Here is a 144,179-nt window from a genome sequence, read left to right on the forward strand (position 1 = left end):
TCGTCCACCGCCGTGGTGCTCTCCGCGCGGCGTGGTCAACGTGGTCAAGGAACGACTTCCATCGGAAGAGTACTGTACGTGGAGAGGCTGACAGCTGGGTCCACGGCCACAGCCCAGTTTTTTTGTGATTTGCCAAGTAAGTCGCTTTGTCAGGCCTGTTGGGCTGCAAATCTTTCAAGACGAGGAGAGCTTTCATTCGGCTGGCCGAGAAAATGGCCCATCAGTAATGAGAAATGGGCTGTACATTTTTAAAACACATCAAACCGGCAATTAGTTTCAAATATCTTTTTTTTCATTTCGAGATTTTAAATTACATTAATTTTTATGCGTGGAGAATTTGTTGGATTTTATATTGATATACATTTATTTTTTAAAATCAGTTTGAATGTGAGTCGAAATTTCGGGATTAAAAACAGTTCGGACCGCACCGAAATATGCAAAATTTCGTATAATTTTTTAACCGTGGCCACAATATGGGCTGTAATGCTAACAAAAGAATATGGGCTCCAAAAAAACCTTAATAATTAGCAAATGGGCTGTAAATTATTAGAAATAATGGCAGATGGGCTGTATGCTGTTTTCCACAGATTTGAGGCTTTCCTAAAAAAAGGTTGACGCACAAGCAGTGACTGTTGGATGGCCATCCAACGGCCGTCGTGCTTCTTCAATCTCTGCTCTTCCTGCTCCAGCCGCTCAAACAAGCGCCGGCGGGACTGCCTGCTCCCTCCTCCCCGCGGCCGGCTCTGCTGCCGCGCAGGCCTCACCGCCCCACCGTACTCCCATCGCTGGCCTAGCCATCCCTCTACTCACCCACACCTGCTGTTATTCTCCGGCGACGGCAGACGAACCAGTAAACCCTCGTACAGTCGTACTCCCCTCCGCGTGGGAAACAACTGCCGAGTCTTCCCTGCCTCCGTGTCGTTCCCTTCCTAGGCCTCGCCGTCGTCCACCGCCCTGGTGCTCTCGGCGCGGCCTGGTCAACGTGGTCAACGACCGACATGCATCTGAAGTGGACTGTACGTGGAGAGGCCGACAGCTGGGTCCACGGCCGCACGCAAGGAAATGCCTCCTTATTACGCGCAAAATAATGATTCCTCCACCTGACATCAGGGACCCACCGAAAGGGCCTCTGTATTTCGTGAAAAAAACGTTACCGCCGCTGACAGCTCGGACCCACCAGCTATATCTTCGCACGCAAGGAAGTGCCTCCTTATTACGCACAAAAAAATGAATACTCCCCCTGCTAGCTGGGACCCACCATGGTGGGAGGCTGACTTGTGGGCCTACTAAGTTGACTGGGACGGGGGCCTTTGTCAACTTTAGTCAATATGAACGATTCTAGCTCCAGTGACCGTACGATGTCCATCCAACGGTCGTAGTGCTTCTTCAACCTCTGGTCTTCTTGCTCCAGCCGGCCAAAGCAGCGCCGGTCGTGCCGCATGCTCCTGCCTTCCGTGGCCGACTGTGCTAATGTGGAGGCCTCACCGCCCCCTACTATTCCCACCGCTGGCCAGGCCCTGCGGCGACGGCAGCCTCATACCGCAGCCGAACCAGTGAACCCTCGTACTCCTCTCCGCGCGGGCTTCCACTGCCGAGTCTTCCCCGGCTACCCGTCGTCCCCTTCCTAGGCCTCGAAGTCGTCCACCGCCGTGGTGCTCTCCGTGCGGCGTAGTTAACGTGGTCAAGGAACGACTTCCATCGGAAGAATACCGTACGTGGAGAGGCTGATAGCTGGGTCCACGGCCACAGCCCAGTTTTTTTGTGATTTGCCAAGTAAGTCGCTTTGTCAGGCCTGTTGGGCTGCAAATCTTTCAAGACGAGGAGAGCTTTCATTCGGCTGGCCGAGAAAATGGCCCATCTGTAATGAGAAATGGGCTGTACATTTTTAAAACACATCAAACCGGCAATTAGTTTCAAATATCTTTTTTTCATTTCGAGATTTTAAATTACATTAATTATTATGCGTGGAGAATTTGTTGGATTTTATATTGATATACATTTATTTTTAAAATCAGTTTGAATGTGAGTCGAAATTTCGGGATTAAAAACAGTTCGGACCGCACCGAAATATGCAAAAATTCGTATAATTTTTTAACCGTGGCCACAATATGGGCTGTAATGCTAACAAAAAGAATATGGGCTCCAAAAAAACCTTAATAATTAGCAAATGGGTTGTAAATTATAAGAAATAATGGCAGATGGGTAGTATGTTGTTTTCCACAGATTTGAGGCTTTCCTAAAAAAAGGTTGACGCACAAGCAGTGACTGTTGGATGGCCATCCAACGGCCATCGTGCTTCTTCAATCTCTGCTCTTCCTGCTCTAGCCGCTCAAACAAGTGCCGGCGGGACTGCCTGCTCCCTCCTCCCCGCGGCCGGCTCTGCTGCCGCGCGGGCCTCACCGCCCCACCGTACTCCCATCGCTGGCCTAGCCATCCCTCTACTCACCCACACCTGCTGTTATTCTCCGGCGACAGCAGACAAACCAGTAAACCCTCGTACAGTCGTACTCCCCTCCGTGTGGGAAACAACTGCCCAGTCTTCCCTGCCTCCGTGTCGTTCTCTTCCTAGGCCTCGCCGTCGTCCACTGCCCTGGTGCTCTCGGCGCGGCCTGGTCAACGTGGTCAACGACTGACATGCATCTGAAGTGGACTGTACGTGGAGAGGCCGACAACTGGGTCCACGGCCGCACGCAAGGAAATGCATCCTTATTACGCGCAAAATAATGATTCCTCCACCTGACATCAGGGACCCACCGAAAGGGCCTCTGTATTTCACGAAAAAAACGTTACCGTCGCTGACAGCTCGGACCCACCAGCTATATCTTCGCACGCAAGGAAGTGCCTCCTTATTACGCACAAAAAAATGAATACTCCCCCTACTAGCTGGGACCCACCATGGTGGGAGGTTGACTTGTGGGCCTACTAAGTTGACTGGGACGGGGGCCTTGGTCAACTTTAGTCAATATGAACGATTCTAGCTCAAGTGACCGTACGATGTCCATCCAACGGCCGTAGTGCTTCTTCAACCTCTGGTCTTCTTGCTCCAGCCGCCCAAAGCAGTGCCGGTCGTGCCGCATGCTCCTGCCTCCCGTGGCCGGTTGTGCTGCCGCGGAGGCCTCACCGCCCCTACTATTCCCACCGCTGGCCAGGCCCTGCGGTGATGGCAGCCTCACACCGCAGCCGAACCGGTGAACCCTCATACTCCTCTCCGTGCGGGCTTCCACTGCCGCATCTTCCTTTGCTCCGCATCTTCCCCTTCCTAGGCCTCGCGGTCGTCCACCGCCGTGGTGCTCTCCGCGCGGTGTGGTCAACGTGGTCAAGGAACGACTTCCATCGGAAGAGTACTGTACGTGGAGAGGCTGACAGTTGGGTCCACAGCCATAGCCCAGTTTTTTTGTGATTTGCCAAGTAAGTCGCTTTGTCAGACCTGTTGGGCTGCAAATCTTTCAAGACGAGGAGAGCTTTCATTCGGCTGGCCGAGAAAATGGCCCATCAGTAATGAGAAATGGGTTGTACATTTTTAAAACACATCAAACCGGCAATTAGTTTCAAATATAATTTTTTTCATTTCGAGTTTTTAAATTACATTAATTTTTATGCGTGGAGAATTCGTTGGATTTTATATTGATATACATTTATTTTTAAAATCAGTTTGAATGTGAGTCAAAATTTCGGGATTAAAAACAGTTCGGACCGCACCGAAATATGCAAAATTTCGTATAATTTTTTAACCGTGGCCACAATATGGGCTGTAATGCTAACAAAAAGAATATGGGATCCAAAAAAAACCTTAATAATTAGTAAAAGGGCTGTAAATTATTAGAAATATTGGCAGATGGGCTGTATGCTGTTTTCCACAGATTTGTGGCTTTCCTAAAAAAAGGTTGACGCACAAGCAGTGACTGTTGGATGGCTATCCAACGGCCATCTTGCTTCTTCAATCTCTGCTCTTCCTGCTCTAGCCGCTCAAACAAGCGCCGGCGGGACTGCCTGCTCCCTCCTCCCTGCGGCTGGCTCTGCTGCCGCGCAGGCCTCACCGCCCCACCGTACTCCCATCGCTGGCCTAGCCATCCCTCTACTCACCCACACCTGCTGTTATTCTCCGGCGACGACAGATGAACCAGTAAACCCTCATACAGTTGTACTCCCCTCCGCGTGGGAAACAACTGCCGAGTCTTCCCTGCCTCCGTGTCGTTCCCTTCCTAGGCCTCACCGTCGTCCACCGCCCTGGTGCTCTCGGCGCGGCCTGGTGAACGTGGTCAACGACCGACATGCATCTGAAGTGGACTGTACGCGGAGAGGCCGACAGCTGGGTCCACGGCCGCACGCAAGGAAATGCCTCCTTATTACGTGCAAAATAATGATTCCTCCACCTGACATCAGGGACCCATCGAAAGGGCCTCTATATTTCGTAAAAAAACGTTACCGCCGCTGACAGCTCGGACCCACTAGCTATATCTTCGCACGCAAGGAAGTGCCTCCTTATTATGCACAAAAAATGAATAATCCCCCTGCTAGCTGGGATCCACCATGGTGGGAGGCTGAGTTGTGGGCCTACTAAGTTGACTGGGACGGGGGCCTTGGTCAACTTTAGTCAATATGAACGATTCTAGCTCCAGTGACCGTACGATGTCCATCCAACGGCCGTAGTGCTTCTTCAACCTCTGGTCTTCTTGCTCCAGCCGCCCAAAGCAGCGCCGGTCGTGCCGCATGCTACTGCCTTCCGTGGCCGGCTGTGCTGCTGCGGAGGCCTCACCGCCCCCTACTATTCCCACCGCTGGCCAGGCTCTGCGGCGACGGTAGCCTCACACCGCAGCCGAACCAGTGAACCCTCGTACTCCTCTCCGCGCGGGCTTCCACTGCCGCGTCTTCCCCGGCTCCTCGTCGTCCCCTTCCTAGGCCTGGCTGTCGTCCACCGCCGTGGTGCTCTCCGCGCGGCGTGGTCAACGTGGTCAAGGAACGACTTCCATCGGAAGAGTACTGTACGTGGAGAGGCTGATAGCTGGGTCCACGGCCACAGCCCAGTTTTTTTGTGATTTTCCAAGTAAGTCGCTTTGTCAGACTTGTTGGGCTGCAAATCTTTCAAGACGAGGAGAGCTTTCATTCGGCTGGCCGAGAAAATGGCCCATCAGTAATGAGAAATGGGCTGTACATTTTTAAAACACATCAAACCGGCAATTAGTTTCAAATATCTTTTTTTCATTTCGAGATTTTAAATTACATTAGTTTTTATGCATGGAGAATTTGTTGGATTTTATATTGATATACATTTATTTTTAAAATCAGTTTGAATGTGAGTCGAAATTTCGGAATTAAAAACAGTTCGGACCGCACCGAAATATGCAAAATTTCGTATAATTTTTTAACCGTGGCCACAATATGGGCTGTAATGCTAACAAAAGGAATATGGGCTCCAAAAAAAACCTTAATAATTAGCAAATGGGCTGTAAATTATTAGAAATAATGGCAGATGGGCTGTAAGCTGTTTTCCACAGATTTGAGGCTTTCCTAAAAAAAGGTTGACGCACAAGCAGTGACAGTTGGATGGCCATCCAACGGCCGTCGTGCTTCTTCAATCTCTGCTCTTCCTGCTCTAGCCGCTCAAACAAGCGCCGGCGGGACTGCCTGCTCCCTCCTCCCCGCGGCCGGCTCTGCTGCCGCGCGGGCCTCACCGCCCCACCGTACTCCCATCGCTGGCCTAGCCATCCCTCTACTCACCCACACCTGTTGTTATTCTCCGGCGACGGCAGATGAACCAGCAAACCCTCGTACAGTCGTACTCCCCTCCACGTGGGAAGCAACTGCTGAGTCTTCCCTCCCTCAGTGTCGTTCCCTTCCTAGGCCTCGCCGTCGTCTACTGCCCTGGTGCTCTCGGCGCGGCCTGGTCAACATGGTCAACGACCGACATGCATCTGAAGTGGACTGTACGTGGAGAGGCCGACAGCTGGGTTCACGGCCGCACGCAAGGAAATGCCTCCTTATTACGCGCAAAATAATGATTCCTCCACCTGACATCAGGGACCCGCCGAAAGGGCCTTTGTATTTCGCGGAAAAGAACGTTACCGCCGCTGACAGCTCGGACCCACCAGCTATATCTTCGCACGCAAGGAAGTGCCTCCTTATTACGCACAAAAAATGAATACTCCCCTTGCTAGCTGGGACCCACCATGGTGGGAGGCTGACTTGTGGGCCTACTAAGTTGACTGGGACAGGGGCCTTTGTCAACTTTAGTCAATATGAACAATTCTAGCTCCAGTGACCGTACGATGTCCATCCAACAGCCGTAGTGCTTCTTCAACCTCTGGTCTGCTTGCTCCAGCCGCCCAAAGCAGCGCCGGTCGTGCCGCATGCTCCTGCCTCCCATGGCCGGTTGTGCTGCCGCAGAGGCCTCACTGCCCCCTACTATTCCCACCGCTGGCCAGGCCCTGCGGCGACGGAAGCCTCACACCGCAGCCGAACCAGTGAACCCTCATACTCCTCTCCGCGCGGGCTTCCACTATCGCGTCCGCCCCGGCTCCCCGTCGTCCCCTTCCTAGGCCTCGCCGTCGTCCACCGCCCTGGTGCTCTCGGCGTGGCGTGGTCAAGGAACGACTTCCATCGGATGTGCACTGTACGTGGAGAGGCTGACAGCTGGGTCCACGGCCGCAGCAAGTTAGTGCCTCCTTATTACGCGGAAAATAATGATTCCTCCACCTGACAGCTGGGACCCACCGGACGGGCCACAGTATTTCGTGAAAAAACATTTCCCCCTGACTGCTGGGACCCACCAGCTACATCTTCGCACGCAAGGATGTGCATCCGGGCAAAAAAAATGATTCTCCCCCTGACTGCTGGGACCCACCAGCTACATCTTCGCAGGCAAGGAAGTGCCTGACAGTCGGGACCCACCTGGTCGAAGCGTACGTAGCATTGTCATTCTGGTCGCGAACGTGTACGTACATACTGGTCGATGTAGAGACGCACACGTGTCGTAGTAGAGGTGTGCACGTAGCATGTATACGTACGTACAACGGCCAGTGTGCAAGAAAGAAAATACGGCCACGTATGTACATACGGGCAGGGTCTCGAACGCCTACTCGCGCATACGTACGGCCAGGGCTCGTGTACATGGCTGGGTCGGAACGGAGAAACAGCGTCGTCATCGTGTTCATGGGGAGCCAACCGGCTGGGTCGGAACGGAATGCGTCGTCGTGTTCATCGGGAGGGCTTGGACGGAACAGCCGATGGAAACGAGGCCTGGCGTACCGCAGAATGGAGGAAACGGCCTTGTGTTCGACCGGCCACGTTTGAAACAGGATCCTGTTCATCGGGAGGGCTCTGGCGTACCGCAAAACGGAGGAAACGGACCTCCTACGGTCGAAACGGGGGTCCTGTTGATCGGGAGGTGTGGCGTACCGCAAAACGGAGGAAACGGACTTGTGTTGGAGCGCTACGGTCGAAACGGGGGTCTTGTTCATCGGGAGGGTGTGGCGTACCGCAAAAACAGACTCCACGGGACACTGTTCATCTCCACCGTCGACCCCCTCGAGCCTCCACGGGCTACTGTTCATCCACCGTCGACCTCCTCCAGCCTCCACCTGTGACTGTTCATCCACGGGCTCCTGTTCATCCAGCCTCCACCATGCGCTACTCCACCGGCTACTGTTCAATCAGCCCTCTCCACGGGCTCCTGTTCAACCACCCCTCCACGGGCTACTGTTCATCCAGCCCTTAGTTCGCCTTAGTTGGTTGAACAGGACCCCGTGGAGGGCTGGATGAACAGGACGACCTCGTGGAGGGCTGGTTGAACAGTAGCCGGTGGAGGGCTGGATGAACAGTAGCCCGTGGAGGGGTGGTTGAACAGGAGCCCGTGGAGAGGGCTGGTTGAACAGTAGCCGGTGAAGGAGCGCGCGGTGGGGGCAGGATGAACAGGAGCCCGTGGATCAACAGTCGCAAGTGGAGGCTGGAGGAGGTCGACGGTGGATGAACAGTAGCCCGTGGAGGCTGGAGGAGGTCGACGGTGGAGATGAACAGTATCCTGTGGAGTCCCGTTTTATGGTATGCCACACCCCTCCCGATGAACAGGACCCCTGTTTCGACCGTACCGCTCCAACACAAGTCCGTTTCCTCCTTTTTGCGGTACGCCACACCCCTCCCGATCAAAAGGACCCCGTTTCGACCGTAGGAGGTCCGTTTCCTCTGTTTTGCGGTACGCCAGACCCCTCCCGATGAACAGGATCCCGTTTCGACCGTGGCCGGTAGAACAAAAGGCCGTTTCCTCCATTCTGCGGTATGCCAGGCGTCATTTCCATCGGCTGTTCCGTCCAGGCCGGTTGGCTTCCGATGAACACGACGACGCATTCCGTTCCGACCCAGCCGATTGGCTCCCCACTAACACGATGACGACGCAGTTTCTCCATTCCGACCCAGCCATGTACACGAGCCCTGGCCATATGTATGCGTGAGTAGGCGTTCGAGACCGTATGTACGTACGTGGCCGTATTTACTTTCTTGCACCCTGGCCGTTGTACGTACGTGTACATGCTACGTGCGCGCCTCTACTACGACACGTGCCCTTCCTTACACGGCCACAGTTCATCGCTGCAGCCTGCAGCCAGACCGATCGACCAGTATGTACGTACACGTTCGCGACCAGAATGACAACGCTACGTACGCTTCGACCAGGTGGGTCCTGACTGTCAGACACTTCCTTGCGTGCGAAGATGTAGTTGGTGGGTCCCAGCAGTCAGGGGGCGAATCATTTTTTTTGCCCGTAATATGGACGCACTTCCTTGTGTGCGAAGATGTAGCTGGTGGGTCCCAGCAGTCAGGGGGAAACGTTTTTTTTTCACGAAATATGGTGGCCCGTCCGGTGGGTCCCTGCTGTCAGGTGGAGGAATAATTATTTTGCGCGTAATAAGGAGGCACTTCCTTGCTGCGGCCGTGGACCCAGCTGTCAGCCTCTCCACGTACAGTACTCTTCCGATGGAAGTCGTTCATTGACCACATTGACCATGCCGTGCCGAGAGCACCAGGACGGTGGACGACGGCGAGGCCTAGGAAGGGGACGACGTGGAGCCGGGGAAGACGCGATAGTGGATGCCCACGCGAAGGGGAGTACGTGGGTTGACTGCTTCGGCTGCGGTGTGAGGCTGCCGTCGCCGGAGAATAACAGGAGGTGTGGGTGAGTATAGAGGGATGGCATGGCCAGAAGTGGCAGCACAGCCGGACAAGGGAGGCAGGAGCAGGCGGCACGGCCGACGCTTGTTTGGGCGGCGGGAGCAAGAAGACCAGAGGTTGAAGAAGCACTACGGCCGTTGGATGGACATCGTACGGTCACTGGAGCTAGAATCGTTCATATTGACTAACTTGACAAAGCCCTCCGTCCCCGTCATCTTAGTAGGCCCACAAGTCAGCCTCCCACTATGGTGGGTCCCAGCTAGCAGGGGGAGTATTCATTTTTTGTGTGTGTAATAAGGAGGCACTTCCTTGCGTGCGAAGATATAGCTGGTGGGTCCGACCTGTCAGCGGGGGAACATTTTTTCACGAAATACAAAGGCCCTTCCGGTGGGTCTCAGCTGTCAGGTGGAGGAATCATTATTTTGCGCGTAATAAGGAGGCATTTCCTTGCTAGCGGCCGTGGACCCAGCTGTCAGCCTCTCCACGTATAGTCCACTTCCGATGCATGTCGTTCGTTGACCATGTTGACCACGCCACGCTGAGAGCACCAGGGCGGTGGACGACGACAAGGCCTAGGAAGGGAATGCCACGGAGCTAGGGAAAAATCGGCAGTTGTTTCCCACACGGAGGGGAGTATGAGGGTTTACTGGTTCGTCTGCCATCGCCGGAGAATAACAGCAGGTGTGGGTGAGTAGAGGGATGACTAGGCCAGCGATGGGAGAACGATGGGGCGGTGAGGCCTGCACGGCAGCATAGCCGACCGCGGGAGGAGGGAGCAGGCAGTCCCACCGGCGCTTGTTTGAGCGGCTGGAGCAGGAAGACTAGAGATTGAAGAAGCACGACTGCCGTTGGATGGGCATCCAACAGTCACTGCTCTTGTGTGTTGACTAAGTTGACACGGCGTTGCGTGTGCGTCAACCTTTTTTTTAGGAAAGCATACGCGTCAACCTGTAGTAGGCGCACAAGTCAGCCTCAAATCAGTGGAAAACAGCATACAACCCATCTGCCATTATTTTTAATAAGTTACAGCCCATTTGCCAATTCTTAAGAAATTTTTTGGAGCCCATCTTCTTTTTGTTAGCATTACACCCCAAATTGTGGCCATGGTTAAAAATTATACGGAATTTTGCATATTTTGGTGCGATCAACTGTTTTTAATCCCAAAATATCGAGTCACATTCAAACTATTTTGAAAAATAATTTATATAAATATAAAATCCAAATAATTGTCCACGCATAAAAATCAATGGAATTTAAAATCTTGTAATGAAAAAAAAATTGAAACTAATTCCCGGTTTGATGTGTTTTAAAAATGTACAACCCATTTCTGGGCAAACCGAATGAAACTCTCCTCGTCTTGAAAGATTTGCAGCCCAGCAGGGCTGATAAAGCAAGTAGGCCTCGTTTGGGTATTTCTTTTTAAAAAATAGAACTGGGCTAGCCATTTTCAGCAAGAAAAAAACACAACTGGGCTCATGATGTGGTAAAGATAAATAAAACCCTGGCTAAACGGGCCACAGCCCCGTTGTTACCCTGATCCATCGCTAAAACTAGTATAAATAACAACTGCTTGTTCCTAAAAAAGTGTAAATAACAACTGGGCGACCTGCTGGGTCCCTCGTGTCAGCCACTCATTGTGTAATTCTCTCGTTTATTGACTACGTTGACAATGGCGTGAGCCCCAGATGTCCAACCATTAGGAGGAACCATTTTTTAGGCTTGTAATAATGAGGCACTTGCTTGCGTACTGCCATGACGCTGGTGGGTCCCTACAGTCATCCTCTCCACGTACAGTCATCTCCTTGTTCCTCTCGGTTGTTGACGACGTTGACAACGCAAGAGGGCGGCGCACGGCGAGCGAACCAAGGCCGAGGACGACGGCGAGGACTCGGACGGAACGAACAGGAGCCGTGGAAGATGCACCGGTCCAGTCGCAGGCGGAGGGGGGTACGAGGGTTGACTGGTTCGGGTGCGGGTGCGTGTTGGGGCTGACGTCACCGGAGAATAACAGGACGCGTGGGGGAATAGAGGGAGGGACTGGCCAACGTTGGAGGGTACGGTAGGGCGGCGGAGGAGCAGCCAGCCATGGGAGGCGGGAGTAGGCGGAGCCGACGGGGTGGTTTGGTTTGGGCGGCTGGAGGAAGAAGACAAGAGATAGAAGATACACGACAGATGTTGGATGTCAATCCAACGGCTAGTAGGCAGAATCGTTTGTTGACTACCTAGTAAGTCGGCACCACCTTGGATAGGCTATTTCCTCGTGGTTCCCAAATGTCAGAATCCAAATCTGTCATGGTCATGCAGCCTTTCCTATGAAAATTTACAGCCCATTTGGTGTGCTAGTTCGAAATAAGTTTGTGGGTGCTGATGGGGGCTAATCACTTGGCTTCTGTAATGCACAGTGAGCTCAAGCAGCCGGCGAGAGTGATGTTATTTCCCTTGGTTGGGATTTGTTACAATATTTCACTCCAAATTAAATGAATGGCAAGCCATTTGCCTTGTTTCAAAGAAAATATGACAGTCACAGCCGCGTTGAAAAGGGCAAGAACATCTAACTCCAGCTTACAAACTGTACAAAAGAACGAGGGTTAATTGTTCATCAGGTTTAGACAAAACCCAGGTTGAATAGGGCAACAACATCTAACTCCAGCACTGTTTTCGGCAGTCACAGTCAAATGGATCGGTCAGGTCCATAGAATGAACATCTTGGGTCGTAAAATTTACTAGATTATGACCACAATATGCTGTAAATAGAAGTCCGACACGTTCAGAAGCTCTTTTGCCCACCTGAAACTCCTTTTTTTGCTGTTCGACATACCCATCCGTCAAAACCATGCTGCTGATAAACTTAAGCCTGATGGACAATAGTAACCTCGCATACAACAGGAAGAATGTGACAGATCTAGTGTTTGCATGGTTGGCTACGTATCGTTCTAGCGTTATTGTCTTCAATCGAATGTCATGAGAAGTGGGAAAATCCCGGTGCTTACGAATCCACTGATTGGTTATAAATTTCTTACCCCGTCCTGTTGCCTAAATAGACATGAAGATTGAAAACAGTTAAGGTCTAAAAAAAGAGTGTGGAAAGAGCAACAGCTGAACGGTTAATTCTAGTACACTATATGCGGGCTTCCAATGTGCGTGAAATTATCACCTTTATATACAACTTCTCCAGACATGGAAAGCATTGCAGCAAGCCAATAATTTTGTTTAGATCAAAACTATTCATTTGGATATATAAGATCTTGATAGAATCCAGCACCATTGATAGGCTATCCATGGAGAAACTCTTCATTGAGCATAGAACATAATATTAGTACAAAATGTGTACTCCGAGATGATATATAACTTATGCGCATAAATTGAAGCTTATGGTTACAAGTGTAGATGATAATATAAAGTACCTGAAGAACTGTGGAGCCAAACACCATATTGAAATGAGCACAGAGATCATGTATTACACCCAAGGTCTCTAGTTTAGGAGCAGAGAGGACGGTTATTTGCGACGGTGAATAACTAGAATCAAGGATCAACCTTTGAAGTGAAGGGGCATCTTGGATGATGAGCTGCCTTCCGTCAAAAGAAATTCCAATTCTTACAAGGTTAGGCGACTTTATTTTGAGACAACCGATTCTAACTGTGAAAACAAGCACCAAGCACTCCGGGTCAGGGCAACTGGAGTGGATGATGCTATGCAATGAGGCCTCCGATATATGAACCCACACAAGTGAAAGTTTCTTGAGAAATGGGAGTCGAAGGTTTAGTACCAGATTGTCTGGTAGGTAGCACAATGCAAAGGTGGCGGTGTGGAGAGAGGAGGAAAACTGCGAGATGGACATCGGTGATGAGGGCACAGGTAGATGGCGGTATCTGGTAGGTGATTGATACGTCTCCAACGTACCTACTTTTTTCTCATGCTTTTCCTCTTGTTTTGGACTCTAATTTGCATGATTTGAATGAAACTAACCCCGGACTGACGCAGTTTTTAGCAGAACTACCATGGTGATTTTTGTGCAGAAATAAAAGTTCTCGGAATGGAACGAAACTTTGCGAGGATTTTTTATGGAATAAATAAAGATTTTTGGAGCCAACAACCACCAGAGAGGGGCCCCTGGTTGGGCACAACCCACCAGGGCGCGCCCTCCTCTCCTAGCGTGCCGAGGTGGGTTGTACCCACCTGGTGGCCCCGCTGACGACCCCCCTGATACTATAAATTCACATATTTCCAGAAAAAAATCATGGAGAAAGAATTATCGCGATCCATGAGACGGAGCCGCCGCCAAGCCCTGTTCTTCCTCGCGAGGGCAGATCTGGAGTCCGTTTGGGGCTCCGGAGAGGGGGATCTTCGTTCTTCGTCATCACCAACCAATCTCCATCGCCAATTCCATGATGCTCCCCACCGGGAGTGAGTAATTCCTTCGTAGGCTCGCTGGTCGGTGAGGAGTTGGATGAGATTCATCATGTAATCGAGTTAGTTTTGTTAGGGCCCGATCCCTAGTATCCACTATGTTCTTAGATTGATGTTGCTATGACTTTGCTATGCTTAATGCTTGTCACTTTGGGCCTAGGTGCCATGAACTCAGATCTGAACCGTTTATGAATTCATCATTATATCCATGTTTTAGATCCGATTTTGCAAGTTATAGTCACCTACTACGTGTTATGATCCGGGAACCCCGGAGTGACAACAACCGGGCCCACTCCCGGTGATGACCGTAGTTTGAGGAGTTCATGTATTCACTATGTGCTAATGCTTTGTTCCGGTTCTCTATTAAAAGGAGGCCTTAATATCCCTTAGTTTCCAATATGGACCCCGCTGCCACGGGAGGGTTGGACAAAAGATGTCATGCAAGTTCTTTTAATAAAGCACGTATGACTATTTACCGAATACATGCCTACATTATATCTATGAACTGGAGCTAGTGCCGTATCGCCCTAGGTTATAATTGTCACATGATGAATATCATCCAACAAGTCACCGATCCAATGCCTACGAATTTATCTTATATTGTTTCTGCTAAGTTACTATTGCTATGATCACTGTTACACTTGCTACAAAATTACTGCTATCACTGCTACTGTTACCGTTGCTACTGTCACTATTATCAAAACTATCAAACTACTTTGCTACTGACCACTTTGCTGCAGATAATTAATCTTTAGGTGTGGTTGAATTGAAAACTCAGCTGCTAATACCTTCAAATATTCTTTGGCTCCCCTTGTGTCGAATCTATAAATTTGGGCTGAATACTCTACCCTCGAAAACTGTTGCGATCCCCTATACTTGTGAGTTATCAGTGATTTCCAGGGGAATAGTAGAACACAAGCAGCTGTAGTTTTGTGAATTTAGGGGATTTCAGCCACGCGTCCACTGTGCAGGGCATGGTATGCTTGCTCAGGTAGCATGACGGGATGCAGATGCTTTGAACGGAGCCCTGGTGGGAGGAGATGATGGCTCCGGTGATTTCAAAATCATTGTAGAGAGATAGATGACGACAGTCGAGATTAAGGGGCATGGCGCGCCATAGAGGGCGCCACCGAATTGAGAGGACTTGGGTGCGGCAGCAATCCTTGGTGGGGAGAAGCGAGATGATCTCCCCAAGGACGACGTCCGGGAGATCGCTAATGCGGTCCACCCGAGATTCTACGGGTTCCTGGGATCCGGTGGGGGCGGGCTTGCCGCTTCTCCCCGCACTGCCGGGTGCGGGATCTACAACAGGCGTCGCCACTGGCGGGAGCCTCATCTTCTTGGTGTTAGGGTCAGCCAACTCCATTTTCCTCGAGGGCGTCGTGTCGCGCTCACGGATTTGAGCAGAGTAACGAATGATGAGCCTAGTTGTAGTGCGAGTGAAGAAGAAGGGGAGCTGGGGTTTTTCTGTAGTAGTGAGGAAGAAGGGGAGCTGGGGTTTTTCGTAGGAGTGAGGTGAGGAATTTGGGGGTACGAGTGGAGCGAGCTGACGTGAGGTGGGTGGGAGTGAGGAGGAAGAAGAGCACCCAGGTTTTTTGGGGGGCGGTGTGCTGGGTGTGGGTAGCGCCTCTCATTAAGTAAATATATGGGCTTTTGAATTGATTTTATTATTTACTAGGGTGGATGGGCTGTTTTGTCTTGGGCCCAGAGAAACAATTACTACTAGTATAGTGGAGACACTCTACAGCTACCAGAAAAACAATTACTACTAGTACAGTGGATACACTACCGCTTCTGGCTCCTCCTAGGTCATCGAAACGTCTCCCTCTACTTAATGCCGTTTTAATTTTGTTCACCGACATGCGGTCCATGCCGCGCGCGGGCCCAAATGCCATCCACCAAATTAGAAGGCAGTATGCAGGTGGAGAGTCACCCTGGTCGTAGCGCGGCAGTAACGAGCCGTCGTATCGCAAAACCACACCTCCCCGCAGTCTAAGTTTGACGGACGAAGCAACCATCATTTCACTCTTCGCTAAATCCCCTTCTCCCTCACCATCTTCAAGAAAGCCAACACTCGCATCTGCCACTGTTCTTCTCTCCCAGCGAAGGGAAGGTAAGCAGATCCGTGATATTGGTATATTTTCGTCCAGAGAAAAAAACAACTTTTGCAAAGCAGTAACCGATCATCACTCTCTTTTTTGTTTCATTGTCATTGCGATTGTGTTTTCCTTTCAGTGGTCTCCTAGTATTCGTCAGTTTCATGATGGACCAAGGAGAACCAGGCAAAGATTTGCCGATATTGGAGCAGACGCGGGAGGCTGATCCCCACGAGACAGAGCGCTTCAAGAAGATGGAGGCAGCCACCGAGCCGACCCCAGATACGCTCACGGCCACTACTGAGATGGTCAACACCCCGTTTGAGGTTACAGCCCCCGTGGCACTGCAGGAGCAGTTTTCCCCCGTTGAGGATGTGTCCCACCCCCCCCCACTGAGCTGCCCAAGGCGATTTTCTTCTTTGCCGATCTCGATTGTGGTTTTTCATCTAAGTATGTGGTGATGAATAATGCAAAATTTTATTAGCTTCGATGCCATGCTATACATAGTGGTTTAAATAACTTGTGTTTCTTATACTGGAAAGTAATTCAGAATTTGTTTCTGTTTCAATTAGAGCCCTGATGCAGACAAGGATTGTGTGGTTGTACATGTCACTCGCTATGAGGCGGATGACCTGAATATACGCACTGGGAAAATAGAGTTCTTAGGCTGTTGGATCCTGGAAGCCATTTGCGCTTATACCGAAGTCGAGTTGTATTCCAGCCTCACTGTTGTCAGGCGTGTTGTCCAGGGTGTACTAAAGCACAAGAAGTTCAAAGCTACTCCTTCGTTTGTGAGGCATACTATTCTTGTCAAGCTTACGCAGGAACGCGACGTGGCATGCCTCCACAAACAAGTTTATGAGTGGCAAGGCCACAAGGTTATCTTCATGAAGGTTCACAGGATTGAGCTGCTGCCGGACGTCCTCGATGATGTTCATGGCAAGGTCCGTCTTGTGTCCAGCCCAAATTAGATCGAGGCATGAAATAGTTTCCCCAGCTAGTGTTTAATACTAGTTTGGATTGTGTCTACTTATTCGAACCTTGCCTACTATCGAGCCCTCTGGGGCTAGTACTCTATTTGAATCCGTCTATGGGAACTGCTGCTACTTTTGTGTGCCCGTGAATCATGTGAGAACCATCGTAATTGTTGTCGAAACAGATGCGTCCTCACTAGTTTTTTCATGAATATGGCATGGTAAGACATAAGTTGTCACGGTTTATCATACGAGCAGTGTGTGTTTGATGAAATAGAGTACTCGTTCGAGAACTGTGCGCCCACGTATACATAAGTACTTGTAAACACTGTTGGCGCTACCCCACTTGTAAGCAGTTGTGAAAAATATGGCACATTGGCTCAGCTCGCTTCAACACTAGGCTATCGACCAGCTAACAATCAATAATCCGCTGTTTGACATATAAGCAACTACGTATCTAGTTACAGTGGTTCATGCAGTGAACTGAGGCCACAATGTAAATTCCAAACCTTCACACGCTAGTCCAGCGTTCATGTGGAACACTCACATTAAACTCAGCTTCACAAAAAACTTGAAAAGCATAAGTTAAGCAATTTTATACATCTCAATGATTCATGGAACATAACAAACATATACTAGTTCATAGCAAAAGACAAAGTTGTGAGAAGGTTTACAAATCAGGAAAAAACAAGCAAGGCTTCTCTGAGCAAAGGGCCTCCCTGCAGGCTTCAATTTCCTGGAGTTCACTCTGGTTTTTTCTTGTTGCCACCATCCAGGGTTAGGTTCTCTCATTCCAGAATAACCAATTATAATTGTGTTCTCAGCTGGAATGCTGAACTGAACCATGTAGTGTACTGACAAGGTGAAATTCTTGTGCATTCCACTAAATTTAAGCACCGCTATTTGCAGAAATAAGCAGACCACAATGCCTCTTGTCCGCTCACTTGTCCCAAAAACCTCCGTGCAGCCGTGCCAGCTAGTCCTCGATCCATGGATCAACTCGTAGAAAGTGCATTCCGGACTAGGATGTAGTTGTTTTCGCCTGTCCCTGCACTGCAATCAGGAAGTAAAACGTACGAATCAGCTTCTTTTAGATTGCGTTGGTCATTCTACCTAGTTACTACCAATGTAGGAATACCTGGAACACTGGAGGTTAGAGGACGACATCTAGGAATAGCCATCTCATTTTGTGCAGTTGTACTAAAACTGAGGTGTGTACTTTTGATTGCGCAGATAGAAACGATATGGAGACAGACATCCCTGTTTGTGCAAATACGAAATATAGTTATTTAAACAATGACAGATATTTGCAGTGGCGTATGATTAACAACAACATCTATTGTGTTATAATTGGCACTAGGTTGACAGTATGAAAGTGCCCTTAAGTAAGTAGCATCACATCACATCAACACTGCCACTAGATTAACATGCAGAACAATAGCATTAGTATTACTGTCATGAGAGTAGCACATGGTCAGTAAATGTGCAATCAAATTTGTGCAGTTCCACTGGGATGAAGCAATGTTAGCGGTGTGAGATTTAAGTGTAACTGCTAAAACACAATTCATGGGAAATAAAGCAAGATGGAAGCACTTCATAAAATGGTGGTGGCATTGCTTCAATTCATCGATGGCACTAGACCATTACTTATAGTGACATTAGGTGGCATTGCTTAATGCTTCATGTGATTTTACATTAACGGTAGCGATATGGGCGTAGGGACAGCAGGGGCATAAAGTGGTGAGGCAGATGTGGTTGCCGAGAGCGGCAAACACTCAGGCATAATGTCTGCATTTGTCTCATTTTTTATCTCCTCGGCGACATTTTCCTATGTGAGCACAGGAAATCTAGACCTGCTCATTCTCATTTGCGTTGTCCCCCAACACCCCTCACTTTCTTTCCTTTTTCAACCAAGAGACAGGTCTACTTCGCCCCACCCTTCGCCATCCACCATGCTTTCTTCACCTTTTCAACCAAGAGACCGGTTGGGTAGCCAGTATCTACTACTTTCCCCCGTTTCCTCTTAGAACCAAGTCCTATATTCATGCTACAGCTTTCCCACTTTCTTCCCTGTTTGAACCAACTCTTAGATTCGACTGTACGAACTACCTTTACCTCTAATAATAGTAAAAGTCTAGGTGGCTTTGGAACAACCAACGGAAGTAGAAAAGATCCACACGCAGCCACGTGGGGAGCTGGGGCAGTAGAGCAAGGCAGGTTTCGAAGGAATATATACCTGAGGGTCGTTGGCATGTGGAAAAGACGGTGTCGGGAGGCCGCATCTTGGCCACAATACCGCAGGGAGGAAGAAGGGGTCGGAGGCCCTCCCGAGCCGGCGCTCTCTCGGAGAGAACGGCACGGCCGCCGATCGGGACGCGCGGGCAGCCGTTGGTCTCCTCCCTCGCCACTGACGACAGCGTGAACGATGCACCTACACCCCTGCCCTGGTCGAGGTGGTCCGGCCGGATTTGTGACCAGCCATGAGAACAGAGAGAGTGTGGCCACCTATGTCTTGCTTAGATTTGGAGAGCATGAGAGAGTGAAAGAGAGGAACCCTAGTAAAGCAAGCGCTAAGGCTCTTGCTTATATATATAGTGGAGTGATTTTGTTGTACCAGCTTCAAAAAAATGCGCTCCTACGTGTACCCGCGAGTGGGTTTGAGAGAACTAGTGCGTGCATGCACCGCTTCTCTTCGTGAGAATACAATATACTATGCCCAAAGAATGTTCGCCACAAGAGTAATAGTATAAGTGTGTGACGTGTGAGCTAAAATAAAAGGTGTGCGACGTCTTTTGTTTTTTAGAAGTTCTGAGGGTAGGGTGTGAAGAGCACATATGTGTGTGACGTCTACCTGCAGATAGACGGTGGGTGCGATAGGACTCGGGAGAGTCGTGACTCGTGAGGGTGCGCGTGTGCGTGAGAGAGAGGGGGCACATATCAATGCAATGCATGTGTCCATAAATCATTATCCGACAAACGTTCGCCACAAGACGTTTCCTGACGAATGCCGTAAGAACCGTTAGATCGGCATCCGACAGTGTCAGTTTTTCCATATCATTTAACAGAACAACCACTCCTCCCACACACAAATCTTCCACGTGAGTGTTAGCAACTGCTGTATGCTCCTCCCTCCGTTCCAAAATACAGTGCATATAGCTTTATTGAAAATTGGAACCTCGCAAACTTTTACCGAGTTTTCGTGTACCAAAATGCACATATAGAATGCCCAGTATATATCATTTCATTCATCTTCGAGAGGTAACTATAAAGATGGGGGAGGAGTCTACAAAGAAAGACCGTCGTATCACCTGCAGCAATTTCAACCATCCTTTGGTGTGGAGGAATATCATAGGAACTCTATATGATATGATTTTTATAGGGTTTTTTCCTTTAGAGCCAATTGGTTCGTAGGAATAGATTCATATACTCCACATTTTAAAGGAAATAAACATGATATCATTTTTATAGCTTTAGAGCCACTTGGTTCATATGAATGGATTCGCATACTCGCATAATTTCAAAGGAAAATAAATATTAGCATATATTCAATAGAAAAGTTCCTATGATGTGAACCAAATGACATCTCTTTTCTAATCCCTCCTCATAGGAATTGAGATACATGTCATCTCTAGATTCAATAGAAAAGTTCTTATGATGTGAACCAAATGACATCTCTTTTCCAATCCCTACTCATAGTAATTGAGATACATGTCATCTCCTTCCCTACAACTTCCATGTATACATCTTCTATTCCTAAATAGCTAGTGCAACCCACTAGTAGCTTTTTTCCTAGACATGCAACTATGGCACAAGAACACGTCATGCATGCAAGTCATAAATCACATTGTTTTTCTACTCTATGCATGCAAGCACCACATCATCAATTCATGCATGTTACTCATAAGTTATTTCTTGCATTAAATTTTGTATTGACAATGTATGTGCTGGTCACGTGCACACATATGTAGTTCACATTCACATTTTTGTTAGAAATGTCATCTTTTAACTGCAATTCATTTTTTTCTCATTGTACTCCCTCCGTCTAGGTGTGTAAGTCATCTTCCGAAAACCAAATAATCCCAAAACACTTTAGCATGGTACATTAACTCCCTCCTCGTTTCTTCATATCAACCAATAAGAGATGTGGGCCGTGCATCCTTTCAATGGCTTGAGACTTTCAAACATGACATGCAGCGGTTAATTCATTGCATGGAATGCTATTAACTAGCAAAAAAACTAACATGACTTATACACCAAGACGGAGGAAGTATTACATTTTTTTCATTTTAAGCATACATTCACTTCCCATTAGTTATAGATGTTTTTGGAGGAACTTTTATGCATTATCTATACCTATAGCCCTATATAGTGTGCGAATAACTTTCAAAGATGGTCGTTGGATGAAGCTAATCCGACAGTGCACAGATGGCAAATCCGAGCACTACTGGCCATTGGATATCATCAACATTCCACCAGATTCTGCCACATGTACAATCTAGAAGACTCCATGGTTGAACTTAAGCATAATGCACAAAACCTCAAAACACAAGCACTTCTCCTTTGTTCCAGAATCTTCCGTATCATAATTGCCCAAACTTTTTTTTCTAAATGAATTGCCATTATTTTACTTTATGCTTTACAATGCACAATCCCATGAATCTTAACCTTTTTATAAAACTAATTGATTTTGAATGAGATGAACTATAAGAACTAAACGAACATCTACATCATGCATATATGACTCAAAGCTTTACATGCTATAGTGTGTATTTATTCATAATTTGGTTTCCAAATCTCATGCGTTCAATGCATGTGTACCTTACTAGTTTTGAGTAGAGTAGCAAATTTCATGCGGCCGCGGGTATATCAAAATGCAGGGCCCATGCATCATTGCCTTTCCGTCGAACCTACGTCCACAATTTTTTGTACGTGTATCTCCACTGGTCCCCGAACCCAAAATGCTGCCTCGTTCCGTAAAACCAAGCGGCCCACACATATTAAGGCGTTGACTCGAACTCAATCCCTCTCCCGTTTACTACGATGTGGCCCCGCACGCTGTAGTACTCCTACAAACCCTACCGCCGCACGCATCATCAGTTTTCTTCAAGAGGACGAGGGAGAAGCGGATTTTAGTGGAGGTGCTTAAAAAATGGATTTGTAGTGGAGGCCCCTGCCCTAGGGTGCCCTAGGTAGCTGCCGCACGCATCATTGGTTTTCTCTTTTCTTTATGCTCTTGCACCCTAGAGTGAAACGATGGTTGCTTCGTCCGTCCAGCTTAATGCGGGAAAGGTGGGGCTTTGCGATTTGACCCCTCATCGCTCATTTACTACTACTGCAGCACTACGACCAAGGTGCCTCCAAGTCCAACCGCTGCTCTGAACTGTAATTTGGTGCATCGCACGTGGAACAAGACGGTGGATGAGCCACATGTTGGCCAAAGGGGTCCTGTTAAGTGTGTCACCATTTCGTGTGCAGACAGACCCTGCTTGAGTTGCTACCCCAACATGACAGGAGCAGCCTACCACTTGGTTTTGCTCCTTGGTGAATCCCGACTATATCGATCTAAAAAGATACGTACTGTGCTACCCTCTCCGTCTCGGTTTATAGGGCGCGCACGTAGTTCTCGGTCATCCATTTGACTAACTAAATACTCCCTCCATCCCAAAATTCTTGTCTTATACTCCCTCTGTCCAGAAATACTTGTCGTCAAGATGAATAAAAGGGGATGTATCTAGATGCATTTTAGTTCTAGATACACCCCTTTTAATCCATTTTCATGACAAGTATTTCCGGACGGAGGGAGTATTTGTCTAGATACGAATGTATCTAATACTAGAACGTGACTTGATACATCCGTATCTAGACAAATTTAACACAAGAATTTTGGGACGGAGGGAGTATGAGTTACTATGTCACAAAAAGTATATCATTGGATTCTTAAGCGGATGTAGTTTCTAAACATATACTGTTCATCACATATATAGCCAGTTAAATTCTCAACCTAGAACGACGTGCATGCCCTGTAAATCGATACAAAGGAAGTAGTAAAAATGAGGTGATTTTACCGAGCGATGGGCGGGGGAGCATGGCCTGTCATGCGGTCCCACGTGTCATGATGTACCAAGGCGATGCGCGTGTCCCTCTTGAGGCAGAACAATGGCAGAAGCAATACTACGTGGTTTTCCTGAAGGAGATGATGGCGAAGCGAAGTGTCAAATAATGGTTGCTTCGTCCGTCTGGGAAGGTGTGGCATTGTGATTTGACGTCTCATTGCTCATTACTACTACTACTAGGGCGGTACAACTGGGGTGCGTCCCCCTACTGTTCTGCACTGTTATTTGGTGCATGACACGTCGACCCGGTTGCTATATGTCCCACATGTCGGCAAGAGGAAGTACATAATTCATGAAAGCGAGCGTTGACGAAGGAGTACAAGACACGGCTTGGTTTTTGCTGCTTCGCGCGATCCATCGATACAAACCCGAACTAGAAAAAGGCGAGGGCGGGTCTTTTCCCGCACGGCAGGCAGGGGAGTTTGGCATAGTCTGTTCGAGGCAACGAGGCAGGAAGGGAAACAAGCAAATAAAGGTTGAGCGACTTAGTTTTGGGAAAATCTGATTTTACGGAGTACGTACCCACTATGGAGGTAGTATACTACTTACTACTCCCTCCTTTCCGGTTTATAGGGCTCATCTAAAAAATTCGTTTTTCCGTTTTATAAGTCTCAATTCTACTAGTAGTAGTAGTACCATCACATGTTGGATTTCGAGGTGCGTTAAATCACCCGATGCAAGCATTTTCAAGAGAAAACTCACCAATGCATGTAAAAGTTCATGGAAATTTAGTGGTCATGCATGCATTCGTTCTAATTAATGCCTCCGTAAACATAACTTCTTGAGAAAAACGAGCGTACATTACTTGTGCAAAGTACGAAATTAATTCCACACTCACTGTCTACCTTGGTTTGAGAGATTTTGAAATTGAGCCATAAACCGGAAAGGAGGGAGTAGTAACATAGCCTAGGGTAGCTTGCTGCACCACTGACTCCAAGGAAATTGCTGTAGTAGTACTGCTCCTTTATACCACTGTACTATTCCTACTACTACTAAAAGACATATATTCCAAACAATATGATAATCTCTCTAACCAAGGTAGGGACGAGGAGTAAACGGAGGGAGTAGTAAAATTTTCTCCTCGTCCTGCGAGCCACCGCGCACGTGGGCGAGGGAGCGGGCGTAAGGCATAGTACTACTACCTCCATCCTGGTTTATAGGTCACCTTTGTAGTTCGTGCCAAATTTTGACCAAATATTTAGCTGACAAAATGTTAATGCATGTCAGCAAAAATTATATCGTTGGATTCGTATTTCAACATAGTTTTCAATGATATAATTTTTGGTAACATGCACGAACGTTTTGTTAGTTCAATCTATAGTGAAAAATTGACACAATATACAATGGGGACCAATAAACCAGGACGGAGGTAGTACTAGTAAGCAAGCTTCACCTCGTCCTGCGAGCCACCGCGCCCGTGGGCGGGGGAGATGGCGTAGTAAGCAAGCTTCTCCTCGTTCTGCGAGTTGACGGGACACATCAAAAGTAATACGTACAGAGCATCTCGAGTGTATAGAGCCTTGCCTCTGAGGTGGGCCCCACTTGGTTTGCCTCTTTTTTAACATAATGCGTCAAGTCGCAATTTGTTTGTTCACCCGTGGTAGACGATCCTCCATCAAGTGGACAACCAGTACACGTGTCAAACTACCACGTGGGCTGCCTTTTCGTACAGAAATGAGCTCCACCGTGTACCCGCGCGGGTGTGGTTGGGGAGACAAGAGTACGTGCGCCGTGCGTGCACCTCTTCTCTTCGTGCATGTCCCCCACCTACGTGGGTGTGTGTGAGAGAGATACAAACCTAGACATAATGCGCCGTCCATCCCCATGCCTCCGCCCAGCCCGACCACCAGTCACCACCACGCCCTACTCCTCCTCACCTTATCTCTCATCTTTCTCGAGATATCATATTTTCGATGAAATTCTCGAGATACCATTTTTCCGATAAAACTCTCGAGATATCATTCGTTTTTACACATGGGATTACTCCTGCATGGGTCAATCAAAATAGGTGTTTCATAAAAAAGTGCATTTGATGTTCCGTGCAATGCACGGGCATCTTGTTAGTCCATGAAAACAACACATGGCAAAATTTCACGGCGAAGGAGGGGTTTGAATCTGCTGGCAGGGGCTGTTTGGATCTTGCCCGGGGTAGCCAAAATATTGGCGACCATTTTGTCCACCGGTGCCTTTGCCACCGATGAACGAGGAATGGCTCGGGTGCTCATGCATCCTCCAGTGCGCACGTTGGAGACGAGCTCGCACGAGCTCTGCTTTTTTTGTCCCACCACGCCGCCCGAGCCAGCCGCAGACTGACCGGCGACCCGCATATTACGCCATCCAACCGTAGCCGCACACATTCTGACAGCACCTCAACCAACCGGACAAAATTCATGCAAACACGGCGATATTTCATATAAACAATGACAGAATTCATATAAAATATCGGATTTTCATACAAACATGACGTATTTCATTACATTCAAATCAAGTAAGCGGTGCTAGTTCTGGACAGCACAGGTATATAATACCTGGCCTAAATGGTCGCCCGCCGATCCATTTGTGTTCCTCATGTCCGGCAGCATGATCACCGGACTGCCGGGAGCCCCCGAGGTATATGCTTCAGCGCAAAGGACGGCTCGCTTCCCCACTACCGAAGCCGAAGATGATGGTGGAAGGGGGCTTCTCCACTTTCGTGGAGCCCATGCGGGGTCGACGAAGGTCCTCACAACAAAAGGATCCGGCAAGACACCTGCTGTGTACGCCGGCGTCGCCTCCGCGGTGGCCTTCATGGGACCCAAGCGGCGGCGGCCTCCCGTCTTCTACTTCTCCTCGATGATGGCGGCGGACGCGGAGGCGCTGGCCACCGACTCGTCGCTCTCCGCACACCCGGCTTCTGTCTCTGCTTGCATGGCGCGGCCGCCGGCATGGGAGTCTCGGCCATAGAAACGGGAGACGCGGTCGCAGACACGGGAGGCGCGGTACAAGGTGGCAGCGTGGACGGCAGCGACGACGCCCGTGCGCCGCTCCTCATTCGAGCTGGCCTGGAGCAGCGAGTTGCTGAACCGCGCGTCGGCTTGGGGCGGCAACTGGCTCCGTCGGGCGAGGGTAGGGAGGTGGATCAGCGAGCTGCATAGCTCGTATCCGGCGGGCTCGGCGGGCCACCCAGCCGGCATGGATGCGGGATAACTACTCTTCGTATGCCATTGTAAGAGTGGACAAAATGGTGAAGGAGGAGATAGGGGAGCCGCGGAGGTGTGCGATTCTTGACCGGCGTTTGGCCTTGTTTAAATAGGAGATTAAATAGATGGCGGACGGGAGGAGCTCGGCCAGCGTTGCGTTTAATGTCGGCCCGGTCATGAACGGACGTGTGTCCAGAGTGGGTTTCTCGGCTTCCACACGGGTTTCATGGAGGCATTTGAATGCGGCAAGGAGGCGTGTTCAGCCGGGCGAGCATCAAGTGGCGCCCTCGACTCTGACGTACGACACCGCGCCGTTCTTCCACTAACATGTGGGCTCTTTGGGTACATGGCCTGCATGTAAGTGACCCAACGCAGGCAGCGCACAACAGAGGAACTTTTGGTGGGCCAGGGCGGTCAGAAGTGGGCATTTCATAAACCGATGATTGTTCATTGAGTGTGAGGTCATCTATTTCATCTAGATAAGCCTACTATATAATGTAAGAGAATTTTAAAATTTTCATATATACGTTGATAGCCGTTCGATATGTTGTGATTCATAAAGACCGCTACAAACATCAATCTTCTGCTTATCACATATAAGATTGATTAATACCCGTAACAATCCATGTCCTTAACAAAGGGTGCATGCACGTATAGGTTGAGCATGTGTCTTGCGTCGTGTGCTGTGTGCATGCAGGCGTGCGAGTGTTGCGTGCGTGCATGTGTATGTTTCAGTGTTGCATTCATGTGTGCGTACGTGCGTGTGTTCGTGAGTGCATGTGTACGTGTCAGTGTTGCACGCCTGCATGCGTGCGTGTGTTCGTGAGTGCATGTGTACGTGTCAGTGTTGCACACCTGCGTACGTGCGTGTGTTCGTTATGTGTACGTGTCAGTGTTGCACGCCTGCATGCGTGCGTGTGTTCGTGCGAGTGTTGCGTGCGTGCATGTGTACGTGCGGGGTGAGGCTACACGTTAGTCGACTGACTTTTTCAACTTCGGCCAGTAGATTTTTCCAGCCATTGGATACGAAATCAAGGGCCTGCAGTTCATCTTCAACCTCCACCCCCCTGAGCCGCCAGCCACCACCGGCTGAACCGCCGGCCGCGGCTGGCCCGCGCGGCCACGCCGCCCCGAAACCACTCCCAACCGTCGGTCCGCCGCCGCCCCAGCCATCCCTCTAGCCCCCCCCGCGCTGAGCTTTTTCTCCGGCGATCCCCACACCACCGCCCAATCACCGCGTCCCCATCGCCGGCGACTGGCAACCAAAAGTCTCACGACTTCGAATACCCACCGGCCACTAATTTATTACCATTTCTGTCCTTCATATACGCGCTGACGGGTGGGCCCTATGGTAATGTGCGCTGCTGAATGTGGACCGTTTGACTGGTCAATTGACCATGTCATCAACAAATTATGGAGCTGTATGGTGAGCCAATGACCGTATGATCACCCTAAAATGTATTTTATTAACACAGCACAGACTCAAACTACCATTTCTTTCTTTCATATACACGCTGACAGGTGGGCCCCACGGTTACGCGTCCCGATGGTGCAACACTACTTGTGCCACGTGGAACGTTTGACTGGTCAATTGATTGTGTCATCAACAAAATATGGAGTTGTACGGGTGAGCCAGTGACCGTATAATCACGACATGTATTTTTTAACACGGTACAGACGCAAGCGCTCATATATAGGCGCAAGCACTCACCGTTATAAGCGCACACACGCAGACCCTACCCCTATGAGCACCTTCGAGAGAGTGAGCCAGCATATGATCTTGAGATTTTACGAAGTCACCATAGGTGCCTCGTAGTCGAGTGGAACGTCTCCTCCCACGGAACGCACATCACCGGAAAAATACTGAAATTAACCCAGGATAAATGTGAGCACCAGGACTTTAACCCTGGTGGGCTCGAGAAACCACTGTCCTCCTACCCATCCAACCACATGTTAGTTAGCACCACAAAATGTATGTGGTGACCGTGATGAGCTTATTCTGAAGTCCAGTGACCATATCATGCTTTCGCTTCAAATACAATGATCGTAAGTGTCATTAACAAAATACGGAGCACGCATCAAATACAATGTTCGTCAGTGTCATCAACAAAATACGGAGACGTATCGTGAGCTAGATACCATATGATCACCACGAGAATGTATACGGTGACCGTAATGAGCATATTCTGAAGTCCAGTGACTGTATAGTGCTTTCGCTTGAAATATAGCGACCGTCACGCGTGAATGTGTCATGGGCATGTATACTTTTAGAGGGCCGAGAGATAGTTTGTGTGCGTACGTGAAAGTGGTGTAGAAAGAGGGGGTGTTCGGTGGAGACAAGGAGAGATATGCCCTTTGTTTCTCCTTCCCGTGACTAATATTTTAGGAGAAAATATAAACATTCACAATGCAGAACAAATATTTTTGGATGCACCATGCGATTAACTTTCATGTATAACATTGTACTATTGTATATGCTTATTTTCTTAGTGGCCGATTGCGTGTGTGGTGTGGTGGGCACATCATTTCTAGTTGGGGTGGGCACATCATTTCTAGTTGTGGTGGGTCAACATGAGGACTCATGGGTCGGTTCCATCCTGCGCCACATAGGTTGGACCGAGACGCATTATACGAAGACCGATGTGGAGGACTCGGCGTACAACACGAAGCTACCAGAGTCGTGGAGGACTCTATCCCCACTGGTGATAAGTCGACTATATATGACTTGTAACCCTCGGCCCCGAGTATGTTATAGAAGCCTGTGGGCTAGTTCGTCGATAGTATACACACACGCACAATGCCTGGTATTCACGTGTACTTTGTACACACCCCTATCACTAATATACGCAGTACCATGAGTAGGCTTTTTTCTCAACTACAAGGGTCCGAACTTGGGTAAAACTTTGCCTTGTATTACCATCCAGCCTAACAGTCAGGGATATCCTACCGAAAGATCTGATGGAATCATATCTGCCAACTACTAAGAGAGAGGTGTGTCTGTGGGGGGGGGCAATGTGTGCGAGAGAGGCCTAAAGATAATGTGCATGCGGGAGACACGTAGGCACATATATGTGCGTATAGAGGGCTAGTAGAGACCGTGCGTGTGTATATATGCATGTGAGAGAAATGGTGTTTTCCTACTGAGATTAGTGAAAAGAGTGGTACATAGTAGTCAGAAAGAGAGAGAGAGAGAGTGTGTGCGTGAGACACCCCGACACCTCGGGAGAGATTGTGAGCATGTGTGAAAGAGAAATGCCGATGTATATAAAGTGTGTGCACTTATGCGTTAGATAGAGAGATATATAGCACGTTTGTGAGAACGGGCCGAGGCTGGATATACCCCGCGGTATGACCCGGCCGGATATATGACCCGACCGGACTTGGCGTTTCATTGGCAACCCCCAGAAGATTGGCGATTCATGTGTCTGGCGGTTCACTAGTGTGACGACTCATGAGCCTGAAGACTCATTGGTGACCCGGCGTGTGTTTCAGATGGATGACAAGGCCCAAGGCCGAGAAGGCCGGCTCATGTTATGGTGGGCCGGCTTAAGAGGAATACATAAGGAATATTCTCCTACGAAGGAAGCAAGACTAGGACTCCACTTGTAATAGAGTAATCCTAATCCTACTAGGACTAGTCACGTAACCCGCCCCTTCAACTTATATAAGGAGGGGCAGGGCTCCCTAAAGAGGGACAAGCAAGACGAAACAATCTCTAGGGCTAGACATAAAGGGGGAGCCGGCTTATACGGCGACCCTCTCATGAGCATAATGAGACCTAGCCACACACAACATGTAGGGTTATTACTGGATGATGTTTCCCGGGGCCCGAAGCTGTCTAAATCCTTGTCTCGTGCGTTGATCCGTCTTGCATCTCTCTTCCCGATCAACCCCTCTCAAGCTACCACATAGATGTGCGGCCTCACGACTAAGTCCTCACACTAGGACATCTGCCGTGATAATTCCACTACAGTTGGTGCCCACCGTGGGGCCTGCGCACGGTGGTGTTGAGTTCTTGGAGGGATCTCTCCCAGGGATCGAGAAGTTCATGATTTTCTGGACGAAGATCTGCATCAACTTCAAGTTTATAATCTATGAGGTCTGAGAAATAAGGATTGCATCTGTGTGCGCCGTCGCATGCGATCCGTCATGGCCGGATCACTTTTTTCTGCACCGCTGCGAGAAGCCAAGTGCAGAGGAGTTTCCGTCTGTACGTATAAAAGGCATCAAATTACGGTTGCTTTTGGCTGATTGGACGAGTCGCCGTAACCGTGGACAGGAGTCGCCGAGACTATCACCTGAAGCCAAATCGGTTTTTTTTCCTTTGGTCAACTCTGGTTACTACATGCCTACAAGGAATCTACCAGGAAGGAAAAGCTACTACATGAGTTTAAACACGTGAATACCTAGGAAGGAAAGAAAACTAGCCAAAGCTGGTTGATCAACATGTCAAAAAAAAGAAGGGCCACGACCTGGAGGAGGTAGGCGTGGACTTGTCAAACCAATCAAGACAGTTTGAGTCGCCTCCGCCTCTGCGCTACGTCTCTCGTCACTCGGCCACGAGCCGCCGGCCACCTCCTCCGCTGTGGTTAGCTCCGGCCGCAGCCTCGCCAAGCCGACCCGTCTCAAGACCGCCCTCGCTTTGCCGAGTCGCCGCGGAGAGCCGCCATCACCACGGCGCTCGCTTCTCTTCCGCGGCTGCTCCGTTCCGAGTCACCGCAACTGCCGTGGCACCCAAGCCGCCTCGGCTTCGCTGTGGCTGCCCCGAGCCTGCCCTCGCCATCGCGGACGCGCCATCAAGCCACCCTGTCGTGGTTTTGTCACGGCAGATGTCCTAGAGAAAGGACTTAGTCGTGGAGCCATCGCTACGGGTTAGCTTAAAGGGGTTAAAGCGGACAAGGGACGCAAGAGAGTTTTATACTAGTTCGACCCCTTACGATGAAGGTAAAAGCCTACGTCTAGTTGTGATGGAATTGATGGGGTTTCGATGACCAGGGAGCGAATACGCTTTGCCCGAGTCTCGAGTTGTTGTCTGTTGTCCTCGAACTGCCGCCGGGTCGTCCCCTTATATACATGGGTTGACGCCCGCCGGTTTACAGAATCCCTAGGCCGGCTCATAATCGTGTCCGGCTCGGTCTCTGCTACTTCTATCTTACAACACAAGTTTACATATCAATGCCGGTTTATGTCTACAGGCCTTAAACCGGCTTTGGGCCCTGGGCCTTCATAAAGCGTCACCGTCTGTCTTCATGGACTTCAGATACAGATGAACTACTTACGGGGTTAACCCGGCCTCTCCTGGTCGGTTTACGCCCAGTCGTAATATCCCCAACACACCCCGAGTCGTCATCACCTTCCACAACTGCTGCCACTCGTTGGCTGTGAGCCGTCTCCGAGCCGCAGTTTTCGCGGACGCTTGCTGAGCCGCCGCAGTTACCTCTGCTTTTCATCGTTCCCAAACGTGAAGACCCAAGTCAATGCAAAATACTCCTACTCTATAGGCAGGTTCCAAATGATGTACGAGGCAAACATGCATATAATGTTGCACATCATGGTGTTTGCACCGAGAGCAAAGATGAAGAAAAGCTCTGAAAGACTTGTCAAACAAAAACAATCAGGTGATATTTGTTCTGTATTTTTTTAAGTATAGGTTGATTTCTTTCGACAAAAAACTACTCTGCCTTGCTGTATTTTTTGTACGCAGGACAATTATGTTTATCCCACGGGTATGGAGCATGAGCTGGCAACATTCTATACCAGCATTTGTCTGAGCCATACTGCCTGAGGAACGGACATGCGCATGCCACCGCTCCCGTGGTCCGGTCTACATCAACACGCTGGTCCCGTACCCACTCTCATAAGCCGCCCGACAGATACACGTGCAAGTCGCCGCCCCCGTTGTTGGGTTTACATCAATACGTGCTGACTCATCTGTCCGCGCCTGTGATTGATTTGTCCGTCCGTGCTGGCTTACAAATGCCATGGCCGACTCATCCGTCTGCTCCTGCGGGCGACTCATCCGTGATTGATTTTAGCTTCACTGTGGTGATCATCAACTCTACGGTGGATAATTTTCGACCTAACATATCAGGTGAAATCAATCCAGTGTATTTTTATATTACATATTAATTTCTTTAAAAAAGGGCAATTACTTTGGCTTGCGATATTTTTTGATGCAGGTCAAATATTCACTGTAAGATCGATGGTCATGCCATGGATATCATGCGTCAGCATCTGACCCGCCATAATGCTCAACGAATATATGTTCAAGTCGCCGCCTCTGCGGCCCAGTTTACATCAATACGACGAGGCTGACCTGTCTGTCCGCGGGGTTTTACCACGCCTGCGATTGACTCGTCCATCCGCACCGGTTTACAACGCCGCGGCCGATTCATCTGTCTGTGCCACCTCTAATACTATGGACGTTTTTACCGTTCGTCTATCACGGCCTGGTCTACATCAACACACCAGGGCCGCACTTGTCTGCATGAGCGGTTTATTGAGTATAGGCAAGTCACTGCTTGGGTAGCCCGGTTTTCTTCCAACAAATTGGAGGCAAAATTATCATGTATTATCAGCCGCCGTCTGCATTGTCTCAATGGGCAGGCGCACAAATCGCCGCCACTACAGTTTGGTTAACTTCAAATAGACAGTTGGAAGGAACCATTGGCCGAGTTGCTACACGGGTCATACAGATAATCTATAACCTGCCGCAGTCACCTCAACCTTCTGTTGATTCACATCGCGCTATCAACACCAATGATACACACTTTCTGCTATGGTCAAATACGGAGAATCTCAAGACAACTCCTCGAGTCGTCTTAAGACTCGGGGGCTACGATGACATGACTCAGCAAATCTTACCAGTTTCAGCAAATTTAAGAATCCCAGGACGATGGAGGGAAAGATAACCCGGTCCCGGAGGCTACTCCTATATTGATGAAAATTTAAAGGCCGTCAGAAAAATTCTGACTTAAAAAATATATGACAGTTACAAAATCTCGGCTCAATGAAGAAGTTCCGGGTCATCACAAAGGATTCCGGTTAAAAATACGGCTCAAGAGACATCTCTCTCCCACAAAGCACAGAAGCTCTTAATATCCGGTTTAAAAACCGGTTCAAGGGAAATTTATTTACCAAAAAGCATTGAAGCTCTCAAATCCGGTTCAAAATCCGGCTCAAGGTAAATTTATCTCTCACAAAGTTTTGAAGCTTTCAAATCCAGTTTAAAGTTCCAGTTCAAAAAGAATTAATCTCTCACAAGTTCGAGTTCTCAGAAAGATTAAAGGGTGCCAAAAAGAGCTTGCTGCCATGATGCGCGGTTCAAACATGGGTATCCCGCCTTACGGCTTATCTTATTATGGTCACTTGGGGGCTTCCTGCTCATCGAGCATAGCTATCAGTACCCTCTTGATCGGCGCAATGCCAAAACTTATATGGTCACTTGGGGGCTTCCTGTTCAAACATAGGTCGTATTCGAACCAAAGAGAACATAGCTGTCGGTACCCTCTTGATCGGCGCAATGCCAAACTCACTAGGGGGCTTCTTGATCGTATTCAAATCATAGCTTAACCCCTTTTGGGTCCTACTTTGATCGTATTCGAATCAGAGTCATTAAAAAACTCTCAAGGTCATTTGGGGGCTTCCTGTTCAAACATAGGTCGTATTCGAACCAAAGAGAACATAGCTGTCGGTACCCTCTTGACCGGCGCAACACCAAAGCCACTGGGGCTACATGATCGTATTTGAATCCTAGCTTAACCCCTTTGGTCCAGTTTACTGATCGTATTCGAATCAAAAGCCTCAAAATTTTCTTTCTATTTTGCTTAAGTCCTTTGCAAACAATCTTGGTTTTTGTCTTGAGGCTTTTGTCTAGATCTAAGTAGAAGTGTGGTTTAAATTTAACCCGGCTTGGTTTTGGATGATAAGTTGCCAGTGTATGACAATCATCATATATTTGGAAGTGTTGGCTTCTAAAAGATTGGGTTATCACCCTTACTGTGCAAGTCACATAAACAGGCAGTGCAAATTCAATATCACAGGTATGATGTTATAGTTATGTTACAAAGTTATGATTCATAACAGGCTTATCTGTGACTCCTTTTTTACACATCAATGGTCATATGTAAGATATTATGACCCGCCCTGTGGTAAACCACCAAGGGTTCTTGTGATCTACTTGTGTACAGGATAAGACTACATTTGGGTGGTTACCCGCCCTGGCTTTTGACGTTAAGTCGCCAGGGCATATGTTGTTTAAACTCTGTGCAGGATTTGTAGAACTATGACTTATATAAATGCTTAAGTCCAAGCTCATCATTAAAATTGATGCTTCAAAATGGTTATCCGTTCTGGATTTTCTCAAAGGCTATAAGTAGCGGGGTTATAACAATTCCGGATTACAATGGAGGCGTATTAAGTCGCCATCGGCCAAGAGCTGGCGGGTATTTAAAACTCCGGATTTACTTGTCAACAGATAAGTTATTTGAATCTTTAAATAGCCAAACTTGGCTGGATTTTCATTATGATATTGAATGATTGAGGTTTTCAAATCGGGTTATTCAAATCTTTAATAGCCAACATGGCTGGATTTTTATTATGGTTATCAGTAACTAATATTATGATTGAGGTTTTCAAAGTCGCTTCAGCGCAATGGCTATTATTTTATCAATGGATATGATTTATTCTACAATGAAAGGAATAGTCCCGAGTCGCTGTAGGCTTACGACCCGGCACTTGGGGGCTACATTATTCAAATTGAGATTACATCGAATATGCAAGTCCCATGTCACTGCCAGCATGCACCATGACACTTGGGGGATAATGCAAAGTCATTTTTTGCTCAACTTATTGAAGACCCGACTCATCACATTTTAAATGAGCCGGCCCTTGGGGGCTACCAATTGCTCCTGTCGAAAATTCAAGGTACACAAGCCTTAATCCATTATATTGAAAGATCCACTACTCAGTTGGTAGAGTACAAAGCTCTTAACCTTGTGGACGTGGGTTCAAGCCCCATGGTGGAGATTACATCATATGATGTTATTATCAATGAATCATATACAAAGTCCCAGCTCAGTAATATCTTACTGAGCCGCCCCTTGGGGGCTACACGTTGTTGCTCAAGTTTACATGATAATATTTACAAAGTCCCTGCTCATTATTGCATAATGACCCGGCCCTTGGGGGCTACACTGGTTGAAATTTTTATGAGCATAAGGCAATTACAAGTCCCAGGTTGCTGCAGGCATGACAACCCGGCACTTGGGGGCTACAGGTGATATGCAGGAATAACTTCAAATTCTCAGTTTTGAGCAAATCAGGTATTATATTATTATCGGAGAAATCTGCAAAGTTTATGACCCGGCGTCATCATAAGATTAACCCAGCATCAGCAACAGTTACATGACCCGACATCATTTGTTTATAACCCGACAATTTTGGCAATCATAAATCGGCAAGATCTACATCTTTAAGCCGGCTGAATATCAGTTGAATATTTCAAGACCAATATTTTTTCAAATCAGAGCATTGAAGGCCGACTCAAATGGATTATTTCTTATAATAGTTCTTTACAAGAGCCAGTGTCAGCAAATGGATTATGAAGCTGGCCTATTAACCAGGATTTTCCAGGAGAAAATGTCAAGGACTTAAGGATGATCACGTGCCGGCTTACAAGAATATTTAACCCAGAGCACAACCTGTCAAATTTGTTCTTGTGTTTATATTGCAGATTAGTTTAACCTGGATAAATCCAAATTAAACTGGGGGCTAATGTCGGGGATATACCCCGCGATATGACCCGGCCAGATATATGACCCGACCGGACTTGGCGTTTCATTGGCAACCCCCAGAAGATCGGCGATTCATGTGTCTGGCGGTTCACTAGTGTGACGACTCACGAGCCTGAAGACTCATTGGTGACCTGGCGGGTGTTTCAGATGGAGGGCAAGGCCCAAGGCCCAGAAGGCCGGCTCATGTTATGGTGGGCCGGCTTAAGAGGAAGACATAAGGAATATTCTCCTACGAAGGAAGCAAGACTAGGACTCCACTTGTAATAGAGTAATCCTAATCCTACTAGGACTAGTCATGTAACCCGCCCCTTTAACTTATATAAGGAGGGGCAGGGCTCCCTAAAGAGGGACAAGCAAGAAGAAACAATCTCTAGGGCTAGACATAAAGGGGGAGACGGCTTATACGGCGACTCTCTCATGAGTATAATGAGACCTAGCCACTAACAACATGTAGGGTTATTACCGGATGATGTTTCCCGGGGCCCGAAGCTGTCTAAATCCTTGTCTTGTGTGATGATCCGTCTCGCGTCTCTCATCCCGATCAACCCCTCTCAAGCTACCACATAGATGCGCGGCCTCACGACTAAGTCCTCACACTAGGACATCTGCCGTGATAATTCCACGACACCGACACCCCGAGAGAGATTGTGAGCATGTGTGAAAGAGAAATGCCGATGTATATAAAGTGTGTGCACTTATGCGTTAGATAGAGAGATATATAGCGCGTTTGTGAGAACGTGCTGAGGCATAGTGCATCTACGTGTAAAAGTTGGTTCTACGCATTAAATTAAAATATAAAGGGCATTATTATTTTTGGATGAGATCATGAATTTTGCAATTTGGGTATGAACGAAAATCGGTCTATCAGACACCCATGCTCTATTGAATTCTAGCATGTGCATGTGTTTATTTCATATTATCGGTCCATAGAGTGAGAGCGGTTTGAAATACAGGCAATGCATTGCTTTTGCAATTCATATATAAACATTAATTAGTGCACTCCATGTTGTTAGTGTGAAGCACTTTATACATTTGTCACTTACATGGATATATTCCAAATAGCTAGCTATGAAATAGATACATGTTGAATTCAACATAAAGGGGGTCTCGAAGATTCGAATTCATAGGAAGTGCATTCATCTATTTGAACTCGCGATAACGGCATTTGTAAATCAGGTCTAAAAGGGGGCATCAATCTTTGTTGTGCATTTGAACATGCTATATATTCATACGCATGTCTAACTATTTTTTTGCAACCAAGGAGATTATATCTGGAACCATGCATTAACTGAGGTAAGTTGCATATTTTTTAATATATACCCATGTACAATGTATATTCAAATGTACCCCCTCCATTCCAAAATAATCGTAGTTTTAGGATTTTCAAGAGTAAAGATTTGTGAAGTTTGACAAATCCTGAAAGTTCAATTCAAGAGAACCGAAAACGTTAATGCTGCTGCTCCCAAATATTGAACGAAGCGCCAAATAAGCCTCTGGTCACCCGAAACCGCGCGAGACTAGTGTTTGGTGGTTGGAAATTACTGTCCTGACTCTGGCACGTGTAGCCTATCGGCCCGATGTCCAAAGGTCTAAACCGGGGTAGGTTTGTAACTTCACCAAGACGCCAGTCTCAATCGCCTATGAGAAGCATTCATACGCCGTGGGCGCCTAAACACCCATGCGCTCGGCCGAAATCTATCCCGCCCACCATTTGGGACACCTGAGATTACTGTCCTACCCCCAACCCACAATTTGTCCAAAATTTTAGATGGGGGCAGTTTGTAACTTTCCCCAAATTTCAAACAAGCGCGTCCCAAACCGAAACATTGTTCACCCTTAGTCCCCCCTCCCTCCATTTCCCCATTCATACTCCGTGGGTGCCAAAACGCCCTCTCCACCAGCCGTGAAACCCCAGCCTCCTCCGTCCACCACCCCATCACACCCAATCCACCGCTGCCCTCCTCCTTCACGCCCGAGCCGGTACCCCGACGTCGTCGTCAAATGCAACCGCAACTGCAACGCCCTCAAGGACTTAGCAGCTGAAGCCGAGGCAGAGCTGCCTCCACAACGCCGACACCGACGTGGGCCATACCAGAACCACTTCGACGATGCCATACTGCGCCTCATCGTTGCCGCTCCACTGTCGCAACCGTCCACCGCACCGGAGCTGTTCCCGCTATGCCATCATTCGCCGCCTCGGATCTGGTTCCCCGCCGCCGACAGACGACCACCGCACCACACTCAACAACTTGGCCATGGGTTCGTCCAAGGCTCCATCGTCCTCCACAACTTCTCGTTTCCAGCGAACCACAAGAAGATCGTTGGAAAAAAAGGAGGACACAACACTGCCAGCAGAAAGAGGTACTCCTCTTCCCTTATTCGTGCAAATCTTACGTCTCTGCTCACACCGTATTCATCCCACGAAAGAAACTAGTTGAGCGCTTCGTACTGCATCTTCTTTGTGATACTAAATGCACAAGGTTTCCTCCCATTTACTATTTCACCTTTGCTAGAGGTCAGTAGCCTGCCTGGATTTCAATTCAGGGTCAGTCGAATCGCAATTAAAAGAAGCAGCACCCGCTTAGGAGCGCGGAGCACCTAGTTCGCCTGTTCGCCAGGGAAGCGGCGCATCGGTTTCTATCATAGGGGTGTGGCGCGCATGAGCTGCTTGCGCCCGATCTGGAGGTCAGCGGGGCTTGAAGGGATGGCCGGGGGCGGTGCCAAGCACGGCAGCTCGGTGAGGTCAAGGGGAGGGCGGAGGCAGGGGACTGGGCCGGTGGTCGCTGGCGTTTTGAGGAAGATCGTAATACTGACTGGCTGGAGGTAGATGAAGGCGATCTGCCCGTTCTTTGTACATCGGATGGTGCAAAAAAATGGACAGACCTATTTGTTTTCAGTCGACTGTTATTGTCATAGGACCACACCTTGTGGTGTGCTGGAAAAGCATCTGCATTTCCCAGCCATCCATGTGCTCATATTTCAAAATCCTAGAATCTAGTAATTTCGTGTGCCATGCATGTTGTAGAGCTATCATATGTCTCCCGTCATTTATTTCTCACCGACCTACTATCTGCTACCTTTACACTGTACTACTTGTGCACACACTTCACCCGTACTCACACTATTGTTTTTTATGCATGGGTATTTCAGATTCTGACGCAGTGTTGATGAATACAAAAAGAAAAGACAGAAGTCTCTCTAGTGTAATTCGAAGATAAGCACTAAGCGTCTCAGCGCTCTAAAGGGTCCAGTGCCAGCAGATGGAGACAATAAACGTAGCTCTGCAGTTGATGATCTCAATTGCCACACACAACCATCCCAGGTGCTTGCTTTAACTTCACGCTGTCAAATGTGGTTGCATGTTGCATATGGTGTCTAGCTTGTATTGCTTCCAATTTGGTTAAATTGCATCAGCTTACTTTACACATTATACCTTTGATAATGACATGCCTTCCTGTTTTTGATACATACTACATATGTCTATTAACCATGTTCGTACATCAAGCTAATGCTCTTTGGTATCCCTCATCAATCACTTGTGATGAGACAGTCACCCCAGTGGGTTACTGTGAGACGCCATACTCGTTTAAAGAGTGCAGTGTCATCCTCCCCACATGATTCTCAAGAAACAGCAAGGATAAATGAAGATAGTCAACGTAGCTCTCTAGTTGATGACCACAATTCCCCCACACCACCATCGCAGGTGCTTGCTCTTACTTGGCAGTGTGATATGTGCTTGCATGTTGCATATGGTGTCTACCTTGTAATGCTTCTAATTAGGGTAAATTGCATCTGCTTAGTTAACACATTATACCTGTGAATATGACATGCCTTCCTGTTTTTGGTACATATTACGTCTTTCTATTAACCATGTTCTTACATCAAACTACTTTTATTGTGTATCCCTCATCAATCACTTCTGACGAGACACCTTCAAGTTGACAGTGTAATATTGGTTGCATCTTGCATATCATTTCAAACATGTATTGCCCCTAATTTGTTGAAGTGCCACTTATAACGAGACACATCTAACTTTGTAGAGTGATTTTGGTTGGATCTTTCATATGGTGTCTAGATTGCATTGCTTCCAATTTGTTGAAATGCCTTCTGCTTAGCGTTTTTGTACATATTCCATCCTCCTACAATGTGGTTGCCATAAATAAAAGTTGTGTTCGTCAGTATCATGCACCAACGAATTTGGAAGTGCAAATTTCATTCCTTTTTCTTGTGTGTTTACTTGACAAGGAAAAATATAAAAGGACGAAGGCATGGAATGATGGTGGTCCTCTGGAGCAACTGAAACAGATGATCTCTATAGATTCTCCTGCTACTCCTACTGTAGTGCAAGTTCCAAATCTCATCTCCCCTACTCCACAACCCCAGGTGCTTGCTCTAACATGGCAGTGTGATATCTAGTTGCATGTTGCATATGGTGCCTAGCTTGTATTGCTCCTAATTTGTTAAATTGCATCTCCTTAGCTTACACATTATACATGTGAATATGACACACCTTCCTATTTTTGGTACATACTACATTTTCCTATCACACCATGTTCTTACATCAAACTACTGTTCTTGTGTATCCTGCATCTATCACTTATGATGAGACAGTCACGCCCGTGGGTTAGTATGAGACGCGCTACTCTTATAAAGAGTGCAGTTTCATCCTCTCCACATGATTCTCAAGAAACAGCAAGCCTAATGAAGATATTAAACGTAGCTTTGTACTTGAAGACCGCACTTCCCCTACACCACCATCGCAGGTGCTTGCTCTAACTTCGCAGTGTGATATGTGGTTGCATGTTGCATACGGTGTCTAGCTTGTAATGCTTCTAACTAGGGTAAATTGCATCAGCTTAGTTTACACATTATACCTGTGAATATGACATGCCTTCCTATTTTTGGTACACACTACATCTATGTGTTAACCATGTTCTTACATGAAACTACCTCTCTTCTGTATCCTGCATCAATCACTTACGATGAGACACCTTTATTCATTTCATATTGCATATTATTTCTAGCATGTTGGTATGTATTGCTTCTAATTTGGTCAAATACATTTGTTAGGCCACCCTTTTAATTTGGCAGAGTGATATTGGTTTCATCTTTCATATGGTTTCTAGCTTGCATTGCTTCTAACTAGTTCAAACACCTTGTGCTTAGTTTACACTTTATACATCATACATGTCAATATGTCATGCCGTCCTGTTTTTCATACATATTCCATCCTCCTATCACGCGGCTGTCTTACATGAAAGTAGTGTTCGTCAGTATCATGCATCAATGAGTTCTGAAGAGCAAATTTTATTCCTTTTTCTTGTGGGTTTGACTTGACAAGGCAAAATCAAAAAAGAGGAAGGAAAATAGTAAGGAAGGCGCTGATGGTGGTCCTCTGCAGCAACGTAAACGGAGCATCTGTACGGATTCTCCTTGTACTGCTAGTGCATTACAAGTTCCAAGTCTCCGCTCCCCTACTCCACCATCCAAGGTGCTTGCTCTAACTTGGCAGTGTGATATCTGGTTGCATGTTGCATATGGTGTCTAGCTTGTATTGCTCCTAATTAGTGTAAACTGCATCTACTTAGCTTATACATGATACGTGTGAATATGACACGCTCTCCTGTTTTTGGTACATACTATATCTGTCTATCACACCATGTTCTTACATGAAACTACTCTTCTTGTGTATCCTCCATCAGTCACATATGATGGGACACCTTTAAGTTGGCAGTGTGATATTGGTTTGCGTCTTGAATATGATTTCTAGCATGTAGTGCTTCTAGCTTGATGAACGCCACCTATGATGAGACAGTTTTAACTTGGTAGAGTGATATTGATTGCACCTTCCATATGGTGTCTAGCTTGCAGTGCTTCTAATTCGTTGAAGTGCCTTCCGCTTAGTTACCACATCATAGGTGTGAATATGTCAAGCCGTCCAGTTTTTCGTACATATTCCATCCTCGTATCATGACTTTGCCTTTCATCGGAGTAGTGTTCGTCAGTATCATGCATGAATGAGTTCTGAAGAGCGAATTTTATTCCTTTTTCTTGTCAGTTTGACCTCACAATGCAAAATCAATAAAGCGGAAGGAAATTGGTAAGGCATTGGATGATGGTGGTCCTTTCGAGCAACTGAAACAGAGGGTCTCTACAGATTCTACTTCGCCATCCTCCCAACAAGATTCGCAAGACAACGCAAGGCTAGAGAGTCAACGTAGCTGTGTAGATGATGAGCACATCTCCCCTATTCCACCATCACAGGTGCTTGCTCTAACTTGGCACTATTATATGTGGTTGCATGTTTCGTATGATGTCTAGCGTGTATTGCTTCTAACTTTGTTGAATTGCATCTGCTTACTTTACACATAATGCATGTGAATATGACACGTGTTCTTGTTTCTAGAACATACTATGTCTGATCACACCATGTTCTTACATCAGACTACTGTTCTTGCATATCCCGCATCAGTCACTTATGATAAGGCACCTTTAAGTCGCCACTGTGATATTGGTTGTGTCTTGCATATGATTTCTAGCATGTACTGCTTCTAATTTATTGAAATGCCAGACAGTTTGAACTTGGCAGAGTGATATTGGTTGCACCTTTCATATGGTGTCTAGCTTGCAGTGCTTCTAATTGGTTGAAATGCCTTCTGCTTAGTTACCACATCATAGGTGTGAATATGTCACGCCGTCCTATTTTTCATACATATTCCATCCTCGTATCATGTGTTTACCTTTCATCCGAGTAGTGTTCATCAGTATCATGCATGAATGAGTTCTGAAGAGTGAATTTTATTCCTTTTTCTTATCGGTTTGACTTCACAATGCAAAATCAATACGGCTGAAGGAAATTAGTCCGGCAGTGGATGATGGTGGTCCTTCGGAGCAACTCAAACAGAGGGTCTCTACAGATTCTACTCCGCCATCCTACCAACAAGATTCGCAAGACAACACAAGGCTGGACAGTCAACATAGTTGTGTAGATGATGAGCACATCTCCCCTACTCCAGCATCACAGGTACTTGCTCTAACTTGGAACTGTTATATGTGGTTGCGTGTTCCATATGATGTCTAGTTTGTATTGCTTCTGATTTTGTTGCATTTCATATGCGTAGCTTACAACTTATACCTGCAACGATCACTTACCCATAAGACACATTTAACTTGGGAGTGTGATGTAGGTTGCATCTTGCATTGTCTTCTAGCTTGTACAGCTTCTAATTTCTTGAAATGGCACTTACGACGAGACACTTTTTACCTGATAGAGTGATATTGGTTGCATGTTCATATGGTGCCTAGCTTTCATTTCTTCTAATTTTGTTGAAATGCCTTCTGCTTACTATTTTTCATACATATTCCATCCTCCTATCGTACGTCTGAATAGCCAATGCTGTATTTTTTTGTATATATTCCATCCTCCTATCCTGTGCTTGCCTTACATCAAAGTAGTGTTCATATTTATCATGCATCAACCAGTTATGCAGAGCTAATTTTATTCATCTTCTTTTGGTTTTGACTTCATAAGGCAATATCAGAAAATAGGAAGGAAAAGAGTAAGTTAGGGGATGTTGGTGGTCCTCCGGACCGACGCAAACAGAGACTCTCTAGATTTGCCACTGCTACTGCTAATGAAGTTGAAGCCCAAGTCTACATGATGAGTTCATCTCCCGTACTCCACCATCGCAGGTGCTTGCTCTAAGTTGACAATGTGATAATTGGTTTCATATTGCATATGTTGTCTAGCCTGTATTTATTCTATTTTAATTAAATTACACCTGCTGAGTTTATACGTTATACATGTGCATATGACATGCCTTTCTGTGACTAGAATACACTGCATCTATCAATCATACCATGTTCTTACATCAAAGTACTGCTGTTGTGTATCCCGCATCAGTCACTCATGATTGGACGCTTTTAACATGGCAGTTTGATAGTGGTTGCATCTTGCATTGATTTCTACATTATACTGCTTCTAATTTTTCGAAATGCCACTTATGACAAGACACTTGTAACTAGGTAGAGTGATATTGGTTGCATCTTTCATATGGTGTCTAGCTTGCATTACTTCTATTTTCTTGAAAATCCTTCTGCTTAGTTTACACATCGTAGCTGTGAATATGTCATGCCGTCCTATTTTTCTTACATATTCCATCCTCATACGATTGTCTTACATCAAAGTATTGCTTGTCTCTATCATGCATCAATTAGTTCTGAAGAGCGATTTTATTCTTTTGTGTTGTGGGTACGGCTTGACATGGCAAAGTCAAAAAAGAGCAAGGGAAAGAATATAGTAGGGAATGGTGTTACTCGTCGGGTGAAACGGAAAAGGATCTGCCCTCGAGATTCTGCTGGTACTTATAGTGCAGTACAAGGTCCAAGTCCACCGGCTAAATCTACAAACACAGTATCACCTACTCCACCAGCTGCAGCATCTGCTTCAACTGTAACAGCATCTCAACGAGTTACTCATTCGTTTGCTCTGGAACTGTCCAGTTCCCAAGCTGCCTTCACACCTAACACTACTTCTGAAGCACTGCTAACACAACAGGACTTGGCAAGATCAGATGAACCTCATGAGCATCAACACCAAGACGGTACCTGACCGAGTCAAGTTGCAGTTGCATGCTCCTTTATATGTACTCTCACAGTTTGATGTGAACTAACACTTTCCATATTCGTTGTTGAACTAGCATCACGGCGCAAGCGGAAACAGACATCAGGGATAATGCTTGACAGATTAACAAAATCTAAAGGAGGAAGAATGGAGATCCATTTTGAGGCAGGTTTAAAAAGGCCACGTGATGTTACAGAGTCAGCCAAGTTAGTATCAGAGGCAGCCATTGCCGTTAGGTGTTATGCACGTATCCTCCCAACGTGGATCCAGTACAGGAATGAGAAAGACAATACCTAGTTTAACACCTTCCTTGACCATTTATCCGTAAGTAATGTTATTCATCGCAATTTGTAACATTGTCTTGCTCTATGCCATACTTTCTAGCTTCCTCCTAATAATACTCACATTCTTTTTTCAACAGATGAGGTTCAAGTTGGATCCGAAAGATGATTCAACTAAACAAGCATGCACTCATGTTTTCCAGTCTGCTCTGCGACAGTATCGGTACCACCTTAGAAAATCTCACTTTGAAGGCAAGGCTAACAATGAAATCGCCCAAACATCTCCAGTGGAATATGTTACAGATGAAGACTGGACAACCCTTGTTAAACACTGGTATGATCCAAAGTATTAGGTAGGGTATATGTATTTGATCAGACGACATATTGAACTTGTATTTATGTATGTGCCTTAGAAGTGTATCTTCTTCTAGCCTAACTGTTTGAAGAACAAGACCAACCGTTCTAAAGTGAAATTCCAATAGACAACAGGATCTCGTAGCTATATTGCACACTGCGAGGCTCTTGTAAATAGCTGCTAGTTCCTTCTTTTTTCTGTGCCATATTATCGTATCTATATTGACTTGTTCCAAATACAGAGGAAAACCCGTGCGGACCAAAAAGAACCTGAACCGAATTCAGTGCAAATCTTCAAGGATTCCCACACCAGCAAGATGAAGGGCATGAGCACACCAATTCAGGCCGCTATTTTAAGTCCTTACACCTCCTGCCTTTGAACTGGTTGGTACTGTGATGTGTTCATTTAACTGCTTGGTTTGCAGCTGAAAGGATCGAGAAGAGGTGTCTAGAGGGGGGTGAATAGACTCTAATCAAGAAAAGTTGCAGTTTTTAATTTCCTTTAGTTGATGTGGAGTTTGAACACAAGATTAAACATTCACAATACATATCAAGCAAACACGCAAGCATACAAAGAGTATATGAGCAGCGGAAAGTAAGGCATGCAAGTTGCAAGAATGTAAAGAGATGGGATTGGAGTGTGCAAACGCAATTTGGAGAGACGGAGATTTTTTATCCGTGGTTCCAATAGGTGGTGCTATCGTACATCCACGTTGATGGAGACTTCAACCCACGAAGGGTAACGGTTGCGTGAGTCCACGGAGGGCTCCACCCACGAAGGGTCCACGAAGAAGCAACCTTGTCTATCCCACCATGGCCGTCGCCCACGAAGGACTTGCCTCACTAGGGCAGATCTTCACGAAGTAGGCGATCTCCTTGCCCTTACAAACTCCTTGGTTCAACTCCACAATCTTGTCGGAGGCTCCTAAGTGACACCTAGCCAATCTAGGAGACACCACTCTCCAAGAAGTAACAAATGGTGTGTTGATGATGAACTCCTTGCTCTTGTGCTTCAAATGATAGTCTCCCAAACACTCAAATCTCTCTCATAGGATTGGATTTGGTAGAAAGAAGATTTGAGTGGAAAGCAACTTGGGGAAGGCTAGAGATCAAGATTTATGTGGTTGGAATGGAATATCTTGACCTCAACACAAGTGTAGGTGGTTCTCTCTCAGAAAATATGTATTGGAAGTGTAGGCATGTTCTGATGGCTCTCTCCACGAATGAAGAGTGGGTGGAGGGGTATATATAGCCCCCACACAAAATCTAACCGTTACACACAAATCACCAAACTCGGTGGGACCGATTCAGAGAACTCGGTCGGACCGATTTGGTTCATAATGTGACCGTTAGGCATTTCGGTGGGACCGACTTGATCAACTCGGTGGGACCGATGTGCTAGGATTAGGGTAAATCCAAAACTTGGTTTGGCCGATTACTCAAACTCGGTGGGACCGATTTGGGTAATAAGTGAAACAGAATGTTGGCCAAGCAAACTCGGTGGGGCCGGTTGCAAATCTCGGTGAGACCGAAATTATTGCAACAGACAACAGAGAGTTTGCAAGCCCATCTTGGTGAGACCGAGATCCCATCGGAGAGACCGAATTGATTAGGGTTTCTGGCAGTGGCTATGTCAACTGAACTCGGTGGCTCCGGATGGAAAGAATCGGTGGGGCCGAGTTGGACTTTTGGATTAGGACATATGTGGAAGTGAGAAAGTGGTTGAGGGCTTTGGAGCATATCACTAAGCACTTTGAGCAAGCAAGCCATTAAGCAACACCTCATCCCTTCTTAATAGTATTGGCTTTCCTATGGACTCAATGTGATCTTGGATCACTAAAATAGAAAATGTAGAGTCCTGAGCTTTGAGCTTGAGCCAATCCCTTGTCCTTAGCATCTTGAAGGGGTTCCACAACCTCTTTTCCATGCCACTCCATTGTTGAACTTATCTGAAACATACTAGGTAGAAACATTAGTCCAACAAGAGATATGTTGACATTAATTACCAAAATCACCCAGGGAGCACTTGTGCTTTCAGCAGCCAATGTTAGTTACTCTATTCACTTTTATTCACAGTTGTCTTAACGTATCATTTCACCTTACATGGTTTAAAAGAGATGAAGGATATTCTTTTGGTCTTGATCTGTAATCTAGTTGTGATGTTCACGTGCGCACACAATGATACAATAGCCTGTTTGTTTTATATCTGTTTGCCCATGATATGAATGATGTCATACTATGTTCATCCTACTTTAAACCATGTCTCTTTATCCTTAGATGTCAACGAATGTGAGGAAATAGACGATACAGTAGGCATGCTACATGGACATATGTTCCGAAAGTGATTTTATTATGTAGTTGGCAGTACAATACATGCTAATGTACTACAGTAGTTCACCAAATAAGTTATGTATAAACGTGAAACCTAATTTGTTTTTTGTCTCATTAGTAACTTATCAGGTACACTAATCTACAAGTTCAAACTTTCAGCAAGCTATGAAACAAATGATCTAACAGCCACAACCACCTGAAGGTGACAAGGCTACCACAGGCACAATGTCACCTCCTGCTGCAGTGCGTCAGTATCTCTCCACTAACAGTGCAAAAAGCACCTTCCTGCGTAATTCTGGGTTGGTTGTCAAGGTAACCTCGTCCAAATCGCCTACTGAACAAAATCTTTCGGCCAGACAGAGTGATATATCTGTGCTCCAGACACAAGTCCAATCCCTAATGGACGTTGTGTCAGAAACAAGAATAGTGGTTGACAAATGTCGTGAAGATATGAATGGTTTTGAAACCAGACTATCAGACATTTGCTTCGTTGTTCAAGAGCAATGGCAGAAAAAAGGGGAAGATCGTGCTGCTCCATTAGATTCTACAGCCTGAAACATTAGCTCTCAGGTCAAATGATCTGTGCTTCTATACATCTGATGGTGCTTTTATCTGCAAGGACTGTAAACTTTATGCCAACAAGCCTTTTGCTGTATGGTTGGAATTTCTTTTGTTGTGATACAACATTTATGATGCTGCCAAAGGCCAGAGCAAACAAAAGAAACCACAAGAGAACCAAGATTGGGATGACATGTAGAGAGTGAGTACTAAGTACCCCATTGGGTATAGACATGTCCCCAAAGGTAAAGATATGCAATAAGATCAGAGATTTCCTTCCCTTAGATGTCTTGCTCCCCTTGAATTCTTGCATGGTATATTGGGAGAAGATAGGGAACAGAAAGTCAGAGCAAAAGAAAAGAAACAATCAAATATGAGCATGTCTTTCCCCTCTTAAAGACATGTAACTTCTCTCCTCTTGAACACCAAGCATCTGGGTTTTTTTAACCCCTGAGTATCCTCTCCCCCTATAGAAATGATATTAAGCATAGAGCTTTGATGTGATCTCTCTCTCTCCCCCTTTGACATCAATTTCCAAGAAGGGCTCTTCTGGATTTTTGTGTAATTGCAGAAGGGTTTGGTCCTTGAGTCACAAAGCAAGTTGAATGTGATGCTGGTAGAGGACAAGAGTCATTGAGTGGAGCTGGAGCAAAAAGACTGCAGAAACAAATGGCAAGTTGTCTTTTCTGTAGTGAAATCGGTAGCACCGAGTTGTGTGCTTCGGTGGCACCGAGAGAATTCGGTTGGGCCGAAGAAAACAGACCGGTGTGACCGAGTTCATCACAGTAAAAACACTTGTCACCTCAGCTCACTAGGCACTTTAAGATCTCACAAGGATTTGCAAGGAATTAGCTGAAAGATTCGCAATGAATTGGATGCAGAAAATGCAGAACAAAAAGGAAAAGACAAGAAAAGATCTAGATGAAGTCAATGAAAGGGAAACACATATGCAAATGCAAGAGCACGGAGAAATGCACGAGAACTTCATCTAGAATTGGTCGGCGACAAAGTCACCTATGTTAGAGTATATTGACTTAGGAGTCAAGTGAGATCACTTGATCATAGGTCATACTCATCGTTTAAGCTCAAAATGGGGTTACCACTTTTCGTGAAAGCATCTTGATGTGTTCACATCTTGTTGAGTTGCTTTATCCCATGTCTTGGAGTAAAGCTTCTCTAATATGGAATAGCATACCTTGGGTGGTGGTGTTGATCTTGATCATGTAGTCGAATTTGTGTGGGTTGCTCAAGGTTGATGTAGCTCATCAGGAGTTGGGAGCACCACTTGGAGTTTGAGTTCATCTTCCTACATGGGTTAGCTTTGCAAGGAAGAGCACTTGTGTATCCAAAATGACAAACATAGAATGAGTCAAAGGATATATTTGAGGGGTTTTTGTGCTTCCTTGACTTCAACCACCATAGTATAGAGACTTGGTGATGTAGAGATTGCTCAAGATGTGAGTGAGTTGCAATCTCATGGATTTAGTTTCATCCAAGTACCTACAAGGGTTAGATAGCATGCAAGGGTGCAAAAGTATCCAAGACATATAGATAGCCTCATGAAAGAAATATCAAGGATTAGTCAAAGACTCATGCCTTGCATATATCCAAATGGAGTTCCTACTCCAAGTTTGAAGCATCAATGATGTTCAATTCACCTCTCAAATGGCAAAAGACTTTCTCATCAAGCGGTTTGGTAAATATATCCGCTAATTGCTTATCGGTGCGAACATGTTTAAGATTAATGTCCCCTTTGGCAACATGGTCTCGAATGAAATGATGATGAACTTCAATATGTTTAGTTCGAGAATGTTGCACGAGATTGTGAGCAATATTAATAGCACTTTCATTGTCACATAGCAATGGAACATGTTTCACATATATCCCATAATCTTTAAGAGTTTGGGTCATCCAAAGTAATTGAGCACAACATGAACCAGCGACATGTATTCCGCTTCGGCGGTGGATAAGGATACCGAGTTTTGTTTCTTGGAGGACCAAGACACAAGAGATCTACCAAGAAATTGACAAGTACCCGAAGTGGACTTTCTATCAACCTTGTCTCTGGCATAGTCCGAATTGGAGTAGCCAACAAGGTCAAAGGAAGACCTCTTAGGATACCAAATTCCAAAATTTGGTGTGTGTATTAAGTATCTCACTATCCTTTTCACAGCCTTAAGATGACATTCTTTAGGTGCAACTTGATATCGTGCACACATGCACACACTTAGCATAATATCGGGACGAGAGGCACATAGATATAACAATGAACCAATCATAGAGCGGTAAACTTTGTGATCAACCGGTTCACCATCTTTGGTCAAATCAAGATGTCCACTAGTAGGCATGGGTGTAGTCATACCTTTGCATTCTTGCATATTGAACTTCTTGAATAACTCCTTGGTGTACTTTTTTTGAGAGACAAAGATACCTTCCTTAGTTTGCTTGATTTGCAAACCGAGAAAGAATTTGAGTTCACTCATCATAGACATCTCAAACTTCTCCGACATTAGCTTTCCAAACTTCTCACTAAAATGAGGGTTAGTCGAACCAAATATAATATCATCAACATAAATTTGGCACACAAATAGCTCTCCATTGACCCTTTTAGAAAAAAGGGTAGAATCAATTTTACCAATTTCAAAGCCTTTTTCAATAAGGAACTTGGTCAAGCATTTATACCACGCTCTAGGAGCTTGTTTAAGACCATAAAGAGCTTTGTGAAGTTTGTAGACATGATTAGGTTTCTTAGGATTGACAAAGTCGGGAGGTTGCTTAACATAAACTTCCTCCTCAATTTCACCATTTAGAAAAGCACTTTTAATGTCCATTTGGTACAAGGTGATATCATGGTGTTTAGCATAAGCAAGTAAGATGCGAATGGACTCAAGTCTAGCAACGGGAGCATATGTCTCACCATAGTCCATACCTTCGACTTGAGTGTAGCCTTGGGCGACCAGGCCTGCTTTGTTGCGGATGACTTGACCATCTTCATCTTGCTTGTTGCGAAACACCCATTTGGTACCAATGATGTTGTGGTTGTTGTCGGGCTTCTCGACCAGTGTCCCTACTTGATTTCTCTCAAAGTTGTGTAGCTGTTCATGCATAGCGTTAATCCAATCCGGATCTTCCAATGCTTCTTCAACCTTCATAGGTTCAATGCTAGAGATGAATGAGTAATGTTCACAAAAGTTAGCTAAACGAGTTTTAGAGCGAGTGATTCTCCCGGTTTGGATATCATTATAGATTTGCTCGACGGGATGATCTTTGGCGATTCTTGCTCGAACTCGTGGGAGCTTTGGCTTGGCTCGGGGTGGAACATCTTCTTCATCTTGTTCTTCTTCTTGGCCTTCTTCATTGTTGACGTTGTCATTCTCTTGTCGAGGTGGAGAAGGAGGTTGTTGATGTTAATCTTGGTGTGCTTCCTCGTTTTCTTCGTCTTGGTGTGTCCCACTTGTGGATGCTTCCATATCAATTCTTGGTTCACCTTGTCGTGAGGTAGAAACTTCCACTTGGACGGACGAGGTACTCTCCTTCACCTCCATTGGATGAATCTTGCCAATAGACAAGTCTTGGATTGCTTCCGAAGGGTCTTTGTCTCCTACATCAATTGGCAATTGCTCTACTTGCGAGCCGTAGATTCATCAAACTTCACATCTACCGTCTCTTCAACCTTTCGGGTGAAATTGTTGTAGACACGGTAAGTGTGAGAGTTTGAGCCATAACCAAGTAGGAAACCTTCATGAGATTTAGGAGCAAATTTAGAACGATGATGCTTATCAAGGATGTAGCATTTTGAGCCAAATACTCGAAAGTATCCAACTTGGGGTTGTTACCGGTGAGGAGCTCGTATGCCGTCTTGCCGAGTAGCTTGTGAAGATACAAGCGATTTGTTGCATGACAAGCTGTCTCAACCGCTTCCGCCCAAAAGTGTTTTGGAGTCTTGTGCTCATCAAGCATCGTTCTTGCCATCTCAACAAGAGTCCGGTTCTTCCTCTCAACGACTCTGTTTTGTTGAGGTGTGTACGTAGCCGAGAACTCATGTGAAATCCCTTCTTCGTCAAGAAAGGTATCCACATTTGTGTTCTTGACCTCCGTTCTGTTGTCGCTCCGAACCTTCTTGATCTTTACGTCAAATTGATTTTGGGCCTTCCTGGCGAAGCTTTTGAAGATCTTTTGGACCTGCGATTTGTCATCAAGAAAGAACACCCACGTAAATCTTGACAAATCATCAACTATGACTAGTCCAAACGAGTTACCACCGAGACTCTTGTAGGCATTTGGACCAAAGAGATCCATGTGAAGTAGCTCGAGTGGTCTTCTCGTGGTCATGATGTTCTTCGCACGGTGACTTCCTCCAACTTGTTTCCCTACCTGACAAGCACTACAAAGTCTATCCTTGTCAAATATGACATCTTTTACTCCAAGTATATGATCACCTTTTATAAGCTTATCAAGATTTCGCATACCCACATGACCTAGCCTTCTATGCCACAACCAACCCTTAGAAGATTTAGCAATTAAGCAAGTTCTAGGTTGAGCCTTTTTAGTGAAATCAACAATGTAAAGATCACCTCTACGTATACCGGTAAAGACCATTTTACGATTATCTCTACGAAACACTTGGCAATCTACTTCAGTGAATAGGACATTGAAACCGAAATCAGCAAGTCTAGAAACTAAAAGTAAATTCTATCCAAGAGATTCAACGAGCATGACATTTTGTATGGAGCTATCATGTGAGATGGCCACCTTACCAAGGCCAACCACCTTACCCTTTGAATTATCACCAAAAGTGACATATTTTCGAGGGCCGTCGTTTTCAGCAAGCTCACGGAACATATCTTTATCTCCGGTCATATGATCAGTACATCCACTATCAAGGACACATTCCTTTCCTCCAGCCATGTAGCCGCGAAGATTTGCCATAAGACCAAAGTGTCTCATTGCATCATCAAGATCATAGTCACTATCATCATCTTCATCATAGTATCCATGTTCAACATCATCTTGTGATTGATCAATTCCTAGAGAGGGTAATTCATTAGACAAATGATTATTTCTATGATTGTCTTTATGGATTCTAATAGCTTCGGAAATGATATTGCTAACGATTCCAACATCTCCTATGGCACGCATGAGATTGGTAAGCTCAAATAGATAATCACCAAAGCTAGGAGCACTAGAATTCATCTTACTCAAGGCAATAGACTTATGGAGAATTTCGTCTAAATTTTTCAAGGAATAATCTGGAAATAGTTCCTCAAGAAATCTCCATATAGTCTAGGCACAATCAAGAGTAGGCAAACTAGCAATCAAATTTTTGGGCAATCCTCTTATGATAAGATTGATAGTTCTAAGATTGTGAATCATGTCAAGATCCTCTTCGGGTGTGGGATGCAAGGGATCAATATGAGGTGCACAAGGGCTAGTAATGTACTTGCTCAAATGATATTCATTGAAAATCTCAAGCATTTCATTTTTCCACTCATGAAAATATTCTCCATCAAGAATAGGCACTCTATGTCTAAGACTCCCCAAAGTAGACACATCCATCTTCCTCCAAAGGTGTTTAAACCAAGGCAATGGAGACCAAAGCTCTGATACCAATTGAAAGGATCGAGAAGAGGTGTCTAGAGGGGGGGGGGGTGAATAGACTCTAATCAAGAAAAGTTACAGTTTTTAATTTCCTTTAGTTGATGTGGAGTTTGAACACAAGATTAAACATTCACAATACATATCAAGCAAACACGCAAGCATACAAAGAGTATATGAGCAGCGGAAAGTAAGGCATGCAAGTTGCAAGAATGTAAAGAGATGGGATTGGAGTGTGCAAACGCAATTTGGAGAGACGGAGATTTTTTATCCGTGGTTCCGATAGGTGGTGCTATCGTACATCCACGTTGATGGAGACTTCAACCCACGAAGGGTAACGGTTGCGTGAGTCCACGGAGGGCTCCACCCACGAAGGGTCCACGAAGAAGCAACCTTGTCTATCCCACCATGGCCGTCGCCCACGAAGGACTTGCCTCACTAGGGCAGATCTTCACGAAGTAGGCGATCTCCTTGCCCTTACAAACTCCTTGGTTCAACTCCACAATCTTGTCGGAGGCTCCCAAGTGACACCTAGCCAATCTAGGAGACACCACTCTCCAAGAAGTAACAAATGGTGTGTTGATGATGAACTCCTTGCTCTTGTGCTTCAAATGATAGTCTCCCCAACACTCAACTCTCTCTCATAGGATTGGATTTGGTAGAAAGAAGATTTGAGTGGAAAGCAACTTGGGGAAGGCTAGAGATCAAGATTTATGTGGTTGGAATGGAATATATTGACCTCAACACAAGTGTAGGTGGTTCTCTCTCAGAAAATATGTATTGGAAGTGTAGGCATGTTCTGATGGCTCTCTCCACGAATGAAGAGTGGGTGGAGGGGTATATATAGCCTCCACACAAAATCTAACCGTTACACACAAATCACCAAACTCGGTGGGACCGATTCAGAGAACTCGGTCGGACCGATTTGGTTCATAATGTGACCGTTAGGCATTTCGGTGGGACCGACTTGATCAACTCGGTGGGACCGATGTGCTAGGATTAGGGTAAATCCAAAACTCGGTTTGACCGATTACTCAAACTCGGTGGGACCGATTTGGGTAATAAGTGAAACAGAATGTTGGCCAAGCAAACTCGGTGGGGCCGGTTGCAAATCTCGGTGAGACCAAAATTATTGCAACAGACAACAGAGAGTTTGCAAGCCCATCTTGGTGAGACCGAGATCCCATCGGAGAGACCGAATTATTAGGGTTTCTAGCAGTGGCTATGTCAACTGAACTCGGTGGCTCCGGATGGAAAGAATCGGTGGGGCCGAGTTGGACTTGTGGATTAGGACATATGTGGAAGTGAGAAAGTGGTTGAGGGCTTTGGAGCATATCACTAAGCACTTTGAGCAAGCAAGCCATTAAGCAACACCTCATCCCTTCTTAATAGTATTGGCTTTCCTATGGACTCAATGTGATCTTGGATCACTAAAATAGAAAATGTAGAGTCCTGAGCTTTGAGCTTGAGCCAATCCCTTGTCCTTAGCATCTTGAAGGGGTTCCACATCCTCTTGTCCATGCCACTCCATTGTTGAACTTATCTGAAACATACTAGGTAGAAACATTAGTCCAACAAGAGATATGTTGACATTAATTACCAAAATCACCCAGGGAGCACTTGTGCTTTCAGCAGCCAATGTTAGTTACTCTATTCACTTTTATTCACAGTTGTCTTAACGTATCATTTCACCTTACATGGTTTAAAAGAGATGAAGGATATTCTTTTGGTCTTGATTTGTAATCTAGTTGTGATGTTCACGTGCGCACACAATGATACAATAGCCTGTTTGTTTTATATCTGTTTGCCCATGATAGGAATGATGTCATACTATGTTCATCCTACTTTAAACCATGTCTCTTTATCCTTAGATGTCAACGAATGTGAGGAAATAGACGATACAGTAGGCATGCTACATGGACATATGTTCCGAAAGTGATTTTATTATGTAGTTGGCACTACAATACATGCTAATGTATTACAGTAGTTCACCAAATAAGTTATGTATAAACGTGAAACCTACTTTGTTTTTTGTCTCATTAGTAACTTATCAGGTACACTAATCTACAAGTTCAAACTTTCAGCAAGCTATGAAACAAATGATCTAACAGCCACAACCACCCGAAGGTGACAAGGCTACCACAGGCACAATGTCACCTCCTGCCGCAGTGCGTTAGTATCTCTCCACTAACAGTGCAAAAAGCACCTTCCTGCGTAATTCTGGGTTGGTTGTCAAGGTAACCTCGTCCAAATCGCCTACTGAACAAAATCTTTCGGCTAGACAGAGTGATATATTTGTGCTCCAGACACAAGTCCAATCCCTAATGGACGTTGTGTCAGAAACAAGAATAGTGGTTGAAAAATGTCGTGAAGATATGAATGGTTTTGAAACCAGACTATCAGACATTTGCTTCGTTGTTCAAGAGCAATGGCGAAAAAAAGGGGAAGATCGTGCTGCTCCATTAGATTCTACAGCCTGAAACATTAGCTCTCAGGTCAAATGATCTATGCTTCTATACATCTGATGGTGCTTTTATCTGCAAGGACTGTAAACTTTATGCCAACAGGCCTTTTGCTGTATGGTTGGAATTTCTTTTGTTGTGATACAACATTTATGATGCTGCCAAAGGCTGCAGTAATTACGATGCTATTTTTGTATAGTGTAGGTTTATCTTAGTAATGTATTCGGCTGAAAGCTTCGTAGGATCCAAACATGCCAACATTCGTCGGGCCCATTCCAATTGGGCTAAAAACGATTCTGGGCCGAAATTTGCATGTAGCCCACTAAAAATATCTGGGCCTAAATCAGCATAAGCTTTCATATTTTTTTGGTAGGCATGTGCCCATAGTGGGCCTTTAACAGGCCTAAACACAATTTGGGCCCTTAGTAATAATAGGCCGTTTACAGGTGTAAATATCTCGAGCCCATAAAAACATGGGCCTTTAATAGGCTGAAAGTAAGATTGGGCCCTGATTGTGCCAAATAACCCACTGGTCTTAGCAGGCCGAAATGGTGGTCGGATCCTCCACAGGCCGAAATTCAGATGGGCCATAAATGCGCCAACCTACTACACGGGACCTTAACAGGCCGGAAGTTCGGTCAGGCTTGATTACTGTCATTTTTATATGGGCCGAGTAGGCCCGATGTGGCGTTGGGCCACATATGGCCCATGGATTTCGTCCGACGTTAACTGGCCGATTTGACACTAGCTGTACGGGCCTTAACTGAGAATGTTGGGCCTTTAGCTGGTCCGGCCCATTATGGTCTGCAAAATCTTGTGGGCCTTTAGCTGGGTCGGCCCATTATGGTCCACTAAATCTTGTGGGCCTTTAGTTGGGCCAACCCATTTAATCTTTATAGGCCACTTTTGGGCCGGTCCACGTGTCAACGTATCATAGGCGCATCTCTCCCATTGGATGAGTGACACCTGTGCCAACACGGAGCTTACACGTGGTTCCGTCAGCCAATGAGAATTTTACACGTGGAAAATCGGCATTGGTCGTGGCTGTTAGCGGGTTATCGGATCCAAAACCGGTCCCGTTGGCTTAACGGCGAACCGTTACGGTCGATGCCATGTGTCGGTCACCCTTGATGAAAGAACTTCTATGATGCGTGATTTATCATCATGGAAGTGGACACTTCCGTGATGATAATTTTAGTAATGTCATGGAACACTTCTACGACAACACAGGTATGACTATCTTGATTCTGTCATAAAATTGTCATGGATGTACATGCATGAAAGAAAACGTGACCTACTGTGACAAACACGTATCATCACGGAAGTTTATTTTTTTGTAGTGAAGCGCAGAGTTTTGTAGGACAGTAGCAAATTTCCTCAAGTGGATGACCTAAGGTTTATCAATCCGTGGGAGGCGTAGGATGAAGATGGTCTCTCTCAAATAACCCTGCAACCAAATAACAAAGAGTCTCTTATGTCCCCAACACACCCAATACAATGGTAAATTGTATAGGTGCACTAGTTCGGCGAAGAGATGGTGATGCAAGTGTAATATGGATAGTAGATATGGGTTTTTGTAAACTAAAAATATAAAAACAGCAAGGTAACTAATGATAAAAGTGAGCACAAACGATATTGCAATGGTTGAAAAGAAGGCCTAGGGTTCATACTTTCACTAGTGCAAGTTCTCTCAACAATGATAACATAATTAAATCATATGGCAATCCCTCAACGTGCGACAAAAGTCACTCCAAAGTTCCTATCACGGAGAACATAAGATGAAATTGCTTGTATTGTACGAAACCACCTCAAAGTTATTCTTTTCGATCAATCCATTGAGCTATTCCTATAAGTGTCACAATCACCCCTAGAGTTCGTAGTAAAATAACATCATATGACACATATCAATCAACCCTAATGTCACCTAGATACTCCAATGTCACCACAAGTTTCCGTGGGTCAATTATACGATATGCATCAAACAACTTTAGATTCATAATATTCAATCCACACAAAGAACCTCAAAGAGTGCCCCAAGATTCCTACTGGAGAAACAAGGACGAAAATGTGCATCAACCCCTATGCATAGATTACCCAAATGTCACCTCGGGAATCCGCGAGTTGAATGCCAAAACATACATCAAGTGAATCAATAGAACACCCCATTGTCACCACGGGTATCCCACGCAAGACATACAAAAAGTGTTCTCAAATCCATAATAGTATTCAATCCGATAATAGTGAAACCTCAAAGGTAAAACTCAATTCATCACAAGAAGGTAGAGGGGGAGAAACACCATATGATCCAACTATAATAACAAAGCTCGCGGTACATCAAGTTCGTGCCAAATCAAGAACACGAGAGAGAGAGAGAGATCAAACACATAGCTCAGCCTCGAGGGTGAACTACTCCCTCCTCGTCATGGAGACCGCCGGGATGATGAAGATGGCCACAGGTGATGGTTTCCCCATCCGACAGGGTGCAAGAACGGGCTCTCGATTGGTTTTTCGTGTCTACAGAGGCTTTAAGCGGCGGAACTCCCGATCTAGGTTTCTTTTCGGGTTTTTCCCTATTTATAATAATTTTTGGCATCGGAAACAAGCCAGGGGGTCCACGAGGCAGCGACAAGCCATGGGGCGTGCCCAAGGGAGGGCGCCCTCCACCCTTGCCGCTTCCTCGTGAAGCTTCTGGTCCAACTCTTGTGCTTCGGGGTCTTCTTCTGGTCCATTAAAATTCATCGTAAATTTTTAGCTCGTTTGGATTCCGTTTGATATTCCTTTTCTCTAAAACTAAAAAAAGGAAAAACAGAAACTGGCTCTGGGCTCTGGGTTAATAGGTTAGTCCCAAAAATAATATATAATAGCATATTAATGCATATAAAATGTCCAAGATAGATAATATAATAGCATGGAACAATAAAAAATTATAGATACATTGAAGACCTTGGTTCTTAACTGAGGGAAATACTTATCTCTACCGTACTGCATCATTACCTCCTCTTCAGGGATCCCAATGTAGCTCACAAGTAGGAGGAAGAATTTCTAGGCCCATTGCCGGGGAGACATCATCAACATCTATCAAGTACATATGCATAAACTTTCATCTCCTTTGCATTTACTTTATTTGTCATTTGCCTCTCGTTTTCATCTCCCCCACTTCTAAAAAGTCTTTAAAAAATACAAAAATATTTTTCATTCGCCTTCTTATTGTTTGCTCGTTTGAAGCTGTTATGATGAGTGATTTTGGTATGGTAGAAACTGATGATGGTAGAACTCCTAAAATTGGAAGTTCTACCAATCTTGATGCTAAGTCTTTTGTGTTAGGACAAGGGAATGTTATAGGAAAAAGTGGCATCCAAGAATTCTTTAATTGCATTGGGACTTTGGCTTTTGATGATGCTCATATACTTAAAATAACCAAAACTTATGCCGAAACAATTTCTGCACTTGTTCTTAAACTTGAGAGAAGATTTATTCGCACTCATCCTACCTTGCAAAGATTGTTTTATGAGTTGCTGGTTATAAAAAATGCTAGGGCTAAAAAGATAGCTACCCTTGTCCTCATGAATGAACTATATCACATAGTGCGAGAAGCTAGAGAGATCTTTAATTTTTATGGTATGAAGCATGAAAATCGGTAATAGATGAGATCCTTTATAATAATAATTACTTATTAAGTTATTTGCTTCGCAATGATCGCATCTTTGATGAGGATATTAAAAAGGAAGTTCCCCCTTTGAGTATGTTTCAACAAGTTTTCAATAATGTTAACTAACAATACTCTTGGATTGTAGCGGGTAATCAAGGGGGGATTTGCGGATGGGCAACTTGCTAATGCTAAAATTTCGACGGATGATGTGTTTCATGTTATCTTTGAAAAGCCTCCTGATGAAAACACATCTTTGGAAAAGAAGAAGAAAGATGACAATACTTGAAACTATGCATTATTCCTAGCTAGGGGCATAAAACAATAGCGCTTGTTGGGAGGCAACCCAATAGTTATCTTATTTTTTCTTGTTTATTTTCTGTTTTCTTGTGTTCACACAATTATGCTACTATTATGATTGTTTCTTTTTATGTTTTAATTAGTGTTTGTGCCAAGCCTTTAGGGTGATGTTGGATGATAGTTGATTTGATTCTACGAAAAAACGAAAACTTTTTTGTCCAGCATTGGAATTTTCTAAATTCACAGGAACATGATAAGTTCTGAATTTTGACACATGATTGATATAGAAATTGCCCATGTTGTGCTAATTTTTTCGAATTTTTGGAGTTACATATGTATAGTCAATTTTCATATTTCTACAGATTGTTCTGTTTTTAATAGATTCTGTTTTTGATGCATTGTTTTGCTTGTTTTGATGGAACTATGGATTGTATTGGGGGGGGGGGGGTATAAGCCATGGAGAAGTTAGAATACAATAGCTATAATGCAAAAATAAAATATGAATGGGTCTTCAACAACACTTGAAGTAGTGATTTGTTTTCTTATACTAACGGATCTCAAGAAGGTTTTTTTTAATTTTTATGTGATTGAAGTTTTCAAGTTTTGGGTGAGATCACGATGGATGAAGGAATAAGGAGTGGCAAGAGCCTAAGCTTGGTGATGCCCGAGGCACCCCAAGGTAATATTCAAGGACTCCCAAGCAACTAAGCTTGGGTATGCCTCGAAAGACATCCCCTCTTTCTTCTAACGACCATCGGTAATTTTACTTCGAGCTATATTTTTATCCGTCACATATCATGAGTTTTGCTTGGAGCATCATGTATGATATGAGTCTTTGCTTTGTTTGCTTTTTAGTTTGTCACAATCATCCTTGCTGAACACACCTATTTGAGAGAGTCATACTTTATCATGATTTGTTAGAATTGCTCTATGTGCTTCACTTCAATTTTTTGAGCTGGGCAATTGCTCTATGTGCTTCACTTAAATCTTTTAGAGCATGGTGGTGAATAAATTTTAAAGAAATGCACTCTCATGCTTCACTTATATTATTTTGAGAGTTGATATGATAAAATTTGAAGAAATATTTGTGCTCTTGTGCTTCACTTAAATCTTTTTGAGAGTTGATAATAGCAATGGTAATTTGCATGAGATATGAATTTGGTCCCAAAGTGATGAATATCCAAGAGGGATATAATAAAAACGTTCATGAAAGATCATTGGATGTGATAAGTTTGATTCCTTGCAATAGTTTTGCTATATGGAGATGATAATATGTGAGTCATGTTAGTGAGTAATTGTGGTTTAGTAAAAATATTGGTGTTAAGGTTTGTGATTCCCTATGCAAGCACGAAAGTCAATAGTTATACAACGAAGTTACATCCAACTTGTGGTGCATTATTCAGTGTTAGTTACGTTCAATGCGTATTTATGACCATTTTCGTTTTTTGGTTGGTTGCTTCTCAATCTATTTGCTAGCCTTCATTTGTACTAAGCGGGAATGCTGCTTGTGCATCCAATTCCTTAAACCCAAAGTTGTGCCAAATGAGTCCATCATACCTACCTATATGCGGTGTTTCCTTACCGTTCCAAGTAAATTGTATGTGCCAACTCTAATATTGAAAATATATTTCCATTTTGTGTGCCCGTACCGCTCATGAATCAGTAGGGGGTGGCCAATATTTTTCATGCTATGTAGGTTATTCTCACAATGAGTGTCTAATCACTTGTCATTGCACGAGAGTGTGGCAGGTAATAGGGATGCCCAGTCCTGAAATGTTTTTTTTAATATGATGCTAATAATAAATTCCTTGAAAAGTGTTGGTATGGAAGGCACCCGTGGATACGGCTAGCCATGGATTGTGTAAGAATGGTGGAAAGGAAATAAACTTTATTTTTTGTTTGGGAACCGCCTATTATTTACCTAGCATGGGAGATATTGGGAATTATCTGTCGTTTTCACTGACAAGAAAAACATGCCTCTCAAAATAATTTTATCTCCCAATTTAAGCTATGAGCTCTGGCACCACTACAAATCTCCGATTCCCTCTGTGAAGGGCCTATCTATTTAGTTTTATTCAATTTTTATTTTTATTTTGAGTCTCCATCTTCTCTTACAAAGCACCAACTAGGGAACACTATTGTCATACTTGTGCATTGGATGTATCTAATATTTGAATGTGTTTCATGAATGGATCAATGATTGAGCATAATGGGCTAGGGATAACTTACATGGTTGCTTGTTAGTATGCTTGAGTATTGATGTCTTCATGTCAAATTACAGACTATTGCTTTGAATCATTCAAGTCCAAATGTCCATGCTATAAAAGAAAGATTGTATGATGAATATGATAGGTAGCATTACACATCAATTTTTTTTGTTTTTATGATTTACCTACTCGAGGACGACCAGAAATTAAGCTTGGGAATGCTTGATACGTCTCCAACATACTATAATTTTTGATTGTTCCATGTTATTATATTATCAATCTTGGATGTTTTATATACATTTACAAGCAACTTTATATCAATTTTTGGGACTAACCTACTAACTTAGTGCCCAGTGCTAGTTGCTGTTTTTTGCTTGTTTTTTACTTTGCAGAATATCAGTACGAAACAAAGTCCAAACGCCATGAAACTTTTTGGAGATTTTTTTTTCTGGCGATAAGAGACCCTGGAAGTTTCGGGAGGGTACGAGAAGACGAATGAGTAGCCCACAAGGCACTAGGGCATGCCCAGGGGGTAGGGCGCGCCCTGGTACCTAGTGGGGCCCACAAGCCTCTGTTTGACCTAACTTCGCCTCTATAAATTCTCAAAAATCAGGAAACCAACCAGGGAGTCCACGAAATACTTTCTCCACCGCCCCGAACCTCTGTTCTCGAGAGATCCCATCTGGGTGTTCGCACACGAACACGTCACCGTGTACCCTCGACGCTGGGGGTGATGCACAGCAGCTCATGTCGAAGGAGACCCGGCCGGAAGCGCGGTACGCAAGCAATCCGGTGGGCGCTTTTGTAGACCTGAAACCCCACACGCCCGGGAGGGACCCCGTCAGGGCGCGCAACGGCTATGGGCTTCATTAGGTCAGCGTGTCCGCCCCTAGGGCCTCGAGGTTCGCCGCCCTGCAACAAGAAGAACGAACGAAGAACGAGAAATAAGAACAAAGGGAGAAGATAAAAGTAAAGGTGAAAAGTGGTAGATGACTTGTTCGATTGTGTATTGTTCAATTGGCCGTCACCCCTTAGGTATATAAGAGGCAGCTGGACTTGCCATGCAAGGAAAAGGCTTGGATTCACATCCAAAACCCTAGTCAAATCCGGATGGTTTTGTCCGAACTTTCCAAAACTGTTCGGTTTAAAACTGGCTGCACCATGCAGGTCTTTTTTGAGGTGGTAAACTAACTCGGATAGAAACGAGCCCAAAAGCAATCTTGACCATTTCGACGAGACGAACAACTTTCATGTTGAACAATTTTTTATGAGAGGCTAGCTTGAGGGGGTTTTCGGCTGTTTTCCTAAGTCTGCAGCAGAGAAATCCAAAACCCGCATGATTATCCCCGGAGTGTCTGGCCATCCTCAGAGAAATCCAAAACCCGGATGATTATCCTCGGAGTGTCCGGCCATCCTGATGCAGCTACGCATTTTCGGCTCCAACTTTTGCATACGACCTCGGATTAAAACGATTTTTATATCAAAATCGATCGTTTCGAGGAGACAAAGAACTTTCATGCTGATACTTTTTCCTTCCGGGGCCATCTTAATTATGTTTCATGCCATTTTATAATCTTATGTCAACACGGGTATCTCCAAAATCGTCATACTTTTTGCGTCCGGGTTCCGTTTTGGACTATCTTTATATCAATTTTGATCTTCTCTAAAAGGGTCATCCAATGGTGATTTAGAACCATAATTTTGAATTCATCTTGGTATAACTCCAAGCTACTTTTTATGATTGTGCCACTTTTGAGCATCAACACATGCCCCCCCTGTTTTTCGGCAAAGCAAGTGTGCCAAAAAATAACGTGTACCATGTTGGTTCTAAGGACGATGTCAACACTCCATCGGCCATTTTGCATGCTTAGGGCGATAAGTATATATTGGCCATTACTTGTTTGAAACCTTGATGCAAACTTGGGTGAAACCCTCTCAATTTCATTAACAATCCGATGATAAAGTTCCATAGAAATGTATCTCAAAGCCATCGCCTGAACCATATTGTTCACCCTTCTGCTAAGTTCTTGCAAGTAATCAACAATGAGTTTTCTCGAATCCTTGCTTTCGCCTGCATAATAATTTCATTAGTGGCCGAAGCGGTGGGCTTCGGCTCGGCCTTACCTATGTCTGTGAGACAAAGCATCGGCTATTGATAGATATGCAATACACCATGGTCAACATGCTAGCCGGATGCTTGTTGTGCCAACTCATTTGCTGTCCAATTGTCATGTCTAGATATATGAGAAGTTTGAAAGCAACTGAAGGTAAATTTTGCATCTACACATACTTCAAGATAAACTGTAAGTGATTTATCAATACATTGATAACCCTTGGATATTTGTTGCACTACTCATAACGAATCACCCAAAGCCTCAATATGTGTAGCACCTATGGCAACCAAAATCTCTAAACCGAATAAAATTTCATATTCGGCTTTGATTATTGTGCAAAAATATTTTAAGCGACATGAGGCTTCACAAAACAGCACCATATGGAGATATATAAACAACACCGACACCGTGGCCATTGTTATGAATTCAACCATCAAAACATAATCTCCATAGTACTTGCTTCACTCTCCAATCAGACCAGGGATGATGTTAAAATTCCACACCGACCATGATTAGATAGTTTCTTAGGGCGATAGTTAAGTATCGGCCATTACCATGAGGTCTCGTGTAGAATTTATCCACCAAATCATGTATAGCCAAAATAAACAAATGAAAATAGCAATAAAAATATTTCGGCCCCTTTGTATTAGCAACAAAAATGTAACTAACCAAATGTATAGTGATTTGGTAATACCCTCTCATAATATAGAAAATTATGTTGCATCCATGGATCAAAATAAATCCATGGAGGGTAATTGATCATACCTAGGGATGAATTCCATGGCAAAGGCATCAATGGCATGGTTGAAGAAAATAGATGATGTGCTAACCGAAGATTTTGATGTTGTGTTGCACACCTTTGGCTTAATTTTTTATTGCTTCCATCCTTCTCTTTCTTCACTTTTATTGTACTTCTTGCAATAGAAGCATGCACATCATTTTTGTTTTGATTGATCCTCTTGGGAACCCATGCACTGTTCTTCTTTCTCAGCTCTTGTGCACTAAGATTTTGTAACTCCTTCTTTTGCCAATACGATAAGCCGAGTGGGCACCTCGGCTGTGATTCTGTTGAAACCAATGGCAACTCTTTTTTGGCCTTGTGCACCCTAAACTTCTTTTCTTCAGATTTGGCACTTCGAGTTTTAACAATTGATTGCTTCACCTCTTTGCCTTTTGTAGCTAACGTCAACACTTTAATTGGCTCTTTGTTATTTGAGATCAAATCTGAAGTAGCAGACTTAGGACCATCTTTCTTGACCCGGTATACTTGCTTGACCACCTCTTTCTTTGTCCATGGGGTCCGGACCAATCCCTTGTGATTGAAACAGTCTTTGACGCGTGATTGTTCAAATATTGAAATTCTTGGAGCTGCATAATATTGGTGAGATGTTCTAAAATAAGATGAATAACATGCCCCTATATCATACATGTCCCATGATGGATATGGATTTACATGAGCATAGGGAGGTATCCACAACATTGGCATTGGCATTGGTGGCCCAAAATAAGGATATGAATGTGTTGCATTGAAATTCTCACTTTGCCAATACAGATCCTCAGATTTGCGCCTAGGGGCGATCTTGATGCTTTTTAATTACTTGGCCGATAAGCGCTTTTCTTTTCAGTCTTCTTTTGATATTTTTCCAAAAGATACGCGAAAGTGACTTTCAGCTTTTTTCCTTTGTGCTTACCCCGACCTTTGCTTTCTTTGGTTGTGATTGCAATGATCTTTGGACTTTCTTGTTGCCCCCCAGTACTTAGCATATTCATTGCAACTTTGACGGAATTTTCGCCGTCAAGGATATTATCATTGTACTCTTCAACAACTTTCTTACTTGAAAGCTTGATCCCATTATCTGCAGTTTTTACCTTCTCGTGTTTAGATGGATCGGCTTGAAGCAACCTGCAAAAACCGTTTGCCATAAGGACCACTCGGGATAGACTGGTCATCCCTTGGTGTTTCAACAAATCTCAATCGTCCCTTATCAATGGCCGATTTGACTATTTGATGAAATATATTGCAATCCTCAAAATTATGCTTGTACAAATCATGTAACTTACAATACATTCATCCTTGTATTGATGGCTGGACATGGTGATCAAGAATTCTAATGTAATTATTTTTCAGCAACAAATCAAATATTTGATCACACGTGCTTCAATTGAAGGTATACTTCTTATTTTCTAGCCGATCTTGGTGTGCGAACGGCTTTGGAGGTAAGCAAACGAATGGTTCAAATTTGGAATCTCCCCATTCGGCTATGCATTGTGTTTTCCACTCTATCTCTGATGTCTTTGGATAAGATATTATATTAGCATCAAATTTCTCAAAATAATTTAACCTTGGCTTTAAATTTTTGAAATGAAAATAGTTAGAACACATGTGTCTCAATTGAGACCAAGTGCAAGCCAAGTATGAAACAACTAAAGCTACCCACTTAGATATAAGTTTTAAGTAAAGCAATGGGGAAACCTTTGGCTGCAATAATAAGTCGCTATCGGTCTTTATAAATGGCACAATAGGTTGAGCGATATATTCTATAACAATTTTATTGCTAACAAGTAAATTACCCTTCTTCATTGGTCTTTCAAAATTACTTATGAGGATTTTTCTAATAGATGCATCAACAATAGAGTTGTGACCAAATCTGAAAACAGGTAAATTACTTGATAGACATACCTCTTCAAATATGTTGGGAGAGCATGATTGTGTTGTGAGTTGAACAATATCTTGCTCCATCTTTGGATGGCTTCCCAACACCTTTTCATCACCTTTTTCTTGATTCCATGCATCATTACTTTGAAGATCATTGTCAACCAAACATTGATCGGCTACTTGTTCTTGTCCTTGAAGCTTGTCAATTTGTGTGGCACGAGACTCATAGGGCAGGAAGTAGGTTCCATTAACTTCAGAAAAATCAAGCATGGTCGTTTTGCTATGCTTGCCATGCTCTTTCTCAATAATGTCTGCCTCTTCGGATTTGATGGACTCGGAACATATACTACTTGATTCCGGTTTTCAGCCGAAGCACTTTCATGTTCTGAATCATCCTTCTTTTCATTGATTCTACCAATTGGCAAGGCTTGTTTTCTTTGAGCTAATTCCCTATTAATTCGCTCCTGGCGAAGGACTTGCACCCATCACGCAATGCTTTAACTCCCCTCCCAATTACAGCCCGCTCTAGATCAGTTTGCCCCCCAATGCTTTTAGAATCATTCGACAATGAATTGTTAGTGTTGCCGAAATTTTGCAATTGTGTTTGGGGTGTATAATATGTTGCGGTACTAGGTGGAGGTGTTTGCACTGATGTATAACCATATGTTCTCTCGCCAATTCTATCAATTGATGAAGCTTCATCTTCTTGCAAAACTCTGGCCTTTATTGCAGCATAATCAGGAAACAACCCCTTTTCATATTCTTCAAGGCAAAGAGAATTTATCCTCTTGTTTTGTGACAAGATCTTTTCTAACGCAGCCACAACCGCTTCTGGAAGGGATTGCTCCATAATAATTTTGGATTATATCGGCAATGATTCATTAGTGTTGCCAAAATTTTCGAATTGCGTAGGGCATGCATTATATGCTATAGTATTAGATGATGGCATGTGCACTGCTGCAAAATTTTCACTTATTCGGCTATGACCATGAAGGTGTGAAGCCGAATTATGAGCATCTACAGTTGTATACGGTGCCGAAAAATTACTAACATGATGTGTAGCATATGACGGTTGAGAGTAACTGGCTGAATAGCTAGCAGCAGGATGGCCAATTCTCCCATCCATCGGCATATTTGGATTCACATATTGCAAATTAGTTGCCGATGAATAAAATGGTGAAACACTTTCTTGTATGCTATTGGAAATTCTTACATGAGGCATTTCGAATTGATTACCTGAACCCATCATGTTAGTTCATCGGCATATGGATTTGTGGGGTTGCCGATGCATGAGAGTTAGGATACATATGTTGTCTGTTCCTAAAATCATAAGAATTTAAAGCATGGCGATTATTTTGCATCGACCCTTGCACATAATTAGATGCATGGTTGATGAAACTAGGGCTAGCCAATACATTATGCTCATTAAGCGATCCAGCAACGACATATGAATTATTTGCATATACAAAGGGGAATTGGGTATTCATATTACCTTTGTAGATCACAACTTCTTGATGACGATCTCTTCTTAGAAAGAACGGGTTGGAGACCGTTCGAAGCTTCATCCCCAGCGGAGTCGCCAAAAAGTTTGTTCGCACACGAACACGTCACCGTGTACCCTCGACACCGGGGGTGATGCACCGCAGCTCACATCGAAGGAGACCCGGCCGGAAGCGTGGTACGCAAGCAATCCGGCGGACGCTTTTGTAGACCCGAAACCCCACACACCCGGGAGGGAACCCGTCAGGGCGCACGGTGGCTATGGGCTGCCCTAGGTCAGCCTGACCACCCCTAGGTCCTCGAGGTTCGCTGCCCTACAACGAGAAGAACGAACGAAGAACAAGAAAGAAGAAGCGCAAAAGGAGAAGATAAAAGTAAAGGTAAAAAGTGGTAGATAATTTGTTCGATTGTGTGTTGTTCAATCAGCCATCACCCCTTAGGTATATAAGAGGCGGCTAGACTTCCCATGCAAGCTAAATGCTTGGATCCACGTCAAAAACCCTAGTCAAATTCTGATGGTTTTATCTGAACTTTCAAAATTGTTCGGTTTAAAACTGGTTGTACATCGCTGGTCTTTTTTGAGGTGGTAAACGACTCCAGATGGAAATACGCCAAAAAGCAATCTTGACCATTTTGACGAGAAGAACAACTTTCATGTTGAACGTTTTGTGATCAGAGGCCATCTTAAGGGGGTTTTCAGATATTTTCCGAAGTCTACAGCAGAGAAAACCAAAACCTGGATGATTATCCCCGGAGTGTCCGGCCATCCTGATGCAACTGCACATTTTCGACTCTAACTTTTGCATACGACTTCTGATTAAGAGGAATTTTCCATAAAAATTGACCGTTTCGATGAGACGAAGAACTTTCATGTTGATACTTTTTCCATCCGGGGCCATCTTAGTTATGTTTCATGCCATTTTATAATCTGATGTCAACACAGGTATCTCCAAAATCGTCATACTTTTTGTGCCCGGTTCCGTTTTGTACTATCTTTATATCAATTTTAATCTTCTCTAAAAGGGTCATCCAATGCTGACTTAAAACCATAATTTTGACTTCATCTTGATATAACTTAAAGCTACTCTTTATGATTGTGCCACTTTTGAGCGTCAACACTGGGGACCCTTTTTGGCACTCTGTCGTAGGGGGAATCAATCACGGAGGGCTCTACATCAACCTTGCCTCCCCTCTAATGATGCATGAGTAGTTTACCATAGACCTACATGTCCGTAGTTAGTAGCTAGATGGCTTCTTCTCTCTCAATGTTCTTCAATACAATGTTCTCCTTGATGTTCTTGGAGTTCTATCCGATGTAGTTCTTTTTTGCGGTGTGTTTATTGGGATCCGATGAATTGTGGGTTTATGATCAGATCTACCCATGAATATTATTTGAGTTTTCTCTGAACTCTTATATGCATGACTATTATAGCTTCGTATTTCTTCTCCGATCTATTGATTTGGTTTGGCCAACTAGATTGATTTATTTTGCCATGGCAAGAGGTGCTTTCTGATGGGTTCGCTCTTGCGGTGTTCAATCCCAGTGATAGAAAGGGACATGACACGTATGTATCATTGCTATTAAGGGTAAAAAGATGGGGTTTATTCATATGTGAGTTTATCTTGTCTACATCATGTCATCTTGCTTAAGACATTACTCCGTTTTTTGCAAACTTAATACTCTAGATGCATGCTGGATAGCGGTCGATGGGTGGAGTAATAGTGGTAGATGCAGGCAGGAGTTGGTCTACTTATCTTGAATGTGATGCCTATATACATGATTATTGCCTTGGATATCGTCAAAATTATTTGTTTTTCTATCAATTGACCAACAGTAATTTGTTTACCCACTATATGCTATTTTTCAAGAGAAGCCCCTAGTGAAAACTATGGCCCCCGGGTCTATCTTTTATCATATAAAAATCCTAAAAAATACTTGCTGCAATTTTACTTTATTTATTTTGTTTTATATTTTGTGCGATCTATTTATCTATCACCATACAGTTTAATATTGCAATTGACCGTCAAGGGATTGACAACCCCTTGTTCGTGTTGGGTGCGAGGATTTGTTATCTTGTGTGTATGTACTGTTTACATAGTGTTGTTTGGTTCTCCTACTGGATAACCTTGGTTCTTAACTCAGGGAAATACTTATCTCTACTATACTGCATCATCCCCTCCTATTCGGGGAAATCCCAACGCAGCTCACAAGTCGAAATGCGATAGCTAAATTTTGTTAGTGCAAAAAAATTTAAGTAACTTCTTCCTTTAGTATTTGGATCAACTCCCTTCATATTAATAGTGACGGTCAAATATATGCCATGCAATATACATTGCATTGTGATGTTTTTTTATTTTGGAGGAAAGGTAGTCGTGTGTGCCATTTAATTAGAAGAGTCAAATGTTTATGCATACCATAGATAAAAGAAACAAAAGAGAACAACACTAGGGCAAAACCACCAGCCTAACCGTCTCCACGGTTCTAAGTGAAAGCTTATGTTGGCATGGCATGCCATCTCCGTGCAGTTGAAAATCCTTGATTCCTTGTTCAAGATTCCTCGTAGGGACATTTTTCAAAAAGTTCATTTCTCCTTCTTTTTAGATGTATCAAATAGTAATTAACTAGAAGTAGTCTTTTGGATGCGACAACAAAATCTTAATGGAGACAGTAAAATTTACACTAGCTTACTTATATTCAATAGTTTAGCTACCATAACCTAGCCCTAAGATAAACATTGGGTCCCCACCATGTGAAGAAAAACTTAGCCTTTTTTGCAGGAAAGAAAAACTTGGCTGAAAACTTAGCCTTCAGCCGAACATGTCTCTGAATTCATAACTCTGTCTCTTTGCCTCAGACTGTTAACCACATGAACATTTGCTGAAAAGAAAAGGTTAATTCTAATGCTTTTAGAGGGTTCGAAACCCAAAAAGAGCCACGTGTCGGCAAACGTTAGTTCTAGTCTCCCGGTCAAGTCAAGGTTGAGTCACTAGTGCCCTCTAAATGCACGCAAGAGAGAAGAATAGTCATTTTTTACCAAAGAGAAATAAAGCTTCATGTAGTGAAGCCCATTAATGACAAGCAACAAGGGAAGCGGCCACAAGTTCATTCTCATTCCCAACCTCAAGTTGAAGAAAGGCCTCTTCCCAAGAAGACTCAAGCTAATGCTTCTCAAGTTGAGAAATCAAGTGAGAAGAAAGTGAACAGTAGACGTTGCTACTTATGTCATGAGAAAGGTCACGTCACTTCTTCATGCACGAATGGTACCTTATCCAACCCTATTCTAATTGATGATATCTATTCTCTTGGGAAGGATAAGGTTGTCAATGTGTTTGCCAAAGTTGTTGGTACTCAAAGTGGTGTCAAGAAAAGAACCATTTGGGTAGCCAAGCCTATTATGACTAGCCTCTTAGGACCCAACTTGGTTGGGGACCAACAAGCTCAAACTTGATCAATAGGTGTTTTTGGAGGGCATTGAAGACTTGGCTACATTATGAAGAATTAAGGGGACTTCATCATTCTTATTGTATCAAGCCAAGTCAATTGGGTTTTCAAGTTTCTATCTTTTATCCAATGTGCCTCCTGGCGGTAACTTGTACTTAAATTGTTTACGTTGAAAGTTACTTGCCCCTTTGCATTTTTTGGTTTTGTTCCTTGCATGTGTTTGTATATGTTGTGCCTCCAATTGCTTATCTTGAGTAATCAAGTATGTGTGTGTTAGTTTGCACATCATGTACATGTGTGTCGTACGTTGAGCCTTTATGCATCTTGTTTGTATCTTAGTTGGCTCTTGTGAGAGATTAATGGAATATCCCATTGTGGGGAGTGATGTGCTTTGTACACCTCACAATCCTATAAATGTGTGTACATGAGGAATACCATCTAGTATTGATATTACAAGATTATCTAGTCGCTATGTGGTATGTCTTCTCATGAGAAATTCAAATTCTAAATAGTCCATTAATTATCTCTTGTTGGATCCTCTTGTTGCCTCTTGTTAAGTTTTTATTGGTATCACATTATGGGGGAGTAATATGTTATGTGCATATTGCAAGCCTAGAAAATGTGTACATTTGAGATATTGTCACCTAGAATTGACATTGTAAATTATCTTGTTCCTAGGTGGCATGTTAGCTCTACAAGTTGCAATTTGCTTGTGTTTGATGTGAAGATAATGTTGGATATCCTTGCTATCTAACAACGGGAATTATTTCCAAATACTTCTTGTCTTTTGACAATTGGTACTCACTTATGTGTGGTAGAAATTATTGATCATCTTTACATTGGCCTTTGCTTTTATTTGCCTTATCTCTTGCCTAGGATTCTGTCAACTCCCATTGTATTCCATACCACTTGTGGATCTTGTTATTTCCTTGAGCTTGTCTAGTGTTTGTATAGATATAGTGAAAGTGGTGATCACATCTTGTGCTTTTTGTATTCAAATGCAAATTCTCTATAATGCACAATGCTTGGGGGAGCTATCCTATTTTCTATAAAACACTCATCTTGTGATCCTTATCAAGTATGTGTTAGTGGAAGGCAAGCCGTTTTCTTTTTGGTACTTTGTGCCATCATGAAACTTTGTAGAGAGCTTGGTTTGTTTGGAACCATCCTCTCTTTTTGGAGTTTGATATCTTTTATTTAGTGTGTATCAATGGATATCTCATTCCTCGATGTATCTGTTATGGATATCATCCAAGTGTTGATCTATTCATTTGGTATATTTTCTTCACTTGGTATTTCTTTGTCAATTGGTATCGGTTCTTGAAAGTATTGAGCATGCATATTAACTTCATGTAGTCTCTTTGGCATGCTTTATTTCTTTGACCCAATATATAGGGGAAACTCCACCAAGTCTCAAATTGGATGAGATGTGCATGAAATTCATTTTCATATCTATATGCACATATTTATGTGGAGTTTGTCCTATGTATTGTTGGGTCTCTAACTCTTTGGTCCTCATGAGGTTGGTTACCATTTTGTTTGTGTTGTTGTTCTAGGAACAATTGGAGATACATTGGATGCTCGGCTCACTCACAAGGAAGGTGGTGTCATCATGTGCTTATTGGAGTCAAGCTAGGATGTTCAATGAACTACTATCTAATACCTTCAATTGGTATCTTCTGCATCCTTCCAATGTTATCTTGGTAACAAGTATCTATTCATGCTTTCCTCTCTTGCATTCAACCTTGTGTAGGTTGCATCTTGGCATGATATTCATTTCATATCTTGTCATACTTGTTTACCTTCTCAAAGCATCCCAACGATGATCTCTTGTTGCTAGTTGTGATGTCTTTGATGGATGTGTGGTTGGACTTCATTCATATACATAAGACCGTATCTAGCCAAGTGATATGCTTTCAAGCAAATATCTTATTGGTATATTTATGACTTCCTTGTGGATATCTTGTTCTTTTGTAACTATTACGTGTGTACATCCTTCTTTGTGGATTGATATCATCATGATCGTCATCTACCTAGAATCTTACACAATTGAGAGAAGTTGCATATCTAGTTGATATCCCTTTCTTTCACGTCCACCGTTTCTTTCTCATGTTATTTCTTTGGTGGCTCCGTGAAAGTGTGTGCCTTGAGTGCGGGTATATCTCGTTGCATCTTGATGCACTCTTGTGTGGTGAAGATCTTTTTCCTCATTCTTGTCTTGACGAGGCTTTTTGCCATCTTAATTTGTATCCCTCATCTTGATGAGACTTTCACTTTCTATCTTCACCATGGGTTGTCTAAAGCTTGGTTGTTATTTCGCTTTTTAGTAAGCTTGTGTATCTATTTGCTTGTTGTGTGTGTGTGTGGGAAGGTCATGTCATGCGCCTTGTATCTCATTTATCCAACACTATGTTGATGCTTAATGCTCATCCTTACATTAGTCTTCTCAAGTGCTTTGTCATGACTCACATATATCTTTTTGGTTGAGCCTTTTCTTAAGTTGCCTCTTTTACATGTTGCTCAACCATGTGTTTGTTGCAAGTGCTAGGCTTTGTTTCCTATATTCTCACTTGCACTTGTTGTAAGTTTCTATTGATTTTGGGGGAGCTATGATCCTATTTTGTGCACTTTGTATCCAAATATAAATAATTCTTATTTGTGCACAAATCATGGGGAGCTTCTCTAGTTTCTTTAGAACACTCCTTTGCTCATATCTTAATATCCTTAATTCATGTGGTTCATAGGATCTTTGGTCTAGTTGGTTCAATTGATATCTGTTGATTGCTTGCTACAATTGGTATCTTTTGATTGCTTGATTGCTTGTGTCTCTCTTTGTTATTTCTTTATGGCATATCATTCTTTAGCAATCTTTGTGCCTCAATATAGTTTGTCTTCCTCCAAGTATTTACCTTTGGATATGTGTATGACATTCCACTCTCTTGTTGAGAAATACACAATTTATGGAGGAACACTTTCTATATTGGCCTTCTAAGCTTTTCGCCCATTTTGGCAATCGATGCCAATGGGGTAGAAGTTTCAGAGAGTTTTGTGGAGAAGTTTTCAGAGTTTTGCGTTGCTTTGGTTTTGTTCCTGAGCATTTGCATCTCTTACTCATGTATCATTGGTTGTTGCATTGCATGGTGATGCATAATTCCTTATATAAACTCTCTTGAAAGTGATTGTCATCAATTACCAAAATGGGGGAGATTGAAAGGACATGCGGTGCCCCCGTGTGTGGTTTTGGTAATTGATGATATTCTCTATGGACTAATGGTTGCATTGAGTTATATTTGAAGGATTTGTCCATAGGAACTTCCTGAAGTCCATGTGTTGGTTTCAAGGAGTTTATGTGTTGGCCAAGGTGCTATTAAGGAATTATCCAAAGATTGGTCATGTGACAGTTGAGCTTATTGCAAGCATGTCTTGAAGAAGAAGATTGTGTGATCATTCATGCTTACCTTCAAGGCATCATCCAAATCAAGAGAGTTGGAAAGGTTCAAGGTTAATCAAGACTAAGTCAAGAGTGAATCAAGTTGATCAACTAACAAAGCGTAGAAGATGTACCGAGAGGGATCAAGTGATCCCATGGTATGGTAAGCATTGTCAATTACGCTTTGTGTACTAACCCATGGTCTTCATGAGAGTTCTTTATGGGGTTAGGTTGCGGTGTGCATGTTCAAGTGATGCATCACGAAGAGATCGAGTGCTTGAAGATTGCCGTCCATTGTGGTGACAATGGACTTGTGAAGGTGTGCCGAAGAGTGGTCACCCATAGTGGAGTATGGGGGAGAAATCTACTAGTCTTCACCGAGCCAACGCAATCAAGAAAGGTGGTCCTACTTGAGAAAGTCAAGATCGTCTACATCTAGCTCAAGTGGACTTTGTGCAAGGCAAAGTTTTGGCCTTGATAGGTTCTCTATTTTACCAGTCTCATGGTGGTAGTTTGGAGACCGGGTTATAGGGTCGATTGCCGTACTATCAAGGGGGGCTCTCAAGTGAGTAGCTTGATCATATCGTTCGTAGAGAGCTCAAACCATTGCATGCTTGCATCATCTTTCTTGATTCTTGTTTGGTTTTCTCCTTGTGAGATTTGGACCTTATGGTCATCTTCTTGACAAGCTCGAGTTCATCGAAAACAGAGTTCACATGCTTCTTCTATTGCGTTTTTGGTGTTGGAGGTTTTACCGGTCTTATTCGAGGAAGGGTTCTCAACATTTTCTTATGGGCCTTTTCTAATTTCCTTCTTATTGTTATTTCTATCAAGATTGTGTTAGCCCTTGTCGCTAGCTTTCCAACAAACTTGGTTTCGTTGAATTCGGAGTCCGTTTGCAGAAGTTGTGTCAGTTTTGGAGTCCTTAAAAAGGCTACAGCGGTACTACCGCTTGGAGGGGATGTAATTTTTTGCTACTGCTCTTGGGAGCAGTACTACCGCAGCTACTTTCATGGCTACTTCCGCTCCGGACCAAAAAATCGTCTCAAGTCCAGCGGTGGTAGGCACGGATGTATTTTTTTAGTACCGCTCGCAAGCAGTAGTACCGCTACCCTTTGAGGTAGTACCGCTACCCCTAGCGGTAGTACCGTGAGGACGAGTGGTAGTGCCGCTCTGTGCAGGCTGTGAGCATAATGGTTGGATTTTTCCCACCTATAAAAGAGGGTCTTCTTCCCCAATGAACCTTATCCTTTGAGCTCATGTTCTTCCCCCATTGTTGACCTTCTTCAAGCTTGCTATATCTCAATTCCTCCATGGATTCTTGCTAGTTTTTGTGTTAAAAGATAGAGGAGGTCTAGATCCACATTTCCACCAATCACTTTCTCCTCTATGTGAGGGCAACCCCTTGGATCTAGATCTTGGAGTTCTTGGTGTTCTCCTTGTTCTTCCTCTCATTTTCCTCCCTAGCATTAGTTGCTTTAGTGGGATTTGGGAGAGAAGGACTTGGGCACTCCGTGTGCTCTTGCCATTGCATTTGGTGCATCGGTTTGAGTTCTCCACGGTGATACGTGGAAGTTACAAGTTGAGAAGCTTATTACTCTTGGGTGCTTGGTACCCTTGAGCTTGTTCCTCTTGGGTGCTTGGGTGCCCTAGATGGTTGGTGGTTTTCGGAGCTCAATCATTGTGGTGTAAAGCTCCGGGCAAGCGTCGGGGTCTCCAATTAGGTTGTGGAGATCGCCCTGAGCAATTTGACGGGTACCGGTGACCGCCCCCAAGGGTTGCCAAAGTGTACGGGTTCGGTGACCGCCTCCAAGGGTTGCCATTTGTACGGGTACGGTGACCGCCCTCAAGGGTCCCTTGGTGGAATCACGACATCTTGCATTGTGCGAGGGTGTGAGGAGATTATGGTGGCCCTAGTGGCTTCTTGGGGAGCATTGTGCCTCCACACCGCTCCAAACGAAGATTAGCATCCGCAAGGGTGTGAACTTCGGGATACATCGTCGTCTCCTCATTCCTCGGTTATCTCTTACCCGAGCCCTTTACTTATGCACTTTACTTTGTGATAGCCATATTGTTTCTTGTCATATATCTTGCTATCACCTAGTATTTTATTTTGGTTAGCATAAGTTGTCTGTGCACATAGGTGAGCCTAGTTGTTGTAGGTTTTGTGCTTCACAAATTAACCGCTAGGTTTATTCCGCATTTGTTCAAGCCTAAACCGTAATTATTTTAAAGCGCCTATTCACCCCCCCTCTAGGCAACATCCACAATCTTTCAGATTTCATCGGTGATCTAAGTGTTGAGCAGAACTCGAGAGCAAAGGAATCACACATGAAAGGGGCAGAGGGTTCTTCTAGCGCCAATATGGTGCAGAAGAATTCCCGTAAGTTCAAGGGATAGAACTTTGTCCGGCAAAATACTACCTTTAAGAAGAAGGGTAAGAAGAAAGACAAAAAGAGAGATGGCTGCTTTACTTGTGGTTTAGAGGAACACTAGGCAAACAAGTGCCCAAACAAGTACAAGAAGCCAGGACATGACTCCAAGTCTGTCAATGTCACTCTGAGCAACAATGATGGGGCATCTGGGTATGGTAATCTGTTTACCATACTTTCAGTTTGCCAGTCCGCTGATTGGTGGGTTGACACTGGGGCTAATATTCATGTGTGTGCTGATGTGTCTTCGTTTTCTTCTTACCAGGTCACACGAGATTGTTCCGTCCTGATGGGGAATGGCTCGCGTGCTTCTGTTCATGGTGTTGGCACGGTAGATCTGAAGTTTACTTTGGGAATGATTGTGCAACTGAAGAACATGCAGCATGTCCCCGCCATCAAGAAGAATCTCGTTAGTGGCTCCCTCTGTGTAAAGAAGGATTTAAGTTAGTATTTGACTCCAACAAAGTAGTTGTACCTCGGTATGGACTATTTGTTGGAAGGATATGATTGTGGTGGTTTGTTCCGCCTTTCCCTAGAGGATTTCTGCAATAAAGTCGTGAACCAAAGTCATTCTAATGTGAACGAATCTGAGGTTTGGCATTCACGTCTGTGTCACATAAATTAGGTTGTATGACGCGGCTAGCTAAAATGGATTTAATCCCGAGTTTCACTTTAGCCAAAGGTTCTAAGTGCCATGCGTGTGTGCAAGCTAAGCAACCTCGTAAGACTCACAAGCCTGCGAAGGAGCGACACCTGGCACCATTAGAGCTCATACATTCAGATCTATGTGAGATGAATGGTGTGTTTGACTAAAGGTGGAAAGAAATACTTCATGACATTGATTGATGATTCTACTAGATTCTGCAATGTGTATTTATTAAATACAAAGGATGAGGCTCTACACTACTTTAAACTCTATCAGGCTGAAGATGAGAACCAACTTGAGAAGAAAATAAAATGAGTCCGGTATGAACGTCGTGGAGAGTAGTTTTCTAATGAGTTTGATTTATTCTGTGCGGAACGTGGTATTATTCATGAGAGGACGCCTCCCTATTCACCCCAGTCAAACGGGGTTGCTGACCGGAAAAACCGTACTCCAACAGATTTGGTTAAGGCATGTTAGATACATCGAGTTTATCCAAGTCATGGTGGGGGGAGGCTGTATTGACATCATGTCATGTCCTGAATAAAGTTCCCACGAAGGATAATGAGACTACTCCCTATGAGCAATGGGAAAAGAAAAGAACTACACTCTCTTACTTGCGCACTTGGGGCTGTTTGGCGAAAGTCAATGTGCCGATCCCCAAAAAGCGCAAGCTTGGACCAAAGACCATGGACTGCGTTAATTTGGGCTACGCTAAGAATAGTGTTGGCTATAGATTCCTAGTAGTGAAATCTGAGGTACCTTATAGAAGGTCGGCACAATTATAGAGTCTAAGGATGCTACATTCTTTGAGGATATCTTCCCCATGAGAGATATTGCTACTTCTAGAGCTTGCATTGATTTTTCCCTTGAAGAGGAAAGGGTGATGTAGCAAAGTAGAGATAAGTATTTCCCTCAGTTAAGAACCAAGGTATCAATCCAGTAGGAGGCACAAGCAAGTCCCCAATAGATGCACCTACACAAACTAACAAACACTTGCACACAACGCGAAAAAGGGGTTGTCAATCCCTTCACGATCACTTGCAAGAGTGAGATCTAATAGAGATAGATATAAAAGATAAATAAAAGGCAAAATAAAATAAATATAAGTAAATTGCAGCAAGGTATTTTTGGGTTTTTGGTCTTATAGATCTGAAAATAAATGATGGAAAATAGACCCGGGGGCCATAGATTTCACTAGAGGCTTCTCTCTCTCGAAGAAAGCATATGGTGGGTAAACAAATTACTGTTGAGCAATTGATAGCAAAGCGCAAAGTTATGAAGATATCCATGGCGATGATCATGAATATAGGCATCACGTCCGTGACAAGTAGACCGAAACGATTCTGGATCTACTACTATTACTCCACACATCGACCGACTCCTGCCTGCAGCTAGAGTATTAAGTTCATAAGAACAGAGTAACGCCTTAAGCAAGATGACATGATGTAAGGGATAAACTAAAGCAATATGGTATAAACTCCATCTTTTTATCCTTAATGGCAACAATACAATACGTGCCTCCCTACCCTTTCTGTCACTAGGTGAGGACACCGCAAGATTGAACCCATCACAAAGCACCTCTCCCATTGTAAGAAAAACCAATCTAGTTGGCCAAACCAAATCGGTAGATCGGAGAGAAATACAAAGCTATCTAAATCATTCATAAAAGAGTTCAGAGAAGACTCAAATAATATTCATAGATAATTTGATCATAAATCCATAATTCATCGGATCTCAACAAATGCACCGCAAAAGAAGATTACATCAAATAGATCTCCAAGAACATCGAGGAGAACATTGTATTGAAGATCAAAGAGAGAGAAGAAGCCATCTAGCTACTAGCTATGGACCCGTAGGTCTATGGTAAACTACTCACACATCATCGGAAGGGCATCAAGGTTGGTGTAGAGGCCCTCCGTGACCGAATCCCCCTCCGGCGAAGTGCCGAAAAAGGCCCCAAGATGGGATCTCACGAGAACAGAAGCTTTCAAGGGGAATATATTAGGATTTATAGTGCTGGAGTTAGGGTAAGGAGAGCTACGCGCGGGGGGGGGCACAAGACCCCTGGCAGCGCCCCCTGGGGCGTGCCCCTAGGGCTTGTGGGCCCCTCGTGGGTCTTCTGGTCTCCTCCCCAAGTCTCGTGGGTTTCTTCTGGTCCAAGAAAAATCATCATAAAGTTTTATTCCGTTTGGACTCCGTTTGAAATTGATTTTCTGTAGAAGTCAAAAACTGGGAAAAACAGCAACTGGCACTTGGCGCTAGGTTAATAGGTTAGTCCCAAAAAATGATATGAAATAGCATATAAATACATATAAAACATCCAAAATAAATAATATAATAACATGGAATGGTAAAAAATTATAGAACGTTGGAGACGTATCAGATTTGCATCGCACTTCTAGATTGGAACCTGATGAGACTCCTGAACCTGCCATTCCGATGGAATACTATGAAGACAAAAGTGAAGAAAGTTCCACGGAGGACGACGAGGAAGCTCCTACTGGGAGCAAGAGACAAAGGACTGCAAAGTCTTTTGGTGATGATTTCCTCATGTACCTCGTGGATGACGACACTCCTAGTTCCATTTCAAAAGCTTATGCACCAACGGATGCTGACTACTGGAAGGATGCGGTCCGTGGCGAGATGGATTCCATCTTGGCTAACGGGACAAGGGAGATCACTAACCATCCTTATGGTTGCCAACCATTAGGATTTAAGTGGGTGTTCAAGAGGAAGATTAGGCCCGATGGTATTGTTGAGAAGTATACAAGGCTAGGCTTTTGGCCAAGGGTTATACCCAAAAAGAAGAAGAGGACTTCTTCGATAATTACTCGCCTATGGCAAGACTGACAACCATTCAAGTGTTACTCGCATTGGCTGCCTCACATGGTCTTCTCATTCATCAGATGGATGTTAAGACGATTTTCCTTAACGGAGAGCTAGACGAGGAAATTTACATGCAACAGCGAGATGGCTTTGTAGTAAATGGTCAGGAATGAAAGGTGTGCAAGCTAGTGAAATCTTTGTATGGCCTGAAACATGAGAAGTTTAATACAACATTGACATCTGCTGGCTTTGTTGTAATGAAGCTGACAAATGTGTATAGTACCGCTATGGTGGGACGAAGGGGTTATATTGTGTGTGTATGTCGATGACATACTGATATTTGGGACCCACCTCAAAGTCGTTGAGGAAGTCAAGGATTTTCTATCTCATAACTTTGAGATGAAAGATCTGGGTGTAGCTGATGTTATCTTGAACATCAAGCTGCTGAGAGATACTGAGGGTGTAATTACACTTTTGCAATCCCACTATGTTGAGAGAATTTTGAGCTGTTTTGGATATTCGGACCGCAAACCTTCTGCAGCACCATATGATCCTAGCGCGCGGATTTGAAAGTTCGAAGGCACGTGTGTAGATCAATTGAGATATTCTCAAGTGGTTGGTTCACTTGTGTACCTAGCTTGTGCTATTCGTCCTGACATCTCATTTGCTGTGTGTAAACTGAGTCGGTTTGTTTCCAATCCGGAAGATGTGCATTGGCATGCCGTTGAATGAGTCATGCATTATTTGCAAGGTACTGTGAGCTATGGAATTCACTATTCTGGGTACCCAACGGTACTTGAGGGGTATAGTGATTCGAATTGGATATCTGATGCAGATGAGATGAACGCCACAAGTGGATGTGTCTTCACACTTGGTGGTGGTGTTGTTTCCTCGAAGTCTTGCAAGCATACAATCTTAATGAGATCGACTATGGAAGTAGAACTCATAGCATTAGACACATCATGCGTCGAAGCAGAATGGCTTCGAGAGCTTTTGATGGATTTGCCAGTGGTTGATAAACCAGTCCTGGTTGTCCTTATGAACTGCAATAATCAAACGGTGATTGCCAAGGCTAGGAGTTCAAAGGACAACATGAAATCCATGATGACCGACAAGTATAGCGGATCAATCGTAGTCCTTTCGATAAGTAAGAGTGTCGAACCCACCAAGGAGCAGAAGGAAATGACAAGCGGTTTTCAGCAAGGTATTTTCTGCAAGCACTGAAATTATCGGTAACAGATAGTTTGATAGCAGGATAACTCGTAACGGGTAACAAGTAACAAGTGTAACTAAGGTGCAGAAAGGAGGCCTGATACGTCTCCAACGTATCTACTTTTTCTCATGCTTTTCCTCTTGTTTTGGACTCTAATTTCCATGATTTAAAAGAAACTAACACCAGACTGACGCTGTTTTCAGCAGAACTACCATGGTGTTGTTTTTGTGCAGAAATAAAAGTTCTCAGAATGGAACAAAACTTTGCGAGGATTTTTTATGGAATAAATAAGGATTTTTGGAGCCAACAACACCCAGAGAGGGGCCCCTTGTCGGCGGGAAACGACACCTATGGGATCACAAGAATCCCTACTACGGTTGCCGGGGCGCAGGGTTGCAAGAAGAGCAGGATTAGTAATCAGCACAAGGATCGTTTACCCAGGTTCAGGCCGCGAGGATGCGTAAAACCCTAGTCCTGATTTGGTGGGTGTATTGAGTGTTCTTGAGCCCTTGAACTAGCTACGGTGGTTGAGTAGTTCCAAAGAGCCGAATCCTCCTCCAGTACGCCATGGGCCTCCTTTTATAGTCGAAAGGGGCTGCCACAGTGGCACACACGAGGTGGAAAGGCGTACAGCGCTACGAGCTTATCGCTCGTATTACAGGACAAGACGCATTTAATGCGTCGCTGAGGTGTCCCCTAGCTTTATCGGGGGCGGGAGCGAGGCTCATCCCGTCCGTCGCCGCTCCTCCTCGCTTCGACACGCGCCCTGGCCAGCGATGCGTGTGGCGCCATGTAGGCAGGCAGGCAGCTGAGGTGGCGCGGCGGTAGGGTCTTCACGAAGATCTGCATGCCGCCACGCATGTGCTCGCTGATCTGGTCTGGGAGCTGCATGTTGCCACGCAGGTGCCAGCCCAGCTGGTTGGGCTGGCAGCTGCATGCGAACGGCGGTGGAGACTTGGCTGGTGGGGCCTGGCAGTGGCCCTGCGGGCGTCCTCGGTGAGGGCCTTGCCGGGTGGCCCAACAAGGGTCTTGCCGTGGTGCGCTGTCGTCCCCGGCAAGGATCTTGCCGGGGGTCTTGTGGCTCTCCTCGGCAAGGATCTTGCCGAGGACCATTATCTTTTAATCCTCATCTGATCTCGAACATTCCTTGGTCTTGACAAAGATCTGCATGCCACCATGGAGGTGCCTCCCGAGCCCTAGTTCCAACGTGGTTGGTTGAGTTGGAACCCGTGGGCTCGAGGGTGGCTCACTCCGCTGGTGTGGGCGAGCCGCCCCGGCAAGGGTCTTGTCGGGGCTGCTGAGGCTGCCCCGGCAAGGGTCTTGCTGGGGGAACCTACTTCGTCTCTCTGCTCTTTTGTGATCTCAGCCTTGGCGTTGCTCTGGCTGTCTTGGGCTTCCGTTTTACCTCGGTTCACCTCCCCTGTTCTGCTCGGTGCGGCCGTGGGCGCGGCTCCAAATGTCCGTGCATAGGTAAAGGGGTACAAAGGTGCGCCCCTTCTTTTGTACACCGACAGGAGCCCCCGGTCCTAGGCCACACATAAGCGCGAGACGTTGTTGGGCCAGGCCCAAAACGGTGCGTGGGTAGGAGGGGCGATTTTTACCGCGGTAATTTTCCGTCCGCCGCGCTTCCCCACGACCCGCGTCGAACGCGCGATGCGGGGGAGTGGCGCGTGACGTGGGCGGCATGCGTGGGGCGGTTCCCACACGCATGCGTCACATCATGGTTAATGGGAAAGGAGGCGGCCTGCGCCTTCCCCGTAAAAAGGAATAACCGCGGGCGCACTGCTCACTTTACCCCTTCTGCACCTTCTTCCAATCTCAGAGCCGCCGCCCCCTTCTCCTTCCTCCCTATGCTTCGCTCTTGCTCACCGTCGTCGCGTTCCCGCCGTCCTCTGTTTTGCCCCCCTCCCCCAGCCGCCATGGCGCCCAAATCCACCAAGGGCAAGGGAGTGGCCAAGGATGCCGGAGCGACGGAGCCGCCGGAGAGTGCGCTGGCGGTGCAGCGGATGCAGTCCGCCTACTTCCCCTCGACAGTTGATGTGTTTGAGCTCCGGGAGGCCTTCAAACCCTTGTGGGGGGTCAAGACGGGGGAGAGAAGACGGGGCATCCATCCACGTGCGTCATCCCCGCCAATTGTGCCGAGGCCGCTCCAAATCGGTACCCTTTCTTCGTCGACTAGTTCTCCTGCGGGCTCTGTCCCCCCTTCTCTGATTTCTTCAGCGATGTCATGCACACCTTTGGCTTCCGCCTCTTGGATTTTACCCCAAATGTTGTGGCGTGCATGGCCCTTTTCGCACACCTCTGCGAAGGTTTCGCCGGGGTGCACCCCAGCACGGCGCTTTTCCGCCACTACTTCTTCCCTCGGATTCAAACGGGGGGCGCCATCTCCGGTTGCGTCACCTGGATCCCAAGGTCCAAGGGAGCATGCCCGGATGGCGCCATGAAGGAGAGGTGGGAAGAGTGGCGGGGCCGATGGTGCTGGATTGAAGAGAAGGACCCGCCCGCGTTCTGCGAAGTTCGCCGGGCACCGCCGGTCCACGGAAGCGATTGGAGTGACGTCGATGCTAATGATGAGAAGCTCACGATCGCCACCACCAGGATCCTTCGGCTCACCGAGGCCGGGCTCACCCTTGAGATGATAGGGGCGGACTTCATCCGCCACCGGATCACTCCACTGCACAACAAGGGGAGGCCGGTCTGGCTCTTCACGAACGCCGCCGACATCATGCGGCTTCGTCCCGGCCTCGACCACAACTTCACACTGATGGGGCATGCCCACTTCTGCCAGCGGCTTTTCCAAGTTGATGTGGGCCACGACGGTGAGATCGAGCGGACCGGCAAGGTCGCAAGGGCCGCCGCGAAGGCCGGCAAAGTCATCAAGGGGCCTTTGTTCAAGTTGCTGGCAGGAGTGGTCCCGCTGAGCAATAACTCGCGCCGGACCGACATCATTGCCATGATGCCGGACTGCAACGCGCACGGCCCTGACCCGAGCTGGGTCGAGCCGGAGGACATCCAGGTGCAGCAGTTCTTCGACACCCTGCACGAGGGGTACATCACCGACGAGCCGCGACTCATCCAGGACACCACCCAGGCGGAGTTGGACTACATCGCTGCCAGGGCGATGGAGGCGCAGCTTGCCGAGGAGGCCGGCAGCGCTGGTGGTGTGGAGGACAAGGCCACGGTGGCCACGGAGGAGGAGGAGATCGCTTGGTGGGCGGAGGCCGCTGGGGAGGCCAGCAGCGCCGGCACTGAGGCTCCTCTTGTCGCAGACGCGGCCGACGAGTCATCGGAGGAAGAGGCCGAGGAGGAGGAGGAGGTCGTGGCCGTCGATCATCCAACCACGGGGAGAGGACGGGTCCTGCGGCGGGCCACCTCCGGCGAGCCGGTCCGGCCTGGCAAGGCCGCGCAGCTGCGGTGGGCCCAGGAGATGTCCGCACACCAGACGAGGGTCGCGGCGGCGAAGAAAGTGGCAACGGCCGCGGCGGCGAAGGAGAAGGCATCCGCTTCTTCCGCGTTCGGTCGCCACCTCCTTCCCCTCCCTCGGCAGATGTTGACGCGGGGGTCACCTTTGATTTCGGGTCCCTCAGCCCAAGGAGGAAGAGGAAGGCAATAGAGGAGGAGATGAACATCGAGTAAGCAACTTGCCCCTCTTCGCCATCTCTGTTTCCTCGGTCCGTGCCGCATGTCTTGACTTATTTTCATCCTTGCAGGGACGCGGAGACACTGGCCCAAAGGGTAAAGAGGGCCAAGGCTTCGGCGGGCGGCCAGCCCCCGGCTGGTGCTTCAAGGGCGCCGTTGGTGGTGTTGAGCAGCCCGGACAGCAGCCCCCGGCGCAGCCCCCAGCGTAAGCTCACCGCTCACTCCTCGTCGACATGTGTCGGGGGTATGATACTTTGGCGCTGACCTTGTCGCGTATGCAGGAGGAGAGCAGCAGCGGGAGGATCCACAGAGGGCTACTCCCACCACGCCGCCCCCATCAACCACACCGCCCCGAGGGGCGTCCCCGGCAAGGGCGCCAAGCACCGAGCCCACGCACATGGAGGAGGAGGAGGAGAACTTGGGCGCTGGTGGCTTCGCCTCGGCGCCAGATGTTGGCGTGGAGGGGACTTCTGCTTCCCAGCCTGGCACTGGTAAGTCTCTGGCCTTTCATCCCTGTTTTTTCTCTTCTTTTTGAATCTTTGATCTTGGCTCTACCCCACCATATTCTTGATATCCAGATCCTCTCTCAGCGGACCGGGAGGACCTGGACACCGTCATCGAGGACGTGGCCAAGGACGCCGCGGCGGAGGCCGAGAAGATCGCCGCCGAGGAGGCCGCCAGGGGCGCCGCGGAGGACTCCGCCAAAGGGCCTGCCGGGGAGCCCGGCAAGGCTACCGCCGAGGAGGCCGGCAAGGCCACCGCCGAGGAGGAGGTGGTCGATGACTAGCTTTCCTCCTCCGCTGCCTCCGGCTCCGGCAAGTACCTGAAAGTGAGAGACGACCTCTTCGTCCACCTCCCCAGCGCGTCGAGCACCAGGGCCCTTGTCGAGGGAGAGGTGTTCGACGACGAAGTGCTCGCCTCCGCCGGACTCGAGGTCGTCGACGAGCCGAGCGTTGGTGGCGACGGCTCCCAGGAGGAGCGGCTGCTCCAGGCCATGGGTGCCAACTTCCGGAGGCTCCAGGCGCTCCATCGTGCCCGCCTGGACAAAGCTAGGTCCAGGACGGCGGTGGTGGAGAAAGCGGAGGCGGACCTCCAGAAGCATGTGGCCGAGACGCAGGACTGGTTCCGCCAGGCTCGCGACGAGCTGAAGTCCGCCCAGGGCGAGCTGGCCAAGCGTGATGTGGAGCTCACCATGAAGCTGGCCGACATCGAGAAGGCCCAGGAGACGGCGGAGGGCTTGGCCGTGGCAGCCGAGGCCGCCCGGACCTAGCACCAGGCCGCGCTGAACTCCCAGGAGGAGGACCTCGCCAAGCGCAAGGCGGAGCTCGACGCCAAACTCCGAGCCAAGGACAAGGAGGTGGAGAAGCTTGCCGCGCAGCAGACCCAGGAGCTGGAGCAGAGGCACAAAGAGACACTCGATGCCCAGGCTCTGGTTCACGCCGGCAAGGTGAAGGAGCTGGAGGTGGAGCAGGACGAGCTGAAGGAGCAGGCCCTGAAGTTGTCCCAGGAGAAGGACACGCTCAACAGTGCCTTGACGGAGGCGTAGGGCGCGGCCGTCAGCAGGGCCGAGGAGCTCTCTGAGGCCAACAACTCCATCAAAGACCTCAAGCTGAAGCTGGAGGGTCTCGAGAAGATGTTGTTGGAGGCCAGGGCCTGGGAAGGGACCCTGACCAAAAACCTAGAGACCGAGAAGCAGCTGCGCAAGAATGAGGCCCTCAACTTCAAGGAGCACGTGGAGGGCGAGAACCGTTGGCTCGATCGCCTCGCCACCGTTGCCAACCAGGCTACTGCTACCTCTTGAGCACTGCGTTGGTTTTCTCTTGAAGAGGAAAGGGTGATGCAGGAAAGTAGCGTAAGTATTTCCCTCAGTTTTTGAGAACCAACGTATCAATCCAGTAGGAGGCCACGCACAAGTCCCTCGCACCTACACAAACAAATAAATCCTCGCAACCAACACAACAAAGGGGTTGTCAATCCCTTCATGGTCACTTACGAGAGTGAGATCTGATAGATATGATAAGATAATATTTTTGGTATTTTTATGATAAAGATGCAAAGTAAAATAAAAGCAAAATAAAAGGCAATGGAAATAGCTTGTTGTTGGAAGATTAATATGATGGAAAATAGACCCGGGCGCCATAGGTTTCACCAGTGGCTTCTCTCATGAGCATAAGTATTACGATGGGTGAACAAATTACTGTTGGGCAATTGACAGAATTGAGCATAGTTATGAGAATATCTAGGTATGATCATGTATATAGGCATCACGTCCGAGACAAGTAGACTGACTCCTGCCTGCATCTACTACTATTACTCCACACATCGACCGCTATCCAGAATGCATCTAGAGTATTAAGTTCATAAGAACAGAGTAACGCTTTAAGCAAGATGACATGATGTAGAGGGATAAACTCATGCAATATGATATAAAGCCCATCTTGTTATCCTCGATGGCAACAATACAATACGTGCCTTGCTGCCCCTACTGTCACTAGGAAAGGACACCGCAAGATTGAACCAAAAGCTAAGCACTTCTCCCATTGCAAGAAAGATCAATCTATAGGCCAAACCAAACTGATAATTCGAAGAGACTTGCAAAGATAACCAATCATACATAAAAGAATTCAGAGAAGATTCAAATATTGTTCATAGATAAACTTGATCATAAACCCACAATTCATCGGTCTCAACAAACACACCGCAAAAGAAGATTACATCGAATAGATCTCCACAAGAGAGGGGGAGAACATTGTATTGAGATCCAAAAAGAGAGAAGAAGCCATCTAGCTAATAACTATGGACCCGAAGGTCTCAGGTAAACTACTCACACATCATCGGAGAAGCTATGGTGTTGATGTAGAAGCCCTCCGTGATCGATGCCCCCTCCGGCGGAGCTCCGGAAAAGGCCCCAAGATGGGATCTCACGGGTACAGAAGGTTGCCACGGTGGAATTAGGTTTTTGGCTCCGTATCTGGTAGTTTGGGGGTACGTAGGTATATATAGGAGGAAGAAGTACGTCGGTGGAGCAACATGGGGCCCACGAGGGTGGAGGGCGTGCCCTGGGGGGTAAGAGCGCCCCCCTACCTCGTGCCTTCCTGGTTGATGTCTTGGCGTAGGGTCCAAGTCCTCTGGATCACGTTCGTTCCAAAAATCATGTTCCCGAAGGTTTCATTCCGTTTGGACTCCGTTTGATATTCTTTTTCTGCGAAACTCTGAAATAGGCAAAAACAGCAATTCTGGGCTGGGCCTCCGGTTAATAGGTTAGTCCCAAAAATAATATAAAAGTGTATAGTAAAGCCCATTAATGTCCAAAACAGAATATAATATAGCATGGAACAATAAAAAATTATAGATACGTTGGAGACGTATCAAGCATCCCCAAGCTTAATTCCTGCTCGTCCTCGAGTAGGTAAATGATAAAAACAGAATTTTTGATGTGGAATGCTACTTGGCATAATTTCAATGTAATTCTTCTTAATTGTGGTATGAATATTCAGATTCGAAAGATTCAAGATAAAAGTTCATATTGACATAAAAGTAATAATACTTCAAGCATACTAACTAAGCAATTATGTCCTCAAAGTAACATGGCCAAAGAAAGTTCATCCCTACAAAATCATATAGTTTGGTCATGCTCCATTTTCGTCACACAAGAATGCTCTCATCATGCACAACCCCGATGACAAGCCAAGCAATTGTTTCATACTTTAGTAATCTCAAACGTTTTCAACCTTCACGCAATACATGAGCATGAGCCATGGATATAGCACTATGGGTGGAATAGAATATAATGATGGGGGTTATGTGGAGAAGACAAAAAAGGAGAAAGTCTCACATCAGCACGTCTAATCAATGAGCTATGGAGATGCCCATCTATTGATGTTAATGCAAGGAGTAGGGATTGCCATGCAACGGATGCACTAGAGCTATAAATGTATGAAAGCTCAAAAGAAACTAAGTGGGTGTGCATCCAACTTGCTTGCTCACGAAGACCTAGGGCATTTGAGGAAGCCCATTGTTGGAATATACAAGCCAAGTTATATAATGAAAAATTCCCACTAGTATATGAAAGTGACAAAACAAGAGACTCTCTATCATGAAGATTATGGTGCTACTTTGAAGCACAAGTGTGGTAAAAGGATAGTAACATTGTCCCTTCTCTCTTTTTCTCTCATTTTTTTGGGACTTCTTCTCTTTTTTTATGATCTTTCTCTTTTTTTCCTCACTTGGGACAATGCTCTAAAAATGATGATCATCACACTTCTATCTATTTCCAACTCAGTGATTACAACTCGATACTAGAACAAAGTATGACTCTATATGAATGCCTCCGGCGGTGTACCGGGATATGCAATGAATCAAGAGTGACATGTATGAAAGAATTATGAATGGTGGCTTTGCCACAAATACTATGTCAACTACATGATCATGCAAAGCAATATGGCAATGATGAACGTGTCATGATAAACGTAACGGTGGAAAGTTGCATGGCAATATATCTCAGAATGGCTATGGAAATGCCATAATAGGTAGGTATGGTGGCTGTTTTGAGGAAGATATAAGGAGGTTTATGTGTGAAAGAGCGTATCATATCACGGGGTTTGGATGCACCGGCAAAGTTTGCACCAACTCTCAATGTGAGAAAGGGCAATGCACGGTACCGAAGAGGCTAGCAATGATGGAAGGGTAAGAGTGCGTATAATCCATGGACTCAACATTAGTCATAAAGAACTCACATACTTATTGCAAAAATCTACAAGTAATCAAAAACCAAGCACTACGCGCATGCTCCTAGGGGGATAGATTGGTAGGAAAAGACCATCGCTCGTCCCCGACCGCCACTCATAAGGAGGACAATCAAAGAACACCTCATGTTTCAAATTTGTTACATAACGTTTACCATACGTGCATGCTACGGGACTTGAAAACTTCAACACAAGTATTTCTCAAATTGACAACTACTCAACTAGCACAACTTTAATATCACTACCACCATATCTCAAAACAATCATCAAGCATCAAACTTCTCTTAGTATTCAACACACTCATAAGAAAGTTTTTACTAGTCTTGAATACCTAGAATATTAGGATTAAGCAAATTACCATGCTGTTTAAGACTCTCAAAATAATATAAGTGAAGCATGAGAGAACAATAGTTTCTATAAAACAAATCCACCACCGTGCTCTAAAATATATAAGTGAAACACTAGAGCAAAAACTATATAGCTCAAAAGATATAAGTGAAGCACATAGAGTATTCTAATCAATTCCGAATCATGTGTGTCTCTCATCAAAAGGTGTGTACAGAAAAGTTGATTGTGGTAAACTAACAAACAAAGACTCAAATAATACAAGACGCTCCAAGCAAAACACATATCATGTGGTGAATAAAAATATAGCTCCAACTAAGTTACCGATGGAAGTAGACGAAAGAGGGGATGCCTTCCGGGGCATCCCCAAGCTTTGGCTTTTTGGTGTCCTTAGATTATCTTGGGGTGCCATGGGCATCCCCAAGCTTAGGCACTTGCCACTCCTTGTTCCATAATCCATCAAATCTTTACCCAAAACTTGAAAACTTCACAACACAAAACTTAACAGAAAATCTCGTGAGCTCCGTTAGCGAAAGAAAACAAAACACCACTTCAAGGTACTGTAATGAACTCATTATTTATTTATATTGGTGTTAAACCTACTGTATTCCAACTTATCTATGGTTTATAAATTATTTTATTAGCCATAGATTCATTAAAATAAGCAAACAACACACGAAAAACAGAATCTGTCAAAAACAAAACAGTCTGTAGTAATCTGTAACTAACGCAAACTTCTGGAAGTCCAAAAATTCAGCAAAACTAGGACGACCTATACAATTTGTTTATTGATCAGCATCAATTGGAATCAATATTTTATCACGTTCTGGTGATTTGTAACAATTATTTTCGTGAACAGAAAGTTTCTGGAATTTTCTGCAAGATCAAGTAACTATCATCCAAGAATATCCTATAGGTTTAACTTGGCACAAACACTAATTAAAACATAAAAACACATCTAACCAGAGGCTAGATCAAAGATTTATTCCCAAACATAAGCAAAAAGCAAAAAACTAAAAATAAAATTGGGTTGCCTCCCAACAAGCGCTATCGTTTAACGCCCCTAGCTAGGCATAAAAGCAAGGATAGATCTTGGTATTGCCATCTTTGGTAGGCAATCCATAAGTGACTCTCATAATAGATTCATAAGGTAATTTTATTTTCTTTCTAGGGAAGTGTTCCATGCCTTTCCTTAACGGAAATTGGAATCTAATATTCCCTTCCTTCATATCAATAATTGCACCAATCGTTCTAAGGAAAGTTCTACCAAGAATAATAAGACATGAAGGATTGCAATCTATATCAAGAACAATAAAATCTACGGGCACATAAGTCCTATTTGCAACAATAAGAACATCATTAATTCTTCCCATAGGTCTCTTAATGGTGGAATCCGCAAGGTGCAAGAATAGAGAGCAATCATCAAAATTACGGAAACCTAGCAAATCACACAAAGTTTTTGGAATCGTGGAAACACTAGCACCCAAATCACACAAAGCATAGCATTCATGATCTTTAATTTTAATTTTAATAGTAGGTTCCCACTCATCATAAAGTTTTCTAGGGATAGAAACTTCCAACTCAAGTTTTTCTTGATAAGATTGCATTAAAGAATCAACGATATGTTTAGTAAAAGCTTTGTGTTGAGTGTAAGCATGTGGAGAATTTAGCACGGATTGCAACAAGGAAATACAATCTATCAAAGAGCAATTATCATAATTAAATTCCTTGAAATCCAAAATAGTGGGTTCATTAATATCTAAAATTTTGATCTCTTCAATCCCACTTTTACCAATTTTTTGCATCAAGATCTAAAAACTCCAAATTTTTGGAACGCCTTCTAGGTAAAGGTGGATCATATTCAGAACCAACATTATCAAGATTCATATTGCAAAACAAAGATTTAATTGGGAACACATCAATAACTTTTAGATCTTCATCTTTATTTTCATAGGAATTAGAAGAACACGCTTTCATAAAGCAATCTTTCTTAGCACGCATCCTAGCGGTTCTTTCTTTGCACTCATCAATGGAAATTGTCATGGCTTTGAGAGACTCATTGATATCATGTTTAGGTGGAATAGATCTAAGTTTTAAAGAATCAACGTCAAGAGAAATTCTATCAACGTTCCTAGCCAATTCATCAACTTTAAGCAATTTATCTTCAAGCAAAGCATTGAAATTCTTTTGCGAATTCATAAACTCCTTAACACTAGTCTCAAATTCAGCAGGAATATTATTAAAATTTCCATAAGAATTGTTGTAGGAATTACCATAATTATTAGAGGAATTACTAGGATACGGCCTAGGATTAAAGTTTCCTCTATACGCGTTGTTACCAAAATTATTCCTACCAACAAAATTCACATCCATAGATTCGTTATTATTCTCAATCAAAGTAGACAAAGGCATATCATTAGGATCAGAAGAAACACTTTTATTAGCAAATAATTTCATAATTTCATCCATCTTTCCACTCAAAACATTAATTTCTTCTATCGCATGCACTTTTTTATTAGTAGAACTTTCGGTGTGCCATTGAGAATAATTAACCATAATATTATCTAGGAGTTTAGTAGCTTCTCCTAAAGTGATTTCCATAAAAGTGCCTCCCGCGGCCGAATCTAAAAGATTTCTAGAAGCAAAATTCAATCCGGCATAAATTTTTTGTATAATCATCCATAAATTCAAACCATGAATAGGCCAATTACGTATCATTAATTTCATCCTCTCCGAAGCTTCTGCAACATGTTCATAATATCGTTTCTAAGATAGATTATTTTAGCGGCAGGAAAATACTTAGAGATAAAAGCATCTTTGCACTTATTCCAAGAATCAATACTATTTTTAGGCAAAGACGAAAACCAAGCTTTAGCACGATCTCTAAGCGAAAAAGGAAATAGCTTCAATTTAATAATATCATTATCCACATCTTTCTTTTTTTGCATATCACATAAATCAACGAAGCTATTTAGATGGGTAGCGGCATCTTCACTAGGAAGGCCGACAAATTGATCTTTCATGACAAGATTCAACAAAGCAGCATGAATTTCACAAGATTCAGTGTCGGTAAGAGGAGCAATCGGAGTGCTAAGGAAATCATTGTTGTTGGTATTGGTGAAGTCACACAATTTGGTATTATCTTGAGCCATCGCGACAAACAAGCAATCCAACACACGAGCAAACAAGAAGCAAGCGAAAAAGAGGCGAACGGAAAAGAGAGGGCGAATAAAACGGCAAGGGTGAAGTGGGGGAGAGGAAAACGGGAGGAAAATGGCAAATAATGTAATGCGGGAGATAAGGGTTTGTGATGCGTACTTGGTATGTAGACTTTTGCGTAGACTCCCCGGCCACGGCACCAGAAATCCTTCTTGCTACCTCTTGAGCACTGCGTTGGTTTCCCCTTGAAGAGGAAAGGGTGATGCAACAAAGTAGCGTAAGTATTTCCCTCAGTTTTTGAGAACCAAGGTATCAATCCAGTAGGAGGCTACGCACAAGTCCCTCACACCTACACAAACAAATAAATCCTCGCAACCAACGCAATAAAGGGGTTGTCAATCCCTTCACGGTCACTTATGAGAGTGAGATCTGATAGATATGATAAGATAATATTATTGGTATTTTTATGATAAAGATGCAAAGTAAAATAAAAACAAAATAAAAGGCAATGGAAATAGCTTGTTGTTGGAAGATTAATATGATGGAAAATAGACCCGGGGGCCATAGGTTTCACTAGTGGCTTCTCTCATGAGCATAAGTATTACGGTGGGTGAACAAATTACTGTTGAGAAATTGACAGAATTGAGCATAGTTATGAGAATATCTAGGTATGATCATGTATATAGGCATCACGTCCGAGACAAGTAGACCGACTGCTGTCTGCATCTACTACTATTACTCCACACATCGACCGCTATCCAGCATGCATCTAGAGTATTAAGTTCATAAGAACAGAGTAACGCTTTAAGCAAGATGACATGATGTAGAGGGATAAACTCATGCAATATGATATAAACCCCATCTTGTTATCCTCGATGGCAACAATACAATACGTGCCTTGCTGCCCCTACTGTCACTGGGAAAGGACACCGCAAGATTGAACCCAAAGCTAAGCACTTCTCTCATTGCAAGAAAGATCAATCTAGTAGGCCAAATCAAACTGATAATTCGAAGAGACCTGCAAAGATAACCAATCATACATAAAAGAATTCAGAGAAGATTCAAATATTGTTCATAGATAAACTTGATCATAAACTCACAATTCATCGGTCTCAACAAACACACCGCAAAAGAAGATTACATCGAATAGATCTCCACAAGAGAGGGGGAGAACATTGTATTGAGATCCAAAAAGACAGAAGAAGCCATCTAGCTAATAACTATGGACCCGAAGGTCTGAGGTAAACTACTCACACATCATCGGAGAGGCTATGGTGTTGATATAGAAGCCCTCCGTGATCGATTCCCCCTCCGGCGGAGCTCTGAAAAAGGCCCCAAGATGGGATCTCACGGGTACAGAAGGTTGCGGCGGTGGAATTAGGTTTTTGGCTCCATATCTGCTAGTTTGGGGTACGTAGGTATATATAGGAGGAAGAAGTACGTCGGTGGAGCAACGTGGGGCCCACGAGGGTGGAGGGCGCGCCTTGGGGGGGTAGGCGCGCCCCTACCTCGTGCCTTCCTGGTTGATGTCTTGACGTAGGGTCCAAGTCCTCTGGATCACGTTCGTTCCAAAAATCACGTTCCCGAAGGTTTCATTCCGTTTGGACTCCGTTTGATATTCTTTTTCTGCGAAACTCTGTAATAGGCAAAAAACAGCAATTCTGGGTTGGGCCTCCGGTTTATAGGTTAGTCCCAAAAATAATATAAAAGTGTATAATAAAGCCCATTAATGTCCAAAACAGAATATAATATAGCATGGAACAACCAAAAATTATAGATACGTTGGAGACGTATCAGCTGCCGTCCAGCTGGCCACCATGGGGATGCCGGACGTGAGTTACGCCCCGGAGCGGAGTGTGAGCGCCAACTGCAGCCTGACCCTGTTCTTTGAGAAGGTCGTCGGTGCTTTGGAGTGGCTTCACGCCAACCGGGCGGCCTCGCTGGCCGACGAGGCCCGGAGGCTTTGCCAGGGCGCCATGACCAAGGTTCTCACCAAGGTGGCGTACTAGTACCCCGACCTCGACTTCGACGCCACGCTGGAGAGCTTGTCGGAGGATACTGACCTCGCGCTGCTCAGGGAGCGCATCAAGCCCGTCATCAGCGGTGTCGGCGGAATTCAGAGGGTGGAGGGCCAGCGCCGGGATTAGGCACCCCGTTTCTTTTCGTTGTTGCAAGTTCACAACCAAGACGATTTTTATCTTAAGTTAGAACTGCGCTATTTTCCGGTTTGATTTTCCTTTGTATGTCCACCCTACGTAACTAGGTAGGCCTGCCGACGCGTAAACCCAAGGCGGCGTCTTGGGGACAGATCCCCGTTGGCCTGCCGGGTGTGCTTGCTGCCGGGCGAACCACCTTACCGCCCTTAACGCGGCTGCCCGAACTGTCGAGCTTAACTCGAGTCAAAATCGAGAGCGTTGCCAAGTGCGGAAGGCTACCCCGCCACTCTCGACGCAGCTGCTTGAGCTGTTGAGCGGACTCGAAACAGAACAAGGGTGTTGCCAATCGCAGGAGGGCCCCTTTGCGTGCAGGTTTCCCATACATAGGCAGGATCTCTGAGGAGGATAACCTTATATAACAAAAGGAAATAACTCAAGGTTCTGAATGACTTAGCTTTTCTGTTGCCGCGCTGGCGTCCTTCGCGCGCACAGGCGACGCCGTTTTCTCCTGGACATCTTATTCTTTAGAAGCCACGGCGATGCAGAACTGCTAGACCAACTACTAGACCAGATTCTCACAATTGCGCCCCCTACCTGGCGCGCCAAGGATGTCGGTGGGAAACGACACCTATGGGATCACAAGAATCCCTACTACGGTTGCCGCGGCGCGGGGTTGCAAGAAGAGCAGGATTAGTAATCAGCACAAGGATCGTTTACCCAGGTTTGGGCCGCGAGGATGCGTAAAACCCTAGCCCTGCTTTGGTGGGTGTATTGAGTGTTCTTGAGCCCTTGAACTAGCTACGGTGGCTGAGTAGTTCCAAAGAGCCAAATCCTCCTCCAGTACGCCATGGACCTCCTTTTATAGTCGAAAGGGGCTGCCACAGTGGCACACATGAGGTGGAAAGGCGTACAGTGCTACGAGCTTATCGCTCGTATTACAGGACAAGACACATTTAATGCGCCGCTGAGGTGTCCCCTAGCTTTATCGGGGGCGGGAGCGAGGCCCGTCCCGTCCGTCGCCGCTCCTCCTCGCTTCGACAGGCGCCCTGGCCAGCGATGCATGCGGCCCCATGTAGGCAGGCAGGCAGGTGAGGTGGCGCGGCGGCAGGGTCTTCACGAAGATCTGCATGCCGCCACGCATGTGCTCGCTGACTGGTCTGGGAGCTGCATGTTGCCACGCAGGTGCCAGCCCAGTTGGTTGGCCTGGCAACTGCATGCGAACGGCGGTGGAGACTTGGCTGGTGCGGGCCTGGCAGTGGCCCTGCTAGCGTCCTCGGTGAGAGCTTTGTCGGGTGGCCCGGCAAGGGTCTTCCGTGGCGCGCTATCGTCCCCGGCAAGGATCTTGCCGGGGGTCTTGTGGCTCTCCTCGGCAAGGATCTTGCCGAGGACCATTGTCTTTTAATCCTCATCCGATCTTGAACATTCCTTGGTCTTGACAAAGATCTGCATGCCACCATGGAGGTGCCTCCCGAGCCCTAGTTCCAACGTGGTTGGTTGAGTTGGAACCCGTGGGCTCGAGGGTGGCTCACTCCACTGGTGTGGGCTAGCCACCCCGGCAAGGGTCTTGTCGGGGCTGCTGAGGCTGCCCCGGCAAGGGTCTTGCCGGGGGAGCCTGCTTCGTCTCTCTGCTCTTTTGTGATCTTAGCCTTGGCGTTGCTCTGGCTGTCTTGGGCTTCGGTTTTACCTCGGTTCACCTCCCCTGTTCTGCTCGGTGCGGCCATGGGCGCGGCTCCGACTGTCCGTGCACAGGTAAAGGGGTACAAAGGTGCACCCCTTCTTTTGTACACCGACACCCCTGGTTGGGCACAACCCACCAGGGCGCGCCCCCTCTCCTGGCGCGCCCAGGTGGGTTGTACCCACCTGGTGGCCCCGCTGACGACCCCTCTAATACTATGAATTCACATTATTCCAGAAAAAAATCAGGAAAAAAAGAATTATCGCGATCCACGAGACGGAGCCGCCGCCTAGCCTTGTTCTTCCTCGGGAGGGCAGATCTGGAGTCCGTTTGGGGCTCCAGAGAGGGGGATCTTCGTTCTTCATCATCACCAACCAATCTCCATCGCCAATTCCATGATGATCCCCACTGGGAGTGAGTAATTCCTTCATAGGCTCGCTGGTCGGTGAGGAGTTGGATGAGATTCATCATGTAATCGAGTTAGTTTTGTTAGGGCTTGATCCCTAGTATCCACTATGTTCTTAGATTGATGTTGCTATGAATTTGCCATGCTTAATGCTTGTCACTTTGGGCCCGGGTGCCATGAACTCAGATCTGAACCGTTTATGAATTCATCATGTACTTGTTAATTCCCAATGCCTTCCCCTAGGCCCAAATCATGGTGATGTTTCATGTAGTCGACGTTCACATAACACCACTAGAGGAAAGACAGCATACATCTCACCAAAATATCGAAAGAATACCAAATTCACATGATTACTTATAACAAGACGTCTCCCATGTCCCCAGGAACAATAGTAACTACTCACAAAGCATGTTCGTGTTCATGATCAGAGGGGTATTAAATATGACAAAGGATCTGAACATATGATCTTCCACCAAATAAACCAACTTGCATCAACTACAAGGAGTAATCAACACTACTAGCAACCCACAGGTACCAATCGAAGGTTTTGAGACAAAGATCGAATACAAGAGATGAACTAGGGTTTGAGATGAGATGGTGCTGGTGAAGCTGCTAATGAAGATTGGTCCTCCCATGATGAGAGAATCGTTGGTGTTGACGATGGCTTCGATTTCCCCCTCCTGAAGGGAAGTTTCCCCAGCGGAATCACTCTGCCGGAGTGCAAAAGTGCTCCTGCCCAGGTTCCGCCTCGAAACGATGGTGCTTCATCCCGAAACCCTTCTTATGATTTTTTTCTAGGTCAAAAAATTTCATATAGCAGAAGATGGGCACCGAACGCTGGCCAGGGGGCCCACAAGATCAGGGGGCTCGCCCCCCAGGCTTGTGGCCACCTAGTGGGTCCCCTCCTGGTATTTCTTCGCCCAATATTTTTTATATATTCCAAAATAATTCTCTGTAAATTTTCATGACTTTTGGAGTTGTGTAGAATAGGGATCTGAGATTTGCTCCCTTACGATCCAGAATTCCAACTATCGGCATTCTCCCTCTTCATGTAAAAATATAAGAGAGAAAGGGCATAATAATTGCATTATAAAGTATAATAGCAATCCATAATGCAATAAATATCAACATAAAAACATGATGCAAAATGGAATTTACTTAGAACGACAGGGTAATACCGCATATAGGTAGGTATGGTGGACTCATCTGGAATAATTTGGGTTTTAGGATTTTTGATGCACAAGCAGTAATCCCACTTAGTACAGGCGAAGGGTAGCAAATAGGTTGAGAAGCGTCCAACTAGAGAGCGAAAGGTGTCATGAACATGCATTATGCATAAGTAACATTGGAAACTAGCATGAGTAGGATATGAACACCATGAACATAAATATCACAGAGGCTATGTTGGTTTTGATTCAACTACATGGATGAACATGTGCCAAGTCAAGCCACTCAAACATTCAAAGGAGGATACCATATCATCATACTACATCACAATCATTTTAACGCAATATTGACACCCAAGATGAATCATTATCCACTCCTAGCTACTTATGCATGGCATGAGAAACTATAACCTCTAATTGTCATTGCAAACATGTTTGATCATAATAGGATGAATCATGGATACTAGGTTAAACATATTTACAAAAACAGAACAAGTTGAGTTCATACCTGTTTCTCTCTGCCACAACAAGTTAATCAAATATCGTCATTATTGCCTTTCACTTGCACGACCGAATGATATGAAAATAATAATAGTGCAAGAGTGCCGTGGACTAAGCTGGAATTTGCAAACTTTTTATTCGAGAGGGGAAGACGAGGCAATTTGGGCTCTTTGTTAGATCAATAATAATACATATGAGAGCCACTCAACATTTTTATCGTGGTCTTCCCCTCGGTATGACTCAATAAAAAGAAAAGAATTTCAGAGAAACAAACTGAAATATTTTTGGAGTTTTTAGTTTTTCTTGAAGAAAGCAAATTAAAGAAAGGAAAAAAACAAAAACACTATTTACACCGGAAATCTCCTAGCAAGCAAAAGAAGAACTAGGAAATCTTTTTGGGTTTTCTTTTTAATACTACATCTAACTAAACTAGAAAGAAAAACCAAAAAGAAGTAAGAAATGTTTTTTTTTGGATTTTCTTGAAGTTTTTCAAACACACAAGAAGAAAGCGAGAATATATATCTAACATGGATAATTCAATGACAAAGTGTGAACACCGACAACTTGGATGAAATGTGTGAACATGAATATAATGCGGTGGAAATACGTACTCCCCCAAGCTTAGGCTTTTGGCCTAGCTTGGTAATCACCACTCGCGGCCTGCATAGCAGTCAGAGTGATAGCTCACAAAGGCCCTTGGTGAAACTGCCTCAGCCTGCCGAGCAGCCACAACCTCTACGTTGTGTGCACGAGCCTCGCTCTCAAGAACATAATACCTTCCCTTGCTGTGATAATCAAAGAGAGCAGGCCCAGGCAAAAAGGTGTGCACAACGGAATCTTTATTGAACATCAAATTATATGTATAATCATTGATTTCACCCTGAAGGAACTTATGGCGCTTCATGGCCTCAAAATCTAAGTACTGGGGGAAGGATGGGATCATTAAGCTCAAGTGATACACCTAACTCCTCTGCTAAGCGTGAAGCATAAATCCCACCATAAAAATATCCACTACCAGTGTTATGTTGCAGCCTGCGTGCAACAATCGCTCCAAGGTTATAACGTTTAACACCCGTGAGAGCAGTGCGTATGAGGCTCAAGTCAGGAGCGCATAGTGTACTACAGTCTTGTTTGCCTATGATACATTTTCCATTAAACAGTGCAAGGTATTGAATCGATGGGAAATGAATGCTTTTTATTCTACCTTGTGTCACTCCTCTATTCTCACCGTAGCAAAGAGTAATAGTTAAAAAATAACTCATACTCAGACCTTGGTGATTCGTTCAACAAACCCCAAGATGGAATTTTACACATGCCACTAAGCGATTCTAGAGACATGGTAATTGAGCGGTCATAATTTAGACGAAACTCTAGACTCACGAGGATGAAATTTAAACTCTTTAGTAAACGATTCTGTGAGACTGAGGTACTGGTTGCACTTATCTTCAATGTAGGGACCGAGCTCGGCATTATGAATATATTGCTCAAATTATTCTTTAATACATGCACTCAATATGAAATTGTCGCACGGCCATAAGCATGATTTGGTAGCAGCATCCCGTATTGAACTTGCACTTGGTTCAACATAAGACCGACGGGTTGAGCCACTACTAGAAGATGCCTCCGAGGACCTCCACCTTGAATAACTCCTTCCAAAGAAGTTCATTTTATTCGCGTACAAATTTCTGAAATTTTTGGGTCACAAAATTTTGTCAACAAAACTTCACAAGATTAAAACCAACTACTCATAAGGAAGCATAGAGGCTATATTAAGCATTCAAACTACTTAGAACTAAGAATTCAACATGCAAGCCCATCTACAGCAATACCAAGGCTAGCTAATTATTCAAAATATAATCCACTAAAGCAAAAATTAATTGGACCAATGGAGGAGTCACATACCAAGTAGCAATCCCCCAAAACAATTTCGGAAATGGAGCTTCGAGCAAAGAGATCAAAATCCGCGGGTTTGAGAGCAAGAACCCGAGAGAGAGAGAGAGAGAGAGAGAGAGGGAGAGAGAGAGACCAATGGTGGTTTTTTCAAGAGCTAGGTGATGACATGGGCTAAAGAGATAGGTGAGGGGCCCCACGTGGGGACCACAACCCACCAGGGCGCCCCTGGGGCTGCTGGCACGCCCAGGTGGGTTGTGCCCACCTGGTGCACCCCCCTGTGATGTTATTTGCACTAAAAATTCAAAAATATTCAGAAAAAAATTGCATTAAATTTTCATGGCATTCTGAGAACTTTTATTTTTGGGTCATTTTTCATTGGCCGCGAAATTCAGAAAACAGACAAAACATGGCATTTTATTTTATTTAACTAAGAAAACCAGAAACAAACATGGGAAACAAAAGGTGTGCTTACTAAATTCATCAACTTCATACCTTTCAAAAATGATCCATTAGTAAGGTTGATCAAGTCTTATTAACAACCACTTTCGATTAGCATGAAACCGAAGAACTTTCGTAATACACTAAGTTACCTCAACGGGGATATGCATGTCCCCAACAATAAGCATTTCATATTTCTTTTTGGCAGTAGGTAGAGGTAGATGAAAACTTCCAATAGTGAGTGTCGGAGATTTTTCAATAACATTAATACCATTCACTTGGAATTGTTTCTTCGGAAAGTGCACCGTATGCTCATTACCATTAATATGAAAAGCGACCATGCTTTTATTGCAATCAATAATAGCCCCTGCTGTATTCAAGAAGGGTCTACCAAGGATAATCGACATGTTATCATCCTCGAGCATCTGAAGTATAACAAAGTCAGTTAAGATAGTAACATTTGCAACAACAACGGGCACATCCTCACAAATACCGATAGGTATGGCATTTGATTTGTCACCCATTTGCAAAGATATTTCAGTACATGTGAGTTTATTCAAATAAAGTCTTTTATATAAGGAGAAAGGCATAACACTAACACCAGCTCCTAGATCACACAAAGTAGTTTTGACATAATTTATTTTGATGGAGCAAGGTATAGTTGGTATTCGCGGATCTCCAAGTTTTTTAGGTACTCCATCCTTAAAAGAATAATTAGCAGGCATGGTGGAGATTTCAGCTTCAGGTATCTTTCTTTTATTAGTGATGATGTCTTTCATATATTTTGCATAAGGGGCCATCTTTAAAATATCAGTCAAGCGAGTGTGCAAAAAGACTGGCCTGAGCATTTTAGCAAAGCGTTCAAATTCTTCATCATCCTTTTTCTTAGTTGAATTAGATCAAAAGGGCATGGGTTTTTGAACCCATGGCTCTCTTTCTTTTCCATGTTTTCTAGCAACAAAGTCTCTTTTATCATATCTTTTATTTTTAGGTTGTGGGTTATCAAGATCAACAGCTGGTTCTATTTCAACATCATTATCTGGTTCCTTATCAATGTCGGGTTGAGTGTCTTCATGAACATCATCATTATCTTTTACATTATCACTAGGTGAATGTTCATTACCTGATTGAGTTTCAGCATCAGAAATAGAGACATCATTATTATCTTCAGGAGGTTTTTCTTTCCCAGGTTCACTAGAGGTATGCAAAGTCCTATCATTTTTCTTCTTCCTTTTCTTTTTAGAAGGATAGGTGCATCATTATTACTTCTTTGTGAATCTGGTTCAATACTTTTAGGGTGCCCCTCAGGATAAAGTGGTTCCTGAGTCGTTTTACCTCCTCTAGTTGCTACTCTAACAATAAAGTCACTTATATTATTATTCATTTCATCAAGCAATTCTCTTTGAGATTTAGCAACTTGTTCTAGTTGAGTTTGAACCATAGAGGCATGTTTTTCTACACCTCTAACATCATTGTATGTTCTAAATAACAAGTCACTCAAGCGAGCAATCATATCAGAATTATATTTCAATTGTTTCATAACATTGGCATTGAAGTGATCTTATTTTCTAATGTTGTTGTCAAACTCATAAAGGCATTGATAACCCACAAGTATAGGGGATCGCAACAGTTTTCGAGGGTAGAGTATTCAACCCAAATTTATAGGTTCGACACAAGGGGAGCGAAAGAATATTTGAAGGTATTAGCAGCTGAGTTGTCAATTCAACCACACCTGGAGATTAATTATCTGCAGCAAAGTGACCAGTAGCAAAGTAATATGATAGTTTTGATAGTAGTGACAGTAGCAACGGTAACGGTAACAGTGATAGCAGTATTTTTATAGCAAGTGTAACAGTGATGATAGCAGTAGTAACTTAGCAAGAACAATATAAGATAAATTTGTAGGCATTGGATCGGTGACTCATTGGATGATATTCATCATGAGACAGTTATAACCTAGGGCAATACGGCACTAGCTCTAGCTCGTCAATATAATGTAGGCATGTATTCCGTAAATAGTCATACATGCTTATGGAAAGAACTTGCATGACATCTTTTGTCCTACCTTCTGATACGTCTCCAATGTATCTATAATTTTTTATTGTTCCATGCTATATTATATTCTGTTTTGGATGTTTAATGGGCTTTATTATACACTTTTATATTATTTTTGGGACTAACCTATTAACCGGAGGCCCAGCCCAAATTGCTGTTTTTTTTTGCCTATTTCAGTGTTTCGAAGGAAAAGGATATCAAACGGAGTCCAAATGGAATGAAACCTTCGGGAACGTGATTTTCGGAACAAACATGATCCAGAGGACTTGGAGTCTACGTCAAGCAATCAACAAGGAGAGCACGAGGCAGGGGGCGCGCCTACCCCCGGGCACGGCCTCCACCCTCGTGGGCCCCTCGTTGCTCCATCGACGTACCTCTTCCTCCTATATATACCCATGTACCCTGGAAACATCATATACAGAGCCAAAACCCTATTTCCACCGCCGCAACCTTCTGTACCCGTGAGATCCCATCTTGGGGCCTTTTCCGGCGCTCCGTCGGAGGGGGCATTGATCACGGAGGGCTTCTACATCAACACCATAGCCTCTCCGATGATGTGTGAGTAGTTTACCTCAGACCTTCGGGTCCATAGTTATTACTTAGATGGCTTCTTCTATCTCTTTGGATCTCAATACAAAGTTCTCCTCGATTCTCTTGGAGATCTATTTGATGTAACTCTTCTTTTGCGGTGTGTTTGTCGAGATCCGATGAATTGTGGGTTTATGATCCAGTTTATCTATGAACAATATTTGAATCTCCTCTGAATTCTTTTATATATGATTGGTTATCTTTGCAAGTCTCTTCGAATTATCAGTTTGGTTTGGCCTACTAGATTGATCTTTCTTGCAATGGGAGAAGTGCTTAGCTTTGGGTTCAATCTTGCGGTGCTCGATCCCAGTGACAGAAAGGGAAACGACACGTATTGTATTGTTGCCATCGAGGATAAAAAGATGGGGTTTATATCATATTGCATGAGATTATCCCTCTACATCATGTCATCTTACTTAAAGCATTACTCTATTCTTATGAACTTAATACTCTAGATGCATGCTGGATAGCGATCGATGTGTGGAGTAATAGTAGCAGATGCAGGCAAGAGTCGGTCTACTTGTCACGGACGTAATGCCTATATACTTGATCATACCTAGATATTCTCATAACTATGCTCAATTCTATCAATTGCTCGACAGTAATTCCTTCACCCACCCTAATACTTATGCTCTTGAGAGAAGCCACTAGTGAAACCTATGGCCCCCGGGTCTATTTTCCATCATATTGATCTTCCAACACTTAGTTATTTCTAGCACCGTTTATTTTTGCAATCTTAACTTTTACTCATTATCATAAAAATACCAAAAATATTATCTTATCATATCTATCAGATCTCACTCTCGTAAGTGACTGTGAAGGGATTGACAACCCCTTTATCGCGTTGGTTGCGAGGTTCTTATTTGTTTGTGTAGGTGCATGGGACTTGAGCGTGATCTCCTACTGGATTGATACCTTGGTTCTCAAAAACTGAGGGAAATACTTATGCTACTTTACTGCATCACCCTTTCCTCTTCAAGGGAAAACCAACGCAGTGCTCAAGAGGTAGCCAGAAGGATTTCTGGCGCCGTTGCTGGGGAGTCTACGCACAAGTCAAGACATACCAAGTACCCATCACAAACTCTTATCCCTCGCATTACATTATTTGCCATTTGCCTCTCGTTTGCTCTCCCCCACTTCACCCTTGCCGTTTTATTCGCCCTCTTTTTCCGTTCACCTCTTTTCGCTTGCTTTTTGTTTGCTTGTGTGTTGGATTGCTTGCTTGTCACGATGGCTCAAGATAATACTAAATTGTGTGACTTTACCAATACCAACAACAATTATTTTTTGAGCACTCCAATTGCTCCTCTTACCAATGCTGAATCTTGTGAAATTAATGCTGCTTTGTTGAATCTTGTCATGAAAGATCAATTTGCCGGCCTTCCTAGTGAAGATGACGCTACCCATCTAAATAGCTTCGTTGATTTATGTGATATGCAAAAGAAGAAAGATGTGGACAATGATATTGTTAAATTGAAGCTTTTTCCTTTTTCGCTTAGAGATCGTGCTAAAGCTTGGTTTTCGTATTTGCCTAAAAATAGTATTGATTCATGGAATAAGTGCAAGGATGCTTTTATCTCTAAGTATTTTCCTCCCGCTAAAATCATCTCTCTTAGAAATGATATCATGAATTTTAAGCAACTTGATCATGAACATGTTGCACAAGCTTGGGAGAGGATGAAATTAATGATACATAATTGCCCTACACATGGTTTCAATCTTTGGATGATTATACAATATTTTTATGCCGGATTGAATTTTGCTTCTAGAAATCTTTTAGATTCGGCCGCGGGAGGCACTTTTATGGAAATCACTTTAGGAGAAGCTACTAAACTCCTAGATAATATTATGGTTAATTATTCTCAATGGCACACCGAAAGATCTACTAATAAAAAAGTGCATGCGATAGAAGAAATTAATGTTTTGAATGGAAAGATGGATGAACTTATGAAATTATTTGCTATTAAAAGTGTTTCTTCCGATCCTAATGATATGCCTTTGTCTACTTTGATTGAGAACAATAATGAATCTATGGATGTCAATTTTGTTGGTAGGAATAATTTTGGTAACAACGCGTATAGAGGAAACTTTAATCCTAGGCCATTCCCTAGTAATTCCTATAATAATTAAGGTAATTCCTACAACAATTCTTATGGAAATTTTAATAAGATGCCCTCTGAATTTGGGACTAATGTTAAGGAGTTTATGAATTCGCAGAAGAATTTCAACGCTTTGCTTGAAGAAAAATTGCTTAAGGTTGATGAATTGGCTAGGAACGTTGATAGAATTTCTCTTGATGTTGATTCTTTGAAACTTAGATCTATTCCACCTAAGCATGATATCAATGAGTCTCTCAAAGCCATGAGAATTTCCATTGATGAGTGCAAAGAAAGAACCGCTAGGATGCGTGCTAAGAAAGATTGCTTTGTGGAAGCGTGTTCTTCTAGTTTCTATGAGAATAAAGATGAAGATCTAAAAGTTATTGATGTGTCTCCTATTAAATCTTTGTTTTGCAATATGAATCTTGATAATGATGGGACTGGAGATGAGTCAACTTTAGTTAGAAGGCGTCCCAAAAATTTGGAGTTCTTAGATCTTGATGCAAAAATTGGTAAAAGTGGGATTGAAGAGGTCAAAACTTTAGATATCAATGAACCCACTATTTTGGATTTCAAGGAATTTAATTATGATAATTGCTCTTTGATAGATTGTAATTCCTTGTTGCAATCTGTGCTAAATTCTCCTCATGCTTATAGTCAAAATAAAGCTATTACCAAACATATCGTTGATGCTTTAATGCAATCTTATGAAGAAAAACTTGAGTTGGAAGTTTCTATCCCTAGAAAACTTTATGATGAGTGGGAACCTACTATTAAAATTAAAATTAAAATTAAAGATCATGAATTCTATGCTTTGTGTGATTTGGGTGCTAGTGTTTCCACGATCCCAAAAACTTTGTGTGATTTGCTAGGATTCCGTGAATTTGATGATTGTTCTTCAAACTTGCACCTTGCGGATTCCACTATTAAGAAACCTATGGGAAGAATTAATGATGTTCTTATTGTTGCAAATAGGAACTATGTTCCCGTAGATTTCATTGTTCTTGACATAGATTGCAATCCTTCATGTCCGATTATTCTTGGTAGACCTTTCCTTAGAACGATTGGTGCAATTATTGATATGAAGGAAGGGAATATTAGATTCCAATTTCCGTTAAGGAAAGGCATGGAACACTTTCCTACAAAGAAAATAAAATTACCATATGAATCTATTATGAGAGCCACTTATGGATTGCCCACCAAAGATGGCAATACTTAGATATATCCTTGTTTTTATGCCTAGCTAGGGGCGTTAAACGATAGCGCTTGTTGGGAGGCAACCCAATTTTATTTTAGTTTTTGCTTTTTGCTTCTGTTTAGGAATAAATATTTGATCTAGCCTCTGGTTAGATTTGTTTTTATGTTTTAATTAGTGTTTGTGCCAAGTGAAACCTATAGGATCTTCTTGGATGATAGTTATTTGATCTTGCTGAAAATTCCAGAAACTTTCTGTTCACGAAAACAATTGTTAAAAATCACCAGAACGTGATAAATATTGATTCCAATTGCAGCTGATCAATAAAAAATATTAGGTCATCCTATTTTGGTAGAATTTTTTGAGTTACAGAAGTTTGCGTTAGTTACAGATTACTACAGACTGTTCTGTTTTTGACAGATTCTGTTTTTCCGTGTGTTGTTTGCTTATTTTGATGAATCTATGGCTAGTAAAATAGTTTATAAACCATAGAGAAGTTGGAATACAGTAAGTTTAACACCAATATAAATAAAGAATGAGTTCAATACAGTACCTTGAAGTGGTGTTTTGTTTTCTTTCGCTAACGGAGCTCACGAGATTTTCTGTTGAGTTTTGTGTTGTGAAGTTTTCAGTTTTGGGTAAAGATTTGATGGATTATGGAACAAGGAGTGGCAAGAGCCTAAGCTTGGGGATGCCCATGGCACCCCAAGGTAATCTAAGGACACCGAAAAGCCAAAGCTTGGGGATGCCCCGGAAGGCATCCCCTCTTTCGTCTTCGTCCATCGGTAACTTTACTTGGAGCTATATTTTTATTCACCACATGATATGTGTTTTGCTTGGAGCGTCTTGTATGATTTGAGTCTTTGCTTTTTAGTTTACCACAATCATCCTTTCTGTACACACCTTTTGAGAGAGACACACATGATTCGGAATTTATTAGAATACTCTATGTGCTTCACTTATATCTTTTGAGCTATATAGTTTTTGCTCTAGTGCTTCACTTATATCTTTTAGACCACGGTGGTGGATTTGTTTTATAGAAATTATTGTTCTCTCATGCTTCACTTATATTATTTTGAGAGTCCTACAAAACAGCATGGTAATTTGCTTTAATTGTGAAATTAGTCCTAATATGCTAGGTATTCAAGATTAGTAAAAACTTTCTTATGAGTGTGTTGAATACTAAGAGAAGTTTGATGCTTGATGATTGTTTTGAGATATGGAGGTAGTGATATTAAAGCTGTGCTAGCTGAGTAGTTGTGAATTTGAGAAATACTTGTGTTGAAGTTTGCAAATCCTGTAGCATGCACGTATGGTAAACGTTGTGTAACAAATTTGAAACATAAGGTGTTCTTTGATTGTCCTCCTTATGAGTGGTGGTCGGGGACGAGCGATGGTCTTTTCCTACCAATCTATCCCCCTAGGAGCATGCACGTAGTGCTTGGTTTTTGATGACTTGTAGATTTTTGCAACAAGTATGTGAGTTCTTTATGACTAATGTTGAGTCCATGGATTATACGCACTCTTACCCTTCCATCATTGCTAGCCTCTTCGGTAACGTGCATTGCCCTTTCTCACCTTGAGAGTTGGTGCAAACTTCGCCGGTGCATCCAAACCCCGTGGTACGATACGCTCTATCACACATAAGCCTCCTTATATCTTCCTCAAAACAGCCACCATACCTACCTATTATGGCATTTCCATAGCCATTCCAAGATATATTGCCATGCAACTTTCCACCATTCCATTTATCATGACACGTTCATCATTGTCATATTGCCTTGCATGATCATGTAGTTGACATTGTATTTGTGGCAAAGCCACCATGAATATTATTTGTTTATTGATCTGATGCAGTTCCCGGTACACCGCCAGAGGCATTCATATAGAGTCATACTTTGTTCTAGTATCGAGTTGTAATCATTGAGTTGTAAATAAATAGAAGTGTGATGATCATAATTCATAGAGCATTGTCCCAAAAAAAGAGAAAGGCCAAAAAAGGCCCAAAAAAAAGAAAAAAGGGGCAATGCTACTATGTTTTTCTATACTTGTGCTTCAAAGTAGCACCATGATCCTTATGATAGATAGTCTCTTGTTTTGTCACTTTCATATACTAGTGGGAATTTTTCGTTATAGAACTTGGCTTGTATATTCCCACAATGGGCTACCTCAAATGCCCTAGGTCTTCATGAGCAAGCAAGTTGGATGCACACCCACTTAGTTTCTTTTGTTGAGCTTTCATACATTTACAACTCTAGTGCATCCGTTGCATGGCAATCCCTACTCCTCACATTAACATCAATTGATGGGCATTTCCATAGCCCATTGATTAGCCGTGTTGATGTGATACTTTCTCCTTTTTGTCTTCTCCACATAACCCCCATCATTATATTCTATTCCACCCATAGTGCTTTATCCATGGTTCACGCTCATGTATTGCGTGGGAGTTGAAAAAAGTTTGAGATTACTAAAGTATGAAACAATTGCTTGGCTTGTCATCGGGGTTGTGCATGATGAGAGCATTCTTGTGTGACGAAAATGGAGCATGACCAAACTATATGATTTTGTAGGGATGAACTTTCTTTGGCCATGTTATTTTGAGAATACATAATTGCTTAGTTAGTATGCTTGAAGTATTATTACTTTTATGTCAATATTAAACTTTTATCTTGAATCTTTCGGATCTGAATATTCATACCACAATTAAGAGGGTTACATTGAAAATTATGCTAAGTAGCATTCCACATAAAAAATTCTATTTTTATCATTTACCTACTCGAGGACGAGCAGGAATTAAGCTTGGGGATGCTTGATACGTCTCCAACGTATCTATACTTTTTTACTGTTCCATGCTATATTATATTGTGTTTTGGATGTTTAATGGGCTTTATTATACACTTTTATATTATTTTTGGGACTAACCTATTAACCGGAGGCCCAGCCCAAATTGCTATTTTTTTGCCTATTTCAGTGTTTCGAAGGAAAATGATATCAAAGGGAGTCCAAACGGAATGAAACATTCGGGAACGTGATTTTCGGAAGAAACGTGATCCAGAGGACTTGGAGTCTACGTAAAGCAATCAACGAGGAGAGCACGAGGCAGGGGGCGCGCCTACCCCCTGGGCGCGCCCTCCACCCTCGTGGGCCCCTCGTTGCTCCACCGACGTACCTCTTCCTCCTATATATACCCATGTACCCTGGAAACATCATATATGGAGCCAAAACCCTATTTCCACCGCCGCAACCTTCTGTACCCGTGAGATCCCATCTTGGGGCCTTTTCCGGCGCTCCGTCGGAGGGGGCATTGATCACGGAGGGCTTCTACATCAACACCATAGCCCCTCCGATGATGTGTGAGTAGTTTACCTCAGACCTTCGGGTCCATAGTTATTAGCTAGATGGCTTCTTCTCTCTCTTTGGATCTCAATACAAAGTTCTCCTCGATTCTCTTTGAGATCTATTTGATGTAACTCTTCTTTTGCGGTGTGTTTGTCGAGATCCGATGAATTGTGGGTTTATGATCCAGTTTATCTATGAACAATATTTGAATCTCCTCTTAATTCTTTTATGTATGATTGGTTATCTTTGCAAGTCTCTTCGAATTATCAGTTTGGTTTGGCCTACTAGATTGATCTTTCTTGCAATGGGAGAAGTGCTTAGCTTTGGGTTCAATCTTGCGGTGTCCTTTCCCAGTGACAGCAGGGGCAGCAAGGCACGTATTGTATTGTTGCCACCGAGGATAAAAAGATGGGGTTTATATCATATTGCATGAGTTTATCCCTCTACATCATGTCATCTTGCTTAAAGCATTACTCGGTTCTTATGAACTTAATACTCTAGATGCATGCTGGATAGCGGTCGATGTGTGGAGTAATAGTAGTAGATGCAGAATCGTTTTGGTCTACTTGTCGTGGACGTGATGCCTATATACATGATCATACCTAGATATTCTCATAACTATGCTCAATTCTATCAATTGCTCGACAGTAATTCGTTTACCCACCGTAATACTTATGCTATCTTGAGAGAAGCCACTAGTGAAACCTATGGCCCCCGGGTCTATTTTCTATCATATTAATCTCCCGTCAACAAGCTATTTCTGGCGCCGTTTATTTTACTTTTCATCTTTATTTCTCTTTATCATAAAAATACCAAAAATAGTATCTTATCATATCTATCAGATCTCACTCTCGTAAGTGACCGTGAAGGGATTGACAACCCCTTTATCGCGTTGGTTGCGAGGTTCTTATTTGTTTGTGTAGGTGCGTGGGACTCGAGTGTGGTCTCCTACTGGATTGATACCTTGGTTCTCAAAAACTGAGGGAAATATTTACGCTACTTTACTTCATCACCCTTTCCTCTTCAAGGGAAAACCAACGCAGTGCTCAAGAGGTAGCACCTTCCCGTGGTAGCGGGGTCCATATTGGAAACTAAGGGATATTAAGGCCTCCTTTTAATAGAGAAACGGAAGAAAGCATTAACACATAATGAATACATGAACTCCTCAAATTACGGTCATCACCGGGAGTGGTCCCGACTATTGTCACTCCGGGGTTGCCGGATCATAACATGTAGTAGGTGACTATAACTTGCAAGATCGGATCTAGAACATGGATATAATGATGATAACATAAACAGTTCAGATCTGAGTTCATGGCACCCGGACCCAAAGTGACAAGCATAAAGCATGGCAAGGTCATAGCAACATCAATCTAAGAACATAGTGGATACTAGGGATCAAGCCCTAACAAAACTAACTCGATTGCATGATGAATCTCATCCAACTCCTCACCGACCAGCGAGCCTACGAAGGAATTACTCACTCCCGGTGGGGAGCATCATGCAAGTGGCGATGGAGAAGGGTTGGTGATGGCGAAGAACGAAGATCCCCTTCTCCGGAGCCCCAAACGGACTCCAGATCTGGCCTCCCGATGAAGAACAAGAGGTGTCGGCGGCTCTGTCTCGTGGATCGCGATAATTCTTTCTCCCTGATTTTTTCCTGGAAAATTAGGATTTTATAGCGTCGGTTTCAGGGTCTGCGGGGCCACCAGGAGGGGACAACCCACTTGGGTGCGCCAGGAGAGGGGGCGCGCCCTGGTGGGTTGTGCCCACCCAGGTGCCCCTCTCCAGCAGGTCTTGGCTCCAGAAATTCTTATTTATTATATAAAAATTCCTCGCAAAGTTCCGTTCCATTCTGAGAACTTTTATTTCTGCACAAAAACAACACCATGGTAGTTCTGCTGAAAACAGTGTCAGTCCGGGGTTAGTTTCATTCAAATCATGCAAATTAGAGTCCAAAGCAAGAGGAAAAGCGTTAGGATAAGTAGATATGTTGGAGACGTGTCAACTCTCCAAAGCTTAAACCTTTGCTTGTCCTCAAGCAATTCAGTTGATAAACTAAAAGTGAAAAAGAAAAACTTTTAGGAACTCTTTTGCTCTTGTTTGCATAAATAAGCTTAAACAACACCCAGGTTTTTAGCCAACATTATAACTAGCCATGCTGACAAAAACTCTTAAAGATTATATTAACTCATATCAATGACATAATCAGCTAGCGAGCAATAATAAGATATCTCAGACGGAAACACGTTGTCAAAACAACCATGATATAATATGACAATAGTGGTATCTCGCTAGCCCTTTCTGAGACCGCAAAATATAAATGCAGAGCACCTACAAAGTTCAAGCAGTGACTAAACATTGTAATTCATGGTAGAAAAGATCCAGTCATGATGCACCCAACATTAGCTACACACAATGCATAACTCATGACAGCTATGCTCTCAGGTTCTGGCGCTTGTTTTAGAAGGTGAAGACACAACATAAACGTAAATAGATAGTCAATTCGTAGAGGGAAGCAGTGATTTGCAGAGGTGCTAGAGCTCAAGTTTTAAAACAGAGGTAAATGATGTTTTGAGACATGCACCTTTCTCATTTACTTCACGGCCATCAGTTATCAATATCTTCCATGCTAAGCACGCTAGTGGCGGTTCCCAAGCGATAAAAGTAAAGGTTTACTCCCCCTCCACCAACAGTCACATTCCACGGCTTGTTCGAAACAACGGGTGTCGTCCAAACCAACAACAGTCCCAGGGGAGTTTTGTTTAATTATTTGCATTTTTTAGTTCGGGACTGGGAATCCCTATTACCGCCCTTTTCTCATGCGATGGCGAGTGAATAAACACTGGACCTGAGAATAACCCGCTTAGCATAGAAGATACCGACCACCTCCCGTCGTTCCATGAACGATCCAGGCACACAAAAATGATATTTATTTAGAAGTTTTTTAGAGATGGCACATGCAAATTTACTTAGGACAGCAGCGTAATACCGCATATAGGTAGATATGGTGGACTCATCTGGAATAACTTTGGGTTCAAGGTTTTTGATGTACAAGCAGAGTTCCCACTTAGTCCAGGCGAAGGCTAGCAATTAGATCGAGAAGCGGTCAGCTAGAGAGCAACAACGGTCATAAACATGCATTATGCATAAGTAACATTGGACACTATCATGAATAGGATATGAACACGATGAACATAAATATCATAGAGGCTATGTTGGTTTTGATTCAACTACATGCATGAACATGTGCCAAGTCAAGTCACTCGAACATTCAGAGGAGGATACCATATCGTCATACTACATCACAATCATTTTAACGCAATGTTGATGTCCAAGATAAGTCATTATCCACTCCTAGCTACTTATGCATGGCATGAGAAACTATAATCTCTAATTGTCATTGCAAACATGTTTAATCATAATGGGCCGAATCATGGATACTAGGTTAAACATATTTACACAGATAGAACAAGTCGAGTTCATACCAGTTTCTCTCTACAACGGCCAGTTCATCGAATGTCGTCATTATTGCCTTTCACTCGCACGACCGAACGATATGAAAATAATAATAGTGCAATAGTACCATGGACTAGGCTGGAAGCTGCAAACATTTTATTCAAAAGGAGAAGACAAGGTAAAATGGGCTCTATCGGCATCCTGGGAACGGGGGTGCCCAGACTTGCCTGCCTACGGCCTGTGGCGTGGCTCCATCAACGGCCCGGTACGGCCCAGCTTCAGCAGCAACGACTCAAGGCCCTCGCGAGGCGGGCGACGCCAAGACCTTCCTGGGGGCAGCCTCACTAGGCTGGCTCCCGAGGAGCGGAGATATCAATGCAGGGAGCACCTTGAGAGGTTCACGTGATGTGAGCCATGACGACCAAGGCCAGGCGGGCGCCAGCGGGCATAGTGTACCAGTTTCCTCTTTGGTGGCAAGCGCAGGCGCGGAGTCCCGAGGCATCAGGCAAAGGTTTCCGTTTCGGTGCAACAAGACCAAGACCGCCAGGACGGCAGGATGGAGGTCATCGCGGAGCCCACTGCAGCGTCTCCACCAGAGCCTTTTGCAGGCGAAGACTACTTTTGTCAGGATAGCTTGTACTAGTTGTCTCCCTTCAAAATTGGCCGTTGTGGGATCCCTTCCCGCCTACATTTGGGAAGAGGACCAAGGCCGCTATATATAGGACTAGCCACCACCGTAGCAAGGACAGATCATTTAGATCATCCTCACACCCACCAGCTCATCGAGCCCAAGAACACCTCACCTCCTGAGGTTGCTCAACCACTGTACTAGTCCATCCTCAGCCCCTCGAGGCAATCCACCACAAAGCTGGAGTAGGGTATTACACTGCAAGGTGGCCCAAACCAGGATAAATCCCTGTGTCTCTCGTTCTTTGGGTTCGTCGAGCTAGGCCGTGGGATCGTTTAGCGGGTAGACTGGGGAGAGAGTGTTCTTCGTGCGCACCCCAGAGGTCGAACCTCTCAAGGGTCTGCGGAACCCCGAATCCAACATTTGGCGCGCCAGGTAGGGGTGCGCCGAAGCTTCGCCTCCCTGTCCGCTCTGCCCGCTTCGCTCCCCCTTCGACTCTCATGGCGAGCGCCGCTCCTCCGTCCGGGCCAACGGGCATGCACGAAGGCGCTGAGGGGCTCTGAGCCTTCGCCCCCGCCTTGCGGCAGGTGCGTTGGCCCCATAAGTTCAAGCCAGAGATGCCACCTTGCTATGTTGGCGTGGCGGATCGAGGAGTCTTCCTCCAGGTGTACGAGGAGGCCATTCGGGCAGCCAGAGGCGACGACAAGGTCATGGCTAACTGGTTCCCCATGGCCCTCGCCGGCGTGCCGCGCGCCTGGCTGCTCAACCTGCCGGGATCCTCTGTGGCCTCCTGGGGGGAACTGCGCGATCTCTTCATCGCGCGCTTCACAGCACCGGCGCCCCTCGCCGTTGCAGCCCTCCTTGGTGGTTTGCAGGCGCCGCCCTCGGATCGCCACGTCAAGCAGTTCTTCCACCCAATGGGCGCTGCCCGTGTGCAGCAGGAAGCTCCTCCGGGATGGGCGGCGCCCAAGGCCGATCTCTCCTTCGACTCAAGGGACCATCCGGAGACCACTGCGGGCTCAGGCGTGCTCCCGATGCTCTGCACACCTACCATCTGCAACGCGGCGGTTACCAAGACCCTCATCGACAGCAGGGCCGGCCTCAACGTGCTCTTTGTGGAAGCTTTCGGCTTGCTCCACGTGTCGCACGGCCGGCTCCGCCCCACCAGGCCCTTCTCCGGGGTTGGCGATGGTTCTGCCAGCCCCCTAGGGCAGATCCGCCTCCCTGTCACCTTCGGCACCCGCGACAAATACCGCACCGAGCTCATCGACTTCGACATCGCTCGCATCGGCCTCCCGTACAACGCCATCCTCGGGTACCCAGCCTTGGCCAAGTTCATGGCGGCAACCCATCATGCCTACAACCTCATGAAGATGCCAGGGAGCAGCGGCGGCTGGAGACACCAAGGAGGCCCTGATGGCCCTCAAGCTCTCCTTCAGGACCGCAGCGGTGGCACGCCCCCCGGACGAAACAACACCTGGGGCCCGGGGGGCTATGCCGGCGAAGAATAAGCAGTTATTCTCTCAAGATCGGGCTAAGACGAAGCGGGTACCGGTCGACGAGGACGGGGCCTCAGGAGCCACTTTCACCATAGGCGCCGACCTCGCCCCGGACCTAGAGGAGGCATTGGTGAACTTCCTATGCTTGAATAAGGAGGTGTTCGCCTGGGAGCCCAAGCAGCTAGTTGGGGTCCCGAGGGGGATTATTGAGCATCACCTAAAGGTGTGCCCTAATGTGCGCCCGGTGAAGCAGAAGGCACGACAACAGTCCACTGAGAAGCAATCCTTCATCGTCCAAGAGACCCGCAAGCTACAAGAAGCAGGTGTTATCCGTGAGGTGCGGTACCCGGAGTGGCTGGCGAACCCGGTCGTCGTGCCCAAGAAAGGCTGGAAGGAACGCATGTGCGTCGACTTCACCAACCTCAACAAGGCCTACCACCAAGACCCGTTCCCGCTTCTGCGCATTAATCAGATCGTCGACTCCACCGCCGAGTGTGACCTGCTATATTTCCTAGATGCCTTCTCGGGCTACCACCAGATCAAGATGGCGGTAAAGGACGTTGAGAAGACGGCCTTCTTAACCCCGTCTGGGGTGTACTGTTACACCTGCATGCCGTTCGGACTGCGCAACGCTGGGGCGACCTTCCAGCGACTGATGAACATCGCTCTGGGCCAGCAGCTCAAGAGGAACGCTGAGGCCTACGTCGACGACATTGTGGTGAAATCTCGGGAGGCAAGGACCCTCATCCAGGATCTGGAGGAGACCTTCGCCAGCCTACGCAAGGTGGACCTGTGGCTCAACCTGGAGAAATGCGTGTTTGGCGTCCCCTCAGGCAAGTTGCTGGGCTTCCTTGTGTTGCACAAGGGAATCGAGGCGAACCCAGAGAAGGTCAGAGCAATAGAAGAGATGAGCCCGCCACAGACCCTCAAGGAAATGCAAAAGCTTGCGGGCTGCGTGACCTCGCAGGGGCGCTCCATCTCCAAGCTGGGGGAGCGTGCCCTCCCGTTCTTCAAGCTAATGAAGAAGAAGGGCCCATTCGAGTGGACTCCGGAGGCTGACGCGGCGTTTCAAGACCTCAAGAGGTACCTCACCAGCCCGCCAGTGATGGTGGCGCCATGTCCTCTCGAGCCCCTGGTGCTCTACCTAGTCGCCACGCCCTACTAAGCCAGCGCAGCGCTGGTGGCCGTCCGGGAGGGGTGCCAGGTCAAGGACCTGCCGCGCGGCCGATCGAGAAGAAGAAGCATCAAGACGACGCCCCTGAAGCCACTGCAGCGCCAGCGGACGGCCATGTCCCATTAGGGGGCGCTCCTGAGGCTGTGGCTGCACAAACAGGCGGCCCGGCTCCTGAGGTCTCCCAGCCTTAGAAGGTGCCCCGTCCCAGGAGGCCTCGGACTCCACTGACACTCCCGCCCTCGTCGAGCACCCGGTGTACTTCGTCAGCACGATACTGCGTGACGCGCGGGCGCGCTACCCCATGCCATAGAAGCTTCTACTCGTGCTCCTCGTTGCCTCACGTAAGCTGCGCCATTACTTCCAAGGCTACCCCATTAAGGTCGTCTCAGCATACCCGCTGGAGAGGGTGCTCCGGAGCCCCAATATTGCGGGGAGGGTCGCCGAGTGGAACATCGAATTGCAAGCATTCTAGCTGGAGTTCAGCACCACCAGGGTCATCAAGGGTGCCGCGCTCGCCGACTTCGTGGTGGAGTGGAGTGACGCTCTAGGGCCCAAGGCAGGCGAGGACCTATCCCTCTCGCATGGGAGCGAAGCGCCAGACAGCTGGGTCATGCACTTTGATGGCGCCTTCGCACGTTAGGGCGCGGGGGCTGGAGCCGTGCTCATCTCGCCCACCCAGGACAAGCTCTACTACGCCGTGCAGCTCTGCTTCCAGCGGGGCGAGAAGGTCTCCAACAACATCGCAGAGTACGAAGGCTTGATTGCCGGTCTCAAGGCTGCGGCGGCTTTGGGAGTGAAGCGCCTCACCATCAGGGCGACTCCCAGCTCCTCGTCAACTTCTCCAACAAAGTGTACGAGCCGAAGGATGAGCATATGGAGGCATACCTCGCGGAGGTACGCAAAATGGAGAAACAATTCTTGGGCCTGGGGCTGCAGCATGTGCCCCGTGGCACGAACAAGGAAGCTGACGATATCGCCAAGAAGGCGTCCAGGCGCCTTCCCCAGGAGCCCGGCGTTTCCGAGGAACAACTCTTCAAGCCTTCGGTAGCCCCTCCGGCTGCGGAGCCGGCACCGCCTCAGGAGGACCTTCCCCCGCCACCAACCTCGGGAGCCCCCGCTTGCGGCCCGACCTCAGGAGCGCGTCTGCTCCTCGCGCTCGAGCCTTAGGAGGGGTGCTAGACAGAAGAATTCAAGGCGTACCTGCTGCAGGGAGCCCTGCCAGAGAAGGAGGAAGATGCGGAGCGCGTGGCTCAGCAGGCCACATCCTACTGCATATGGGACGGTGAGCTATACTGAAAACGACCGAACGATGTTTCCTTGCGATGCATCTCCAGGGAGCAGGGGTGCGACCTGTTAGCCGACATACATGGAGGGGATTGCGGACATCATTCGTCATCGCGCACCTTGGTGGGCAAGGCGTTCCGCAGCGGATTCTACTGGCCCACGGCACTCAATGACGCAACCGAGCTGGTGAGATCCTGCGAAGCCTGCCAGTTCCATGCCAAGCAAATCCACCAGCCTGCTCAGGGCCTCCAGACTATCCCACTCTCGTGGTCGTTTGCGGTTTGGGGGTTGGACATCTTGGGACCGTTCCCTCGAGCGCCCGGGGGCTACCGCTACCTCTACGTCGCCATCGACAAATTCACCAAGTGGGCGGAGGTGGAGCCAGTCCGTACCATCCCGGCCGGCTCGGCGGTCAAGTTCATCAAGAGCCTCGTGAGCCGGTTCGGAGTCCCTAACTGCATCATCACCGACAACGGCTCGCAATTCACCAGCAACCTATACAAAACATGCTGTGCTAACCTTGGAACGCAGATATGCTACGCCTTGGTGGCACACCCCAGGAGCAATGGGCAAGCCGAGCGCGCAAACGCAGAGGTCCTGAGAGGTCTCAATGTTGGGGATCGTTGCAGAAATCAAAAAAATTCTACGCATCACCAAGATCAATCTATGAAGAGACTAGCAACAAGAGAGAGGGGAGTACATCTTCATACCCTTGAAGATCGCGATGCGGAAGCGTTACAAAGAACGCGGTTGGTGGAGTCGTACACGCAGCGATTCAGATCATGGTCGATTCCGATCTAAGCGCCGAACAACGGCGCCTCCGCGTTCAACACACGTGCAGCTTAGTGACGTCTCCCGCGCCTTGATCCAGCAAGGAGGAGGGAGAGGTTGGGGAAGACAACTCCAGCAGCAGCACGACGGCGTGGTGGTGGTGGAGCAGCGTGGTTCTCCAGCAGGGCTTCGCCAAGCACTACGAGAGACGAGGAGGTGGAGAGGTAGGGCTGCACCAAGAAAGAGAGAGACGTTCATGTATGGCAGCCCCAAAACCCCCACTATATATAGGAGGAGGGGAGGAGGTGCGCCCCCTCTAGGGTTCCCACCCTAGGGGGTGCGGCAGCCCTTGATGGGATTGGGGGGCAGCCAAGAGGGGGAGAGAGGGGGCGCCCTAGGGTAGGCCTTAGGCCCATCTGCGCCTAGGGCTTTCCCCTCTCTCCCCTTTGCTGCGCCTTGGGCCTTGGTGGGAGGCGCACCAGCCCACTCAGGGGCTGGTCCCTTCCCACTCTTGGCCCATGCATGCCTCCGGGGCAGGTGGCCCCTCCCGGTGGACCCCCGGAACCCTTCCGGTGGTCCCGGTACATTACTAGTGATGCACGGAACACTTCCGGTGTCCAAATCCTCACTTCCTATATATCATTCTTTACCTCCGAACCATTCCGGAACTCCTCGTGACGTCCGGGATCTCATCCGGGACTCCGAACAACATTCGGTAACCACGTACGAACTTTCCCTATAACCCTAGCGTCATCGAACCTTAAGTGTGTAGACCCTACGGGTTCGGGAGGCATGTAGACATGACCGAGACATCTCTTTGGTAAATAACCAATAGCGGGATCTGGATGCCCATGTTGGCTCCCACATGTTCCACGATGATCTCATCGGATGAACCACGATGTCGGGGATTCAATCAATCCCGTATACAATTCCCTTTGTCTACCGGTATGATACTTGCCCGAGATTCGATCGTCGGTATCCCTATACCTTGTTCAATCTCGTTACCGGCAAGTCTCTTTACTCGTTCGTAACACATCATCCCGTGATCAACTCCTTGGTCACATTGAGCTCATTATGATGATGTCCTACCGAGTGGGCCCAGAGATACCTCTCCGTCACACGGAGTGACAAATCCCAGTCTCGATTCGTGCCAACCCAACAGACACTTTCGGAGATACCCGTAGTGTGCCTTTATAGCCACCCAGTTACGTTGTGACGTTTGGCACACCCAAAGCATTCCTACGGTATCCGGGAGTTGCACAATCTCATGGTCTAAGGAAATGATACTTGACATTAGAAAAGCTTTAGCAGACGAACTACACGATCTTGTGCTATGCTTAGGATTGGGTCTTGTCCATCACATCATTCTCCTAATGATGTGATCCCGTTATCAACGACATCCAATGTCCATGGTCAGGAAACCGTAACCATCTATTGATCAACGAGCTAGTCAACTAGAGGCTCACTAGGGACATGTTGTGGTCTATGTATTCACACATGTATTACGATTTCCGGATAACACAATTATAGCATGAACAATAGACAATTATCATGAACAAGGAAATATAATAATAACCATTTTATTATTGCCTCTAGGGCATATTTCCAACAGTCTCCCACTTGCACTAGAGTCAATAATCTAGTTACATTGTGATGAATCCAACACCCATAGAATTCTGGTGTTGATCATATTTTGCTCGTGGAAGAGGTTTAGTCAACGGATCTGCAACATTCAGATCCGTATGCACTTTACATATATCCATGTCTCCATCTTGAATATATTCACGAATGGAGTTGAAGCGACGCTTGATATGCCTGGTCTTCTTGTGAAACCTAGGCTCCTTGGCAAGGGCAATAGCTCTAGTGTTGTCACAGAAGAGAGTCATCGGGCCCGACGCATTGGGAATAACTCCTAGGTCGGTGATGAACTCCTTCATCCAGACTGCTTCCTGTGCTGCCTCTGAGGCTGCTATGTACTCTGCTTCACATGTAGATCCCGCCACGATGCTTTGCTTGCAACTGCACCAGCTGACTGCCCCACCATTCAAAATATACACGTATCCGGTTTGTGACTTGGAGTCATCCAGATCTGTGTCGAAGCTAGCATCGACGTAACCCTTTACGACGAGCTCTTCGTCACCTCCATAAACGAGAAACATATCCTTAGTCCTTTTCAGGTACTTCAGGATATTCTTGACCGCTGTCCAGTGTTCCATGCCGGGATTACTTTGGTACCTCCCTTCCAAACTTACGGCAAGGTTCACATCAGGTCTGGTACACAGCATGGCATACATAATAGACCCTATGGCCGAGGCATAGGGGATGACACTCATCTTTTCTCTATCTTCTGCCGTGGTCGGGCATTGAGCCGTGCTCAATCTCACACCTTGCAATACAGGCAAGAACCCCTTCTTGGACTGATCCATATTGAACTTCTTCAATATCTTGTCAAGGTATGTGCTTTGTGAAAGACCAATGAGGCGTCTCGATCTATCTCTATAGATCTTGATGCCTAATATGTAAGCAGCTTCTCCAAGGTCCTTCATTGAAAAACACTTATTCAAGTAGGCCTTTATGCTTTCCAAAAATTCTATATCATTTCCCATCAATAGTATGTCATCCACATATAATATGAGAAATGCTACAGAGCTCCCACTCACTTTCTTGTAAACACAGGCTTCTCCATAAGTCTGTGTAAACCCAAACGCTTTGATCATCTCATCAAAGCGAATGTTCCAACTCCGAGATGCTTGCACCAGCCCATAGATTGAGCGCTGGAGCTTGCATACCTTGTCAGCATTCTTAGGATCGACAAAACCTTCCGGCTGCATCATATACAATTCTTCCTTAAGGAAACCATTAAGGAATGCCGTTTTGACGTCCATTTGCCATATCTCATAATCATAGAATGCGGCAATGCTAACATGATTCGGACGGACTTCAGCTTCGCTACGGGTGAGAAGGTCTCATCGTAGTCAACCCCTTGAACTTGTCGATAACCCTTAGCGACAAGCCGAGCCTTATAGATGGTCACATTACCATCCGCGTCAGTCTTCTTCTTAAAGATCCATTTATTCTCTATGGCTTGCCGATCATCGGGCAAGTCTGTCAAAGTCCATACTTCATTTTCATACATGGATCCTATCTCGGATTTCATGGCTTCAAGCCATTTGTTGGAATCCGGGCCCGCCATCGCTTCTTCATAGTTCGAAGGTTCACCATTGTCTAACAACATGATTTCCAGGACAGGGTTGCCGTACCACTCTGGTGCGGAAACGTGTCCTTGTGGACCTACGAAGTTCAGTAGCAACTTGATCCGAAGTTTCATGATCATCATCATTAACTTCCTCTCTAGTCGGTGCAGGCACCACAGAAACATCTTCCTGAGCTGCGCTACTTCCGGTTCAAGAGGCAATACCTCATCAAGTTCTACTTTCCTCCCACTTACTTCTTTCGAGAGAAACTCTTTCTCTAGAAAGGATCCATTCTTGGCAACAAAGATCTTGCCTTCGGATCTGAGGTAGAAGGTATACCCAATAGTTTCCTTAGGGTATCCTATGAAGACGCATTTTTCCGACTTGGGTTCGAGCTTTTCAGGTTGAAGTTTCTTGACATAAGCATCGCATCCCCAAACTTTCAGAAACGACAGCTTAGGTTTCTTCCCAAACCATAATTCATACGGTGTCATCTCAACGGATTTTGACGGAGCCCTATTTAAAGTGAATGTGGTAGTCTCTAAAGCATGACCCCAAAATGATAGCGGTAGATCGGTAAGAGACATCATAGATCGCACCATATCCAATAGAGTGCGATTACGATGTTCGGACACACCATTACGCTGAGGTGTTCCAGGCGGTGTGAGTTGTGAAACAATTCCACATTTCCTTAAGTGTGTGCCAGACTCGTGACTCAAATATTCTCCCCCACGATCTGATCGCAAGAATTTTATTTTCCTGTCACGTTGATTCTCAACCTCACTCTGAAATTCCTTGAACTTTTCAAAGGTCTCAGACTTGTGTTTCATTAAGTAGACATACCCATATCTACTTAAGTCATCAGTGAGGGTGAGAACATAACGATAACCACCGCGAGCCTCAACGCTCATTGGACCGCACACATCAGTATGTATGATTTCCAATAAGTTGGTTGCTCGCTCCATTGTTCCGGAGAACGGAGTCTTGGTCATTTTGCCCATGAGGCATGGTTCGCACGTGTCAAATGATTCATAATCAAGAGACTCCAAAAGTCCATCTGCATGGAGTTTCTTCATGCGTTTGACACCAATGTGACCAAGGCGGCAGTGCCACAAGTATGTGGGACTATCATTATCAACCTTACATCTTTTGGCATTCACACTATGAATATGTGTAACATCACGTTCGAGATTCAATAAGAATAAACCATTGACCAGCGGGGCATGACCATAAAACATATCTCTCATATAAATAGAACAACCATTATTCTCAGATTTAAATGAGTAGCCATCTCGCATTAAACGAGATCCAGATACAATGTTCATGCTCAAAGCTGGCACTAAATAACAATTATTGAGGTTTAAAACTAATCCCGTAGGTAAATGTAGAGGTAGCGTGCCGACGGCGATCACATCGACCTTGGAACCATTCCCGACGCGCATCGTCACCTCGTCCTTCGCCAGTCTCCGCTTATTCCGCAGCTCCTGTTTTGAGTTACAAATATGAGCAACCGCACCGGTATCAAATACCCAGGAGCTACTACGAGTGCTGGTAAGGTACACATCAATAACATGTATATCATATATACCTTTGGTATTGCCGGCCTTCTTATCCGCTAAGTACTTGGGGCAGTTCCGCTTCCAGTGACCATTTCCCTTGCAATAAAAGCACTGAGTCTCGGGCTTGGGTCCATTCTTTGGCTTCTTCCCGGCAACTGATTTACCGGGCGCGGCAACTCCCTTGCCGTCCTTCTTGAAGTTCTTCTTACCCTTGCCCTTCTTGAAACTAGTGGTCTTATTCACCATCAACACTTGATGTTCCTGTTTGATCTCCACCTCCGCTGATTTCAGCATTGAATATAACTCAGGAATGGACTTCTTCATCCCTTGCATATTTTAGTTCACCATAAAGCTCTTGTAGCTAGGTGGAAGCGACTAGAGGATTCTGTCAATGACCGAGTCATCCGGGAGATTAACTCCCAGCTGAGACAAGCGGTTGTGCAACCCAGGCATTTTGAGTATATGCTCGCTGACAGAACTGTTTTCCTCCATCTTACAACTGTAGAACTTGTCGGAGACTTCATATCTCTCGACCCGGGCATGAGCTTTGAAAACCATTTTCAACTCTTGGAACATCTCATATGCTCTGTGCTGCTCAAAACGATTTTGGAGCCCCGGTTCTAAGCTGTAAAGCATGCCGCACTAAACCAGGGAACTACGCGACTGCCAGGCGTTCATAACATCTTGAGTTGCTGGGAAAATGGGTGCTTCACCTAGCAATGCTTCAAGGACATATGCTTTCTTGGCAGCTACGAGGATGATCCTCAAGTTACGGACCCAGTCCGTATAGTTGCTACCATCATCTTTCAGCTTGGTTTTCTCTAGGAATGCGTTGAAGTTGAGGGCAGCATTAGCGTGGGCCATTTGATCTACAAGACATATTGTAAAGATATTTAGACTAAGTTCATGATAATTAAGTTCATCTAATCAAATTATTTAATGAACTCCCACTCAGATAGACATCCCTCTAGTCATCTAAGTGATACATGATCCGAATTGACTAGGCCGTGTCCGATCATCACATGAGACGGACTAGTCATCAACGGTGAACATCTCCATGTTGATTGTATCTAGTATACGACTCATGTTCGACCTTTCGGTCTCTCGTGTTCCGAGGACATGTCTGTACATGCTAGGCTCGTCAAGTCAACCTAAGTGTTTTGCATATGTAAATCTGGCTTACATCCGTTGTATTCGAACGTTAGAATCTATCACACTCGATCATCACGTGGTGCTTCGAAACAACGAACCTTCACAACGGTGCACAGTTAGGGGGGACACTTCCTTGAAATTTTAGCGAGGGATCATCTTATTTAAGCTACCGTCGTTCTAAGCAAATAAGATGTAAAAACATGATAAACATCACATGCAATCAAATAGTGACATGATATGGCCAATATCATTTTGCTCCTTTTGATCTCCATCTTCGGGGCGCCATGATCATCATCGTCACCGGCATGACACCATGATCTCCATCATCGTGTCTTCATGAAGTTGTCTCGCCAACTGTTACTTCTACTACTATGGCTAACGGTTAGCAATAAAGTAAAGTAATTACATGGCGTTTTCATTGACACGCAGGTCATACAATAAATTAAGACAACTCCTATGGCTCCTGCCGGTTGTCATACTCATCGACATGCAAGTCGTGATTCCTATTACAAGAACATGATCAATCTCATACATCACATATATCATTCATGACATCATTTTGGCCATATCACATCACACGGCATATGCTGCAAGAACAAGTTAGACGTCCTCTAATTGTTGTTGCAAGTTTTTACGTGGTTGCTATAGGTTTCTAGCAAGAATGTTTCTTACCTACTCCAAAACAACAACGTGATATGCCAATTTCTATTTACCCTTCATAAGGACCCTTTTCATCGAATCTGATCCGACTAAAGTGGGAGAGACAGACAACCTCTAGCCACCTTATGCAACTAGTGCATGTCAGTCGGTGGAACCTGTCTCACGTAAGCGTACGTGTAAGGTCGGTCCAGGCCGCTTCCTCCCACGATGTCGCCGAATCAAGATAATACTAGTAATGGCAAGTAAATTGACAAAATCGATGCCCACAACAACTTGTGTTCTACTTGTGCATAGAAACTACGCATAGACCTAGCTTTGATACCACTGTTGGGGATTGTTGCATAAATCCAAAATTTTCTATGCATCACCAAGATCAATCTATGGAGAGACTAGCAACGAGAGAGAGGGGAGTACATCTTCATACCCTTGAAGATCGCGATGCGGAAGCGTTACAAAGAACGCGGTTGGTGGAGTCGTACACGCAGCGATTCAGATCGTGGTTGATTCCGATCTAAGCACCGAACGACGGCGCCTCCACGTTCAACACACGTGCAGCCCGGTGACGTATGCCGCGCCTTGATCCAGCAAGGAGGAGGAGAGGTTGGGGAAGACAACTCCAGTAGCAGCACGATGGCGTGGTGGGGGTGGAGCAGCGTGGTTCTCCAGCAGGGCTTCGCCAAGCACTACGAGAGACCAGAAGGTGGAGAGGTAGGGCTACGCCGAGAGAGAGAGACGTTCGTGTATGGCAGCCCCAAAACCCCCACTATATATAGGAGGAGGGGAGGGGTGCGCCCCTCTAGGGTTCCCACCCTAGGGGGTGCGGCAGCCCTAGATGGGATTGGCGGGGCGGCCAAGAGGGGGAGAGAGGGGGGCGCGCCCTAGTGTGGGCCTTAGGCCCATCTGCGCCTAGGGTTTTCCCCTCTCTCCCCTTTGCTGCGCCTTGGGCCTTGGTGGGAGGCGCACCAGCCCACTCAGGGGCTGGTCCCTTCCCACTCTTGGCCCATGCATGCCTCCGGGGCAGGTGGCCCCTCCCGGTGGACCCCCGAAACCCTTCCGGTGGTCCCGGTAGATTACCGGTGATGCACGGAACACTTCCGGTGTCCAAATCCTCACTTCCTATATATCATTCTTTACCTCCGGACCATTCTAGAACTCCTCGTAACGTCCGGGATCTCATCCGGGACTCTGGAAAATATTCGGTAACCACGTACAAACTTTCCCTATAACCCTAGCGTCATCGAACCTTAAGTGTGTAGACCCTACGGGTCCGGGAGGCATGTAGACATGACCGAGACATCTCTTTGGTAAATAACCAATAGCGGGATCTGGATGCCCATGTTGGCTCCCACATGTTCCACGATGATCTCATTGGATGAACCACGATGCCGGGGATTCAATCAATCCCGTATACAATTCCCTTTGTCTACCGGTATGATACTTGCCCGAGATTCGATCGTCGGTATCCCTATACCTTGTTCAATCTCGTTACCGGCAAGTCTCTTTACTCGTTCGTAACACATCATCCCGTGATCAACTCCTTGGTCACATTGAGCACATTATGATGATTTCCTACGGAGTGGGCCCAGAGATACCTCTCCGTCACACGGAGTGACAAATCCCAGTCTCGATTCGTGCCAACCCAACAGACACTTTCGGAGATACCCGTAGTGTGCCTTTATAGCCACCCAGTTACGTTGTGACGTTTGGCACACCCAAAGCATTCCTACGGTATCCAGGAGTTGCACAATCTCATGGTCTAAGGAAATGATACTTGACATTAGAAAAGCTTTAGCAGACGAACTACACGATCTTGTGCTATGCTTAGGATTGGGTCTTGTCCATCACATCATTCTCCTAATGATGTGATCCCGTTATCAACGACATCCAATGTCCATGGTCAGGAAACCGTAACCATCTATTAATCAACGAGCTAGTCAACTAGAGGCTCACTAGGGACATGTTCTGGTCTATGTATTCACACATGTATTACGATTTCCGGATAACACAATTATAGCAAGAAAAATAGACAATTATCATGAACAAGGAAATATAATAATAACCATTTTATTATTGCCTCTAGGGCATATTTCCAACACTCAAGGCAAGGACTTTCAAGAAGAAGCTCGAACCCTGTGGCAGGGGCTGGCTAGACGAGCTCCAGTCCGTGCTATGGTCCATCCGCACCACTACGACCAAGCCGACCGGTGAAACTCCATTCTTCCTTGTCTACGGAGCTGAAGCGGTTCTCCCATACGAGGTCAGGCATCGCTCTGCGCAGGTCTTGGCGTTTGACGAGGCACGCCAGGATGCCACGCGGGGGATGGATCTCGTGCTGGGGGAGGAACGCCGCCGTCAAGCCTCGCTCCCAGCGGCAAGGTACCAGCAGCGCTGTGGCGGTACCACTACCGCAGCGTCCACTCCAGGACGCTTGAGGTGGGCGATCTCGTCCTACGACGGGTGCTCTCCAGGGAAGGGCTGCATAAGCTTTCACCCATGTGGGAGGGCCCGTTTAGGGTCGCCCGCGTCTCCAGGCCTGGCGCCGCGCGCCTGGAGACGCAGGACGGGGTCCCCATCCAGAACGCATGGAACATCCAGCACCTCCAGAAGTTCTACCTATGAAGCAAGGCCCAGTGCCTGTGAAGGTCTCCGCCCGTGACACTCTCACGTAATAATGAGTGGGGTTGTACACGCCCCGGAGTCTCCAGAGTGCCGCCCTCCGGCCTCGTGGGCTCCCTCCCACGTCCTAGTGGCAACACTTAGCTCCGCGCTAGTGAGAAGACTAGACTAGGTGCCGGATGCGGCTGTTCATTTGCTTTCTGTAGCTGGTTTGCAACCTTTTAGTGGAATTTGGAGCTCTGGCGTTTCTTGAGTGTTCAGTTGAATTTTCTCCCTTTACTTTGCTTGCTTCTTTGCCTTGAGGCAGGGAGAACGGCAGTTGCCCGTCGCTCTCCCTCGCGCGCCTCGCGCGGGGGCTGGGCAGGTGTGCATGTGCGCTGGTCTAGCCCACGCCGCGAACACACCTCGCCAAAGCCCTGTCGCACCGGAGCTTCGGCTCCCTTGATCTTCGCGAGGTGCCCTCGAATGAGCCCAGGATTTGCGTGCCCTCTTAAGTCCGTGCCCCCCAGGTACCGCGATGCGGTGCATTAAGCCATGATTGGCCCATACCTGAGGGCTCACGCGAGAAAGAACAAGGCGCCCGACGGATTTTGTAACAAAACTTGCAGCTTTATGACATCTCACGAGGCCAGCGGTGCCAGGGTTGGCAGCAAGGAGGCCTCACCAGATGCCAAAGGGGCGCGCCCTCGCGAGGCAGGAAGCCACCCCAAGCGTATTGAGCTAAGTTACTCCTCTGTATCTACGCGGAGCACGAACACCATGGCATAACATGAGAACGATAAACATAGCATAGTGGCATAAAGTACCATGGTTCATTACACGCCCCTACGGGGCCCCCTACTTTTTTCAAGTGCAGGTAGAAAGGAAAGGTTAAACCAAAGCGGCCTACGCGACCGCAGCAACACAAGGCCTGGCTCCAAGGGCCTCCCGGACTCAACCAGATCCTTCTTCGCGCTTCACCAAAGCGCGGCGACGGGACGACCCGCCACCGTCCTCGAAGCGAGCCCGGCGACGTGGTGGCTGGTCTTAGCCACCGCTACTGGTGCTATCGCCGGAGGAGGAGACGCCGCCGCTGGACGAGCCACGGCCGTCGCCAAGAGCAAGCTCGCCCTCAGCATCGTCGCGGCCGTCGTCAAGGCCAAGCTCATCCTCGCCGCCGCTGTCCTCGGGGCAGCACCCTGCGCGGCGACCATCTTCCCCGAACACCCTCACGAAGAGGGTCGCGACGCTGTCGTACTTGAAGTGGAGGGTGCACCTCCTGCTCAGGCCATGCGCGAGAGCGAATGTCTGCCAGCCACAGGCCAGGATCGCGTTGCCCGCGGCGGAAACCTCCACCGCGGCACATGAGGCCTTGCTGCTGCAGCCGTCGGCTTGCAACCAGAAGCTATCGAGCCCCGTGGCCGGCGGCTCACCGGCAAAGGACCGCGAGAGTTGGAGCCAGGTGCCGGCCGGCCTCTCCGACCACACGACGAACTCCGGAAGCACCTCCACCGAATGGAAGCGCGGCCGAGGAGGCCGGGCGGCCACAGCGCACCTCCCCTCGGCGCAAGGGCCCCCGCCTCAAGCGGCCACCGCCGCGAGAGGAACCACCGCTGCGGCCGCCGGGGATGACGCCGGTCCCCAATGGAGTACGCCCGCGCCCTCGAGGGGCCGCAGCAGGAGACGCGGCATGCTTGCGAGGGCGGCCCTGCCCCCTCTTGAGCGGTGGCGAGCCGGGCCCCTCTTGGCGAGCCTTCCCCTTCTCTGTGGCTGAGAACCTCTTCGTTGGCGCCATGGGAGCTGCGGCAAGACGGCGAGGCGAGGAGGAAGGAGGAGCAGGCGGCGAGAAGAAGGAGATGAGCAGAGGGGGCTCCGCCCTCTCCTCATTTATAGACAGGAGGAGGCCAACCGCCGGCCTCCATGATCGCACGTAATGATGGTTTTCTTCTGCATGCAGCAGGGTCTCGTCAAGTCGAACGGTTGCCGTGGCAGCGTGGGGAAGCGGAGGCGCCCACGTCCCATCAATCGCCACGCGTCGACCGAGGCCACAGGTTGTTGGGGCCTGCGGTGCTTCGCACTTGCCCTTTGGCTTCGCCTCGAAGCCAAGTTCGAGCGCGCCTTGGGCCCGGGGGCTACTGTCGGCGTCCTGGGAACGGGGGTGCCCAGACTTGCCTGCCTGCGGCCCGTGGCGTTGCTCCATCAACGGCCCGGTATGGCCCAGCTTCAGCAGCAACAACTCAAGGCCCTCGCGAGGGGCCAAGCCTCGCGAAGCGGACGACGCCAAGACCTCCCTGGGGGCAGCCTCACTAGGCTGGCTCCCGAGGAGCGGAGATATCAATACAGGGAGCACCTCGCGAGGTTCACATGACGTGAGCCATGACGACCAAGGCCAGGCGGGCGCCAGCAGGCGCAGTGTACCAGTTTCCTCTTTGGTGCTAAGGAGGCAAGCGCAGGCGGAGTCCTAGGCATCAGGCAATGGTTTCCATTTCGGTGCAACAAGACCAAGACTGCCAGGACGGCGGGACGGAGGTCATCGCGGAGCCCACTGCAGCGTCACCACTAGAGCCTTTTGCACGCAAAGACTACTTTTGTCAGGATAGCTTGTACTAGTTGTCTCCCTTCAAAATTGGCCATTGTGGGATCCCTTCCCGCCTACATTTGGGAAGAGGACCAAGACCGCTATAAATAGGACTTAATCACCACCGTAGCAAGGACGGATCATTCAGATCATCCTCACACCCACCAGCTCATCGAGGCCAAGAACACCTCACCTCCTGAGGCTGCTCAACCACTGTACTAGTCCATCCTCAGCCCCTCGAGGCAATCCACCACAAAGCTGGAGTAGGGTATTACACCGCAAGGTGGCCCGAACCAGGATAAATCCCTGTGTCTCTCGTTCTTTGGGTTCATCGAGCTAGGCCGCGGGATCGTTTAGCGGGCAGACTGGGGAGAGAGTGTTCTTCGTGCGCACCCCGGAGTTCAAACCTCTCAAGGGTCTGCGGAACCCCGAATCCGACAGGCTCTTTATTAGTTCAACAGTTATTCATATGAGAGCCACTCAACATTTTCATCGTGGTCTTCTCCCCAGTACAACTCGAATAAAAAGAAGAGAAATTCAGAGAAACACACTAAAATATTTTTGGAGTTTTTGGTTTTCTTGAACAAGGAAATAAAAGGGAAAAGCAAAAACGAGAAAAACTATTTACACGGGAAAGCTCCCAACAATCAAAAGAAGAATAAGGAAATCTTTTTTGGGTTTTCTTTTTAATATTACTACTAAGCATGCATAGAAAGTAAACTACTACAACTAATTTTTTTTGTTTTTTCTAAAGTTTTTCAAACACAAGAAGAAAGCAAGAAAATAAATCTAAGCATGGATGATACAATAAAAAAGTGTGAACACCAACAAATGAATATAAGTGGACATGAATGTAATGTCGGTGAGAACACGTACTCCCCCAAGCTTAGGCTTTTGGCCTAACTTGGTAGTTGATCAATAACCTGGATGGTAGTAGGGGTGCTGAGGAGCGGGCATCCACTCATCCCACTGCTGAGGTTCCTCTGCTGCCTGATACATCTCCAACGTATCTATAATTTATGAAGTCTTCATGCTATTATATTATCAATCTTAGATGTTTTATATGCATTTATATGCTATTTTATATGATTTTTGGGACTAACCTATTAACCTAGAGCCCAGTGCCAGTTTCTGTTTTCTCCTTGTTTTAGAGTATCGCAGAAAAGGAAAACCAAACGGAGTCCAATTGACCTGAAACTTGACGGAGCTTATTTTTGGACCAGAAGAAGGCCAAGGAGTCAAAGAGTTGGGCCAGAAGAGTCCCGGGCTGCCCACGAGGGTGGGGGGCGCGCCCACCCCCCTGGGCGCGCCTCCCTGCCTCGTGGACAGCCCGGAGACCCTCCTGACTTGTTCTCGACGCCAACACCTCTCATATATACCCAAACTTCAAGAAAGAAACCTAGATCAGAAGTTCCGCCGCCGCAAGCCTCTGTAGCCACAAGAAATCAATCTAGGCCCTCTCTGGCACCCTGTCGGAGGGGGCCATCATCACCGGAGGCCATGGAGGAGGATCCCGGAGGGGCCATCATCGCCATGAAGACCAAGGACCAGAGGGAGAACCTCTCCCCATCTAGGGGGGGGAGGCCATGGAGGAGGAAGCACAAGGGGGAGAATCTCTCCTCCTCTCTCTCAGTGGCGCCGGAGTGCCATTGGGAGGGAAATCATCGCCACGGTGATCGTCTTCATCAACATCACCATCATCATCACCATCCTCATCTATTTTACGCGGTCCACTCTCCCGCACCCCGCTATAAACTTATTGAAGGTTAGCAAACATTGAATTGGTCACTTGAACAATTCATGAAAGAATATTGAAGGAAGAGAGATTTCACATATAAATATACTATCTTGGACATCTTTTGTAATTGTGAGCACTCATTAAAATATGACATGCTAAAAGGTTGATGTCGGACAAGGAAGACAACATAATGGGTTATGTTTCCTTATATCCGAAATAAAGTATATTGTCTTGGATCATCCAACATGCTGAGCTTGCCTTTCCCTCTCATGCTAGCCTAATTCTTTGCACCAAGTAGAGATACTACTTGTGCTTCCGAATATCCCTTAAACTAGTTTTGCCATGAGAGTCCACCATACCTACCTATGGATCGAGTAAGATCCTTCAAGTAAGTTGTCATCAATGCATGCAATAAAAAATTGCTCTCTAAATATGTATGGTCTATTAGTGCAAAGAAAATAAGCTTTATACGAACTTGTGATAGGGAATAAATAAAAGCGACGGACTGCATAATAAAGGTCTCTATCACAAGAGGCAATATAAAGTGACGTTCTTTTGCATTAAGATTTTATGCATCCAACCATAAAAGTGCATGACAACCTCTGCTTCCCTCTGCGAAGGGCCTATATTTTACTTTTATTCTTCTACCTTATGCAAGAGTCATGGTGATCTTCACCTTTCCTTTTTACATTTTATCCTTTGGCAAGCACATTGTGTTGGAAAGATCACAATATATATATCCAATTGGATGTAAGTTATCATGAACTATTATTGTTGACATTACCCTTGAGGTAAAAGGTTGGGAGGCAAAACTATAAGCCCCTATCTTTCTCTGTGTCCGATTAAAACTTTGAACCCATAAATATCATGTGAGTGTTAGCAATTGTGAAAGATTAAATGATAGTTGAGTATGCGGAGTTTGCTGAATCAAAGCTCTAACATAGACCCTTCCTGAAAATAAGATGAATTGCAATTGTTTGATGACTGAGAATATAGTTTGTTAGTTTCAAGAAAGTTTATGATCTATACTTTAACATGTGAATAGCTTGTTACTTGATCATGAAAAGTTTTATAAGATGAGCTACTGTTATGACATATAATGATGCTAGAAAAAGTGATTGAAACTATCATTGATCAAACTTAAGCACTTGCTAGCATTCACACTTCATAAATTATTTCTTTTATCATTTACCTACTCGAGGACGAGCAGGAATTAAGCTTGGGGATGCTGATACGTCTCCAACGTATCTATAATTTATGAAGTCTTCATGCTATTATATTATCAATCTTAGATGTTTTATATACATTTATATGCTATTTTATATGATTTTTGGGACTAACCTATTAACCTAGAGCCCAGTGCCAGTTTTTGTTTTCTCCTTATTTTAGAGTATCGCAGAAAAGGAAAACCAAACGGAGTCCAATTGACCTGAAACTTGACGGCGCTTATTCTTGGACCAGAAGAAGGCCAAGGAGTCAAAGAGTTGGGCCAGAAGAGTCCCGGGCTGCCCACGAGGGTGGGGGCACAGCCACCCCCCTGGGTGCGCCTCCCTGCCTCGTGGACAGCCCAGAAACCCCCCTGACTTGTTCTCGACGCCAACACCTCTCATATATACCCAAACTTCCAGAAAGAAACCTAGATCGGAAGTTCCGCCGCCGCAAGACTCTGTAGCCACGAGAAATCAATCTAGGCCCTCTCTAGCACCCTGCCGGAGGGGGCCATCATCACCGGAGGCCATGGAGGAGGATCCCGAAGGGGCCATCATCGCCATGAAGGCCAAGGACCAGACGGAGAACCTCTCCCCATCTAGGGGGAGGCCATGGAGGAGGAAGCACAAGGGGGAGAACCTCTCCTCCTCTCTCTCGATGGCGCCGGAGTGCCATCGGGAGGGAAATCATCGCCGCGGTGATCGTCTTCATCATCATCACCATCCTCATCTATTTTACGTGGTCCACTCTCCCGCACCCCGTTGTAATCCCTACTTGAACATGGTCCTTTATGTCACATATTATGATGCAATGATGTGTTGCCATCCTATGATGTTTTGAGTAGATATCCTTTGTCTTTGGGTTGATTGATGATCTAGATTGGTATGAGTTGTATGTTTTATTTTGGTGCTGTCCTATTGTGCCCTCCGTGTCGCGCAAGCGTGAGGGATTCCCGCTGTAGGGTGTTGCAATACGTTCATGATTCGCTTATAGTGGGTTGGTGAGTGACTGAAACACAAACCCGAGTAAGGGGGTTGTTGCGTATGGGAATAAAGAGGACTTGATGCTTTAATGCTATTGGTTGGGTTTTACCTTAATGATCTTTAGTAGTTGCAGATGCTTTCTAGAGTTCCAATCATAAGTGCATATGATCCAAGAAGAGAAAGTATGTTAGCTTATGCCTCTCCCTCATATGAAATTGCAATAGTGATTACCGGTCTTGTTAACAATTACCTAGGACAATTCCCCACACCGATCCACCATTATTCCACACTCGCTATTTATAATATTTAGTAATATATTCTAACTTTATGATAACAGCACCTACTTTTATATTTTAGCTCTCCGATATCATGCAAAGTTATCCTCTTCATACCCACAACATAGTTTTATTCCCCGTTTCTAGTTGGAAGCAAACGTTCGGTGTACGTAGAGTTGTATCAGTGGCAGATAGGACTTGAGAGAATATTGATCTTACCTTTAGCTCCTTGTGGGTTCGACACTCCATACTTATCACTTCCATCTTTGGGAATTGCTACGATGATTCCCCGCACTTGGGGATTATCAAGCTCTTTTCTGGCGTCGTTGCCGGGGAGCAATAGCGTGGGGTCGATATTCTCGTGTATGCTTGTTTGCTTTCTTCACTAAGTAGATTTTGTTTTTCCTTTTTGTTTATGTTTAGTTGTGGGTGAAACATACAAAATAATTAAAAGAATGAAAATACAAAAAATTTACTCGCCTTTCATGCCTAAAAAGTTTTTCAAAAAGAGAAGTGATTGGAAGGTTATGCATTAAAGAAGTGAGGGTCGACCTTGAGCGCTTGTGTTCATGCTCATGGAAACAATGTAGAATTTTTCATGGAAGTTTCTCTGTAAATTATTATCCCCATGTGTATATCCATTGTATTATAAAAATAATGTGCCAAGCTTTGGTTTTAGGATGATTAGATTGCTTGTTTACTATGTGCAGAACAAAAACAGAAACTTTGGCTGTAGCGCGTGATTATACATTTTTTTGGAAGGTCAAATGGGTATGAAACTTTTTGCACATTACTTCTGTACAAATTTTTCAAATTTTCATATTTATTTCATAATTTTAGGAGTTACAGAAGTTTACTAACTTCCAGATTACTACAGACTGTCCTGTTTTTGACAGATTCTGTTTTTCGCGTGTTGTTTGCTTATTTTGATGAATCTATGAATAGTATCGGGGGGTATGGACCATAGAGAAGTTGTAATACAGTAGGTTTAACACCAATATAAATAAAGAATGAGTTCATTACAGTACCTTAAAGTGGTAGTTTGCTTTATTACACTAACGGATCTCACAAAGTTTTTGTTAAAGTTTTGTGTGGATGAAGTGTCCGAAGATCGAGGAGCTATCAATATGAGAAGAATAAAGAGAGGCAAGAGTTCAAGCTTGGGGATTCCCAAGGCACCACAAGTAAATATTTCAAAGGATACTCAAGCATCTAAGCTTGGGGATGCCCCGGTTGGCATCCCATCTTTTTGCTTCGACAATTATCGGTATACCTCGGTTTTTGTTTTGTTCACATGATTTGTGTCCTTTGTATTTTTGTTCTTACTTTAAGAACCATGCTAGTATGAGATATCCCTTTATTGATTCATAGAATACTTCATGTGCTTCACTTATATCTTTTAAGTATGATCTTATAGAATTGCTCTTTGTGCTTCACTTAAATCTCTTGAGTATGGTTTTATAGAATGCTTCGTGTGCTTCACTTATATATTTTGAGCTTGGATATTGGTTAGTCTATATTAATTGTAGAATTCTCCATGAACTTCACTTATATCTTTTGGAGTATGAATGATACTATCATCTAAAGCGGGTTTGGAAGAGTGTCAACTTTAGGAATTAGTGACCCCGCTATTCCGAATGAGAAGAATTTTGCTTATGTGGAGAGTAGGAAAATTTCTATGCTTGTAGATCATGAAAAGAATGCTTTATGTGATGGTTATATTTTTGAATTCATTCGTGAAGCTACTGAAAGTTATTATGAGGGAGGAATATATGCTTGTAGGAGTTGCAATAATACCAAGTTTCCTCTCTATGTGCTTAAAGTTTTGAAGTTATACTTGTTTTGCTTTCCTATGCTAGTTGATTCTTGTTCCTATAAGTTATGTGCTCACAAAATCCCTAGGCATAGTAAGTGGGTTAGATTTTAATGTGCTAGTCATATTCTTCATGATGCTCTCTTTATTATGTTTTAATTCTTATCTTTTATGTGAGCATCATTGAAATCATCATGGCTAGCTAAAAGGCATTAAAGAAAAGCGCTTGTTGGGAGACAACCCAATATTTACCCTTACTGTTTTTGTGTGTCTAAATGATTAAGTTACTGTAGTAATCATGTTCTATAGCTTGTGTTTCAATAAAGTGCCAAGTAAGACCTTTGGGAAGACTTGGGTGAAAGTTAATGTGATCTTGCTGTAAAAAACAGAAACTTTGCGCTCACGAGATTAGCTGTCATTTTTACAGAATAGTGATTTTGAGTTGATTCTTTTTGCAGAAGATTAATAGACAAATTACTCATGTCCACCAATTTATTTAATAATTTTTGGAGTAGCAGAAGTATGGTTTATGTTCACATCATTACAGACTGTTCTGTTTCTGACAGATTCTGTTTCCATTGCATAGTTTGCTTGTTTTCTAGTTTCTATGGCTTATATTTCTTAATATAAATTGTAGAAATGATATGTTACAGTAGACATTGTGTGAGAAAAATTATGAAACTTGTCTTTTACAGTACCAAAGTGAATGGTTTACTCTTTATCATACTAACCTATCTCACGAAGTTCCGTTAAGTTTTGTGTGATTGAAGTTTTCAAGCTTTGGGTGAGATATCGATATGAGGAGAATAAGGAGTGCAAAGACCCTAAGCTTGGGGATGCCCGAGGCACCCCAAGGTAATATTCAAGGAAGGCTCAAGCACCTAAGCTTGGGGATGCCCCGGAAGGCATCCCCTCTTTCGTCTTCAAAACTATCGGTATACCTTACTCGGAGCTATATTTTTATTCATCACAGTATATGTGTTTTGCTTGGAGCGTATTTTCATTTTTAATTGCTGTTTGAATAAAATCATTGGATCTGAAATCTTGAATGAAAAAGAATCCTCCCATGACTAGCTAATTATTTGACTATTCAGTGTTCTTCACTTGTATCTTTTTGGAGTAGTTTGCCATTTACTCGCATGCTTCACGTATATCCTATGAGTAAATGGTTGAATGAATTGAATGTCATAAATCTGAATTTATATATGTTTCATATGCTTATAACATGGGGAGTAATGACTTCACACATAATAAGTATAGGTAGTAAACTTATTGAAGGTTAGCAAACATTGAATTGGTCACTTGAACAATTCATGAAAGAATATTGAACGAAGAGAGATTTCACATATAAATATACTATCTTGGACATCTTTTGTAATTGTGAGCACTCATTAAAATATGACATGCTAAAAGGTTGATGTCGGACAAGGAAGAGAACGTAATGGGTTATGTTCGCTTATATCCGAAATAAAGTATATTGTCTTGCATCATCCAACATGTTGAGCTTGCCTTTCCCTCTCATGCTAGCCTAATTCTTTGCACCAAGTAGAGATACTACTTGTGCTTCCGAATATCCCTTAAACTAGTTTTTCCATGAGAGTTCACCATACCTACCTATGGATTGAGTAAGATCCTTCAAGTAAGTTGTCATCGGTGCATGCAATAAAAAATTACTCTCTAAATATGTATGATCTATTACTGCGAAGAAAATAAGCTTTATACGAACTTGTGATAGGGAAGAAATAAAAGCGACGGACTGCATAATAAAGGTCTCTATAACAAGAGGCAATATAAAGTGACGTTCTTTTGCATTAAGATTTTGTGCATCCAACCATAAAAGCGCATGAAAACCTCTGCTTCCCTCTGCGAAGGGCCTATCTTTTACTTTTATTCTTCTACCTTATGCAAGAGTCATGGTAATCTTCACCTTTCCTTTTTACATTTTATCCTTTGGCAAGCACATTGAGTTGGAAAGATCCCGATATATATATCCAATTGGATGTAAGTTATCATGAACTATTATTGTTGACATTACCCTTGAGGTAAAAGGTTGGGAGGCAAAACTATAAGCCCCTATCTTTCTCTGTGTCCGATTAAAACTTTGAACCCATAAATATCATGTGAGTGTTAGCAATTGTGAAAGATTAAATGATAGTTGAGTATGCGGAGTTTGCTGAATCAAAGCTCTGACATAGACCCTTCCTGAAAATAAGATGAATTGCAATTGTTTGATGACTGAGAATATAGTTTGTTAGTTTCAAGAAAGTTTATGATCTATACTTTAACATGTGAATAGCTTGTTACTTGATCATGAAATTTTTTATAAGATGAGATACTGTTATGACATATAATGATGCTAGAAAAAGTGATTGAAACTATCATTGATCAAACTTAAGCACTTGCTAGCATTCACACTTCATAAATTATTTCTTTTATCATTTACCTACTCGAGGACGAGCAGGAATTAAGCTTGGGGATGCTGATACGTCTCCAACGTATCTATAATTTATGAAGTCTTCATGCTATTATATTATCAATCTTACTCCCTCCTTCCATCTATATAGGGCCTAATGCATTTTTCAAGGCTAACTTTGACCAAATATTAGAGCAATAATATATGACATGCAACTTACACAAAGCACATCGTCAAATTCGTATGTGAAAGGAGCTTTCAATGATGTAATTTTCACATTATGCATGTCATGTATTATTAATCTTGTCAATAGTCAAAGGCGGTCTTAAAAAACGCATTAGGCCCTATATAGATGGAACGAGGGAGTAGATGTTTTATATGCATTTATATGCTATTTTATATGATTTTTGGGACTAACCTATTAACCTAGAGCCCAGTGCCAGTTTCTGTTTTCTCCTTGTTTTAGAGTAGCGCAGAAAAGGAAAACCAAACGGAGTCCAATTGACCTGAAACTTGACGGAGCTTATTTTTGGACCAGAAGAAGGCCAAGGAGTCAAAGAGTTGGGCCAGAAGAGTCCCGGGCTGCCCACGAGGGTGGGGGTGCGCACCCACCCCCCTGGGCGCGCCTCCCTGCCTCGTGGACAGCCCGAAGACCCCCCTGACTTGTTCTCGACGCCAACACCTCTCGTATATACCCAAACTTCCAGAAAGAAACCTAGATCGGAAGTTCCGCCGCCGCAAGCCTCTGTAGACACGAGAAATCAATCTAGGCCCTCTCTGGCACCATGCCGGAGGGGGCCATCATCACCGGAGGCCATGGAGGAGGATCCCAGAGGGGCCATCATCGCTATGAAGGCCAAGGACCAGAGGGAGAACCTCTCCCCATCTAGGGGGGACGCCATGGAGGAGGAAGCACAAGGGGGAGAACCTCTCCTCCTCTCTCTCGGTGGCGCAGGAGTGCCATCGGGAGGGAAATCATCGCCGTGGTGATCGTCTTCATCAACATCACCATCATCATCACCATCCTCATCTATTTTACGCGGTCCACTCTCCCGCACCCCGCTGTAATCCCTACTTGAACATGGTGCTTTATGCCACATATTATGATCCAATGATGTGTTGCCATCCTATGGTGTTTTGAGTAGATATCCTTTGTCTTTGGGTTGATTAATGATCTAGATTGGTATGAGTTGTTTGTTTTATTTTGGTGTTGTCCTATTGTGCCCTCTGTGTCGCGCAAGCGTGAGGGATTCCCGCTGTAGGGTGTTGCAATACGTTCATGATTCGCTTATAGTGGGGTTGGTGAGTGACTGAAACAGAAACCCGAGTAAGGGGGTTGTTGCGTATGGGGATAAAGAGGACTTGATGCTTTAATGTTATGGTTGGGTTTTACCTTAATGATCTTTAGTAGTTGCGGATGCTTGCTAGAGTTCCAATCATAAGTGCATATGATCCAAGAAGAGAAAGTATGTTAGCTTATTGTGACGCCCCCGATTTGACCGTACACTAATCATGCACGCAAATGTGTACGATCACGATCAGGGACTCACGGGAAGATATCACAACACAACTCTACAACATAAATAAGTCATACAAGCATTATAATACAAGCCAGGGGCCTCGAGGGCTCGAATACAAGTGCTCGATCATAGACGAGTCAGCGGAAGCAACAATATCTGAGTACAGACATAAGTTAAACAAGTATGCCTTAAGAAGGCTAGCACAAAAGTAGCAACGTTCGAAAAGGCAAGGCCTCCTGCCTGGGACCTCCTAACTACTCCTGGTCGTCGTCAGCGGCCTGCACGTAGTAGTAGGCACCTCCAGTGTCGTAGGTGTCATCGTCGACGGTGGCGTCTGGCTCCTGAACTCCAGCATCTGGTTGCGACAATCCGGTATAGAAAGGGGAAAGGAGGGAGAAAAGCAACCGTGAGTACTCATCCAAAGTACTCGCAAGCAAGGAGCTACACTACATATGCATGGGTATATGTGTAAAGGGGCATATCAGTGGACTGAACTGCAGAATGCCGGAATAAGAGGGGGATAGCTAGTCCTGCCGAAGACTACGCTTCTGGACATCTCCATCTTGCAGCATATAGAAGAGAGTAGATTGAAGTCCTCCAAGTAGCATCGCATAGCATAATCCTACCCGGCGATCCCCTCCTCGTCGCCCCGTTAGAGAGCAATCACCGGGTTGTATCTGGCACTTGGAAGGGTGTATTTTATTCAGTATCCAGTTCTAGTTGTCATAAGCTCAAGGTACAACTCCGGGTCGTCCTTTTACCGAGGGACACGGCTATTCGAATAGATAAACTTCCCTGCAGGGGTGCACCACATAACCCAACACGCTCGATCCCAATTGGCCGGACACACTTTCCTAGGTCATGCCCGGCCTCGTAAGATCAACACATCGCAGCCCCACCTAAGCACAACAGAGAGGTCAGCACGCCGGTCTAAACCTATGCGCGCAGGGGTCTGGGCCCATCGCCCTATGCACACCTGCACGTTGCGTACGCGGCCGGAAGCAGACCTAGCCTAGTGGCGTTCCAGTCCAATCCGGCGCGCGCCACTCAGTCGCTGACGTCAAAAGAGCTTCGGCTGATACCACGACGTCGGGATACCCATAACTACTCCCACGTAGATGGTTAGTGCGTATAGACCAAATGGCCAGACTCAGATCAAATACCAAGATCTCGTTAAGCGTGTTAAGTATCCGCGAACGCCGACCAGGGCCAGGCCCACCTCTCACCTAGGCGGTCTCAACCTGCCCTGTCGCTCCGCCACAAAGATCCACTTGCGGGTACTCCTACGAGCCGACCCGACTTTAATCATCACATGTGTCAAGTATATAGTATATAAGTATATGCCCGTGTTCACCGCCCAGGTGATCACGGCCCGATAGTATAGCACAGCAGACGGACAAGAATGTAGGGCCACTGATGGAAATCTAGCATCCTAGACTAAGCATGTAGGATTGCAGGTAAAGGTAACAACAGTAGTAGCAAGGATAGGCTATGCATCAGAATAGGATATCGAAAGTAGTAACATGCTACACTACTCTAATGCAAGTAGTAGAGAGTAGAGTAGGCGATATCTGGTGATCAAGGGGGGGGGCTTGCCTGGTTGCTCTGGCAAGTAGGAGGGGTCGTCGACTCCGTAGTCGAACTGGGCAGCAGCAGTGTCGGTCTCGTAGTCTACCGGAGAGAAGAGGGGGAAGAAACAGTAAATACAATGCAAACATAAGCATGACGATGCGTGACATGACAGTGAGCGGTGCTAGGGGTGTCCTAACGCGACAGTAGGTGGTACCGGTGAAGGGGGGGAACATCCGGGAGGTATTCCCGATGTTTCACGTTTTCGGACAAACGGACCGGAGGGGGAAAGTTGCTAGTTCGATAGGTTAGGGAGGTGTGGTGGACGAACGGACTGCGTATTCGGATTCGTCTCGTCGTTCTGAGCA

The sequence above is a fragment of the Triticum aestivum genome, chromosome 3D (assembly GCF_018294505.1).
Source record: "Triticum aestivum cultivar Chinese Spring chromosome 3D, IWGSC CS RefSeq v2.1, whole genome shotgun sequence".
Lineage (NCBI taxonomy): Eukaryota > Viridiplantae > Streptophyta > Magnoliopsida > Poales > Poaceae > Triticum > Triticum aestivum.